The sequence below is a fragment of the Pseudonaja textilis genome, chromosome 18, assembly GCF_049901715.1.
Source record: "Pseudonaja textilis isolate UNSWEBS1 chromosome 18, rPseTex1.2, whole genome shotgun sequence".
Classification (NCBI taxonomy): Eukaryota; Metazoa; Chordata; class Lepidosauria; order Squamata; family Elapidae; genus Pseudonaja; species Pseudonaja textilis.
Window position 1 is genome coordinate 6002174 of NC_142007.1, and position 134011 is coordinate 6136184.

A 134011-nucleotide genomic window follows, 5' to 3' on the forward strand; every position below is an offset into this window, starting at 1 on the left:
CTCTAGGGGGCGCTGTTCCTCTCGCTTACAAAGCCGAAGAGCCAACGCTGTCCGAAGACGTCTCCATGGTCATGTGGCTGGCAGGACTACATGCCGAAGGCGCACGGAGCGCTGTTACCTTCCCACCCAATGTGGTCCGTATTTTTCTACTTGCATTTTTTTTTACATGCTTTCAAACTGGGACAAGTAATGGGAGCTCACTCCCTTACACGGAGCTAGGGGTTCGAACTGCCGACCTTGCTGATCGACAAGCTCGGCGTCTCAGCCCCTGAGCCACCGTGTCCCTTATGTCGGCTAAGCGCAGGCCCAAATTTCTTTTATGAGATTCAACCGCGTAGAAGTCAAAGGTCCCACCTGGCGCATTAGACCTAAATAACCAAACTTCATTTGCTCCCCGTTGCTGAGTGTGAAAATACCAGTTATTCTCCACCCTCCCTCTGTGCCAGCAGGGCTGAATATACCTTATTTTGTTGCTTTGGAGTGATTTTTGTTGTTGTTGTTGCTGCTGCTGCTTATTAAAGAGGAGTTGTGTTTTCACAGCGGTCCCTGGCTTTGGCGAAGAAAGATCTCTTTGTATCCATAACACACGTTGCAGCCTCCTAAATGTGAAACCTGCCTTGCCTTGGGGGTCTCTTGAGCGTTTGGCAGTTCAATAAGCACATACTCCACACTCCCAGTGATGAGGATCCCAGGTACCCCATGGTGTGTGTGTGTGTGTGTGTGTGTGTGTGTGTGTGTGTGTGTGGCAAGTGTTGTTGATTAAGCAGGCGTTGGTGGAAATGACCAGCTTGGATTGGTATGTTTGATCTATCAATAGCATCTACAGGGGAACATGAATGGCCCTGAGAGGCAGAAAGAAAAGAGGCAATTTACGTGTGTGTTGTGTCTTTGTGTGTCTGTCTGGGTCCAGTTGCTGCTGCTCCCCAAGATAATTGCAATAACACTTATATGCCACTTCACAGTGCTTTTACAGCCCGCTCTAAGCGATTGACAGAGTCAGCCTCTTCCTCCCAAACAATCTGAGTCCTCATTTTACCCACCTCGGAAGGACGGAAGGCTGAGTCGACCTTCAGACAGAATCGAACTGCTGGCAGATGGCAGTCGGCCGAAGCATCCTGCAATACTGCATCCTAACCACCGTGCCACCAACTTGCCGCGGGACAGGAGTTAACACTGATACCTGAAGAAATGGTGGAAAGGCGTCGTTAAAGAAAGGAGGGACAGAGTGAAAGGTGAATGGCGAAAAATACCTTTTTACCTTATTTTAAAGAATTGATTTGAATTGAATGGTCCCCGTGGCGAGATGGTCGCAGCGAGTTGGCCGCGGCCACAGTTGTTCCATGTCTCATTCACTTTGGCCTGGCTGCCTTAATTCTAACCAAGGGTCAAGAGTTAACTCCATCCTTTTTCTTTTACGCCGCTTTGCTACCGATCCGATTGGGTGTCCAAATAGGTAGCCCAACGTTGTCTATTCGTCGAAGATTCCCGGCAAAATCCCCTCTTGGAAAAAAAAAAATCAAGGGACGGCCTCTTTAACAACAAACACAATGCAGGGAAATCTTTTTTATTTTTTTTTTGGCATGGTGTTCTCTGCTTAAATTAGCAACATCTCGATCATTTACGAGGCTGCTACCCATTAAGCAAATGCACTTTAAATTGATTTCAAATTAGCAGATTAATGGTTCTTTCCATCTCCCGGCTGTCACATTCAGCACTGGATACTCTTGAGAAGTTGGGGAGAGTTTGTATCTGGGAGACTCAAAAGGGACATTAAAAGATTTCTCTCTCTCTCTCTCTCTCTCTCTCTCTTGCCACCCAACCCCTAATTGGACCGTTTTTTGGTCACGCTCCACGAGGGCATATTGATTTACACAAAAGAGAAAGGGAGTAAAACTGCTGACTTTTCCTATCGGGGCTGAAAAAAAAGAAAAGGAAGAAGCAAAAACTCTCTAAGAATTTGCTGCCTCGACATTTACTTCCCCCTTAAATGGCGTCTTTCCTCCCCTGCCCTACTTCTCCCCACTTTTCCGTTAGCTCTCCCAATAAATGCACTTTAATGCGGCCGAATTGATTGGTTGTTAAATAACCTTGCAATTTACAGCCCCATTAAAAGTTTTTTTGGGGTGGGTGGGAGGGGGCTCACCGTTTCCTTGGGATGTTGCACAATACTCCTCACCTCCATTAAAAAAAAACACACACACACACACCTCCATCCTTCTCTATCTTGCACAATCCACATTTTGTGGATGGTCCAGGTGCTTCCGGGGCCGAGATAAGCAGAGGGAGGAAGACGTCAGCAAAAAGGTTCCATCTGGAAAGCTCTTGTTGAAGTTGTGATGAGTAAAACGTGGCCTATTCAAAAGAGTTTGCCCCGGGAGAGAATAATGGGGATCCTGTAATTATTTGGACTGAACGGTTGGGGAGGGGGCTCCCCGCAAAGACCTTCGCTACAGGGCAGTAGGAGTGTAAAAGTCATGAACCGGAGACAAATTCCTTGTCTGTCCATTCACACTTGGCCAATAAAGAATTGAATTCTGTTCTGTTCTATTTTCTATTCTATTCTATTCTATTCTGTTCCGTTCCGTCCCGTCCCGTCCCATCCCATCCTATTCTATATTCTGTTCTTTTCTATTCTATTCTCTATTCTCTATTCTCTACTCTACATTAGCCTACTCTACCCTATTCTACTCTACATTATTCTCTACTCAACTCTACCCTACCCTACTCTACTCTACTCTACACTACACTCTACCCTACTCTATTCTGCACTCTATTGTACTCAACTCTACTCAACTCTACTCTCTATTCTACTCTACACTTCACTACTCTACTCTACTCTACACTCTGTTCTCTATTCAACTCTACTCTACCCTACAGTCTACTGTACTCCACTCCACTCCATTCTATTCCTTCTATATTCTATATTGTATTCTATTCATCCCAGACATTGGATGAGGGCCTGGAATATCTATGGAGATTCTCAGTCATCCAGTTCACAGCTGTCCCAAAGGTGCTTTTTCAAGAGGCCAATAGACTTCCTTGTTTTTCTTTTTTCTTTTTGAAGACATTTCACTTCCCATCCAAGATGCTTCTTCCACTCTACAGGAACCCTTTCCCGACTGAAGAAGACAATCTTCTTCAGCCCTTGCAGACTACAGAAACCATTTGCCCCTCCGTTTGAGATGCAGACTACGCTTACTGCAGGGATGGGATCAAATGCATTCATTAGCCACAGAAATTTTGGGCTCAGCGATGATCTACCTGTATTTCATCTCCTCTTTTGGCCTTACTGAATTCCCCTGATGTCCGTCCCGTCCTCCCCGGCCTTAGCCTGGAGAGATTCTTCGGCCCTGAATGTGTTTTAATTTGCTTTTTCATCCCACTGTGGTTCAGGAAGGGCTAATCACCGTAGCCTTGTGGGCAGCTCCCAGCAGCCGAACACCTGGTGTGTAGTTTTGTGTTACCCGGGGAAGAACATCTGGGAAGGCCCGATCCGCCCACCCTTTGACTGGGAGTGTTAAAACAGGCTGACAAATTTGTCTCGTGAGTAATGGAAGCCTTCAGTGCTTGTACAAATTTGTGCTGAGCCAATGCAAATTTATTCCGCATTATGGATGTCAGAAAGATTGCCAGAGGCTGGGTTTGATTTACGGCTCAGCCTGCAATTGTTCTCTTTTCTGCATTCTTTGCAAGAAGGCCGGGTCCTGTTTGTAAGTGGGGACATTTAAAGTCTGCAGTGAGGAAGCCTTGCGTGGAATTAAAATCACTACGACTGTAATATATTCTTCTTCTCATCCTTCCTATCTCCTTCTACTTATGACTATAACCTTGTTGCTTGTATCTTTACAATGTATATTGTTTTATTTAGTTTCTTAGTATGATTTTGATTGCTTATTTAGTATCCTATGACTATCACTAAGTGTCGTATCTTACAATTCTTGATGAATGTATTTTTAATGTACACTGAGAGCTTATGCAACAAAGACAAATTTCTTGGGTGTCCAACCACACTTGGCCAATAAAGAATTCTATTCAACTCTACTCTACTCTACTCTACTCTACTCTACTCTACTCTATCCTATCCTACATTCTATTATATTATCTTCTATTCTATTCTTATTCTAATTCTATTCTATTCTAATTTTAATTCTAATTCTAATTCTATTCTATTCTATTCTATTCTATTCTGTTCTGTTCTGTTCTGTTCTCTTTTTTCTGTTCTGTTCTGTTCTGTTCAATTCAATTCAATTCAATTCCTATTCCTATTCCTATCCCAGCAAATATCTGCAATTCTCAACATTAGTTCCAGTTCTTCGTTTCTCAGACTCCTGGGCCAGGCCTGGATGATGGAACAGATCAAACACCGCCAAACAGTCATATCCGCTGGTTCCAAATAGCCTTGAAGGCCAGCTGGTCTGGGTTTGAGTCAGCAACCATGCAAGCCTTCCCAGCAAATTGGGGCTGTTTGGTTGTGTTTTGGAGACAAAACAGAACCTCGTCTGAGTTGGAAGGGACCTTAGAGGCCTTCTAGTCCAACCCCCTGCTCAAGCAGGAGACCCTATATTATTTTAGAGAAATGGCTGTCCAATCTCTTCTTGAAACGCTTCCCGTGATGAAGCGCCCACAACTTCTGGAGGCGAGAAGTTCCACTGGTGGATTGTCCTCCCTGTTAGGAAATTCCTCCTTAGTTCGGGTTGCTTCTCTCTTTGATTAATTGATTAGTCCATTCTTTTCTTAAAAACCTCCAGTTGTCAGGTTCCGATTATTTATGAAGAGCAACCTGTCAGCACTTTTCCCAAGTGCAGTCGGCTCTGCCCTACCTAATTTACTGCCCACCTATGACCCTGTTTCCCCGCCCCTCCTCCCAGGGTGTGTCATAAATCACATTCTCCAACTGAGCACTTTCGTGCAATGGCTGGGCTTTGTAACCTGAGACACAATCTGGAGAAAGGTATGCGTGGAATGTGCTTCTGGTCATAGCAACGAACCGCTCCATCGGATCTCCCCGCCACCACCATCCTTCTTATGGCAACTCAAAAGCAAGCCAGGAATGCTTTACGAGTTGACACCAGTGTTGGACCATTCACAGCTTCTGGCTGACAAGTTGTTCCACGGCTTAATTATTCTAATTTCTCCTTAGTTCTAGGTTGCTTCTCTCCTTGGTTAGTCTCCACCTATTGCTTCTCGTCATGCCTTCAGGTGCTTTGGAGAATAGATGGACCCCCTCCTCTTTTTGGCAGCCTCCCATCCATCTTTTCACTAGACTAGACCTACTCAATTCCCGCAACCCGTTCGTCGTACGGTTTGGTCTCCAGCCTCCTAATCGGGAGAAGCTACGCCTGCTTTAGGCCCAGGAGGGTCTCAATTGTCCGGATCCGTTCAGCGGTATTTAACGGGAGAATGATGCTGTTTGCTTTTCCAATTTGGAAAGTTGGACTCATTTCAGGGAGCTGGTGGGAAGGCTGTTGAGTCGAGTCTCCAGATGCTCCGTGGATAAGAATAGCGAGCGTCACATTGTTCTTCCGTTGTACTCTCACCCCCGTCCGTAATATTCAATTAGCGCCACTTCTGCCTGCGGAGCCCCTTCTCATGTCTCCTCAGCCCCGTTGTGTTAGCAGTCAATAACCAGCATCGAATTGCCCATTAAATTTAGATTTGATATCTGAGGAATTGAGACGGGGAGAAGGAGCAATTTGACGCCGGCGTGTTCTCTCTGGAGCCCTCGTGCAAAAAAATAAAATTAAAAAAAAAAAAAGACAAAAATACACAACGCTGCTTTATAGCTCCAAGCTCCAGAAAGCCCTGGGTGCCACGTCTCCTTTTGGGCAATTTAAATTGCAGATGACATTTTCAATTAGCTTCCTCTGCCTTCCGACGGGGGAGTTGGAACTTGAATAATGGACACTGAGTGGCCTCACTTGGCTTCGGTGGTTCTTAGCGGTCTTTTAAATGGCAGGGCTGAGGCCGAACTCCTGGCGTCTTCTCCGGGAGGTCACCAGAAAGACGTTGGGCTTTTCAAGTTGGGCTGATGAACATCAAACCGCCAAGAAGTAAACTGGACACAGAGAGAGAGGGGAACCATTCTTACAATTTCCTCCTGGGATCCTGTCCAAGAGTTTTAATTCGCACGCCAGAGTCCTCTTTGCCTGTCCCAACTCAACCATCACCATCAGGGACAGAAAGAGAGAGCAAGCCCACTCCCAAGTGACTAGTCCTCATGGTTCTGAGCTGTTCTTTTGCTGGGCAACACAAAGCAGGTTGATTATAACATGGCTAGTCTAGGGAAGAGAAGGACCAGGGGAGACAGGAGAGCAGCCTTCCAATATTTGAGGGGCTGCCACAGAGAGGAGGAGGAAGGGGTCAAGCTATTTTCCAAGGTACCCGAAGGCCAGACAAGGAATAATAATGGATGGAAACTGACCAAGGAGAGATTCAACCTGGAAATAAGGAGAGATTTTCTGACAGTGAGAACCAATGGAACAGAAGTTGCCTTTGGAAGTTGTGGGAACTTCATCCCTGGATGCTTTCAAGAAGAGATTGGACCACCATTTGTCAGAAATGGTGTAGGGTCTTGGGTTGGACTAGATGACCTACAGGATCCCTTCCAACTCTGTTTATCTGTTGAGATAAAATTATAATGCTGGCTCCTCGGCATGGGATATGCGGCAAGAGTGCACAAGGGGCCGTCCACTGCTTTTTTAACTTGTGGGTTTCCTGGTGGTCTCTCACCCAATTCTAACCTGGCCAAGTTGGAGGTATTAAAGGGACTTTACCTATTTTTGTGACTTGGTTGCTTTTGTGCCACGGCTCTTAGGGTCATCACAAATAGCTTGACCCCTTCTTCTTTGTGGCAGCTCCTGAGATATCGGAACCCTGCTCTCCTGTCTCCCCTAGTCCTTCTTTTCATTAGACTAGACATACTCAGTTCCAGCAATCGTTCTTCCTATGTTTTAGCCTCCAGTCCCCTAATCATCTTGGTTACTCTTCTCTGCGCTCTTTCCAAAAACCTCTACGTCTTTTTTTTTATATATAATACGGTGAGCAAAACCGGATGCAGCATCCCAAGTGCGGCCTTATTACCAGGACCTGATAAAAGGGAACAGACCCATCAGGTGATCTTGATTCTATAGCCCTTTGCCTTGAGCGGTCAGGGAGACAGAGTGGCTTTTCAGTTACACGGTTAATTCAGTTTAAGCGGGAAGAAGAAGAAGAAAAAAGGGATTGAGGTGGGGTGGGGGCTGTTTTGAGGCAGGGAAAGATTGCTCTGCTTGGGAGAGAACCGGCCCCCTCCCCAGCCTTCCCCTCCCCCACTTCTGGCAGTCCCATCTCTCACCAGTTCATTACTGTTTAATTTAATCACTGCCTTGTCATCCGGCCACCATTTATCCTGCCGGTCACCGGAGAGATTTACCTATTTATTTTAGATTTCAAACGAACAGCTCGTTTATTCCTGCCGAGGGCAGGAGGCGTTTTCTTCTATAATTCATTTTGCCAACCCTGACAGGTGGAAAATGAAACTCATCTCCCAGGCCCCAATGCTCCCCACACCCTCCACACACACACACACACCTCGGTTTCTTGCATGTTAATCTATTTCCTCTCTGGGACGCTCCCTTGGAGGTGGCCTATCCATCATCGGTGCAAGAAAGCAACCCTGCCCTCCTTCCGTTCGTTGGAGCATTTTATCCAAGTGTAGAAGCTGCATCCAAGCCCCTTGCCAGTTTTGAGTGGAATAGAATAAGAAGAGAGGAGAGGAGAGGAGAGGAGAGGAGAGGAGAGGAGAAGAGAAGAGAAGAGAAGAGAAGAGAAGAGAAGAGAAGAGAAGAGAAGAGAAGAGAAGAGGAGAGAAGAGAAGAAAGAATGGAGTGGAATGGAATGGAATGGAATTGAGGGGAGGGGAAGAGAAATAGAATATAGAATAGAATAGAATAGAATAGAATAGAGAAAAGAGAAATAGAAGAGAATATAGAATACAGTAGAAGAGAAAGAAGAGAAGAGAAATAGAAGAGACAGAAAAGAGAAATAGAAGAGAATAGAAAAAAAGAAAAGAAATAGAAGAGAGAAGAGAATAGAGTAGAAGAGAAGAGAAAGAAGAGAAGAGAGAATAGAAGAGAATATAGAAGAATGAAATATAATATAATAGAGAATAGAACAGAACAGAATAGAACAGCCAAGTTGGAAGGGACCTTGGAGGTCTTCTAGTCCAACCCCCTGCTTAGGCAGGAAACCCTACACCATTTCAGACAAACGGTGGCCCAATCTCCTCTTAAAAACTTCCCGTGTTGGAGCATTTACAACTTCTGGAGGCATGTTGTTCCACGGATTCATTGTGCTCACGGTGAGGAATTTTCCCCCTCAGTTCTCTAGGTTGCTTCTTGTTGGGCCAAGTCAACGCGGAAGCCAGACTCCCTTAACAACCGTGTGACCAACTTACCAACTGCAAGGATTCACTTAGCAACGCTGGCAAGACAGGCCACCGGATGGGGCAGAGCTCACTTAACAAATTCACAACAGAAACGTTGGGCTCCATTGTGAACTCGCACGTCGAGGGGTTATTTCGTGCTGAGGTTTCCTTGAATCTAATCCCATTTCTAACACCTGCGCTCTCTCCACCTTTATCCCATTTGACACCTTCTGCAGGTGTCGCCTGCACTCAAGACCTGGATTTAATTTCTGCCTGGTGTCAAATCTGACACCTCGTCTCTTTTCTCCTCTTCCTCCGGCTCCTCTTCGTTGGCACCAAGTCACTGAAATTGATTTGGGGTTGTTTTTTTTAAATTCTTTTCTTTTTCCCGTGCTACATTTTTTCCTTCTTCGCTACTAAATTCAGTTTATCCTCCCTCTCCAAAGCTCCATGTAAAGGTTCCCAATTTGGAACAGCGGCTTCTGTGAGGTCACTATGATGTTCCCCGCAAAAGGCCACTGTTGATACCTATCAGTCACCGTCCCCATTTTCTATGCCTCTGAAAGCAAAAAGAAAAATGACTCGCAGAGATTTTTGCAAGACTCCAGCAGTCCAAAACCATCTCTACCCACCCAATTTATTTCCAAATATTCCAGATCACGGTTGCTTTGCCCCCTCTGCTGTTAAGAGTTTGTTTCCCTCCCTTGCTGACCTGTGGGGTTGACCGCTCCCATAAATCAAATTTCGGAGCAAGGGACAACCTCATCCTTGAAGCCACCAAGGAGCTGATGAGTTGGTGAGTTCCCATCTGGAAGAGGCTGGTCTCTTTTTCTGGGCCACAACCCAATTCCTTCCCAGTTGCTTTGCCCACCTTCCAATGTTCTTGGCTGGCTGGCTTTTGCATGCCAGATAAAAAATGTTTGGCCCCATAAAACCGCCTTGCCTGCTCGTAAACCCTCGCTAGGTAATTAATCAGCAAGGCATTAAACCTTTTTGCAATGGTTAGTGCTCATCGGCAAGCACCACTCCAAATTAATACGTTTCTCATATCCCAGGAATTGGCCGCCTTCTCCCCCCTCCGCTTCTCCCTCCTCGCCCCCCCCATCTCCCCTACTCTGTGTTCCTCAAAATGAAATTATGGGATTTAAAAAGGACAGTAATTTTCATTTATGAACCCAGGTCATTATTCATTCATGAACAGTTGCAAAAAAAATGGAGAAAGAGAAGAATCTTTCCTGTTAATTAGAGAGCCTAAAAATTCGCTCTCTTTTTCCCAACAAACCAATTTAGGCAGCCGGGGATGGGGGTGGAATATATATATATATTCCACAATATATATATAAATTGAAATGCAAATCCGGCTGTGGGGAAGAGTTTGGAAGAAGCGATCTCGGTTTGGCAGCCTAACTGCAGGAAGCTGCTTGTAAGGATGGAGCTACCCTGCAAAACAGAAACTCTGGCATAGCCGCATTTTTCCATTTATGGACCAAATTTTTGTCAGGTTTGAGATTCTCTCCTGCTGTTCGGTTGGAAAGGCCGAGGGGAAGAAGAAAAGCAGCGAAAAAGCAGCCGAAGACGGATTGAGGTCTACAACTCTTGGATCGTCTGGTGTGTGTGTGTGTGTGGGGGGGTGTCCACTTAAAAGGCTGCCCGTTATTTTTACCTTGTGATTCTTGACTCTTGAATGCAACTTTTCTTTTAGGTACACAGCAGCTGAGTTGGGAGGCAAAGAGAGAAGCCGGAGATTACTTTGGGGGGGGGGGTCCCTCTCAGCTCTCCCCAAATAGGAACTCCAGTTGGTGCCCCCAGAAATACGATCCTTCTGACTCACAGAGTTGGAATATGGGGACCTTGGAGGTTTTTAGTCCACCCCCCTGTTTAAGCAGGTGACCCCGTACCATTTCAGACAAGGGGCTCTTCTTAAAAGCCTCCAGTGATGGAGCAACCACAACTTCAGGAAGCATGTAGTTCCACTGGTTAATTTTTCTCACTGTCAGGAAATTCCTCCTTAGTTCTAAGTTGCTTCTCTCCCTGATTAGTGTCCATCCGTCGCTTCTTGTCCTGCGTTCAGGTGCTTTGGAGAATAGCTTGACTCCCTCTTCTTTGGGGCAGGCCCTGAGATATTGGAAGACTGCTATCCTGTCTCCCCTAGTCCTTTTTTCCATCAGACAAACCCAATTCCAGCCACCATTCTTGGTCATCTATTGTAGCCTCCAGCCTCCTAATCATCTTGGTTTCTCTTCTCTGCACGCTTTCCAGGGTCTCAGCCTCTCTCTTTTTTTAATGTAAAGGTGATGAAAACTGGATGCAGCATCCCAAAAGAGGCTGCACTAAGGCTTTGTAAAGCGATATTAACCCTTTGCGTGATCTTGAGCCTGTCCCTCTCGTAATGCCGCTTAAGGACTGCAGGCGCCAGTGAATTGGCCTCTGACAAACAGTTGGGACGAAGAGGTTGTTAAGGAAATGAATTGGCCGCACCTCCGATTAGAGGAGGCCTCTTTTAACGAAGGCTGTAGCCGGGGACGATGGTTTTTCAGACTCCTTTTCCGCTTTGTGCCACCGAGTCTTCGTTAGCAGTAGCTTCGTTTGGATTTTTCTTTTCTTGTTTTTTTTTTGTATTTTTTTAATAAAACCTTGCGAGCAAAATCATTTCTTATTCTGGGAAAAAAAGAAAAAGATTCATAGTTGTGCTGTAATTATCTTATCATCTCAGCCATTTCCCCCTTTCTCCTTCAGGGCAATTAAGGAGCTGCTCATTAAATTTAGTGGTTACTGAGCTTTTCAGAACAGGACGGGGATGCATATTTATAAAGGCTTTTCTTTTTTTCCAAAATGCCGTCCTGTTTACCTAACGAAGCATAATGAACCTGACAACTCAAACGCCTTAAACGGCAAATTGCTCAGAAAGAAGACATGGGTGATTAAAGACCAATTCAGTGCGGGTTTTTTTTTATTTTATTTTAAGGAAGCAGGAAGCCAGTTGACTTGGGAACTCCCTGCCACAAGATCTGGCCAAAGATCGCCATCTTCAAAAAAAAACAACAAGAAAAAACAGCATTTAGAGAAAAAATCTATTTATCTCTCTGGAGACATTATCGTCCGCTGAGAGGATTTCAAAGGCTACCGTATTAAATCTAAAAGTAACATATCCTCCCAAAGTAAGATATTTGATTATTCATCTACCAACAGCGGCACGAATCTCACTGGCACAATATTGGAAAATGCCCAATCTAACACCTATACATATTACTATTCAGCAAATTTATGAATGTGTCGAAACGGAGAGGCTTACACTAAAACTAAAAGGAAAATATGATTCCAAATATTACTCGATTTGGGATAAATGGTACAACTGGATAGACCATAAGAAAAAGAATGTATAAAATAAATGAATCTAGGAAACATATTACTACATATATATATATCGAATGACATGAATTTATAAAATATTAGCTTTATTTCTTTCTCACCGAATGATGTATTTATAAAATAACACAGTTATAATCCAACAATAACAAAGATTATTAATTAATGTTTATTAAATAGTATTTAGTTCAATATCTGTTATGAGTTATTTAAACCACTATCAAATGTATTAGAGAGAAATATGATTTGTGCGGATGTCTATTTTGGTTTATTTGTATGATTACTACTTTTTACTCTTGTATACTTGTATATTTGTATATTTTAATCTTTTGTATTGAGTAAAGTTTTTTTTTTAAATTAAAAATAAATAAATTTAAAAGTAATGCATTTGAAGTAGGGAAAGGAAAGGAAAATGGTCTTGTAGAGAGGAAGGTGTTTCTCAACTAATGTGAGGCGCCAGCTCTAAATGCCCCTTCCTTGTTGTCATTCTGGACATGCCCACTTTTGGCCACGCCCATTTTCCCACCCACACCTGTCTGCCAAAGCATTTCTCTAATCCCTCAAGGGCTAGAAAGGCCAAGATGGTGGCCATGACACCGCAACACACACCTAAAAAACAGGCAGAGCGTCAGTCTGCTGGGGTGGCCTCCATTTTGACTTTGTTTTGACCCAACGCCTCTCTGAGTTATTTTATTCCTTTGTAAACTTCGGTGCTTCCATCCCAGGAAGCCAAACCGCTTCCAAAAGTGATGGGGAGATGACATTTTAAAACCCATTTGATTTCTCTCATGCTACACGATTGTTTTTCCTTTCCTCTTTCTGCTTTTCTTTGACCAAGACGGTAAACAGCAGGGCAGGCGGTCATTTAAAATCTAATTACCATGAACTTTGATGGGATTAAGAGAGGGGAAGGGCTGGGATGCCCCAGCTCCTTTGCAGCCACTTGTCTTCTCGTGAGGCGTCTGCTAATTTCCTAATTATTTCCTTTTATCTCCCAGCATTACGGATTTTCTGAGGAGTAAAATTAAACCTTCTGTACAGTCTCCCAGGGCAGCCCCACACAGAACACATTGCAGTCCTCCAGATGAAAGGTCAGCATGGCCTGGGTGTCCTGTGGGAGCCTCTCCCAACCTGGAGAGGGCTCAGTTGGCACCCCAAATGGGTCAGTTCAAATGGTTTCCTGGCCGCAGTCCTACCACTTACTTCTCAGCTAGCACCGATGAGTGTCTGCATGATCCCCAAATGGCACAACTTCCAGGGGGACCTTCAGAACTCAGAAATCCTCAGCTTGTCGACCTTCAGCTCCAGACCCCATTTCTGCAGGGAGATCCCCTTGGTTTTCCCACCCCTGAACCCCCAGACCAGGCTCCCTGTTTCCCAGGCCATGGGGGGTGGGCTGCAGGTTCGCTGGGCCCCTGAGCGTCTTGATTGCCTGGCCTGACTTCTTCCTTTTCTCGCTTCCCTTCTTACAGAGCGCGGGGAAGCCTGAAGCCACGCCAGCCACTGATTTCCACCCACAGAGGGTGCCCACCTAATTGAAAGTGCCATCTGTAATCTAAATGTCAGTGCTGAGATGGTTATTAAAGCCCCTCTCAGTCGCCGTGCCTCATTGCGCAGTTTCAAAACAAGACAGGCGAGGGCTGCGAAGGGAGCGTGGAAGCGGAGCTGCAACGCAGTGAATCATTTTTCCCCCCCCCCGCCTGCCAGGATCTCCTTGTTTCTGACTCTGCCTTTCATCCTCCAACAGGCAACAAATCCTGCGAGGTTAATGCTGCACTTTGGAGCCCTTGAGGCATGAAGGAACTCCTCTGAACATGTGCAGAGAGTTCCCACCTCTTCTGCCTCCTCCCTCCTTCCACCTTTGAGGGCGAAAGCTTTCCTTTTGCGGAGATAAGATCTCTTGAGAGTTGCAGGGCTGAAGGCAGAACCACAGCTCCCCCTAGCTTCCATTTTTGGATCATCTAGATTACAACACAAAATATCATTAGCTTTACAAGGGACCCTTGGAGGTCTTTTAGTCCAGTGGTCGCCAACCAGTGGGCCGGGGGCCACTGGTGGTCCGTGAGAAAATGTTGGTGGTCTACAGAGAAATGTAACCCTCAAGGCAATTAATCCAGGCTGTGTGGGAACACAAGGCTTGCGTCGCTTGCATTGTGAACAACATGAGGTAGTGAGGGGAGAGGGCAGAGGGGAACTTGCCCCATGCTCTCCACGCGCCCGGCCTGGCCACCAGGCTGCTTCTTTCCGCTTCTTTTTTCTGCTTTTGGCTGCACACAAGGAAAGCAGCAAAAGTCTTTCTTTTTCTCTCTCCCAAACTCTGCCAGAAATGACCCTTTGGGACCCTGCAAGGCACCCTGGCAAAGACTCATTTCTGGTGGAGTTTGCGGGAGAGAAAGAAAGACTTCTGCGGCTACTGCTGCTTTCCTTGCATGAAGCCAAAAGTCTCTCTCTCTCTCTCTCTCTCTCTCTCTCTCACACACACACACACACACACACACACACACACACCCTGAGAATGGAGCTGGAGACAGTATCCTGTGATCCCAAATAAAGAACGATCAATCACTATGAAAATGAGGGAATTTTCCTGCAGAGTTTTTTGGGGGATTTTCCCAGGGTCTCTGGTCCGTGGGATTTAAAATCATGAGTTTGACGGTCCCTGAAGTCCAAAAGGTTGGTGATCTCCTGTTTTAGTCCAATCCCCTGCTCAGTCAGGAGACCCCATACCATTTCAGACAAAGTCCAGTCTTTTAAAAACCTCCATGCACAATTTCTGATGGCAAGCCATTCCACTGATCTATTCTTCTCACTGTCAGGAAATTCCTCCGTAGTTCTAAGTTGCTTCTCTCCTTGATTAGTTTCCATCCATTTATTGCTTCTTGTCCTGCCTTCTCAGGTGCTCTGGAGAATAGCTTGACTCCCTCTTCTTTGGGGCAGCCCCTGAGATATCGGGACACTGCTATCATTTCTTCCCTAGTTCTTCTTTTTATTTAAGTAGACACCCCCAATTCCAACAACTGTTCTTTGTATATTTTAGCCTCCAGTCCCGCTAATCCTCTTTGTTGCTCTTCTCTGCACTCTTTCCAGAGTCTCAAGTCTCGACATCTCTTTTACGTTATGGTGACCAAAACTGGACGAAGTATTCTAAGTGTAGTCTTACTAAAGGTCTTACAAAGTGGCATTTAACACTTTATGTCATTCTATCCTTCTGTTAATGCAGCCTAGGATTGCGTTGGCTTTTTGGGCAGCTACAGCACACTGATATTTAAGTGATTGTTCACTGCACTCTTTCAGTTACTGCTATTGAAACACTCTCAATTACGCTCCTCAAAGTATTTCCCACCCCCACCCCCCATATTGGAAAACGTGGCCATTAATCACAGAGTCCCAACTTTGCTTCCCAGGGTGGTTTCATTGGCAGCACAAAGAAAAGAAAAGAAAAGAAAAGAAAAGAAAAGAAATGAAAAAGACAAGACAAGAAAGAAAAGACAAGAATAAAGAAAAAGACAAGAAAAGGAAAAGAAAGAAAAGAAAAATCCTGCTAGGGCAACCACACCACAGGAAACAGCAGGTGCATTTTTGCTGAAATATATTGCATTATTTCACTTGCTGGCAACGGAAGAAACATGATTTAATTCCCCAGCAAGGCCGTGAGAGAAAATCACTTTTCCTTAACCATTTTCTCCTCTCTTTGAAGTCATTTTTTGTTCGTTGCCAGGGGAAGAACGTGGCAGATAGAGAGAGCTGAAACCACCACCTCCATTCTTCCATCGGCGAGGAAAGTGACAATTCTGAAAACCTCCCGCTCTTTTTTTTAATTCATTCCTAAAACCTTTCCATTCCTTGAGGTGATTGATTTCTGGTCTGGGGGACAGAAGGCTTACATTTAAAAAATAATAAATGGGTCGTGGGCAGGCAGGGAGAATGATTTTTAAAATCAAAGAAAGGAGTGGCGTTTCTGTTCTGTTCCCGAGCTTGGAAAATAAAATAAAAAAATGTATCATTTGTCATTTTTAAACCTTTAACAGGATAACAGAGTTGGAAGGGACCTTGGAGGTCTTCTAGTCCAACCCCCTGGGCAAGAAGGAGATCCTATACCGTTTCACACAATTGGCAGTCCAGTTTTGAAAGCCTCCAGTGATAGAACACCCACAATTTCTGAAGGCAAATTATTCCACTGATTAATCATTCTTATCATCAGGAAGTTTCTCCTTAAGTTTTAGGTTGCTTTGCTTCTCTCCTTCATTAGAGTCCATCCATTACTTCTTGTCCTGCCTTCTCAGGTGCTTTGGAGAATAGCTTGACTCCCTCTTCTTTGTGGTAGCCCCTCAAATATTGGAACCCTGCTATCATGTCACCCCTAGTCCTTCTTTTCATCAGACCTAACATACCCAATTCTCACAACCTCTCTCTGTATGTTTAATCTCCAGCCCCCTAATCATCTTCGTTGCTCTCCTCTGCACTCTTTCCAGAGTCTCAACCTCTTTTTTTATATTGTGGATATAGTATTCCAAGTGTGGCCTTATCAATTATAAATATATAATTATTATAAAGTGTTAATATTCAAGTGATCAAGTTAATCACACTTCGTTCATGCAATCTAGGATTGCATTGGATTCAAAGCATTAAGGACTCCCCCATCTGTTCACACACACACACACTCCCCAGCAATTTTTAGCAATTTAAAGGCTGAAAGTGACAAATATAGGAGCAGAACAGACAGATCTGGGAAAATACCATATAAGAATTTCTATTTCAACCTTTCTTATTTATTCCAGTGATCAGTGTATGGTGTTTAGCTGGGCCTGGGTGCTAAAGGCAGGATTTATTTATTCTCGGTTTCCTAAGAAGGAGGATATAAGGAAGGGTTGTGAGTGAGCAGAAAAAAAATGGGGCTAGAACAGGATCAATATACCTGTCCATTTTGATACTGGTGGATGGTTACATCATATTCAACGTAACCTGCCAATAAGAGAAGATAATTTGAAAGAAATAACATTCATAAAATAATCAGGATAATACATATCAGATAGCAGTCTGAGTATGTCATTAGAGGTGAAGAAAGGGTGCAAACACCCTTGAAATTAATCTAAAACAATGCCTATAAATGTCTGGAAAATTGCAGGTTGGGAATTAAAATCACAACAATTAATACAAATAAAAATAATCAGGGTATACAGATCAAAATCCGACATGGGTTGATACTAGGAGACCTCCAATCAAACTAGTGTCCAAAACGAGGTACCAAGGCCCTTCAAATTAAATTAAAACAGAGGCTATCAAAGTCTACGGGAAATTGCATCGCAAAAAAAGACTGCCACCTCGTGGTCATTTTTCGAACGGCAGGTGAGGGCCTGTAATCGCAAATAATATGAATAAAAATAATCAGGGTACAGATTGGGCGAAATTCGACCTGGTATCGTACTCCGAGCCGCTCGATCTCACAAGAGGAAAAAACGAGTTGCCAAACCCCTTCAAATTAAGTAAAAACAGCACTTTCCAAAGTCTACGGGAAACTGAATAGCAATAATAGACTGCCACCTAACGACCATTTTGCATATGTAATCGCAAAACTTAATAAAAATAAAAATAATCATGTTACAGATCTGGTGAAATACGACGAGGGATCTTACTCTGAGTCCCCCATCACTCTAGAGGGGAAAACGGGGTGAAAATAGACCTCAAATTAAATGAAACCCACCGTTTTCAAAGTCTTATGGGAAATTGCATTGACAATAATAGCCCGCCATCTCGTGGCCTTTTCACGTCATTACAGGTGGAGAAAAGAACTTAATAATAATAGCCCGCCATCTCGTGGCCATTTTGCGTCATGGCAGGTGGAGGAAAGAACTTGATAATTAGCCCGCCATCTCGTGGCCTTTTCACGTCATTACAGGTGGAGAAAAGAACTTGATAATAATAGCCCGCCATCTCGTGGCCATTTTGCGTTATGGCAGGTGAAGGACAGAAATTGCACAGCAATAGCAGCCTGCCACCTGGTGGAGGTTTTTCGTTATGGCAGGTGCAGGGAAGGAATCGCGAAAGTTACTATAAATAAAAACAATCAGATTACAGATCTGGCGAAATTGGACATGGGATCTTACTCTGAGTTCCTCCATTACTCTAGATGTGAAAACGTGGTGAAAGAAACCTCAAATTAAATGAAAATGGCGCAAAATGGCCACGAGATGGCGGACTATTATTATTAAGTTCTTTCCTCCACCTGCCATGCGCAAAATGGCCACGCGATGGCGGGCTATTATTATTGAGTTTTTCCTCCACCTGCCATGCGCAAGATGGCCACGCGATGGCAGGCTTATTATTATTGAGTTTTTCCTCCACCTGCCATGCGCAAGATGGCCACGCGATGGCGGGCTATTATTATTGAGTTTTTCCTCCACCTGCCATGCGCAAGATGGCCACGCGATGGCGGGCTATTATTATTGAGTTCTTTCCTCCACCTGCCATGCGCAAGATGGCCACGAGATGGCGGGCTATTATTATTGAGTTCTTTCCTCCACCTGCCATGCGCAAGATGGCCACGCGATGGCGGGCTATTATTATTGAGTTCTTTCCTCCACCTGCCATGCGCAAAATGGCCACGAGATGGCGGGCTATTATTATTGAGTTCTTTCCTCCAACTGCCATGCGCAAGATGGCCACGCGATGGCGGGCTATTATTATTGAGTTCTTTCCTCCACCTGCCATGCGCAAAATGGCCACGCGATGGCGGGCTATTATTATTGAGTTCTTTCCTCCACCTGCCATGCGCAAAATGGCCACGCGATGGCGGGCTATTATTATTAAGTTCTTTCCTCCACCTGCCATGCGCAAGATGGCCACGCGATGGCGGGCTATTAAGTTCTTTCCTCCACTTGCCATGCGCAAAATGGCCACGAGATGGCGGGCTATTATTGTTAATGCAATTTCCCATAGACTTTGAAAACCGCGGTTTTCACGTAATTTGAGGCCTTTTTCACCCCGTTTTCCCCTCTAGACTGATGGGGGACTCAGAGTAAGATTTTCCCCGAGTCCCTTCGACAAAAGCTCCGTCTGTCCCTTTAAAAGGCGGGTTACAATCAAGGCGCGACGTCTCCCCGCTTTAGGCCCCCTTGCAATCGCCCTATCTTTTCCAATAGAACCGAATTGAGGCGGCCTGCTGACTGCCTGATAGGGACAATTGGTTGGGACAGGAAAAATATCCAATTGCCGGGCCCGGGGAGGAGGGGAAGGGAAATCATCATCCACGAGAGAGAGAAATATCAGGTTTGAAACCGGTCCAGCTAAAAATATTTTCGAGCGGGGCAGGCAATCGGATAGACACCTCCTTGCAAGGGGCCTTTCTCTCCAGCAGCCTCGAGCGTCGAAAAAAGTCCTATTAGGGGGAAAGGCTGCAGCTGGGAGGTTGCCTGGCTTCGTTAATAATCCATTTTTAAGGCCAAAAAAGGGGAAAAAAAGCATTTTTAGAGGCGAGGCTCCCCATTTGCAAAGCGATACTTCTTTTGCTTGAGCCAGAGCCGCTTCTGCCGCCCCTGGGCATGAGTTTTGTTTTATTTTTTCTTTTGCAGGTGCGACTATCCAGTCGAAATTGCCATTTTATTTTTTTGGGCGGGGTGCAAAGCTGCAATGAACTCGGCCAGAACCCGCTATTGAATTAATCTTCTTCCAGGGCTTCGGGGCCAAATAGAGGTAAGTGAACAGCTTGCATGCACAGGGCAGCCTTTAAAAAAAAAGGGGTGGTGGTGGAGGGAAATAAAAAAACTTCAGAGAAACGGGGGAAACCATGATTGACGACCTTGGGTCATCGAAGAAAGATTAGAGCCAGAAGGATGGAGGCAAGAAATGGAAGTTTTTCATGGCAAGTGCATTAAGTGCCCTTATTCCATCCTATCCTTTATTCTATTCTTCTTGGTATTGTGTGTTGTGTGTTCTACTCTATTCCTACTCTACTCTAATTCTAATTTACTCTACTACTCTAGTCTATACTCTATATTCCTACTCTATTCCTACCCCTCACCCCATTTCTATTCTATTCTATTCTATTCTATTCTATTCTATTCTATTCTATTCTATTCTATTCTATTCTATTCTATATTCTATTCTATCCTATTCCATTAAAATTGCCTCCACTGTGGCCTTAGCAGGCTGGCTAGTTCATGGTTTCAGCTCATCCTGGCTTTGTGGAATGCATGGGATCCAATCTGGGTTTGCTGCCCAGGTGATAAACCATTTGGCTTTAAGCCTTGGAAGGGCCTCCTTTTGTGTCTTAAGACTGAATTTCTGAGGTTGCCACCCCCCAAATCTTCAAAGCCCAGCACCCCACAATCCCAATTTCTCCTGATGTGCTGCTAAAACCCACCTGTGCAGGTGCCTTGAGCCAATCTCTGCATGCCAAAAAAAGGCTTCCTGGTTGTTTTTGACCTCTTTTTTTCTCTTTTTAGACGCTCTGGCTTCCAAATTTCTTCCCGCTTTCCCACTCACTCCGTCCCTTTGCGTGTCCCTCTCCACCCCTCAACAAAACCAGACAGAGATTCCCTTCTCGGCCTGTTTTAGGTCCTGTAGACCTCTCACAGGATTGCACTGGTTCTCCCTCCTTTCTCTGAATCGGGGTTATTTCCAGCACAAATCGTTCCGCAGGGAACCATGGCCCAAAGAACCTTTTTATGAGATCCCTCGTAAAGAGCCCAGGCTTGGGGGGAAAGTAATAATGCTGCCCTTATTGTGTTAACACAATAAAACAAATGTGTATGATGGGGAGGGGATTGGGTGGGCCAGAGAGCAAGGTTGTTGTTGTTTTGTATTGGTAAATAATGTTTATTGCTCTATGCGTGGTTTGCAACCATTTAGAGAAGGCCAGAAAAATGAACTGTTTGAGGTACAAGTAGTATAACATCACCTGGAAGGCCCCCCTCACCTACAAGTGTTGAAGGGTGGCAGTTCCCATGGCCCCTTCACCTGTTCAGGTATAAGATCCAAGAAGGCACAGCAGGACTTGGGTGGGAACACAAAACGATTGTTCGGGAGTTTTGGGTGAAGAGCGATGGCTGTGACCATGTGATCCTTCTGAGTCCCAAATTTCTGGAGATTCTCCTTTTGGCCCAAGAGGTATGCCTGGCTCTACAGCCCAGACTTTGGGCCCCTTTTCAAAGAGCCCCCTCCCCCACCTACACACACAAAAACACACATTGAATTTCCACATTGCAACCTTCAGTTTGGTTACTTAGACACACCACTGTGCAAAATTTGATTTATGAGCCTGGTGGTTTTCTTGCAGACGTTTCGTAACCCAAGTAGGTAACATCATCAGTGCACTGATGATGTTTCCTAGTTGGGTCATGAAAGGTCTGCAAGAAAACCATCAAGCTCAGAGAACACCAAGGACTCCACAGTTTGTCCTCCTCCTCCTCCTCCTCCTCCTCCTCTCCACAAACCCCATTTTCTTCCAACACTGATGATGTTACTTAGTTTGGTTTTGAAAAGTCTACAAGGAAACCACCCAGCTTGGAGAGCCCCAAGCCCAGAGCTACAAATATTCTTATTGATATCCCAAAGTTGCTTTTCCAAGGGAGAACTGGACTTTCCTGGGCTTTCTTTGAAGACGTTTCACTTCCCATCCAAGAAGCTTCTTCAGCTCTATCAACGTCTTATCGATACCTTCTCTCATTCTCCACTTGGAGGTTGAGTCCCTCTTCTTCCCATCAAGCTTCCCGTCCTGCAGGGGCCACGCGTAAAGCTTGAAAGCCCGTGGCACGTACCATGCAGGCTCCTCCAGGGCTGTTAACTCCTCTGTGCTCTGGAAGAAAGGTTGCATGTCAGGTTTTCTTTTTGAAATGGTTTGCACCCTCCGCTTGGTTCGGCTCTCGGTTTCCCAAATCTCTTGGCCCTGTGCCCGAATCCTCCCAGGTGCTTCATTTGCTTTCCTTGCTGTTTTTTCCTCCAGGTAGCCAAGAGGTGGGCCAGGTGTTGTGTATGCCCAGTTTCCCGGCGGCTTCCCCAGTGCAACGTTCCTCCCGTGGAGCTCCACCCAACCCTCCACTGCAAGCGTGGCTCATCCCCCTATGGAGGGAAGCTTCTCCCCAGCCGGGTCTCCCCCAAGCAGGAAAATGGGACCTCTCTCTCTTGGCAATGCCCCCAAGCCCCCTTTGTAACGCCTGGATTCTCCGCCATTGGACATCTCCCTGAAGAAGGAAGTTTCCCCCCACCAAGAGGCCTGAGGAAATCTGCTAAAATATTCGTATTGGGGGGAGGAAATAAAGACTCGGCGGGATGGGGTTTTAAAAGTTATTTATTAGGAAGACACACTTGGAGAAGGAGAAACAGCTCTGCAAACCAGCTATGAAGGGGCAAGGAAACCCCACCTTCCTTTTTTGCAGGGGGGGGGCACCTCCCTGGCTGGAACTGATACAGTGTTCTTTTCTTGTGGGGGGAGGTCTATGCATTGCTAGCAGCTTTTGAGACCGACAAAGTGGTCCAGTGTCCAAACTCCATGTCCTTTTAAAAATTTTATTTTTATTTGGATGGTAGAGCACAGCCTGTCCTGTGTGGGGCTGTCTTCTTCCCTTTTTTTCCCCTCCTTTGACTTCCTGTGTGTCTCTCTTTGATGGGCGTCGGTTGGTTGGTTTGCTCGCTCGCTCATTTGTTTGTTTCCATCCTGGCTTTCTGGGCATTTGGTTGACTCGGGACTCCCGTCCTTCCGAGGTCGGTAAAACGAGGACCCGGATTGTTTGGGGGGTGCAATGCATTGCTGACTCTAAATCGCTTAGAGACGGCCGTAAAAGCCCTGTGAAGTGGCATAGAAGTCTTAAAGTGCTTTTGCAGCTTAGAGGCTGCAGGGAGGCCCATCAGCCGCGGGTTTGGCTGCCTGGGAATTGTTGGGAAGGAGGCAGGAAGGAAGCAGGAAGGCTTGGGGGAATGGGGGTAACCCATTGCTTCCCTTCTGGAAGTCTCCCTGTGTGTGGGGGGGGGGGGTCGGTCTCCTTGGTGCTCTCTGAGCTTGGTTTTCTTGCAGACATCTCATGACCCAATTAGGTAACATCATCAGTGCAGTGAGGATGGGATGATCAGGGCACTGATGACATTACCAAGCTGGGTGATGAAACGCCTGCCAGAAAACCCAAGTTTGGAGAGCACCAAAGACCCCACAGTTCAACCCTGAGCTATATTCTCCTCTCTGTGTGTATGCATGTGTGTGTGTATATAAGTATGCTCTGTTTTAATTGGCTTTTGTGCCCAAAGGATGCAGTGTTTTCTTTTAAGGCAGGGCAGCCTGGGTGAGGATACGGAATTGCACATTTCCACACCCAGGCAACCAACATGGAGCCCTTGCCAGTTTTCAAGCAATGTGTGTGTGTGTTTGCCCAGTTTGGGGTGGGGGAAAGAATGCAGGGGCCAAATTTTGAAGACACTCCTGCGGTGTCTGTGTTTGTTCCCTCCCCTGGTGCATTTTCACTGAACCCAAGATAGCTCAGTTGGTATCTTAGCTTCTTGTTAAAAGCTTCCCAAGGCTTTCCAGCAACGCAGTTGAAATTACAATAAAAAACAAGAGAGAATTCACTCCGTTTGTAAAACAGGTTGGGTGTCAGAACTTAGAATTCCTTTTTTGGGTGGGTGGGGAGACTAATATTAAAGTATTGGTGGGTAAACATAGTCCAGTTTATTAGATGAAATCCTGGCCTCATCAGCCAGCAAAGGGGTAAGTATGAAATAAAAGTGCGACCAGTTGTGGGAACCACCAGATGGCAAGGAGGACAACGAGGACAGGTGAGAACAGGTAAGTAGAGGTAAGTAGAGGGGCACAGGTGCTGGGAAGATGGGGGAGGCAGGCAGGCCTTAGCCAGAGTGGGTTGGCAAGAGCCCCCCAAGAGCCGGCCTGCCTGCAGCCCCCATCTTCCCAGCACCTGCATTTCCCTCCCTCCTCTTGCCCCCCCCCATCTTTGGCCTCAAGGGGGGGACCGAGGTAGGGAGGGGCAGGCCCTGGGCGCCCCCCTTCCAGGTCTGCAGGGTTGGGGTGGCCCCCGCCATCTTCCCAGGGCCATCATCCCCTTCCTCCTCCCCCCTCTTCCCCAGGAGGGCTGCTGGGGGCTAAGTGGAGGTGGGGAGAGGAAGGCTCTTGGGAGGATGTTGGAGGCTGGCTGGGGAGGGGCTCCTTGCCAAGCCCCCCCCTCTTCCCTTCCCAGCTCCCCTGGTGCCAGGCAATGGGGGGAATGGGAGGTCCTGGGCTGGAGGGTGGGGAGATTGGCAGGCCAGGGGCAAAGGCCTCCCCTGAAAAGCCGGGGAGAGCCTGCCCCCCCCCGGCCTCCCTTTCCCTGCTGAGTCTCTGCCAACAAGGGGCTGGGAAGAGGAGAGGAGGGGGCAAGGAGCCCCTCCCCAGCCTGCCTCTGACCTCCTTCCAGGGCCTGCCTTGCCCACCTCCTCCAGCAGCCCTTCTGGGGGAGGAGAGAAGAGGAAAGCCCTGGGAAGATGGGGAGGGGCCTCTCAGCCCAGTAGACCTGGGGGGCACCCAGGGTCTGCCCCTCCCTGGTCCTTCCCCTTGGGGCCATAGATGGGAGGGGCCAGAGGAGGGAGGGAAATGGAGGGGGGAGGGGTGTAGGTGGGGGGAATGAAACACCCAGGATGGCAGAAGAGACAAACTTTATTAAAATTCAAAAAAACAAGCAATACACCCCCTCTGATTCCCAGCCCACCCACCCCTTCCCCCTGACCCCCCACCCACAACCCACCCCAGCCCCATCCCACCCTCCCTGCCCCTCCCATTGCCCCCCTTTGGCTTCAGTCCTGGCTTAAAGGGGCCCAGGGGAGGGAGGTCCTGGGAAGGGGGCTATGTGCTCCCCCTCCTCCCAGAACCCCCTTACCCCCCAGGCCCCTTTTAGGCCAGGATTGAAGCCAAAGGCATTGATGGGGGCTGAGGGAGGCCCATGGGACACGGGGTGGGTGGGATGGGCCAGAGAACGGTCACCCAGTGTCCCTCGGCTTGGAGTGGCCAAACTGCCACCCTGAGAGCCCAGGACATTGGGCAGCCGCTCTCTGCCCAGCCCCCCTGCATCCCAGCCCCCTCTCTCGGCCTCCCCCAGCCCCCACCAACCCTTCACTTCAACCGTGGCACAAGAGAAGCTGGCAAGAGGGGCTCTGGGGGTGCCCAGGGCTGCCCCGGGGGGGGGGGCTTGGATGCCCCAGGCCTTCCTAGGGCCTCCCTGCCAGCCCCCCTGATGCCATGGCTGCTCCCGGCCTTTCTCCCCCACCCTCCTGAGGGTGACCCACCATGCACAGATATATTCTCTGTGCACCCATTGCTCTAAGTAGGCATGCACAAATGTGTATTATTGGAAATTAACTCCAAGATTTGGAATAAATTGTGCACACCTGCTTAGAACAAGGGGAGGAACTGCAGACTTGACTCAAGACACACCTGGATTTTCTGACTCACCTGCCTAGGTGCTGGGAAGATTGGGGGAGGGAACATGCATGACACCCAATGAAGACCTTACACATAAGTTTTCAACTTTGACAAGTTTAAGTTGTGCAGACTTCTAACTAGAGCTGAAGTCTGCCCACCTAAGTTTGCCAAGGCCAAGAACCCCTGGAGACCCTAAAATGGGGGTTTTCAAGCTTGACAGCTTGTGGACTTCAACTCCCAGAATTCCTCCAGTTGTGTTAGCTCATGAATTCTGGGGGGTTGAAGTCCACAAGTCTTAAACTTGCCAAGATTGAAGACCCTTGATCTATCTCTATCACCTATCAATCACCTATCTCTATATCATCCCTCCATCCTCTATATTGGGGCTCTTCAAACTTGACAGCTTTAAGACTTGTGGACTTCAACTCCCAGAATTCATGTTAGCTCAAGAATTCTGAGCCAAGCTTTGCTGGCTGAGGAATTCTGGGAGTTGAAGTCCACAAGTCTTAAAGCGGCCAAGGTTGGAGACCTCTGCTCTAGGGCATCCTGTGGAGATAGGATGAAGAACTCAACACAGAATCCAGAAGAACTGGAGACCCAACACCTGCAGGGCCTCACACTTGTCCCAGGTTTCTGAACACAGAACTGAGAAGAATTGGGAGGCACCACCAAGTGAAGGCATGTCTGGTTTCCAAAGAATGGTGAACTTGTTTCCAGAATTCTCCAATCCACGGGATGGAGAACGCTGGGAACTGAATTGCGGCCATCTGGTGTCTTGGGGAGAAAGGGGACATCTTAAGCTTCTCTAGCCACCATTGCTAAGGATTCTGGGAGCTAAAATCCCTCCCTCTGAAAGTTGTATCTTTCAATGGATGGACTACAGCTCCCAAAACTCTTAACCCTTCCTGCAGAATTCTGGGAGTTGAGTGGGAGACATTTAGTGCCTTCCACTCTGGAGGACTCCAATTCCAATAATTCTGAGTTGAAGTCCACACCCCTCTAAAGGCCAATTGGCTTTCTGAAAGCAAGAGTTGGGGGGGGGGATACATGACCCTCTTAGATCAGGGTTTCCCACCCGTAGCAAGATGTGTGGATTTCAACACCCAGGATTCCCCAAACCAATTGGCTGGGGAATTCTGGGATTTGCAGTCCGCACACCTTCAAGTTTGAAAAATGCTGATCTAAGTTCCTCTGACTCCTCAACTCTGCCCTACCATCTGAACTTGCTCTGCACGATCCTACTAGATAAACCCTCGTGGTCCTAAAGGCTGACAACAGCCATGATTCCTTGACCCTACCAGCCACAGCTTAAAACTTACCACTTAAATTTACTACTTCAATTTACCATTTACTGCCTCAAGCCTATCTCCACAAACCACCAAACATGGTTCTTTAGCCAAGCTGAAGACTTAAGACTCCCTTCACCTAACTTGCAAATTACAGAGATCCTGGCTGCCTTGGGGATCCACTCACAACCAACAATAAGACTTGCTAACTCCTTATCCACTCATGACCAACAATAAGACTTGCTAACTCCTTATCCACTCATGACCAACAATAAGACTTGCTAACTCCTTATCCACTCATGACCAACAATAAGACTTGCAAACTCCTTATCCACTCATGACCAACAATAAGACTTGCTAACTCCTTATCCACTCATGACCAACAATAAGACTTGCTAACTTCTTATTCTAGACCTGATCTGTCCAGTGACCTCAAGCAACAAGTGTGTGTGTGTTGAGGGGTCTCAGTTCCTGGTGGGCACCACACAGGCGGCGAAGAAAGGCGTGCGTGGGTCACAATGCAGTAAAAGCCGCAGGGAAGAACGTTTCTCCATCGGGATCTGGCCGTTTCGCCCGCTGCGGTTTCGGTGCAGAGCGATCCAGGCCTCCGAAAGAAATGCACAAGAGGCTGTTTTTACAAGCCGAGAACCGACACACACGATCCCTTCCCGTACAGAAATCAAAATAGGGGAATTGGGGGGAGTGGGGGATTCAAAGCATGCATTGTGCTGCCAGTCCAACTCTTCCTGCTGTTGTGTGGTCCCAAGAGTTGATTCCCAAGAATCACTTGGCAGGACAAGAGCCAAGCCACAAAATGTGGTGGCACGTTGGTCTTCCATCTCTGCGTCTCCAGCGCTGGGTGGGTGGGATTGGCCTCCAGAAGAGGAAGGGGCAGCATTGAAGGCTGGCATGTTTTTTTTTTAATTTTTTTTTAAGTAGGTTTAATTTTGAGATGGTTTTAAGAACCCACATTATTATTATTCTAAAGAGGCAGGGTTTTTTTTTGCAGCCATCATCTTTTTCGGCTCCCCTGCTGGATGACAAAATTTTCTAGCATTTCCGTCCAGTGCATCAACTGGGCTTCAGGGCCAGCTGGAACAATGCAGCCCCTTCCTCGGCCCTCCACAAGTGGCAACAGCTGTCCAAAAAATCTGTCCATCCATCAGTCTCCATCGGAAAAATCCAAGTCTTCCACCAGGTCCTCTTCTCCTCTTGCCAGCCGTTGCAACTCTGCCCGAGGCAGCGGTTTCCGATGGCGGTGACTCCGTTGGGGCACGGCCCTCTCGCCTCCTGGAGAAGGAAGAAAAACAGGGGTGTCAATCCAACCTCAACGGGGAGAGGAGGGGGCACAAAAAGGGTGCTAATTAATCATCAGTGCTAATTAAAGGATCATCTGCAGGGCGCAGGAGGGGGCGAGATGGAAATGGGGAGATGGGCAGGATACAAGTTTAATACTAAGTAAAGCGATAAATAAACCAAAGCACCTGGGTGTTTAGAATGGGGATGGAGGATCAAGGAGAAGAAAATTTTTATTTCCCCTTTCCCCCCATTTTGTTGGGGGGGGGGGCAACAACTCTATAAAGGCTTCCAAAACTCACATCCTAGAAATAAGGGGGGAATTGGGCTCCTCTCCAAATGTTTCTGGATGAACAATCTATGGAGGTGAATTTAGAAGCATGCTCTTCCCTCTTAAAATGGGTCAGGGGGTGTTACTTCTTGAGCACATGGAAAGGGGGGTCCTTTGGGGGTTGGGACCCTCCCCCCAAACCCTCTGGTCTGCCTCTGCATTCTTCTGTGGGAGACCCCCTCTGCCAAACCAAGTTTTTCACCTTCCCATCTGCCCCAAAGAGCTGCACCTGCAGATCTTCTCATGATGGTCTGGAAATCTAAGTGGGGTGACCTAGAACTATGGGGGGTTTATCAACCTGCCCACCCCAGAGAGGGGGAAAGAGGGAGAGAAGGAGCAGGGGAGAAGCCAAAGGGCCTTGGGAATGGCTGAGGAGTACCAGAATGAAGGAGAAACATACATGTGCACCCATCCTATGCAGACCTCGACTATGTCAGAATGGGCAAACAAGTGGCAACTTCAAATCTCAGCAAACAAATGCTCTGTCTTACATATTGGCGAAAAACAAACAGAAAATAAAATGCAAGCTGAATGGTCAAGACCTTGTTGATGACAAGGACCTTGGAGTACTCATCTGTGGGGGGGGGGGCATGCATAAGTGCACCAACGTGCCTACCGTCCCTGTCCCCAATTATTTGTACCCATTTCATGTATTCTTACTCATGTTTATATTTATACCTATTATCTTGTAAGCGACTGACAAATAAAATAAAATAAAATAAAAAATAAAAGGAGGAAGGGAAGAGGGAAGGAAGGAGAGAAAGAAAGGAAATGGAGATAAGGAAGGTCATGGAAGAGGAAGGAAGGATGGATTAAAATATCTGCTGTCTGTTGCGCGTGCAACCCGCAGCCCCTCCCCTCCCAAAATAAACTTCGTGACTTTCTAGACCACAATGGGCGAGCGCGCTGCGGGTGCGCGCGCGCGTGTTGCGTGCTTGGACGGGGGGGGTTGGACTAGATGACCTCCAAGGTCCCTTCCAACAAATTAGCTGTCGCGCATGCAACCGGCCGCCCTTCCCACCCTCCATCTCTCTCTCTCTCTCTCCCCTCAGGAACCTTTCCAACGTCCCTCCCGCCCCCCCCAAAAAACCCGCCAGCCTCAAACGGGGCGACGGAGGCGAGCGAAACGCCTCGCTCTCCCCGGGCGCCACTCCGGTTTGCCAACGGACGGGGCGAAGGACGCCTCCCCTTACCGGAATGGGGCCCCAGTCCTCCAGGCGACTCCCCGAATCCCGCCGTCCTCTGGGAAGGGCCCGAGAGAGCCGCTCGCAAGCCGGGGAGGCGCCTCTCCGACCGGCCGCAGCCAGGAATGGCGGCCAACACCCCGCGCCAGGCGCACGCGGTTCGGGGGGCGTGGCTTGGCGGCCATGTGATCGGGTGGGCGTGGCCAGCTGAACGCCACGCGCCTCCCGGGGGGTGGGTGTGCCTCGCCTGGCCCCGCCCCTCCCCGCCGTTCCGTCTCACGCCCGGCCTCCGCCTCACTCGAGTTCTGGGGAAATGGGGTTCACCCTTTTTGGGGGGGGGGCTTTAGGATCGACATCGGGGGTCCCCAAGTGGAGTTCCCCCATTACTCCAGAGGTGAAAACGGGGTGAAAGAGACCTCAAATTAAATGAAAATAGCGGTTTTCAAAGTCTATGGGAAATTGCATTGACAATAATAGCCCGCCATCCCGTGGCCATTTTGCGCATGGCAGGTGGAAGAAAGAACTCAATAATAATAGCCCGCCATCCCGTGGCCATTTTGCGCATGGCAGGTGGAGGAAAAAACTCAATAGCCCGCCATCCCGTGGCCATTTTGCGCATGGCAGGTGGAGGAAAGAACTCAATAATAATAGCCCGCCATCCCGTGGCCATTTTGCGCATGGTAGGTGGAGGAAAGAACTCAATAATAATAGCCCGCCATCCGTGGCCATTTTGCGCATGGCAGGTGGAGGAAAGAACTCAATAATAATAGCCGCCATCCCGTGGCCATTTTGCGCATGGCACGTGGAGGAAAGAACTCAATAATAATAGCTCGCCATCGCGTGGCCATTTTGCGTCATGGCAGGTGGAGGAAAGAACTTAATCATAATAGCCCGCCGTCTCGTGGCCATTTTGCGTTATGGCAAGTGAAGGACAGAAATTGCACAGCAAAAACAGCCTGGCACCTGGTGGAGGTTTTTCATTATGGCAGGTGCAAGGAAGGAATCGCGAAAGTTAATATAAATAAAAAATAATCAGGTTACAGATCTGGCGAAATCCGACGTGGGATCTTACTCTGAGTTCGCTCATTACTCTAGAGGTGAAAACGGGGTGGATGAAACCTCAAATTAAATGAAAATTGCGGTTTTCCAAGTCTGTGGGATTAAGGCATTAAGAATAGCAGCCTGCACCCCAGCCCCATCTCTTGGCCTCCCCCAGTCCCCATCAACCCTCAAAAGAAGCTGGCAAAAGAGGCTCTGGGGATGCCCAGGGATGCCCCGGGGGGGGGGGCTTGGATGCCCCAGGCCTTGCTAGGGCCTCCCTGCCAGCCTCCCGATACCATGGCTGGCTCCCGGTCTTTCCCCCACCTCCTGAGGGTGACCCACCACACAGAGATTTTCTCTGTGCAGCCCTCGCTTCTAAGCGGGCATGTACAAACATCTATTTGAAATTAACTTCCAAGATTAGGAATTTGGGATAATTTGGAATTTGGAATAATAAACATCAATTATGTATATAATAAACATTGATAATGTATATAATAAACATCGATTATGTATATAATAAACATCAATTATGTATATAATAAACATCAATTATGTATATAATAAACATTATGTATATAATAAACATCGATTCCTTCAGGATCTTTCATTTGCAATCACACCATTATTTGTAAAAGGACTAATATTTATCTGGTCACGAAAGGGGATTCAGAATAATTCAATCATTAAAACAGAACTATTATAAAGGGAAAGGGATTCTTTTAACGTGAGAAAAATTTACCAATTCTTTTTTAAAAAAAACCTCACTTGTTTCTATAAAGATCTGGAATTCTGTATCCATGAGGGGTTATAAAAATATGGAACTGGGCTGGTCAAGGGCCACGACAACCGTTTTAATTCAATCGCTTGATAAAATAAATAAATAAATATTTTAAACAAAAGTTAGCATTCAAGCGATGGACTCGAGCTTGGATGGAGAGAGGGAAATAGCTTCCCCTTCAGCCTCTCCGCCACCTGAGTCTGAAGGCAATATTGACCTTAACTAAGGGTTAGTTTTACAAATATGGAGATCGGCTGTGAAGCGGCAACTACAATTGTTTCAATCCTTACTTAAACCAAGTTCGGGATTCAAGGGATGAACTCGGGATTGAACTGGGAGAGGAAAAACATCTGGACTTCGATTAGGTTTTTCTCAGCCCCATCTTTGGATTTGAGTCCCTTCTACAAAATCAGACACAAATGAAGGAAGCCATGGACATCAAAACCATTCGTGAAATTAGACAGGTCCTGCGATACAGAAGCAAGTCAAACAAGAGAAAAAGGAGGAGAGAGTGAACTGCAAATGGGGGGAATTCAACCCCATCCCCTGAATGGCTTACAAATCAGATTGCATAAATGGAGCCATGTTGAAAGGCACCGTTATATGTCATATTTCTTTGTCAGTTGTAAACATACCAATGAGAGGTTCTCCTGCCCTGTAATTGTTCCACGTCTTTTTCCATTATGGTGCTCCACAGTGGTAGGATTCAAATTTTTCTTTTTTACTACCGCTTCTGTGGTTGTGGCTTGGTGGGTATGGCAGAGGAAGGCTACTGCAAAATCCCCATTCTCTTCCCACCCCACTAACCTGCTTTCCAGCTCCATTCTCCTGGGCAGGGCAACCAAAGAAAACCCAGCCAATCAGCTGGGGCTTGGGAGGCAGAGAAGAGATGGGGTTGGCGGGGTCAGTCAGAGGTGGTATTTGCCGGTTCTCTGAACGACTCGAACTTTCCGCTACTGGTTCTCCAAAGCTTATCCCAGAGAAAGGAAACGTATGGGAATATTTAGCAAGGGAAATACCCAACACCACTAACTTTTGCTTAGCAGGAGAGAAACCAGTCAAGGGCATCTTAACCACATGCCTAATGGGAGTGGCAACTAGACCACATAACATCATTAACTACACCATTTAGAAACCTTCCTGATTCCTACTGTAGCAGTAGAAAAATTACACATAAAGCACTTTTATATTTAGCAGAAGTCCCCCAATTCTCCAAAGCTTTGCTTAATACAATATTGTGCAAAACCACAAAGTTACTGAACCAAGGTACTAGCCATGTTCCAGTAAGCAAGGGTGCATATGGAAAACAATAGATGGGGTAAGATAAAATGAATAATTAAATGTACTTCCCCTTTTTGGGTATAGTTTAATGAGAGAAACGCCCTGGGCTAAACTGAGGTCACAAAATGTATAAAAGTGGTGCCTCAGGAAGAGCCAGGGGTTCAGAATTTGCCATTCTAATGCTCTGAACCTTTTGCACAAATAAAACCTGTATTCTCCAACCTTTCGTGGTCTTGTATCCTGATTTGGAAGCAAGATTTCCTACTACACTATGAAAGCATTTTTAGCTGGGGCCCCTCTACAAAAAAAATCAAAGACCACACCATGTACACCCTACACATTGCTGCAGTAACCACCTCTGAGATTACAAAAGGGACAGGCAGGAGATTGCCACAGAACAAATATGAAAAACTATCTTAAAGCTAAAAGAGATTACAGAAAACCAATAATACAATCTGGCCACCCTGCGGAGTTTGCCCTCCGGCGGAAACAAAGACAAACTCAAACAGGATTTGAAACATTAGGCACAAATACACTCAAAATCAACTTACAAAGGGAGAAAAGGGTATAAAAAACCAGGGACTTGCCGTAAGAAGCTAGCTAGCCCAGGAACGCAGACTTCTCGCTGTTCTCCGCCTTCCTGAACAATAAAAAGGTCCAGCTTTCAAGCAGTTGTCCATATCTTTGCGCCGGAGCTCTCCCAGCGGGAAAATCGAATCCTCGAAAGAAAGGCATTTTGACACCTTTCAACAAAGCAATGGATGGAAACTAATCAAGGAGAGAAGCAACCTGAAATTAAGGAGAAATTTCCTAACAGTGGGACAGCTTTGCCATCAGAAGTTGTGGGTGCTTCCATCACTGGAGGCTTTTAAGAAGAGATTGGACAGTCACTTGTCTGAAATATTATAGAGCAAGGGTCTTCCAACTTGGCCAAGTTTAAGACTTGTGGACTTCAACTCCCAGAATTCCTGAATTAACATGACTGGAGGAGGAATTTTGGGAAGTTGAAGTCCACAAGCCTTAAATGCTGTCAAGTTTGAAGACCCCTGGTATAGGGTCTCCTACTTGAAGGGGTTGGACTAGATGACCTCCAAGGTCCCTTCCAGCTCTATTCTTATTGGTTAACGTTTCAGGTAGGTATCCCACACAGGTAGTCCTCGACTTACGACCACAACAGAGAGAGACCAACATTTCTGTTAAGTGAGACCTTTGGTAAGAGAGTTTTACCTCATTTTTAACCCCCTTTTTTGCCGCAGCTGTTCAGTGAAACCCTGCCGGTTGAAAAATTAATAACCCTTTTGTTAAGAGGGTGGGCAAAGCCGGACTGACCGGGCCCGTTAGGCCTGCGGCTAGAGAAAGCTGAGGGAAAATAAACCTGGGTCGTTTGGGGGTAAAAGCTCAGCGAGGAACCGGAAGTGGGGGGAATGGGAGGACCGCTTTCGCGACTGGACAGGAAGCGTGAGGTTCGGCCATGCTGGGAAGGGCACAGAACCGGAAGTGGGGGAATGGGAGGACCGCTTTCGCGACTGGACAGGAAGCGTGAGGTTCGGCCATGCTGGGAAGGGCACGGAACCGGAAGTGAGGGGGACGGTTGACGCGGGAGGACCCGGAAACCAGGAGCGCTCCGCTTCCTTTAACCCTCGTCCCGTTGCCCGAAAGGACGCGGGATCCTCAGCCAGAGGGCGCGGGATGGCGCTGATCGGGACGGCGGCGGCTTGGGGGGCGGCGAGGGGAAGGGGCGGCGCGGCGCTGCTTCAGGTGAGCGAAGGGACCCTCTCCGGCTGCGGGCTCGGACTTCTCAAGCTTCTAGTCCTCAGTGAGGTGGGGGGAGCCCGGCCTCGCTTGCCTCCTTCTCCGACTCTGCTTCCTTTCGCCTTCGTTTGCAGATCCGCCGCAGAGCTCACGCCAGGGCGGCTGAAGAAGCGCCGGCGGCGGAGGCGCCCCCGCGCCTGAAGAGGTTCGCCGTGTACCGGTGGAGCCCGGACAACCTCGGGGAGAAGCCCCGCATGCAGACCTACGAGATAGACCTCAACAAGTGAGTTGCCCCCACATTCCCGAAGGGCGGGGTGGGTGGGGCCGCCGCCGGGTACCAAAAACCGCTGTCCCCGGGGCAGGCTGGCTCCTCTTGCTCCGAGCAGTCGGGCTGAACGCGGACCGCAAGGCTGTAGGTGAGCAAAGCTAGAAATCTCTAGAAAAAAAGAGTTCAGAGAAGAGCAAAGAAGATGACTAGGGGACTGGAGGCCAAAACACGTGAAGAAAGGTTGCGGGAACTGGGTGTGTCTAGTCTGATGACTGCCATCAGGGCAGTGTTCCAATATCTCAGGGGCTGCCCCAAAAAAGAGGGAGTCAAGATCTTCTCCAAAGCACCTGAGAAGGCAGGACAAGAAGCAATCAAAATGGGTAGGAAACTAATCAAGGAGAGAAATCCATCTAGAACTAAGGAGAAATTTCCTGACAGTTAATTTACTTTCCTGACTTTGTAAATGCTCCAACACTGGAAGTTTTTAAGAAGAGATTGGGCAACCATTTGTCTGGAGTGGTGTAGGGTTTCCTGCCTAAACAGGGGGTTGGACTAGAAGACCTCCAAGGTCCCTTCCAACTCTTTAATGAAAAGAAGGACTAGGCATGACATGATAGCGGTTTTCCTATATTTGAGGGGCTGTCAGAGAGGGGAGGGGTCCACCTATTCTCCAAGTCACCAGAAGGCAAGACAAGAAGCAGTGGATGGAAACTGAAGAAGGAAGGGTTCAACCTGAAAATAAGGAGGAATCTTCTGACACAACAACCAACCAATGGAACAGTTTGCATAATCTCCCATCTGCAAACTGTGCAAAACGTCCCCTTGGAAGGGTGGGGGTGAAGAGGGGCTGGCACTTCCTGGCAGCTGGTAGCTTGTCCTTTTCCAGATGTGGCCCGATGGTTCTCGACGCCTTGATCAAGATCAAGAATGAAATGGATTCCACCCTGACTTTTCGCAGGTCCTGCCGAGAAGGTGAGAGTGGCCGCTTTTGTGGTCCGGCTCTGGAGGGCAGATAATCAGGAGGAGGAAGAGGAGGCTGTAGGTTTGACCGTCGTCCCAAAATCTTGCTTTTGCTCTTGGAAAGCTCATTTCTCTGTCTCCCCGCAGGCATTTGTGGCTCATGTGCCATGAACATAAATGGAGGGAACACTCTGGCTTGTACCAAGAGGATCGACACCAATCTCAGCAAAGTCACCAAGATCTATCCTCTCCCTCACATGTATGTGGTGAAAGATCTCGTGCCTGTAAGTCCAGGGCAGATGAGAAGGGGATGTATTGGGGGCCTCAGTTTTCAGAACCTCTATCGTGCGCTGGCCATGCTCGGTCAACCCTCCACCTGCCTTTTTTTCCTGTGGACAGCAGACTGGATCTCAACATGATTTCCCTCTGCCAGTCAGCCAGATGTTCTGGCCATCTGGCTTCTGCACGGGGCTCCTAGTTTCCTCCACCCGCCCCTACCCCTATGGGCCCTGGAGCTGGGGGAAGGGTACTGGGCAGAAAGGTGGGTGTTCTGTTTTGTGCCTGGCAGCCTTCACCTCACTACTGTCTAGCTCAGAGATCTCCAAACTTGGCAACTTGAAGACTTGTGGACTTCAACTCCCAGAATTCTCCAGCCAGCATAGTTGAAGTCCACAAGTCTTCAAGTTGCCAAGTTTGGAGGCCTCGGCTCTAAACTGCTTAGAGTGGGCTGTGTGAACCACTACGGTAAGCATATAAGTCTATTTGCTATTATTCCAAAAACTGTTTCTCTTCAATCAGAGTTTGATGCAATGTGTAAACTCAGGCTGTGTTTGTTCTCCCTCCTTCAGGACCTGAGCAACTTCTACGCCCAATACAAAGCTATTCAGCCATACCTGAAGAAGAAGGACGAGTCAAACCAGGGCAAAGAACAGTATTTCCAGTCCATAGAAGATCGGGATAAGCTGGTCATTGCTATTTCCTTCCTGCCTCTTTTAGCTCGACGGCAGTGCTCAGCAGTCACTGCTGTTTTGGAGAACTACTGCCTCTCCTGGCCGGCCCTTATAGCCCCTTGGTGCCTCACCGAAACCTCATGATGGATAAGAGTGCACTTTCTCCTCCTCCCTCCCCTCTTCTCGGGAATAGCTGAATGCTGGAAGGTGCTCCCCGAATGCGTGGCGAGCGCTGGATTTCGAAAGGCCTCCTGGTTCCCCCAGGCCAACCCTAAAAGAGTTTCCTTGGAGTCACGGAAGAGGCTGCATGATGAGAAGCAGGGGAGGAGGGAGGCTGCTTTCCTCCCAGCAGAGAGAGAGTGGAGGGAGAGAAAGAAAGAAAGAAAGAGAGAGAAAGAGAGAGAGAGAGAGAGAAAGAGACAGAGAGAGAGAAGAGTAAAAGAAAGAAAGAAAAGTGAAAAAAGACACAGAAGAGTGGAAGGAAGAAAGATAGAAAGAAAAGAAAGGAAAGAAAGAGAAAAGATAAAGACAGAGAGAGAAAGTGAAAGAAAGAAAAAGAAAGAAAGAAAGAAAGAAAGAGAAAAAGACAGAGTGGAAAAAGAAAGGAAAGAAAAAAAAGGAAAGAAGAGAGAAAGATAAAGAGATAGAGAGAGAGTGAAAGAAAAGAAAGAAAAAGTGAAAAAAGACAGAAAAAGAGAGTGGAAGAAAAAAAGAAAGAAAGGGAAAAAATGAAAGAAGAGAAGATAAAGAGACAGAGAGAAAGAGTGAAAGAAAGAAAAAGTGGGAAAAAAAAAGACAGTGGAAGAAAAAAGGAAAAAAAAAGAAAGAAAGAAAGAGTGAAAAAAACAAAAGTGAAAAAGAAAAGAAGAGAGAGGGACAGAAAGAGATGAAGAAAGAAAGAAAGAAAAAGAAAGGGAAAGAGAGAGAGAGACGGAGGGAGGGAGGCAGGCTGGTGGGCTGCAGGGTCACCCTGTCTGTCTCTTCAAGGAATCCGCCTTCTCCCTCTCGGCCTCCCTCATGAGGCGTCTCTTTTGCTCTCCCAGGACGGGCTCTACGAGTGCATCCTCTGCGCCTGCTGCAGCACCAGTTGCCCCAGTTACTGGTGGAACGCGGACAAGTACCTGGGCCCAGCCGTGCTCATGCAGGTAAGGGGGCCACTGGGAAGCCCTTGGCTGGCCGCTGTTTCAGCAGGGCGCTGGATTGGGAGGTGGGCCTCTGCTCTAAGGCAGGGTGGGCGGGGGGGGGGGGGGAAGCAGCTCTTCCCAAGAGCCTCTGCTCCCTCAGGCCTATCGGTGGATGATTGACTCCCGGGACGATTACACGGAGGAGCGCCTGGCCCAGCTGCAAGACCCTTTCTCCCTTTACCGCTGCCACACCATCATGAACTGCACGCAGACTTGCCCCAAGGTGCGTGCTGGGACCAGGCTCCCCCCTTCCCCCCGGGTTGGGGAGCCTGCTGGGCGAGCGGAGCCGGTTCCAGAACCGTGCCCCAAGCCCACCGTTTCCCTCCTCTCTCTCCCCCTCATCCCCATCGCCTTTTCTCCCTTAGGGCCTGAATCCCGGGAAGGCAATTGCCGAAATCAAGAAGATGATGGCCACGTATAAAGAGAAGGTGGCCCACGGCTAGCGGCTTCCCCCATGTGCCTTCCTGTTGAGAGGAGGGCAGGGGGAGCTTTAATTTATAGCTGGGTTTTCAGTGGGGTCACAGATTCCCCCTTGCTTGTTGTGGATTTGTACATTGAAACCTGTAAAGACTAATTAAAAAAAAACAAAACAAAAAAAACCAGTTTCCTACTTTGTCCCTCTCAGTGGTGGGATTCAGATTTTTTTATTACGGTTCTGACTTGGTAGGCGTAGCAGGGGAAGGATACTGTAAAATCTCCAGTCAGAGGTGGGATTTGCCGGTTTCTCTAAACCAGGGGTCTCCAACCTTGGCAACTTTAAGCCTGGAGGACTTCAACTCCCAGGATTCCCTAGCCAGGGGAGGAAAATAAAAACATTCTATTTGCTAAGTGTAATGGGACACACAAGGAATTTGTCAGAACAGAAGTTTCCTTCAGAAGTTGTGGGAGTTTCATCTCTGGAAGCTTTCAAGAAGAGACTGGACTGCCCTCTGTCAGAAATGGTGTGGGGTCTCCTGCTTGGGCAGGGTGGGTGGGCTAGATGACCTACAAAGTCCCTTCTAACTCCATTAATCTGTATATCTGTGATGCATAAGGTCCCACTGTAAACAGCCACCGGCTTAAGGTTGACTCGGCCTTGTAATCCTTCCAAGTTGGGTAAAATGAGGACCCAGATTGTTGGGGGCAAAAGACTGCAAAACGTTTAGAGAAGGCAGGAAAGTGGGATATAAGTCTAAGGGCTATATAATTTTGTTCTATTGTACTTTACTAATTGATTTGATTCTCTTTGTTAGTTCTTGTTTTTATTTTTGTTTTAAATATGATTTTACATTGTGTAAGCCACCTTGAGTCGCCATGGGCAAATAGGTGGCAATATAAATAAATAAAATAATAACGATAAATCATAAGCAGCCAATTGGAGGAGATAGCAGGAAAGAAGAGAAAAGAGGAAAAACGAAACAGCGCTGCGGGGATAAAATAAAGTAAAGTAAAATAAAAAATAATATAATATAATATAAAATAAAAATAAAATAAAATAGATAAAATAAAATAAAGTAAATAAAATAATAAAATAAAAATAAAATAGATAAAATAAAGTAAATAAAAAAAATAAAATAGATAAAATAAATAATAAAATAAAATAGATAAAATAAAATAAATAAAATAAAATAAAATAAAAAATAAAATAGGGGGTCCCTTGGGAACCAGTGCAGGACCAGCGACCTTGGGCGCCTCGGGGAGGGGAAGGGGCTGTGCGTCGGCTCCGCCAGGACTACACCTCCCGGCAGCCTCCGCGAGCGCCGTGCCCCGCCCCCTCCGGGATCAGGTGCTGCAGAGGCTCCCGAGCTCGCCCCGCGCAACCTCCCCTTCGCCGGCAGCTCCTGGTGGGAGAGCGGAGCTGTCCACCTGCTGGAGCCGAGAGAGGGAGGCAGGCAAAGGCTTCGGCGGCTGCTCGGCGCTCGCAGCCAGGGCGCCTCTCGCGGAGCCCCGCTGCCCCCCGCCTTGCCTTCTCGGGGCGCCCGGGACATCCTGCGGGGCGGTTTCCACCGGAGAATCGGCAGCTCCGCCCTGGGTCCTCCCTTCCCCCCCCCCCCGGCTGGCGCAGGCCGGGCTCTTTCTCGATCGCGGGTTCAAGGCAGGTGACACGTAGCGCCGCGGGGCGGCCCGGGTTGGAGCGGAAGGCAAGCGGCGAGCAGGGAGCCCGAGGCCGGGGAGGAAGCGGCTTTGCAAGGGCGGTGGGGCGGCGGCCGGCGGGAGACACCGCTGGCTCGAGGGAAGCAGGTGCCCTTTTGCCTTTGGGCCGAGGCTGTCCCGCTTCCCTCCCCCTTTCCAGGGGCCTGGCCCTTGGCTGCCGCCCGAGCTTGCCCTGAACTCCCCCGCCCCCGTCCCAATTCAGCACTGGCCCCGAGTCCCCCCCTCCTTCATGGCCCCAAATGCTCGTGGCTGGGCTCAGCTTCCCCTCCTTTCCCAGGGGACGGGGAGGGAAGCTTGCCCTGAGTGCCCCCCACCCACCCCACACTGGGCCAGTCCCTTGGCCCGAGTTCCCCCCTCCCCAAAAATGCTGCTCTACCTACATGTCTGGGGTTCAGCTTCGCCTCCTTTCCCATGGCGGGGTGGGGTGGAAATCTCAGCCGCAAGAGATGTCCCTTGATGAGCCAGCCAAAGCCTTACCCGGACTCTCCCCGGCTTCCTTCCAGGGGCTGCCATCCTGCCAAAGTCCCGGCTCTCGTCTTTTCTCCACCTGGCTCCGCTGAACCACCCGGCAGGTAAACCCTGGAGTCAAAAGTCCCAGGTACACGAGTGGGACAGAGGATGTGTTGAGCCAATGGGACCAACCACTTCCGGCCCTGCCTGTGTAGAGCCCACCAATAATAATAGCCCAGGAAGACTAAGAAACACGTCTTTCCTGCTCTCCCTGTTTGGCCGGCTACCGATGATGGCGGGTACGAGGCTCCGATTCTCTTGAGGATTTTTGGGAATGCTGGAGGGTCCAATGGAGGCTGCCGAGCACGCCAGGATCTTGCCAGGTAAGAGGCAAAAGCGCTTAAAGAGAGAAGTGGGGTGGGAGCCAAAAGCCAGCTCTCCATCTCTTGCAAGATACAGGATCAGTCCCATGAAAGGGAGGTGATCCAACCAGCACCAGGCGGCCTCAGAATGGGGAGGCTCTGGCTTAAACACACCTTGGGTTGGAGTTTACACTCTCTTTATCTTGGGCGTGAAAATAGGCTCCTGTTTGATTTGGGGAGCCCTCTGGAAGTCTTTAAGGGGGACGCGGTGGCTCAAGGGCTGAGATGCTGGGCTTGTTGATCAGAAAGGTCGGCTGTTCGGCGGTTCGAATCCCACAGAAGGAAGCTCCTGTGACTTGTCCCAGCTTCTGCCAACCTAGCAGTTGGAAAGCATGTAAAAATGCAAGTAGAAAAATAGGCACCACTTTGGTGGGAAGGGAACAGAACTCCGTGCGCTTTTAGTCTTGCCGGCCACATGACCATGGAGACGTCTTCGGACAGCGCTGGCTCTTTGGCTTTGTGACGGAGATGAGCACCGCCTCCTAGAGTGAGGAAGAACTAGCACGGATGTGAAAGGAGAACCTTTATCTTTAGCTTAGCTGGAGGTCTTTCTTTTTCTCTCTGTTATTTCCCTCTTTTCCCCCTCCTGGATTGATTGTTTTTCCGAATGCACTTGAAATTCTCTTCCACCCAGCACCTTCAGCTCAGGTGCCCTTTTTAAATAGGACAAAACAGCCAGGCCTGTGCCCACACCATCATTGCTCTGACTCCAATGGGGGCGAGATGGCGCTTCCTTTCGGGGCCCAGGGGCAGAAGGGCACCCCTGCTGGATGAGGCACTTTTGCAGGAAGGGTTCGGCTGTGGGGGAGCAGGGCTGATTCTGCCCCCCTCTCCCCCCAAAAAAGCCCAGGCCAAAGTGGATTTTCAGAACATCTCTTGCACTTGGGGCTCCACACACTTCACACTTGCGACCTGAATGACGACAAAACTTCCTCTGCGGCTCATGTTACAATATTTGGGGGGCTGCCACAGAGAGGAAGGAGTGCACCTACTTCCCAAGGCATCCAAAAGCCAGACAAGGAATAATAATGGATGGAAACTGACCAAGGAGAGATTCAACCTGGAAATAAGGAGGAATTTCCTGACCGTGAGAACGATCAACCGATGGAACACAAGTTGCTTCCAGAAGTTGTGGGAGCTTCATCCTTGGAGGCTTCAAGAAGAGACTGGACTGCCATCTGTCAGAAATGGTGTAGGGTCTCCTGCTTGGGCAGGGGGTTGGACTAGATGACCTACAAGGTCCCCTTCCAACTCTGTTAATCTGTCTGTTTCTCATTGTTTTCAAACTTTTGGCCTCTCCCTTGGGCAGTCAGACCTGTTTTCCTACCTCAGTGCTGAAGTTCAACGCTGCCAGAGGAAGCAGAAATGTTTTAGGTGGAACTTTCCCGTCCGACGTCGTCGTCTCGTGCAAAGAGGAAAGCTCGGTCCTGCATGGGGCTGAGATTTATTTTTCCTACTTCCTCTTTCCTTTGTTAGGTAACAGCAGCCCTTCGGGGGGCCAGCAACTGAATTACCATTCTCTGGAGCAGAGCCTCTCTAAATCCTCCACGGTAAGAAAAGAGGTTCCAGACAGGTCACCTTTGAGGTGGGCAGGGGGTGGGAGGGAAGAGAAGTGGTGGGGGATTAGAGGGCCAAGGGAAGGTCAGTGCCTGCAGTCGATCCCGGGGAACTAGAAGAGGGCATTTCCAAAGACTTGTGGGCGGCCTTTTGCGGCTTGAGGTCAGTGCTCACGAGGAAGTGAGCTAAATTTGCATTTCTCTGAAGTCCTTTGTGTCCTGGAGGCTTGAAGAAATCCAGAAGCTGTCAATCACCATGGCTGGGCCCCGGAGGCTTCGGGTGTTACCAGGAAGCGTTCTCTTGATTTTCCCGCAATGAGTCAGGATTAGTCCAACGTGACCACGAACTGCCTGCCTGCCCTCAAGCGAAACCGACGTCGCTGGTTGCGGGCGAGGGGACTCTTGCCAATCGCGCTTCTTCCTTCCCCAGGAAGTGAAGGGTTACCAGAGGAAGATATGGAAGACCTGCCTCTGCCACTCGGTCTCCCTGCTCACTCTGGGGCTGCCCCTCGTCATCTTCCACTGGAAGCCGCACCTGGAAATCTACGCCAAATGCACTCCCTGCCCCCTGCGCCAGGCAGACTGGGTGCTCATCCGAGTAAGTGTCAGGAGGCAGGGCAAGGCAGGAAGGCCCCAGCCAGCTTGGGCACTGCAGCGAGCACCTGGCAGCTCCCGTGGCTTTGGACCACCCGTCTCCTCCTCTCCCCAAAGCCCCTGGCTCTTCCCCGGGGCAAGAGGCACTTCTGCCCTTCAGCTGTTCCCGCCCTCTTCTTCCAGGATCAGCAGGGACAGTGTTTCGCATCCAGGGTCCACACAGAGCAGATGGAAGATGGCAGGTGAGTGGCGCTTCCTGTGCATTTCCCGATTGGTAAAGGGTGTTGAGGGGGCTGTGGGGAACGGACAGACGGACATCAGGGGCTGCACCTGGAGTCAAGCCAGAAGAGAGAGAGGTGCCAAGAGGGAGGCCAACCAGGTACTCTGTACAGGTAAGAGGATGGAATGGAATGGAATAGAATAGAATAGAAGAATAGAGTAGAATAGAATAGAATAGAATAGAATAGGAATAGAATAGAATAGAATAGAATAGAATAGAATAGAATAGAATAGAATTTCTTTATTGACCAAGAGTGATTGGACACTCAAGGAATTTGTCTTTGGTGCAAATGCTCTCAGTGTTCATAAAAAGAAAAGATACATTTGTCAAGAATCAGTCATCAGGTACAACACCTAATAATAGCCATAGGGTACAATAAGCAATCAAATCATACTAGGAAACAGTCAATATAAATCGTTTGGATACAAGCGACAAAGTTACAGTCACAAGTGGGAGGAGATGCGTGATAAGGAGTGATGAGAAGATAAATAGTAATGGTAGTATAGACTTTGTAAATAGCTGGAAAGTATTGAAGGAATTATTTGTTTAGCAGAGTGGTGGCATCTGGAGGGGAAACTCCCCTTGTGTCTAGTTGTTCTGGTGTGCAGTGGTGTTGTTTTAAGGGAAGGAGTTGAAACAGTTTTATGTTCAGGATGTGAGGGGTCTGTAGATATTTTCCCAGCCCTCTTTTTGACTCATGCAGTGTACAGGTCCTCCATGGAAGGCAGATTGGTAGCCATTGTTTTTTTCTGCAGTCCTAATCTGGGGATGCGGCCCTAGATAAGATGCATCCATCTGCCCTGTCCTTGTTCCTGGACTCCCTCACCAGCTCAGCCCCCCACCCTTGCCCCACCCCCGGCTCCAGAGCCTCCTCTTAAAGAATAGAGCCCACCTTCCTGATTTCTGAAATCTCTTGACCTCTCCTCTCTCTTCCTTCCTGGGAAGCCTCGAATCCAGAACGGACGAAGGGAGAAGCGCTATCGCCGTGGGCGTTTCGGATGACCAAGCAAGAAGCCGGGACACCATACGGCTGCACCAGAAGGAAGAGGTCAGCACCCCAGGATGGATGGCCCTGGCTCCGTTCTCAGCAGCTCACCTGCAAAGGGGCCCATCTCCCTGAAGGCAGGCAGGGGCCCAGTCCTTTGGGGCACAGGGGCCTTCCCTGCTGTGCAGGGCCAGCTGCTGGTACTGCCGCCACCTTGGAGACCTTGATAACTTGCCTCCCTCTCCTCTCCTCTTTAGAAGAACGTCCTTCGCTATTACTCCTTCGAAGGCGGCACTATCTCTGGGTAGAAAGGCGGCAGGCCTACTGCCGGGCCAGGTGAGAAGTTCTCCCAGGGCCAAGGGGGCCTCTCTGCCGCATGCTTTCCTTGGCCGTAGCCGTGGGCCTGGCTAGGCCTAAAAACCAGCCTCTGGACCTTTCGCATTTTCATCTATCCAAGACGAAATGCAACCCGCCCCCTTTCTTCCTCCGTGTTTTGCAGCACGTTGAATGAAGGCTGGACGTGTTCCGATCTCCACCTCTCCTGCGGTGGCCTGAGCATCCAGGAGCAATCAGCCAGGTAGGTCCCGCCCTTTACGGAATGAATGAATGAATGAATGAATGGAATGAATGAATGAATGAATATCATCTGCATCTCTACAACTGCCTGGTTCGGTTCTGCAACCCAACAAAATGGACGCAGACTCCAGAGGATAATTAGGACTGCAGAAAAAACAATGGCTACCAACCTGCCTTCAATCAAGGACTTGTATACTGCACGAGTCAAAAAGAGGGTTGTGAAAATATTTACAGACCCCTCACATCCTGGACATAAACTGTTTCAACTCCTTCCCTTAAAACGACGCTATAGAGCACTGCACACCAGAACAACTGGACGCAAGGGGAGTTTTTTTCCCCAGCGCCTTCACTCTGCTAAACAAATAATTCCCTCCACACTGTTCAGTTATTACAAAGTCTGCACTACTATCATTATTAATCTTCTCATCCCTCCTTATCACCCATCCCCTCCCACCTGTGACTGTAGGACTGTAACTTTGTCGCTTGTATCCTTACAATTTATTTTCTACACTGAAGTTGATTCCTGAAGATACTGGCTAACTGAACTGGGCTGTAGCTTTCCTAAAACTTCCTCCTCCCCTTGACAGAAAGATGATTTATGGTCCCAACCTGATTGATGTGCCGGTGAAGTCCTACCTCAGGCTGCTGATGGATGAGGTAAGCCACAGTTCAGCCAGTGGTTGAGCCGGCATGTCCGCTTTGAAATTCAGCTGCCACATTTAATGGAGGGAGGGGGAAGGAGGAGTTGAAAAGTTCAAGGTTGTTCTGTATGTCGTCCTAAGAAATTCCAGTTGCAGTTAATTGGTTCTCATGATTTATGAAGTGTGGAAGTGGGAGGAGAGAGAGGTGGATTCTGTGTAACGCTCGAAAATACTTTCACTTTGGGAAATTGCCTTAGATGTACCAGATCTGTTCCTAAATAAATCAACTGGCGAGAATATGTCTCGGAGTGATTGATATCATGGATACTTTCTGGATGCCTTACATGGTGGCCTTGCCATGGCGGCAATACAAGTGAGTGAGTGAGTGAGTGAGTGAATAAGGAAGGGCTGTCCTCCTTGGTCTGAAAAGCGCAGAACGGATCCTGCTTCTGTCTGGCTCTGTAACGGAGAACAGGAGCAATGATAAGGGATTAAACTCGTATGCCGCCTGACTCTCAGCACCTCTGGTCAGCCCACTAGAGCAAGTTAGAATGCAGTACTGCAGGCTAAGACTGCCAACTGCCAGCAGTTTGACCCTGACCAGCTCAAAGTTGACTCAGCCCTCCATCTTCCCGAAGTGGGTAAAATAGGACTCAGATTGTTGGGGACGATAGGCTGATCTGTAAATTGCTTAGAGAGGGCTGTAAAGCACTGTGAAGTGGTATAAAAGTCCCAGTGCTATTGCTACAAGAGCCACGATGACGCAGTGGTTAGAATGCAGTACTGCAGGCTAAGTCTGCCAACTAACAGCACTTCGATCCTTGTTGGGGGCAATCGGCTGACTCTGTAAATTGCAGAAGGCTGTAAAACACTGGAAGGCGGTATATAGGAATAACACTTAAGACTTATATACTGCTTCACCATGCTATTACAGCCCTCTCTAAGCGGTGTACAGAGTCAGCCTCTTGCCCCCAACGATCTGGGTCCTCCTTTTACCCACCTCAGAAGGATGGAAGGCCAAGTCAACCTTGAGCCTGGTGAGATTTGAACTGCCAAACTGCAGGCAGCTGGCAGTCAGCAGAAATAGCCCGCAGTACTGCACTCTAACCACTGCGTCACCTTGGCTCAGTATAAATGCTGAATGCTATTTTGGTCACTTCAGAAGGAGTTGTGTCATTCTGCGGAGAGGCAAGCATGAGGCCCCTCTGCAGAACCTTTGAGGCAGGAGGGGAAGGGGTCTCCCAGCTTGTCTGAATCACGGGCCCTGCGGGAGCTCATTGACTTAAGGGGGAGGCTCTGCAGAGACAGTGAAGGCAGAGACACCGATGAAGTGCTCAACGTACTCGCTTCCTCTCCTTCCTTGCAGATCTTGAACTTATTCTACCTTTTCCAAGTGTTCAGCATCATCTTATGGTTCTGTGAAGAATACTACTCCTACGCGGCCTGCATCTTTATCATTTCCACCATCTCCATCGGACTCTCCCTCTACGTCACCAAGAAGGTGGGCACTGGCCACAACTTCCCCCTCCCCCTTGGACTTGTGCGTCCACCCTGCCCCCCCTCAAGCCGGTCACTGAAGTGGGACGAGGGGCCGGCGGTGTCCCAGAGATGCCGCACCACTATTGCTTAGCCCCTGAGGCTGCGTTGACCAAGGCCTTGGTTCCTTCAGCAAAACAGGACTCTCCGGGACATGGCCAAAGTGGTGAGCAGCGTGCAAATCTGCCGACCTTCTGGAGGTGAGCAAAGGCATGGTGACCTCTCGGGCAGCAGCCTGGTGGATCTCAAGACCAGCTCTAGCCTGAAGCTGGACGCTCCTTCTCATCTGGGTCCTCCACCATTCCCTCATTCGGCACATCTTTCTGCCAGATTCCTTCCCACTGCACATGGTCTTTGTTGGTTCCTTCTGGGGCCTCAAGGACAAGGCACGTCCAAGCAGCCGCTTGCTCCTGAGAGCAATAGCTAGGAACTCGGGCACCACCTTTAAGTACCTAGACGACGGCACCTAAACAGGACAGTCAAATTCAGCTGCCCGCAAGGTGCCCGCATCCAGGAGAAGCTAAAAAAGGGAGATGCCCCTCCAAGGTCGAGAAGGGCCTGGCACAACTCTCAAGCCGATTCATCCAGGGGCGGGTGAGGGGGACATGGTCTGAGCTCCTTCCTTTCTTGGCTACCAGAGAAAGTGGTGGTGAGTTCAGTGGATCTCGTGCCAGGAGACATCCTCGTCATCTCTCCGGAGGGGATGCTGGTTCCCTGCGATGCCGCGTTGCTCAACGGCGAGTGCGTGGTCAACGAAAGCCTTTTGACCGGTGAGCAAGGGATTGGGGGGGGGGGAACATGGACAGGCCAAGCCTGCTCATTGTTTTAAAGCAGGGGTCACCAACCTTTTGGACCTCAGGGACCACCAAACTCATAATTTTAAATCCCGCGAGCCATATGGGCGGCACAGCCTTGTATTCACAGGCAGCCTGGATTAATTGCTTTGGGGGGCTGACATTTCTCTGCGGACCACCAAAATTTTATCACAGACCACCAGTGGTCCCCGGCCCACTGGCTGGCAATCACTGTTTTAAAGTCTCCCCCATCAGCACACCTGCCTGCCTGGATTCCCCTATCAAGTACTTGTCATGATGCTACTTGCGGAGATTTCAGTGGCACCCTGGCGCTGGCTGACTTGGCTGCTTTCAAGTGACGTGGCTGCTTTCAAATGATGTGGCTGCTTTCAATTTTTTTCTTGGAGCTCCCCAACAAACCACCTGCTTTTTCCCAGGGGAGAGCACACCAGTCCTGAAGACCTCTTTGCCCAAAGGCCCGGAAGAGGCCAACACCACCTATTCCTCCGAAGACCACAAACGACACACCCTGTTCTGTGGGACGCAAGTCATCCAGGCCCGACCCTGTGGAGAAGCGGACGTCTTGGCAGTTGTGACACGCACTGGTGAGGGCGTTTCAGGGTGCTTCTTCTCCCCCCCAGCCGGTGTCGAGGCTGTCCGGCCTCCTGCAACCTCTACCTCCCCTGCACCCCTGTTCTCACGCCAGCCTTGCCGTCTCCCTCCCTCTTCCTCCAGGCTTCTACACAGCCAAAGGGGATCTCATCAGCTCCATCCTTCACCCCAAGCCGCTGAAGCTCAGGTTTCATAACGATGCTTGGAAGTTTGTCACCTTCTTTGCCATCTTGGGTAAGTTCACACACGCGGGATCAAAAGCGGATAAGGCGCCCACTGTCTCTTGTAGGGCTAGAGTTTTAGACATGGGGAAAGAGACCATCCGCCATGGGTTCAGAACGCTTCCATTAAGAATCAGGACCAGCTGAGGGTACTTAACCACTATCACTGGTTTGAGCCAAAAAGTTCAGGACATACAAGCCGAGCCTCTTTTGGACAAGGCATAGTTACAGACGGTACTTGGGAACAGCGTGAAGCTTCCGTTATCTCCTTCCCCAGCAATTGGGAGCTTTGCTGGTCCTCTGACAGCCTTAGATAATTTGTTTCTGCTGGGGTAGCCTTGTTGCGCCAGCAGGAGCTAGAATAGAAACCGTCCTTAGTCCCCAGCACATCCCACATGGCCTCGAAAGATCTGCCTCTATGCAGCTGAGGAGCTTCGGGGCTCTGCCTCCTCTGGCCACATCTGTGCAATATAACCTGCCTGTGAGTCCCTGTCTAACTGGAATCTCTTTGGCTGACCTCCTTCTGCAAGGCCTCTCCCAACGGTGCCGCCAGCTTCGGCTCTTTCCTTGTGGGTTTCTGTGGGCTCCAATGATACTCCCTCAACCTTGTTTTCTGGGGTACCAAGACTTTTATTTCTCTTTGCCCCAGCCGTCATAGGAACCATCTACAGCATCATCATCTTAAGGAGAAACAAGGTCAGTTCAGTGCCTGGAGGTCTTGGAATCGCTCTCACTACCTTCTCCCGGGTCTCCAGATGAGAACTATTCCAAAGATCGTCTGCCCTGGAACACACAACCCTCACCTCTTGGATGTCAAAGTTCCTTCCTTCCTTTTTGGCCAGCCACTCACTGGGTCTCCGCTACTGGGGGAGCATGGAGTCAGCCTCGGATGGCAGCAGGTCTGGGGGCAAGGCAGGCTCAGAAAGATTGGGCCTGGCTGATCTTCCCCATATGGAGGCTTCGCCACTGAACATCACCAAGAATCTTAACGCGACCTCGTTCCAATCTCCGTTGGCCTTTCTGGGTAGCTGGGAAGCCATTGCGCCCACCTGTTTCTCACACAGTCCCCGTTGGCAGGTTTCCCGGTGGCTGATAGCCCTCCGTGCTCTGGACATTGTGACAGTGGTTGTTCCCCCAGCCTTACCAGCTGCGATGACAATGGGCACCATGTACGCTCAAAGCCGTCTGAAACGGCAGGGCATTTTCTGTGTCAGTCCTCAACGCATCGATCTGTGTGGGAAGGTGCGCCTGGTTTGCTTCGACAAGGTGAGACCCCAGGAAGGGTGCTGGGGTCCTGGGTTGCCCGTCCAAGGATCTTAGCCGATTCTTATTTGGTTGGGGTTTCCTCCCAGACAGGGACCCTTACCGCTGATGGCATGGACATCTGGGGAGTCATTCCCCAGGCCGGCAGCTCTTTTCTGCCCATTGTTCATGAGCTTCGTTGCCTGGATGACGGGCCGCTGCTCCGCTGTCTGGCCACCTGCCATACCCTCTCTCTGCTTGGAGATCAGCCCATAGGTGACCCAGTGGATCTCCGGATGGTGGAGTCTACTGGATGGGTGAGAAAGAAACGTGCCTCTTTGTTTAGGGAACATGGGTGCCCTTTCCAGGGTTCTCTTTGGCTATGTCCTCCTACATAGCCATCGCACTTAGACTTACGTTCTAATCACTGCTCCATCATGGCTCTTGTAGCATTAGCACTTAAGACTTATATACCACTTCACAGTGCTTTTCCAGCCCTCTCTAAACGGTTTACAGAGTCAGCCTCCTGCCCCCAACTATTTTGGCTCCTCATTTTACCACCCTTGGAAGGACGGAAGGCTGAGTTCAACCTTGAGCCTGGTGAGAATCAAACTGCCAAATTGCAATCAGGTGGCAGTCAGCAGAAATAGCCTGCAGTACTGCACTCTAACCACTGCGCTACCACGGCTCATACATGGTCAGAAATGGGTGAAAAGGGGAGGTTCCCTTTCCAAAAGGGAGAAGAACCAGCATTCCCCAGAGCCCCCCAAGACCAGCGTCCTATGTGACTCCAATTCCAGTGACCATCAGTTTTAGTTTTCTGGTCATCTTTGCCACACTAAGCCCTGTTCTCTATGGCTGAGCTTTAAAGTGGGATCCGTTCAAGGGGCACTGGACAAGGCAGCCCCTCCTCAGCCTCCTCTTTGCTTCTTGCAGTCTCTGGTAGAAACCGAAGAGCCAGAGGTGAAGGCCTGCCTGGAACAGGACTTTGGGACCGGAGCTCTGCTTGTCATGGCTCCTCCACTGCTACGAGAGCAGCTCCCCGGCATGGTGAGGGTCTCTCCTTCCTTGCGGCAGGAGAGTGGGGTGGGCTCGCAGAGATTGAGAAAGCTCAACAATGCAGAAAGCAGCCTGGGCGAAGGTGGTTTGCGGGGCCTCCGGGAAAAGCCCACTTCCCCTTCACCCGTTTCACAAATCGTCTCCTTCTTCTGGCTGCTCTCGGGAGCTCAGCCATGGCCTCTCCTCCACAGAAGCACCCCGTCCCCGTGGCTGTCCTCCGTCGCTTCCCGTTCTCTTCAGCTCTGCGGAGGATGAGTGTTCTGGGGAAGGGTCCCGGCCACAGCCCCGTGGAGGCTTTCATGAAGGGAGCTCCGGAGACGGTGGCCAGCCTCTGCAAGAAAGAATCAGGTCTCGGCTGAAGTCTCCTTCGAGGGCATATGATGGGGGCGGGGTGGAGGATCTTCCTCATGCTTTGTGACAGTGTGTCTTCCTCTTCTCAAAGGCCTCTCTCCCCTCTTGCTTTGCAGTGCCCCAGGATTTCCCGCAGCAGCTGCACCGGTTCACAAGCGACGGGTTCCGTGTTCTGGGACTTGCTTACAAGCCCTCGGTGGCCGTGGGGAGCTTCGAAGAAGCCCAGGAAGTGACCAGGTGGGTGGACATCCAAGTCCTTGCCCTTGTGTCCTGCCAGCCTGGCTTCCGATATTCTCCCTGGCAAATCCATCAATTTTGCTCTTTGGGTGATCTTCTTAGGAGATAAAAGAGACTTGACTTGGGCAAAAGGTTAAAAAAACTACCGGTGGCGTTTTGACATCCGAGGTCATTAAGTGCGGGATGGCACGGAAGATACATCGGTTGCTCCTTGCTAGTTCCTTAACCCAGACATACAGTGGCATCCTTGGGCTCTCTAGGGGCCATTAACGTTCTTATTACATGATGGAAAACTGATGGAGGTGACATCGCGTACCTGGTTGGGTTGGGAAACAGTAGCAAAATCGAGGAGGATTTTTTTCCTATGAATGGGGAGAAATGCAAAATTATTCACTGGGGCGAGATGGGAGAGATAAAATACATTTCCGAGATACCTGGGAAATGTGAAAAAGATGATGGATTGAATTGAATTGAATTCTCTGTTGTCATTGTATGCATATACACAGTATACATGCAACAAAATTCACATAACACCCAGAGACCAGACTCAACACACACATGACAATCCACAAACACCTCCCCACCTGCCAAAATTCCCCGCCCCCTAAAAACACAGAAGCATCCACACAACAGACCAAGTAATACTGTCCAACAGCTCATTGATGGTGGTCCTTAAGTTAAGTGCAATTATAGCTCTGGGATAAAAACTGCTCAGAAAACGTGTGGTCCGAGTTTTAATTGGTCTGTATCTTCTGCCAGAAGGCAACAGTTCAGAGAGATTGTGAGCAGGATGGGAAGAATCTTTGAGAATGTTGTGCGATTTCCTCAAACAGCGAGATGCGAAGATGTCATCCAGGGCTGGTAGCTGGAGCCTGATGATATTCTGGGCAGTTTTTAACGATTCTCTGTAGAGCTTTTTTGTCCGCTACAGAGCTGCTCCCATATCATGCAAGAATGCTGTATGTCAGGACACTCTTGATGGTGCTGTGGTAGTAGGAAAGAAATAGATACCGAAATAGATTTATCTTCTTAAGAATTCTCAGGAAGTACAGCCTCTTCTGTGCCTTCTTCACAAGCATGTTAGCATTCATAGTCCATGAGAGGTCCTCCGAGATATAAGTGCCCAGAAATTTAAAACTACAACCCTCTCCACCTCCTCGCCATTTTATGTACAGTGATAATTGATTGGCGTTCATTGCAAGCAGAATACGAGCCAGCTTATATTGAAGGAAAGACTTTGCAACCAATGGGCGAAGAGTGAACGGCCCTTCTCTGGGTGCACTTGGACAGAGGCTGGGCAGAGGGGCTTTTGGCACAGAGCAGGGAGGATGATGCAGTGGGTCCTGGCACAGCCCACTGACGGACGCTTCCTCCTTGGGCAGAGACTGGGTGGAAATGGACATGATCTTCCTCGGGCTCCTAGTCCTCAAGAACGTCCTCAAGCCCGAGACGGCACCAGTCATCTGTGTGCTGCGCAGTGCAGGGATTCAAACCGTCATGGTCACAGGTGAGAAAAATGGGGTAGAGGCCGGGAAGGCTGGGTGAGGAGAGGATTGTCTTCTGCCTGCAAGACTAGAGGGATGTTGGTGGCTTCTAGCAGGGCTCAGGGCTCCCCTTTGCTCGTTTTGGCCTCAGGGGACAACATGCTCACTGCAGTCAACGTGGCAAGGAGCTGCCACATGGTGGAGGCGAAGGAGCGTGTGGTGTTCGTGAATGCCGAGCCTCCCAGCCGAGGCAAGGTAGCTGCCCTCACCTTCACTCCTTCAGAGCAGATCAAGGTGAGACCTTTTCTTGGCTGGCCACCCTCTATGGCCCAGGTTGGCTGTGGGGCTCTTTCGGGGAAGGGTCAGGCGGTCAGGGTTGCAGCTCTGCTATCCAAGCTTCATGAGCTGAGGTGTGAGAAGCTACAGCCAGCCAAGGTCAAGTAACAATAGGCAGAGCTGGGAACCGAGAGCCTGTTTCCTAAACAATATACAAACACCGGATTGGACATTAGCAAATAGCTGGAGGAGTAAGGGGGCAGAGGAAAAATTACTTTGCATTGTTTGCATGGGGAAAACCCCAGATTCAGTCGACGCTACTTCTGTAACCACCCAAATATCAGTAAAGTATACTCTTGGCAAAAACAAATGGCTTTGCTGGATGACTGAGTGGGACAGTTGAGAGTCTTTCCATTTTGCAAGCCCGGTCATCTGAATGGACCGCCAACCACGATGGTTCATGCTCAGCCACAGCTAGTATTTCGTTCCAGATGGAAGGGGGAGGTGTCCACTGTAATATGAGGGAGGGAGGGCGAAGAGAAAGCCCTACCTAAACCAGGGCTCCTGCTGACGCGGGATGCCAAGCCCGAATGAAAAACATCCGGTGGTTTGCGGGACTGTTGCAGGATGCGCAGCAGCCAGAGAGCGACTTCCAGGAACAGCAGCCGTACTCCTTTGCCTTGAACGGGAAATCCTTTGCGGTCCTCTGTGAGTGCTTCCCAGCCCTCCTGCCCAAGGTAACACCCATGGGGGAGAGGAGCTGGATCACCTTGTCCCTGGTTCTCCTCAGACCAGCCACCCCTTCTTGCAGGACGCACCTGTTCCTGGCTGTCTACTAGGGTTCTCGCGACCAGCCTGCCTTCCGGCATCGGGCTGATGGGAGAATCGAGTTGAGCCCCCACCTGGCACCTGAGCACAGGCAGGGTGACCCTCTCTGCTTCTCGGCTCCTCCCAGGTCTTCCTCAGTGGCAGCAACAACTCCCGATCATCCCAGTTGTTGTTCCTCATTCCCAGAAGGGCCATGGCACAGCTCAACTCCCTCTGTTTGATGTCCTTTGCAGATATTAGTCCAAACCACTATTTTCGCACAGATGTTACCTGACCAGAAAACTCGCTTGGTTGAGCATTTGCAACATCTGAAGTAAGTATGGCTGGCTAGATTTCCCCACATTCTTCGGATGACGAGCTCCAACGATACTAAACGTACTAAAGGCTAGCTCCCCACCCCTCACTTTTGGGAGCCAAACCCAAGGTGGGTGGGAATTGGGTCTTCCGCTTTAGGGAACTGTGTGGTTTAGGCCTGTCGTTGCCTGCAGCTACTGCGTGGCCATGTGTGGAGACGGGGCCAACGACTGTGGAGCTCTGAAAGCAGCCGACGTGGGCATCTCGCTCTCCGAAGCGGAGGCCTCAGCGGCAGCGCCGTTCACTTCCCAGAGGGCCAATATCGAGTGCGTCCCCATCACCATTCGGTAGGTGGGATGGACTCTTTGGGAGCCACCGGGGGTGGAATCGATGGCCGCCTTTTTCCCATCCAGGTTCTCTTCTTCATGGAGAGGCCGGGAGTCTCGGAGACTTTCTTTGGGAGAGGGAAATCCAAATCCGGCCCCTTTGCAACAAGCTATGTTGACCATCTCCCGGCCTTCAAGCACCTGGCTAAGCAAACGGGAGTCCTCCCCCATCAGGGATTCAGGCTTTAACATTGACCACTGGGCCACTTCCCAGAACTAGGAAGTACGGCATCCTTCTCCCTCCGTCAAATCTGTCTAAGTTTTTCATTCCAAGAATGGCCTCGACTTGAGGTGGGGTTCCAACTGCTTTGATCCTAGGTGAAATGAAACCCTAGGGTCTTCCCGCAGTGTTCAGCCCCCCACCGATTTTGTCCTGGGCTTCTGGGCAGCGTCTCACCCTTGAATGGGTTAAGCTGCTCCTGGGGGACACTCGGTGAAAGATTCCACGTGAAATTCAAGACGCCGTGTTTAAGACCCATCCGCTTGCAGAGAAAGCGTTCTTTCTTGCCCGAGATGGAAGTTTCTGAGCACAGAATTTTTCCTCCCTTGTGTTCCTTCACCCCTTGAGCTCAATGCCTGTTCTCCCGGAAGGATGACTGGTCATTTCTTTTCTTTAGGGAGGGAAGATGCTCTTTGGTCACCTCCTTTGGCCTCTTCAAATACATGGCATTCTACAGCCTCACGCAATTTGTTTCTGTGCTCCTGCTATATACGGTAAGGCGGCCATTTTCCTTCCTGCCCCTTTAGCTCGCAGACTCCCGGAGTCCAGGTGAAGGTTACGAGCAGCGAGGTGTAGAAACCTGAGCGCCAGGCGTGGGATTTGCCCAAGGGATGGCATCAGGTACGGGAACTACATAAAATGACACACACACACCCAACTAAAACAAAACGCATCACTGCAACCAGAAGATAATTTTTTAAAAAAAATTATGGGCTTAAATTAGCGGCTTCTGAATGAGAACAGAAATAGCCATGTGCAAAAGAGCTGCAAGAATTAAGCTTGAGCCTTCACTGAGTCCCAGAAGGGAAACGCGAACCGATTCATCCGATGCGCTAGAACAAGGGAGGCCTGGATTGGAACTCCTAGCGAGCAACTGAAGGACCTCCTGTGGTTGGGATGACCCCAGACCAGAGGCAGCTCCTGCTGTCGACTCTAAAATATTTCTATGGTCTTTTAGAGTTGCCAACAGAAAGGGAGGGGGAAGGGGTTTGAAAGAGCAGTGCTCTCAGCTTGCAAACTGAAACTGCATTCCATAAATGTTTTCAAAGATAGTAACTAGGTGACCAAAGTTTCTGCCCTGCAAAATTCTAACTGGAAAGCATGATTGATGATTCCTGGGTATGGAAGTGTCCCATTGGAGGATATGAATTACGATACACCTAGAGGGGTGGGGGGAAACCAGGGTCAAGGCTGACAATGAATGATGTGTCTCAGAGTCAGTTACACCCATGCAATGCCGGCATGTTAACTCCCAATAAATCCTTTTTAATTTTTGGAAGCTTGGCTCAAGACTCGTGATTGAAATGGGGGTAGCTCCCGGAGCCCTGACACCTGCTTCTTGGGAGAACCCCAAGATGTGGGAAGGTGACGCAAGCCAACGAACTGGGCTCTCCCAGCATCTGAGACGCAGAGGCTCTGCCCTCCTCAGCAGGGCAGCCATTGCATGTCTCCGTTTCTTCTGCCCCTCCCTCCTTCTTTAGCTCAACACCAACCTGAGTGATGGGCAGTTCCTGTTCATCGATCTCATCATCACCACCACGATAGTCGCTCTCATGGGCAAGACAGAGCCTGCCGAGGACTTGGGCCTCAAGCGCCCACAGGGAGCCCTGGTCAGCCTTGCCGTCCTGGGCAGCCTTTGCCTCCAAACGGCTCTCATCGTCGCACTCCAGGTCATCATCTACTTCATCACTGTCTCTCAACGGTGGTGAGTGAGGAAAGAGAGGAAGCCCAGAGGCTGAATCTCTCTGACTGCTTTTTGCACGGCCTCGCGGAGGCCGGGTCCTCAGTTAGTTCAAGCCCGCCGTGGGTGGGCCTTTCTCCCAGCCTCTGCAATCAGGCGGGGATGGGCAGGGTTCCCACCAGCCCAGACTCAAGACGCCTGCCCACCAGTGGTGGGATTCAAACATTTTTACTACCGGTTCTGTGGGCGTGGCTTGGTGGGCGTGGCAGGGGAAGGATATACTGCAAAATCCCCATTCCCTCCCCACCCCACTAACCTGCTTTGCAGCTCCGTTCTCCTGTAACCAAAGGTGACCCAGCCCATCAGCTGGGACTCGATGGGAGGCAGAGAATAGATGGGGCGGGGCCAATCAGAGGTGGTATTTGGCGGTTCTCCGAGAATTTCCACTATCAGTTCTCCAGAACTGGTCAGAACCGGCTGAATACCACCTCTGTTTCCCACTTCCCTCTCAGGTTCACCCCTCTGAACAGCACTCTGTCAGCCCCTGCAAACCTCCCCAATTATGAGAACACTGTTGTCTTCTGCACCTCGGGATTCCAGTACCTCATCCTGGCGGTGATCGTGTCCAAAGGCCGTCCTTTCCACAAGCCGCTTTATACCAATGGTGAGTGCTTCCGCTCAGCGGCTCTGCCAGCTGGAGGCCCTGGATGAGCCAGGCCCTGTTTCTCCCGGGCAGCCGCTCTTCTGCCTGGCCCCGCCAAAGCCTCGCCTGTGTCTCTCGCTCTCCGCAGTGCCGTTTTTGATGGCTTTGCTCTTGCTCGCTGGCGTCATGATCTGGTTGACCGTCTACCCACTGGCCTTCATGCAAAAGTTCCTGCGCCTGAAGAACGCTGGCGACCTGAGCTTCAAAGTGATCTTGCTGGGAATGGCTGCTCTCCACTTCTTCACGGCTTTCTTGTTGGAGGTAACAAAGGAGCCACAAAGCCGGGGAAGCAGACGTTTAAGATGTTGTCCAGGGCAATGGAAGCAGTTCATTGAGGTCTTTTTGTAAAGACCCTTTTCGCTGTGGCTGGGCAGGCTTGGCTTGGGAAAATGGGCCTCCACTGAGCCCCAGAAGGGAAACACAAACCGATTCCACCTGATGCGCTAAAACAAGGGAGGCCTGGATTGGAACTCTTGGCGAGCAACTGAAGGACCTCCTGGCTGGGATGACCCCAGACCGGAGGAGACTCATAAAATATTTCTATGGTCTTTTAGAGTTGCCAACAGAAAGGGAGGAGGGAAAGGGGTTTGAAAGAGCAGTGCGACAGCTTGCAAACTGAAACTGCATTCCATAAATATTTTCAAAGATAGTAACTAGGTGACCGAAAAGGCTGAGCGGCTGAGGGCTAGAGGGAGGAGAGCGAGCGGCGGTGGACTTCCTTGGAGCACCAGGAGACCACTATCGCCAGCCACGGCGGCTCCAAGCATCACCCGTTCCTGGTCTGCTTCTTCCACAGGTGGGCTTGGACCACGGCCTGCTGAACGGTTTCCGGAAGCTGCGACGCAAGAAGGCATCGAAAAAGCTGTACAAGCAGCTGCAGTGGGAGCTTAGCCAGGAGAAGAGCTCATGGCCGCCTCTCCACACTCCTGTCTTTGCCCCCAACAGACACTCCTCGGCTGCAAGATGACGCCAGTCGGTGACTTTCTGCCTGGAGGGAAGGCCCGCTGAGTCTCTGCCGAGGTTCCTTTTTGGATCTAGCGCCTTTCTCCCAGCAGATCCTCTCCCGAGATCCGCTGGGATCCTCCATCGACGGACCAAGGCAACTCTGAGACTCCTCTTCCCCTGTGGCATTTCTCACTCTTGTAAAAACATCGGAGAAGGGAACAAACTTGCATTTCTCTTTAAGCCACACAACCGATAGCGGAGTTGCTGTGCTGCAGAGGACCAATCTTCACCAGCCTCTCAGCCGAAGCCACGAGAAGTTACCAAGATTTCTGGCCAATCTGGGGAGGGTGGGTGGGTGGGTGACATCTTCCTTGAATCCACTCCTCCTCAAGCAGCCTTTTGTGTGTGTGTGTGTGCGTTGTTGTTGTTTTTAACGCATGTTGGCTAGGAGAAAGCCGGAGGAGACATCCCTTTGTCCAAGGTGAAAACGATGTCCCCTTTGCCCAACGACTTTCGGGCCTTTTGGCTGCCGGACAGGGAATTTCAGCACTTGCAGAACTTGTCCCACGTCAGAACTTCAAGCCAGAGGAAGATGAAGGGTTTGTCTCCAAGGGATGCTCCCTGGCCAGTCTGGGAATCGACTCCCTTCCACGGAAGGTCGTCTTCTTTCCACCGCGAAGAGACCTGCTCTGCTCTGCCTGGGCTCCTGCCATTTCTATTGATGAAGGATTCTTCATTAGCTTCCCGCGGACGGGCAACTTTGGGGGGCGGGATGGCTCCTTTACCACTCCAACTGAAAAAAAAGGGAGCCCGTGGAAGAGAGGACCAGAAAAGAGCTGGGACATTCCGTCTGTTTTGCTTCGGTTAGGATTTTCTCGTGCGTGTGTGTGTGTGTGTGAGAGAGAGAGAGTATATATATACAGTATGTATATAGGTAGTCCTCAACTCCACAGCAGAGTCCAAAATTTATGTTGCTAAGGGAGACGTTTGTTAAGCGAGTTCCCCCCTCCTTTTTTTTAGCCACAATGGTTAAGTCCATCAGTGCAGTTCTCAAAATCAGTGACACCGTTGTTAAGGGAAGCTGGCTTCCTTGCCCGACTTTGGTCGCGAAAGGGGAACGTGGGACCCCATTCCGAGACACTCCACACCGCCATAAACATGAACCGCTTGCCAAGCATCCGAATGTAAATCACGTGACCATGGGGATGCTGTAGTGGGTCATAAGTCACTTTTTTCAGTGCTGTCGTAACTTCGGTCTCTGAGCGAACTGTTGTACATCGAGGACTATCTGTATATGTATATATACATATATACATTGTATGTATCAGAGGCGCATATTCAGCAGGTTCTGACCGGTTCTGGAGAACCGTTTGTGGAAATTTTGAGTCGTTCGGTGAACCGGCCAATCCCACCTCTGACTGGCCCCGCCAAACCCACCTATTCTCCGCCTCCCATTGAGTCACAGCTGATTGACTGGGTCTCCTTTGGTTGCCCTGCACAGGAGAACGGAGCTGCAAAGCAGGTTAGTGGGGTGGGGAGGGAATGGGGATTTTGCAGTATCCTTCCCCTGCCACGCCCACAAAGCCACGCCCACAAAGCCACACCACGCCCACAAAGCCACACCCACAGAACCGGTAATAAAAAAAATTTGAATCCCACCACTGGTATGTATGTATGTATGTAAATATATTTGCCAGTTTTTTTTTTTTTAACGTTAGCAATCACGTGGAGTTAGTTGGATATTCAGCAGAGCTTATTAAGCAATTAAGAATCAAGAAACAATAATGTATTAAATGAGTTAACTTTGCATGAAGGCGGTCCGGGACAAACACAGGGGGGCGAAACGTCTACTTTAAAGGTGGCCTGGCGAGGCCTGGCCAAGAGGCGAGTGAGAAATGGGCTGACCTGGGTCTTGCAGGCAGAGAGTTTTCCCGCCCAGGCATCCCGTGGGCCCTGCTGCAGCCCCTCTCTGCCCTAAGAGACGAACAGCTGAGAAACGGCCTGGAAGAGCCCATCAGCAGAGCCGGGCTACAGCCGAAGCCGATCGGTTGTTCCCAGGCACCTTCCATAGCTCACCTGTGGTCAGCATTCCCAGTGGCAGTGGAGAAACTGGCCAGAGAAAGAAAGGGCAGCTCGTTCGAACCCTCCAAGCCACAGGAAACCCCAAACCGGATCCCCTCAAGGGGATAGGAAGGCATCCTTTCTACCCGTCTCAGGCGATGGTAGACTGCCTCTAAGCCTGGAGGCTTTGGGGATCAGCCTCTGTCCAAAAGCTGCCGCCTCCAAGCCAAAAAGCACATTGCGCTCAAGAGCCCCAGCAAAAGTGTTTCGTGCACGGCGGGCTGGCTGCAATGCTCCGCCGTGGACACTTGCGATAAAACCCCCACTGGATGAACAAGTACACCTTGCGTGGGGCCGGCCTCCCCTGAAGCCTGGCTGCCGTGCTGCAGCTGCAGCTGGAGGGAGGGTGGGGGGCGTGGGGGGTGGGGGAACCTCTGGAAAAGTTCTTCCTTGAGAGAAGTTGGCGTTAGGACCCAGGAGGGAGGCTGCGGTGGAGGTGGAGGAGGAGGAGGAGGGGAGGCCTGGCTCCTTCAGCCTTTTTGGAAAGCAAGACCCGGGCGAGGAGGAGAGAGAGCAAAGCCAGCCAGCCGCCTGAGAGGGAGAAAGACACCCCCCCCCCCGCCACCAAGTCGGTAAGTTGGCTTAAGGGCGCCAGGGGTTTTGGGGGCAGGAAAGGGGGGGTCAGACCTCGCAAAGGAATGCAAGGGGACGCTCTCTTCGGAGGTGCCCATGCAGGGGAACGCTCTCCTTTCAGAAGAACCCTTTTCGCCACAGAAAGAGCCCCCAGCCCCTCTCCTCCTGCTCCCCCCACCATCCTTTCCAAGTTGCCAGGCAAAAATTCCCCCAAAGAAAGAAACCAAAAAGGTAAAAAAAAATTTGCCTCTGAATTTGACCATTCAACATCCTTGCGGCCAGGAAAGGTGGGGGGCTCCCCTTTTGTTCTCCTGCTCGGGGCAAAGGGGGGGAGTGAGTGAGTGGGTGGGTGGGATGGGGAGGTGGAGTTGTAGAGGGCTGCTGGCCGTTCTTGGCTTCCCCGCAGTTGGCTGATTGCTGCCAGATGTGCGTCTGCTTTCTCTAAAACAGGAAACTTCTGCCTCTTGAGCCCCTTCCCCCTCTTGAAGGGAAGCCAAGCGGGGTGGGTGGGGGGGGGTGGAAGAAGTCCGGCAAAGGGGACCTGGGGGCCTTGGGGTAGCCTGGCCCTACCTCCACCCGTCACCCGCATCAGCAGCACATTCCCCGCACCTACCTGGTCTGGCAGGAAAGCTGAGCCAACCTGGGCTTCTCCGGACCGTTTTTCTCAGCGTGGAAGCTTTTACTGGCTAGCCTTGCCTCGGGCTCCGTCCTCCTTGGCGCTGGAGAGAGTAGGCTGGTACACCGGGAGGGTGGCGGGGGGGGGGAAAAGCGCTTTCGGCTCCAGTGGGAAATGGACAACCCTGGAAAGTTTGCACAGCCACCCAGCAGGATCTGCTCCTTGGGTCTCTCTTAAAACTCTGCGGCGAGAAGCGAATGCATCGTCGCTTGGCCTGGAGCGGCTTTGGGCCAAAGCCGCTGGCCTGGCCGAGTCTTCTTTCGTTTCTTTCTGCCCGCTTTCCCTCGCCACTCCTGCAGGGTGGGATAGGGGGGAAAAAATTCCAGCAGGTGGTGGTGGCGGGGGGTGGTGGAGAAAAGGATGCTTTGGTCGTTGGAGATCCACTGGAAGCAGCATTCTGGGCTTCCTTGAACAGACCAGGAAGGTTGGGGTTCAAAGACGCAGCGATAGGAAGAGTTCCCACGATCCTTGATGGCAGAATCTCTGGGCTGTGGAGGGTCCTTCGTGGCTAGCCAGGCACTTCGACGCAGAGGCCCATGGATCGAGCCTTGCCCGAAGCAGACCCTGCCTCCACCCCCACCCCCCACACACACTAACAGTCAGAGGTCCTCAAACTTGGCAACTTTAAGACTTATGGACTTCAACTCCCAGAATTCTCCAGCCAGCATAGCTTTCAGACAGTGAGGAGGTTGGCAGGGGGGAACATGGGCCACTCCTGGAGTCTGAGCAAGGCTCAGATGTGGGCTCTGTGTCAGAGGCAGAGATGGGGCCAGGGGCCGTTTGACAGTTATCAGCTGCCTTCGGAGTCGGAGATCAGTGGGGCAGAAGAGCAGCTGGAGCCTGTTCCCAGTGTGCGCATGCACAGAGCTGCCAGAAGAAGGGAACAGCTAAGAAACAAGGGTTGACTCGGGAGTAAGATCACGGGTGGACGGTGAATGGCCCCTCCGATAGGGAATAAAAGACGAGCGAAAGGGGAGGAGTGTTTTCAGGAGACAATTTTGGGAGTTGAAGTCCACACGTCTTAAAGTTTGCCAAGTTTGGGGACCCCTGCTAACAACGAAAGCTTGGGAACCACACCAAGGATGTTCCTTGGTTGACAGGGCAAGTTTTTAAAGTCTGCAAAAAGAGGGTGGGGGATGAGGTTCTGCCTTCCAATCCCAGCAAGCCCAGAGCTAATGAGCATCCTGTGTCTTTCAGCTCGGCTCTGATTCAGCTGCCTCTGTAGCCCACCCCCCACTCCCCAGAATGAGGACTCTTCTGGCCCTTCTCCTCCTCTGCCTGCCAGGTGAGGGGCAAATTGGACCGAGACCTTCCCCTTCCTCCTGTCCAGAGGGATCCGGGACCTTCTTCCCCCCTACCCAAGGGCTTGGGGAGGGGGTCCCTCACACATACAAGGCAAGAGGGCCCGGAGAAAGGGACGTCCAGCTTTTTGCGGCTGTCACATACACAAGGACACACAAACACACACACACCAGGCATGAGGCGTGGAAGGGGAAGGAGGAGGCCCACCTGCGGTGGCTCTCTGGGTTGACAATGCTGGCAAGGGCCCCAGCTGGGCAGCTGTAGGGCCACCTTGCAACAACCGGCCTCAGTTTCTCCTCCCTTCCCAGCAGCTCTTCTGGCTCAGGGGCAGTATGACCTCGATGACCCTGCCTATCCCGAGCCCCCGTACGCCCCTTACGAAATTGGTGAGTACTGACAAGGGTCCGGGGGACGGGCACGGCCAATCCCGTTCAGAGGATGGACCCTGGTTTCCTAACAGGAGCTTGATAGGCCCTCTGGCCTCTCTCTCCCTTCTTTTCAGAGAGTCAAGATTATTACGATTACGCTGGGAACTGAGTCGGTCCGGGAGGCCAAACCTGGCGCAGCCCGCTTGCCTGCCTCGTGAAGCAGCCGTCCTCCTCAACCTTTCTGGGCCGGCGGGCCGGCACTGTGCGTGTGTGTGTGAGGATAGTAGGTGGGATAGTAGGTCCTTGTGAGTGGTAGGTGGGCGCTTTGCTCGAGGGGAGCAAGCGGCCATCCCTCACACAAAGGGAGTTTCGCACGTGCATTCACACACACACACCTGCTGCCGGTGCGGCTCGGTTCCAAACAGGCTGCGGCCGCCTCCCAGGGTTTGGGGACCCCTGTGGTAAAGGCAAAAGGCTAAAGCAAGCACTGCCCCCCACTCTCCTCTGCCCTGCAGATCTCTCCCCCCAGACTCCTGAGGAGCACTACCAGTCCCAGCAACAGAACCAGCAGGAGGTCATCCCCGCCCCAACCCCAGGTGAGCAGCCTTTGGGACGGGGTGGTGGTGGTTGGAAGAGAGTTACTCCCCGCTCTGCAACTGCCTGGCTTCGGCCCAGCTGCCTCCTCCGTACCACACCACACACACACACACACACCCAACACTAACACAATTACTCACACTTTGCTCCTATCTGGGTCTTTTTTTCCCCCCTTCCCCTAGGCGTTTCTGAGACAGAGCCCACCGAACCAGGGCCCCTCGGTAAGAGATCGCCAGCTCTAAAATGAGTCCCTCTTCCTGAGGTCTGGCAACAAAACAAGTTGGTTTGGGCGTCCCCGCAGGATCCTTCCTCTGTCCCGGAGAGGCGGATGTGCTGCTGGGGAAAGCGGGTGGTGGTGATGGAGGAGGGAGCGGGTTCAAAGCCAGCTAAAGACTCCTGGGACTGAATGGGGCCCCCACCCACCCTCTCCCCCGTCTTGTTCTTGGCCTACAGACTGCCAGGAGGAGCAGTACCCCTGCACCAGGCTGTATTCCATCTACAAGCCTTGCAAACAGTGTCTGAACGAGATCTGCTTCTACAGGTGAGGGTGGCCGCAGTTGGATCAGGACCAAACCTCTCCCCCTGCCCCCCCCCTTCTGCCCCCCTCCTCAAGCTTCTCTCCCCACAAGCTGACTCGGGAGGGCGTGTTTGCAATCCGGCCCTGCAGGAAACGCTGCAGCCGCCGCCGATCCTACGGGGGGGGGAAGCTTTGCGGGCGGGCGAGGGGCGGGAGGGCTGCCTGCCGATTCAGTGGGAAGTCGGGAAGGTGGGAGGGAGCAGCTTCCAGTCTCCCTTCAACGGGTCTGTCGTGGTGAGGGGTGTGGGCAAAGGGAGACATCCCCTGGCCTTGTCCGCGTTCAGCCTCCGCAGGGTCTACGTGATCAATAAGGAGATCTGCGTCCGTACGGTTTGCGCTCACGAAGAACTCCTAAGAGGTACGCACAGAGAACGAAGGGCCCCGGGCTTCCATTTTGTTTTGTTTTTTTACTACCTGTGGTTTTACTACCTGTGGTTCTGTGGGCGTGGCTTGGTGGGTGTGGCAGGGGAAAGATACTGTAAGATCTCCAGTCAGAGGTGGGATTTGCTGGTTCTCCGAGCTACTCAAAATTTCTACTCCCAGTTCTCCAGAACTGGTCAGAACCTGCTGAAGTCCCACCTCTGGCCCCGGGCCCTTGGGCGCTCCGGTCGTGAAGGTTACCGGGGCAGCTGTTTCGGGGCACCCCTTCCCAGCAGCAGCTTTGGGGGCAGCTTTGCCTAAAACTTGGGCGAAGTGGGAGGGGTAGAGAAAGAGATGTGGGGAATTCTACTCCTGACGGTGGATCCCCTCCTGCCTTCCCCCACCCCTTCCCCCAGCCGACCTCTGTCGCGACAGATTCTCCAAGTGCGGCATCATGGCGACCAGTGGCCTTTGCCAGACCATGGCCACCTCTTGCGCCCGGAGCTGTGGCGGTTGCTGAGCGGGGAAAGGGGCCGTGTGGGCAGGGGACGGGAGGCCCTTCTGGACCACGGATGATGCCCCTGGTTCGTGCCCGGAGGGACAGCGGGCCCTTCTTGGGGTCCCTTCCTCTGCCACAGCAGTGACACACCTGCAGGGCTGCTCACGCATTCCAGGCGTGACTCGGGCAGGGGTCTCCGCAAGGACCCAACCCTTGCCCCTCCAGAAATGCCGACCTTCACACAACCTACTGGATGGGTTTGATTGCCTTGTAATTGCAAGTTTTTATTTTTTTGTACGCACCGGTTTTTTCCCCTCCCCCCCCCCTTGTTTTCTACAAAACGATTAAAAAAATAAATAGACCAAATGTGTCACAGTTTGATTCATTAAGTCTGAGTTTCCCCCCCCCCGCCCCCGACAAAAGATGGGGGCACTACGGGACCGCCCCCCCTTTCCTCCCTGTGTTTTCACGACCCTCCCAAACGGAATTGGAGGTGGGAGAGGGAGGAGGGTAACGCTCAAGTCTTTCATTACAAACTATCCCCCTTCTACATAATGAGGAGCAAAGCCCGTAAAACCAACAATTCCGCGGATATTAAAAAATAATAATAACTTTCTACTTTCCTTGATTGGCTGCTACCTAAAGAGCCGCTAGCAGAGAAAAATGCACACCCGATTTGGGAATCTACGGTTAAATAAAAAAATAACGATCCTTCGCCAAGGAGCTCCTTGGCCCACCCTGGGATGCAAACGCTGCTCCAGGCAGTGGGGGGGGGCAAGGGGGTGTCCTTCCCCAGCCAGAGACCAGGCCAGGACTGGCTCACCTTCACCTCCCCCGCCCCGGTTCTCCATCACGGAACGAATGGCGCCATCTTGGCACCAGGCCGGCTTGGATTGCCCCTCGCTTCCACCACCACCCCGGGGGGGGAGGGGGTCCTTTTCGGTTGTCTGTATAGGGGACGAATTCTTCTTCTGATCCAGCTCGGATCCGACCACCGAGGACTTCTTGGAAAAAAAATTCTTTTTAAAAAAAAAATAAGGAGCATTTCGCACTACCTTGCGCTGTGCGTGAATCTAGGCCCTGAAGGGTTAGAGGTCGGGGGGCCCTTCTTGACGTGGCACTCCGCAGGGATGACGGGGCTCGGCGCCTGCCACAGCTAGTGTCCGGAAAAGAGAGGGGGGGCTGGGAAATAAGGCTGCCCCTTCTTGGTGCCTTGATGCAGCTGCTCCTTCAGAGTCGAGATCTGTGGGTGGAGGGTGCGGGTGAGAAGGGCCCCTTCGGGGTCCAGGCAAGAAGGGAGTCCGGGGGCGGCAGCACCGCAGCGGAGCCAGAGTCCCCAGGAGGGAGGGGAGCTCTCACCTGCTCTTCCAGACCTTTGGCTCCGGGGCGGAGGGAACCGCTCAGGCGCTCGCTCTCCTGCCGCTGCGGCGCAGCCGCTTTGCCAAGAGGCTTCTTCCCCTGGGTCCGCTCCAGCTCTGCCACTTGCGCCTAGGGAAGGGAGGTCGCTATTAACGTCCGTCTGGCTCGCCAGCCCCGTCCTGCCTACTTTCATTCTCCAAGTCTCTCCCTTCCACTCGGCTGGCCGCCTGGGCCAGCACTGACCTCCAAGGAGCCGAGTCATGGTTTTCCTCCAGCAGGCCAGGGAGCACAGACCCCCGGTTCCTACCCAGGAAGCTGGCGAGGTTTGTTCTGACCTGGGCTTCACAAAATCATGAAGCGGGACTCCTCATCCCGACAAAACCCTTTTTTTTTAATTTAGGCTAATGTGAATTCCTCTCATTCACATGCAGCAAAGTCCCAGCAAACCATCTTTCAAGAGTGATTCACAACCACAGATCTTAATCGGGCTTGGAGAGTTGCCAGGCCGATAGCTCCCAAGGGCAACGCTGTACCAGAAAATACTTGGCAAGGAATCACGACCAAATCTTCCCCCTAATTAAATGAACTAATTGTCTCCTGCAAAGACTCCTCCCCTTTCGCTTTTTATTCCCTATGGGAGGGGCCATTCACCGTCCACCTGTGCTCTTACTCCTGAGTCAACCCTTGTTCCTTAGCTGTTCCCTTCTCCTGGCAGCTCTGCGCATGCACACACCAGAAACAGGCTCCAGCTGTTCTTCTGCCCCACTGATCTCCGACTCCAAAGGCAGCTGATAACTGACAGACAGCTTAGCCCCATCTCTGCCTCCAATGCGGAGCCCTCGTCAGAGCCTTCCCCAGACTCCAGGACCAGCCCCTGCTCCTCCCCACTGCCTGAGTCTGCCGCCAGTCCTGCTGGCTGCTGGTGGGCCAAAACAAGAGCTGAGACACACACTCTTCGAGGCATCCACAGGCATCCACAGAGACTGTCACCCTCCAGAGTCCATGGCCACCGTTACCTCCAGCTGCCATATCTGCTCTTGGGCTCCCATCAGCTCTTGCTCTGCGCCCGTGAGGGAACGATCGAGGCGACCCTTTTCCACCGACAGTCGTACGGAGTCCTCGTGAGTCTTCAGCTTCTCGCGCTCCACCTAGCAATCCCACCACGCCTCAGTGGCTGCACAAAGGCTCCCGCGACACACACAACCAGCGGGAGAGGATTTAGAGAGCGTAAAACACTCTGCAGGAGCCCCACAATTAACCGGCGCTCCCGTGAGCTGAGCCCCCGTGCCCCATTCATTCCCTCCCCTCTGGCAACCTGCTCTCGGTCCTCTCCGGGCCTCCCCAAGGCCTCTCCTCTCTCGCTTCCCCCAAAGCCCCATGGCTGACCTTGTCCAGGGTCCTCCGCAGGGCGCCCTTCTCCTTTTCCAAACGCAGGGACAGGCGCTCGGCTTCCCGTTTCTCGCTCTCCAGCTGGGCCAGGGCCTTCTGCAGACTGCCCAGGCGCTCCTGGAGTAGGCGTCGCTCCTCTTGTACCTTCTGGAGCTTCCTCAGAGCCGCTGCTTCCCCCTCCTGGCGTTGGCGCAGGAGCTGCAGGTGGGGAGAAGAGGGCGTTGAGGGCGAGTTTTCCAGGCAAGACTTGCCCCTGCCCGCCGATCCCGGGAACGAAACCAGTTCTTTATAGGAATGCCCAGGAGGCGTCTCATCCCACCTGGACCTTGGGCTCTTCTTCGTGACAAGGCAAACCAGGGGCATCTCCGCGGGCTCAAGGGACTCACCTCTTCCTGCTGTCTCCCCAGCCCCTCCAGCTCCTCCTTCTGAAGCGCCAGCTCAGCCTGCTGCCCCTTCAGGGCTTGGAGGCGCTCCAAAAGCGCCCCGTTCTGCTTCTTTGCTTCCAAGAGGGCCTGGCGGGCTGCGTCCAGTCGCTCCTGAAGGGGATATAAGATGGAGGGATGGGGGGCCGTCTCTCTCTCTCTCTCTCTCTCGGCAGAGCGACGGCCACCTTTGGCAAAGGGAGGTGCTGCCGGTGGGGGCCCGGCCTTTCCGCCCAAAACACACCCACCTGTAAGACTCTCTGCTCATGCGCGCCGGCTGCCAGGGCCTTCTGCAACTGCAGCAGCTTCTCCTGGGCCGAGACGGAGTTGCTCTGGCTCTCGGACAAGGTGGCCGTCAGCCCCTGCACCTTCTCCTTCAGGGAAGTCTCAGAATCGGCAACCTTGGCCAGTGAGAGGTTGAGTTGGTCCAAGGAGCGCTGCAACGCGCCGGCTCTCGCCTCGCTCTCAGTCACCTGGTGTGGCGGGAACGAGCCAAAGTAAGGCTGGCTGGCAGCGGGGCAGCCTAAGGCTCCTCTCCGTGCTCTTCCATCAAGCGGGGTTGGGGGTAGGACCGGACCCTGGGGCGGTCGTGCTGAGGCCCCCGTGGTCACCTGGGACCTCACCTGCCTCTGCATGAGAGTGACGCGCTCCTGAAGAAGCTGGAGCTCAGCCTCGCGGTCGCTCAGCACCACCTTGGCCCGCTGCAGTTCCCCCTCCAGGGACTTCCGCAGGAGCTCCAGTTTGGTGCTGCGGCTCTCCGCACTGCCCAAGGAATCTCTCAGCCGTCGTTTGTCCACCTCCAGCTTGGCCTCGTTGGCCTTCATCTTGCTGAGTTTCTCCTGGAACAAGCGAGAGGGTGGGGAAAGTGATCCTAATTGACTCTGGCTGGCCAGGCTGATCCGGAGAAGGCCGGCTGGGAAACAGGCAAGCTCTATGGGGAACACAACCGGCTTTGCTGCCGCTGCTCCGGCTCAGCACACGGCACAGCAGGCTGGCTCTAGAAACTGGAGTTCAGGAGACGGAGCTGGGATGGGGAAGCCATCTTCCACCTCCACCCTTTCCTCAGAGGGTGAGAAGGACGGGAGAATCCCCCCCAGAAACATGCACACGCTCCCCACATGGCCGATTTTTACTGGAGAGGAAAGCTGCTCCCCCTGCACCCCCACCTGCATGGCCCTCTGCTCGCTGGTGGCCGCTTGCAGGTCGTGCTCCAGCGCAGCCAGCTTCTCTGCCTGGGCCTTGCGCTCTCGCTCACTCCAGCGCAGGGTCTCCTCCTGGAGCATCAAAGCGGTCTGGGCTCCGGTCAGCTTCCCATCGAGGCTGCGCCTCTCTGTGGAAGGGACGGCACCTGGGCTCAGGATGCGGCTCCCCAGGGCTGTCTTCCCCTTTCCTTGGGGCAGGCGGGCAGCTCTAGCGACCCGTGGGCCGAGCCCCCCGTTCCTCAAGGGCACAAGCCAAAAGAAGATGGTGGGATTCAAAAAGTTCTACCGCTGGTTCGGTGGGCATGGCCCGGTGGGCGCGCTTTGCGTGCACCTGCACACCGAACACGCGCTTTGCGCAGGCGCGGAGGCGTTCCAACTCACCTCCTGCAAGCCTGCACTCTCCTGGTCTTCAGCAGCTTTGCATGGCACTCTTCTATGCCACGCAAAGCAGCTGCGCTTCAAAAGTAGAAGATAAAGGTGGGTACGTGAGCCCCGGTGGGCGGCTGGGCCCAACAGCAGAGCGGCGGAGAGGAGGTTCGGTCTCCGCTGCTCATTGGTGCTACCGGCTCGGTACAACCGGGCCGAACCGGTAGCATACAACCACTGCCTCCAAGGGGAAGACGTGGCCATCCTGCCTCGGCTGCCGGATGCTGCAGCCGAGGGCCACCGTACTTTCTTGAACAACTACCTTTTCAAAACTTGACCTGTATTTATTCGGGAGAAAGGGCTTTGCATATTCTCATCTTCTTTCTCGAAGTATATCCCGTGAGAAAAGCCCTACGCAGAACAAACGAAGCGCGAGAGGGGAAGCATTCGCTCCCAGATTCTCTTGTCTGGTAGCGCAGCCGTTAATATTTCCTGGGAAGAGGAAAGCAAGCTCACCTTCCTCGCACGCGGCCACCTGCTTCTGCAGCTGCTGCACACGGCTGCTGGCCAGGTCGCGCTGGGCCTCCGTCTCGGCCAGCTGACACTTCAAGGAACCCAACTGGGAACGAGCGTCGTCCTGGATCCCAAGAGACAGAGGAAAATGCAGCCAAGTGCGAGGTATTTTTGGGGTGGTGGTGGTGAGGGGTGTGTGGAAGGGAGGGCGTCCGCTGCTGCAGATGGACGAAAACGCAACGCCTCTCCTCTTACCCGCTCTTGCTGGGCCTCCCTCAGCTCTTCCAGGAAATCTCGCAGCACGTTCTGAACCACTTCCGGGTCAATGTCTGCCACCAGTTGCCCGGCCAGGCTGGGAGAAGGAGGGCGCTCCGGTGAGATGGGGAGGGAGAGTGGGCTGCTGGCCAGTGAGGCAGAGCTGCCGTTGGGCCCCTCAACGGTAGAGGTTCCTGCAGAGGCGCGAGAGGACACGGCTGTCGTCTGCCCAGCACTGCAGACATGAAGCAGATGTCACAGAGAGAGAGAGAGAGAGAGAGAGAGAGAGAGCGATACCTTTGGGAGGAGAGGAGAGTATCTTTGGGGAGCCACCGCTGACCCTCGCTCCGGGGACACGGCCCCTGCGTCCGACCCCCAGGGTCCGTCGGAGGGCTGAGTGGAGCCTACCCAGCTTGTACTCCGCCTCTCGTTTCAGCCCCTCCAGGCGGGCCAGCTCCACTTCCAGGCCCTGGGCACGTCCCTCGGCCGCGCTCAGCCGCAGGCCCAGCTCGGCCCCCTCCGCCTGGGCCTTCTCCAGCTTGATCTCCAGGTTGCGGGCATCGTCCAGCAGCTTCTTTTCAGTCACTCGGGCTTCCTCCAGGCTCCCCAGCAGCCCCTTCTCCCTCAGGCGAGACTCCTGCTCCAGGTCCATGAGCTTCCGCTGCAGGTTGTGGAGCTGAAAGGAGAGGCCCTTTGGGTAGAGAGGTGGCCGGGAGGCGGAGAGGCCCCCCCAAACCCTGCTTGTCTGGCTGAATCCAGACGGGCGCGTCGTAAGGACGCCATGGGCCGTGAGAGCCACCGTCCTCCTCTCTTGGCAATCCAAGGCTGGAGGAAGAAAAGCCCACCTTGGGAGCTGTAGCCCAGCTGGAACCAAACTCGGAGAGCGGCCTCACCTCTTTCCGGGCCGACTCCCGGCCGGCCTCGCTCTCCACAATCTTCTGCTTGAGGCCAAAGGATTCCCGCCGGCTCTCCTCCTCCCGCTGTTCGTCAAGGGCAACCCGGGCCTGGAGCTCGGCTACCTCTTTGTTCTTCTTGCTGTTTTCACTGTCCAGCATCTTGACCTGAGAGTAGAGAGAGTGGGGCCAAGAGGCTCGTGAGGAGGAGAAGGGACAGGGGAAGGCAGGAAGGAAGGAAAGCGAGTCCTCCAAAGGCCTTTTGGAGGAGGGAAAGCAGGCAGGCAGGCTTGCCAGCTGCAGCCTGGACCAAAGCCTACCAAAGCCCCTTCCCTCCGGTTGGATGGAGAGGAAGGCAAAGCAGAACCGAAGGAGTGACTTACGAGGGGATGAGAGAAGGGGAAAAAAAACGTCCAGAGAGCTGTGTAGCCTTGGGAAATCCACAGTTCCTCCCTGCCAGAGATTCCCGAACCCTTGCGGAGTCCGCCTAGCCAGTACCCCCCCCCCTCCATCTGCACCCCACACACCTGTCTCCGCAGCTCCTGCAATTCCCGACGGGCCTCCAGCCGCGACTGCTCCACCTCCTGGAGGCTGCTGCGCACGTCGGTGGCCTCCTTGCCGGCAGCTGCTTGGGCTTCCTCCAAGACTGAAATTTTCTGGTCCTTCTCCTCGGTCGCGCGCTTCAAACTGGAAATGGGTTTTTTTTAAAAAAAGAAGAAAAGAAAAAGGAGGCACCTTCTTCAGTGGGGAAATCGTGAGCCCATCCAAAAGAGTCCCGAGGGTCTCCAGACAGGGCTAGGGAGCTGGGAAACCGCTGGAGGTCTTGGAAAGCGTGGGGGGAAGGAAGTCGCCAGTCCAAACGCCGCGAAGCCTGCTTAACGCCGGTTGGCTAGAGGCAGGAGGCGCGCATGGCCGGCGTTAACGGCGGAAGAGAATGCAACGGCAGCTCAAGGACTTGGCTCAGGGGCCCCCACCTGATGCGCTCGCTCTCAGCCCGCTTCAGGGCCATCCGCAGCTCCGTGTTGGACCTCTGGAAGGCCTCCTTCTCCTTGCCCTCATCGTTCAGGCCCCGGCGCAGGTCCGCCGCCTCCTTCCGTTGGTGATCGCAAGCCTCCTGGGCCTCGCGCACTTTGCGATGGGCCTCCGCCAGCTCTCGGCGAATCAGTTCGCGGGCATCCTCCAGCAGCTGCAGCCGCGTCTTTAGCTCTTCCACCTAAAGAGAGTGGGTGGGGTTCCCTTTCTGTTTCCGAGGCACGCGGCATCTGCAGGCCAGGCTCACGCCGAAGGTCTGCAGCTCAGCCTCTACGGATGCAGCCTTTCCCTCCCTCCCTCCTTCTCCCTGCTTCTGCAGCACTTAGGCACCCTTCCCTCCCTCTTCCCCACTGATTGCGGTGGGGGGGGTGACGACCCTCACCTCACAGAGGGCAGACTCCCGCTGCTTTGCCAGGTCCCTGACCTGGCCCTGTAGGCCCTTGGCCTCTCGTTGGTGCCCTACGATGGTCTCTTCCAGCTGAGAACGCAGATTTCGCAGCTCCGCGTTCAAAGCACTGGCGGTGTTCTGGTTAAACATAGAAAAGTTCATCAGCGGTTCCATGCCTACCCAGGAACCAACATACACACATACACACACAAAGAGAACCAGTGAGAGACAGAAGAGGCCACACAGACCCCTGCTGTGGCCTACATCCACCTTCTGTTAATCTGGCATACGTGGCAGGCAGGCTGCTCCTAATTCAACCCACCAGTTGCCCAGAGGAGGGAGGAGGGAGGGAGGGAGGGAGGAAGGAAGGAAGGAAGGAAGGAAGGAAGGAAGGAAGGAAGGAAGGAAGGAAGGAAGGAAGAAGGAAGGAAGGAAGGAAAGGAATAAAAGAAAGGAAGGAAGGAAGGAAGCAAGGAAGGAAGGAAGGAAGGAAGGAAGGAAAAAGGAAAAAGGAAGGAAAGGGAATAAAGAAAGGAAGGAAGAAAGAAGGAAGGAAGGAAGGAAGGAAAAAGGGAAAGGAAGGAAAAGAATAAAAAGAGGAAGGAAGGAAGGAAGGAAGGAAGAAAGAAGGAAAGAAGGAAAGAAAAAGAAAGAGAAGGAAATAGGGAGGAAAGAGAAGAAAGAGGAAGGAAGGGAAGGAAGGAAAGAAGGAAGGAAGGAAGGAAGGAAGGAAGGAAGGAAGGAAAAGGAAATAGGAAGGAAAGAGAATAAAAAGAGAAGGAAGGAAGGAAAGAAGGAAAGAAGAAAAGAAGGAAAGAAAAAGAAAGAGAAGGGAAATAGGGAGGAAAGAGAAGAAAAGAGGAAGGAAGGAAAGGAAGGAAGGAAAAAAGGAAATAGGAAGGAAAGAGAATAAAAAGAGGAAAGAAGGAAGGAAGGAAGGAAAAAGAAAGAAGGGAAATAGGGAGGAAAGAGAAGAGAGGAAGGAAGGAAGGGAGGGGAAATGCCTGCTATTGGTCTGGGCGCAGAATCTCATCCATTGTCAGAGAAGGGCTCTGCCCCACCCTGGGTAGGTGCTCTAGGCCCGCCTGTCCCCTTACCCGCTCCTGCTCCTGGCGGCTGCGGCTCTCGCGCTTCTGCCTTTCTAGCTCCAGGGTGATGTTGGCCAAGCTCTGCTGGGTGGCCAGGAGCTTCTCCAGGAGGACGGCCTTCTCCGAGTCTTTCACAGAGAGCGCCTGGGGAGGGAGCAGGAAGAGGTCACCCAAGGAGCTTCCCTGGCTGGGACAGAAAGCACCCCACCGCCACCGCACTTCCAAAGAGGGGAGGACCAGCTGGGGGCGGCCCGTGATGCTCACGGTCGGGCGGATTCAGATCTCTTTATTTATACCAGTTTGCTCTGGTCTCATGAGAACTGAGCTTCCAGCCCCCCCCGAAGGCTTCTAGCCAACAAACCTTCCCTCTGGCAACCTCTGCTACCCCACCGTGCCTGAGGGGACCCCCTCCTCACCTGCTGCTTCTCGCTCTCCGCCAGCAGGAGGTCCTCGTCCCGCTCCCGCTGCAGCGCCGACACCTCCACGCTCAGCTCCTCCTTCTCGGCCTCGTGCTGGGCCAGCAGATCCTCCCACTCCTGCCTCAGTTGGTGCCTCAGCTGGTGCCGCTCAGCCTCCTGCTCCTGCCGCAGAGCCTCCTGCCCAGGCGAGAGAGAGAGAGAGAGATGAGAGAGCAAAAGGAGAGAAAAAGAATGAGAAAGATAAGAGAGAACGGAATGAAAGAGAAAGGGAGGGAGTGAGAGAGAGGAAAGAGGTGACAGAGACATGAAAGAGAGAGGAAAGAGAAGACAGAAAGAGAGAGACGAGAGAGAAAAAGAATGAAAAAGATATAAGAGAAAGGGATGAAAGAGAAGAGAGAGAGAGGAAAGAAAGGGGGAGAGAGAAGAGAGAAAGAGAGATAAAACAGAGAGAGAAAGGATGAGAAAAATAAGAGAGAAAGGGATAAAAGCGAGGAGTGGAAGAGACGGGGAGAGGGGAGCGAGAGAGATGAAAGAGAAAGAGGAGGAAAGGAGAGGAGAGAAAGAGGGGGAGGGAGGAAAGAGACGAGAGAGAGAGAGAAAGGATGAGAAAGATAAGAGAGAAAGGGATAAAAGAGAGGAGAGAAAGAGGGAGAGGAGCGAGAGAGGAAAGAGATGAGAGAGAGGAGGGAGAGATGAAAGAGAAAGAGGAAAGGAGAGGAGAGTAAGAAAGAGGAGGAGAGAGAGAAGAGAAAGAGACACGAGAGAGAAAGGATGAGAAAGATAAGAAAGGGATAAAAGCGAGGAGCAAGAGAGAGGAAAGAGAGATGAGAGAGAGAGAGAGAGAGAGAGAAAGGATGAGAAAGATAAGAGAGAAAGGGATAAAAGAGAGAGAGAAAGGGAGAGGGGAGCGAGAGAGAAGAAAGAGATGAAAGAGAAAGAAGAGGAAAGGAGATAAGAGAAAGAAAGAGGGAGAGAGAGGAGAGAAAGAGACATGAGAGAGAGAGAAAGGATGAGAAAGATAAGAAGGGGATAAAAGCGAGGAGCAAAAGAGAGAGGAGAGGGAGCAAGAGAGAGGAATGAAAGAGAGAGAGAGAGGAGGGAGAGAGATGAAAGAAAGAAGGAGGAAAGGAGCAGAAAGAAAGGAAGAGGGGAAGAGAGAGAGAGAGAGAGAGAGAGAGAGAGCACTCAAGAGGCGGGTGGGGTGGCCAAGAAGCGTCACCTGCTCCATCCCGAGACTGACTGCGGACCCCTGGCCTCTCTCCCACAATTTCTCCACTCCACCGATCTCCTCCCCACGTAGAGAAAGCCATGAGGCTGCAGGGCCAGAAGGCCACTCCTGCCGGAAGCCCCTCTCCCGCAGGGACTTCCCTCTGACAGCCTCCCGCTCCAGCCCAAAGTCCGGGGTTCCAGGCTACCTTCTCCCGCTGGAGCCGCTCGACCTCTGCCTGGGCAGCTTGCATGTTCCTCCGGGCGGCCTGGGCCTCCTGCTCCGCCAGGGCACGGTTCTGGGCCACGAGCTCCTTGTCCCTCTCCAGGCGGCTCACCTCCGTCTCCATCTGCTTGCGAACGTTTGCAAGCTCCGCTAGGAGGGAGGGGAGGGGAGGGAGGGGAGGCAGAGCAGGGTAAGGTAAGACAGATGGGGGAGGGCTGCGAAGGAGGGGCGCCCTGCCTTTCCTCTGCCCAAGGATCAAGGGCCACAAATACACGCAAAGGAAAAGGGAAGATGGTAGCCGGCCCGCCTGGGGTAAACCGTCCCCCAGATAAGCGTCGCCTCTCCTGGGCTCTCTGAGTGGCTCCATAGCCCACTAAAAGACCCTCCAACCTCCCTCTCCCCAACAGGGGACAGAAGGAAAACGCTCCTCCCCTCCCTTCCATCTCCCAGTACCTTGCAAGGCCTCTTTGGCCAGAATCAAGCTCTGGCTGCCCGCTTCCAGCTGCTCCCTCCGGGTGTCCAGGTGGGCCAGCCTTTGCTGGGTCTCAAAGAGCGAAGCTTCCAGGGAGTCCTTCCCAGACCTAGCGGGCACAAGGATCGCCATGGTCAGGTTGAGGGAGGGTGGGGCTAAGCTAAGCCTTCATCCTCTTTGCAGTCAAGACTATCATGTCCTGTTGGAATCTGATTCGGAGCGGGAGGCTGAGCAGCTAACATGGAGTGGGAGCGTGGTTCCGCTGGCTGTGGAGGAAACTGGGGAAGGGCAAAGTCCAGCTGGGCACAGCAGGGGAGAAGTAGAACAAGGGAGAGGGAGTTCGGATGAAGACCCAGGCCCACCCACTCTTCATCCTAGGGCACGTAGGGAAAAAAGGGAGAAGATAGCAATGTGGGTTGCATGGCTTACGGGGGAGGAAAGGGCCCTGATTCCCTTCATTAGCTGCAGCTGGGAAGACAGTGTTTAAAAAGGGAAGCTGCGCAACAGCAACTTGTTGGGAGGAAATCGTGAATTATCTGGTATTGTTGAGGTTTATCTGTGTTCCTGGCATCTCCCCAACTGTTTGTGTTTTGCTGGGCTTTCAAGTCTGCAATTCCTTATCCTGCCCTGTCAAGTTAATTACTGCAGTGTGTTTTGTTTGGATTTTTGGTTACAGCTTTTATGTACTTTGTTTTCGGACTGAATTTCCTCCCCTTAAAGATTGTTCCTGGGAGAGTTTTTCTCCAACTGAAGGTAACCTGCACATTGGGGCCAAAGTTGGAGATAACTGGAGACATTTGACTGTGGAGACATTTGACTGTGTTGCCCTTGTGCCATGCCCCGAGTCATCACACAGGCCTTCCAGTTGCCACGCACAACAGCATTCCTTGTGTCACCACCGCCTCGGAGAGCCTCCCGGGCACCCACCTGAGGCCAGCAAGCTCCTCCAGCAGGCCATGGTTCTCTCGCTCCAAGGCGGCCACCTGCACCATCAGCCCAGCCTTCTCCTTCATCAGTGTCTCCTTCTCCTGGGCCACCCGGAGCGCAGACTCCTTCTGGCGCTCCAGCTCTTGAGACACCTGACCCAGCTCCTTGTCGGCTGCGTTCCTTTGGCGGGACAACTGTGGAGGGAGGGAGGAAGGCCGCAAGGCTGTTGCTAAGCCTCTGCCAAGTCGGTCCCCACCTATACGAGGCAGTTGGCCTCCAGCTCCTCCAGCTGTTGGCCACCAGCTCCTCCAGCAGCCGAATAAGAGGAGGAGGAGGAGGAGGCAGCATGGAAGTCAGGGTCAGCATCAGGGTGACCTGGGAACTCCGAGGGGGAAGAGGGAATGGAGCCGGCAGGGAGAGAGACAGAGTCAGAGATGGAGCCTAGGCCGTCCGTCAGCCCTCAGAGGGAGAGTCAACAGCCCCCAGGTGATGAGGAAGAGGAGGAACAGCTGGGCCCAGTGCCTGATGCACGGGTGTGCAGAAAGCAGAGGAGAGGAGAGCAGTGGAAACCCATGGGCTGGTCCTTGGGGACGGAAGAGCCACTGCTGCTAGTGAAGCCCAACATTCCCAATAATCTTTTGAATTCACATCAGATGGTTTGTCGGGTTTGGGAAGCTGGGTCAGAACCATGAGCCACCTCCCAGCGAGACAAAACCCTTAAAGCCTGCAGCCTTCCCCACAGGGCAGATCGTGGGGACCGGAGAACGGAGTGAAGGAAGGCGTGCGTGTGGCAAATGCTGTTCGTTGCAGAGCCATCAAGCCACTCAGGAACACCCTTAAAGCAGCTCGGACCCCGCATGGGACGTCTGCTGGACTTGGCAGATTTCCCAAGATTTCAACCCGCAACCAACGTCCTGCCTGCAGGATGATCCAGGAAGGTGGAGGGTAAACAGGGGTCCCTGCAACTGCCCTCTACCTGCTCCAGCTGTTCCTGGAGCTGCCCTTTCTTCCCCTGCAGGGCCAGCAGCTCCTGCTCCAGGGCCTCCTGGCTCTGCTCCACCGCCTGCAGGGAATGGCCCAGGCCTCGGCGCTCCGAGTCGATCTCCAGCTTCTCCTGCACCAAGCGGGCCAGGTCATCCTGGATGCAGGCCTTCTCCAGCTCCGCCTCCTGCTTCCTGCTCAGCAGACAAGCCTTCTCCTCCTCCAGCTGCCCAAGGGAGAGGCCCAAGGCCACTGTGAGGGACGGCAGGCATTGCTGCTGCTGCTGCTCCTCCCACCCGCCCACCCCACCCGTGTTCCCCTTCAAGCCACTGTGGAGCATGGGACGCTCTGCACTCACAACATCGATGGTCCGCCTCAGCAAAGGCTGCAGGACCTGACCTCCGGCCTCTGCACCGCACGCAAAGCAGGCGAGGGAGACTCGGGCATCGCTCTGCCGACAGCGGTGGATGCAGAGCAATCCAATCCAATCCAACCCACCCACCCCTGGGGGGCCCACACTCGCCGCTCGCAGCCCTAACCTGGACGAGGATCTGGTTCAGCTCCGTTTTGTCTTGCGCCAGCCCTTTGTTGAGGGCGCTCATTTTGGCCAGGGAATCGCGCAGGGAGGCCTCCTCGGCCTTCAGCCGGTTCAGGGCAACTTCCAGCTCGGCCCGGCTCCCCTCGTTCTAGATGGGAGGAAGGACGCAGTGGTGGCAAACAGGAGCCTCTCCGCATGGGAGGCCCAAACCAGCTTCAGGACTAAGGGCAAACAGGGGCCGAGGCCCAGGGCTGCTTGCTCCCTCTCGGGCCTGAACCCCCAGTGGGCGCCTTGCCTTGGCCAGAGCTTTGGCGGCTTTGGCCTTCTCCTCTTCCAACACCTCCTTCTCCAGAGTGGCCTGGCTGAGGGCTTCCTTCATCAGCACCAGCTCGTTCTTCAGGCTGGACTTGGTGGCCTCCAGGTGCTCCAGCTGCTTCTGGCTGTCAGCAGGGCAGAGAGAGGAGAGACCCACAGGAGGCCCAGCTGAACGCAATGGGCTCTGAATACCGGAGACAGACAAGCCCAGAGGAGGGCAGGCCAGAGTCCTCCGGCCTCCTCCTGACGAAACCAGGGAACCCTTGGTGCCGGGACTCCTCCGAGCTTCCTTATTCAGAGTCCCCACTACTGGCTTAGCCAGGTGGGTGCTGAGCCCCAAATGAGGCCTCTGGCTGGATAGGGGGCCTCCAACCCAGCCCCCCGTCTACCTCTGTTCCACTTCCTTCCAGGCACGTTCCCGATCCTTCAGGACGTCCTCTCTTTCCTCCTCCAGGGCATCACGCTGGTGCTGGAGGTCTCTGCCGGTCAGCTGCAGTTTCTCCTTCTCTTGTCGCACCTCTTCCAGTTCCTGCTCCACAGCCTGGAGGGTCTTCTCCAAGGACAACTTCTCCCTGATATGGGGTGGGTGGGGGATAACCACAGCCTTGTAGGAACAGCAGGGAGGAGGGCCAAGGCAGCTCTGCTCTTCCCAAGTCGGCCTCTCGAAGGCAGGGGAAGAGCAGGCTGGCTACCTGCCGCCATGTTTTTGAGCCACTTGCTGAGTCCTCTGCTTGAAGGGTCATCGTAGAGAGCCCGTTGGGGGAGGGGCTCCAAAGCCGCCGCAGCCCAAATTACGCTTTTAACGGAGAGGCCAGGGGATGCAACACAGGCTTCACCGCTAATTAGCCACCAACGTCGCAAAAATGCAAAATCCGTTTATCTAGACCCACTGGAGAGCAAACTGTTGCATCTGGGTAGTGCTCCCAAAGAAGGAATCATTTGCTCAGTCTAAATTTACCGTACAAGCGTCACCTCAAAAGGTGGACATTTAGGGGAGAAAAGGGAGTGGAATCAGCTAGTTCTGCAGTCTATATTCCTCTGCATTGGCAGTTCAAATTTCACCAGGCTCAAGGTAGAGTCAGCCTTCTGTCCTACTGTGAAGCAGTATATCAGTCTATCTATACTAGCAGTATTCCTTCCTTCCTTCCTTCCTTCCTTCCTTCCTTCCTTCCAGTTAGAATGCAAGTATTGCAAGCTAATTCCGCTGACTGCCAGCAGTTTGATCCTGACCGACTGGCTCAAGGTTGACTCAGCTTTCCATTCTTCTGAGGTCAGTAAAACAAGGACCCAGATTGTTGGGAGCAAGAGGCTGACTCTGTAAACTGCTTAGAGTGGGCTGTAAAGCACTGTAAAGCAGTATGTAAGTCTAAGGGCTATTGCTATCTAAGCCATGGTAGTGCAGTGATTAGAATGAAATATTGCAGGCTAACTCTGCCCACTGCCAGCAGTTCGATTCTCAATGGCTCAAGGTTGACTCAGCCTTCCGTCCTTCTGAAGTGGGTAAAATGAGAACCTGGATTGTTGAGGGCAAGAGGCTGACTCTGTAATCTGCTTTGAGAGGGCCATAAGGCACTGTGAAGTGGTATATCAGTCTATCTATAATAGCAGTATATTTTTCTTCCTTCCTTCCTTCCTTCCTTCCTTCCTTCCCTCCCTTCCCACAATGATTAGAATGCAGTACTGCAAGCTAAGTTTGCCAACTTCCAGCTGTTTGATTCTGATTGGCTCAAGGTTGATTCAGTCTATCTATAATAGCAGTATATCTTCCTTCCTTCCTTCCTTCCTTCCTTCCTTCCTTCCTTCCTTCCTTCCTTCCTTCCCTCCCTCCCTCCCTCCCTCCCTCCCCCACAATGGTTAGAATGCAGTACTGCAAGCTAAGTTTGCCAACTTCCAGCTGTTTGATTCTGATTGGCTCAAGGTTGATTCAGCCTTCCTTGTTGCGGGCAATAGGATGACTCTGTAAACCGCTTAGAGAAGGCTGTAAAGCACTGTGAAGCGGTATATAAGTCCAAGGGCTATTGCTATTAATAGGCAAAGCACGAATGCTGAGAACAACGGCAAGCCCTAAGCAAGGCATTCCACGGCTCAGCCAGAAAGACAGAGTGGGCCTCCCCCCAGCCCCAAACCTTGGGCAGTTTGGGAAGCATGGCTTGGGGAACCCCAGACTTCCTTCTCTTACCCGCTCAGTAACTCTACCGACGACCGGAAGTGGCTGGCATCCCGGCTTGCCTCCTCCCTGGCCCGAGCCAGATCCTCCACCTCCCTTTGCAGCTGCAGAACTGTCTCATCCAGAGACTGCCGCTCATGGCTCTCCTCGGCCAGCTGCCTCTTCAGGGAAGACACCAGATCCTGAGCGGCCTCGTATTTTCCCCGGAGTTCCTGGGAGCAACAATAAACCGAGTCACGGGTTAGGACAGACCGAGAGGAAGGGTCCACTCCCCCCACCCACCCACCCTGACGTGTGCACACTCGATGCCAAGGAAAGCAGAATCAAACCAATGCAGAAACCTGTCTACGCTACCCGTGCTTTCTCATCCCCGTGGCGGGGGGGGGGAGGGGGGTATCACCCCAAAACAGGTTGAAGTCTTGAAAAAGCGGAAGAGTCAGAAATGTCAACAGAAAATGGGGACAATGTGTGTGAGAGACCCAGAAGGATGGTCTTCCCGCCTTCCCCATAAACCAACCTGCTACCTAGAGATCCTCTGCGACAGGAGGGCGTGTGGGCCACCCTCAACATAGTTTTTTCTAATTTATTTAAAATACATACATATAATTCATCTTTTGTTTAACGGTGTGTCGTCTGGGTACAAATATCTAGTGCGATATTAAATTTTACAACCATATTCATTTTTTTTTCATAATTCTCTAATCTTATTGATATGCATAATATTTCTATTACCATCACACTCTTAACACGTATAATTCTTTTAACAATTTTTTTTATATTTCGCTAGCCTATTAGCTACCATATTTTTTATCCAGCCATTGATAAAACAGTTCCCATATCTGGTAATATTCAGTTTGCTCCTTCTCTTTAATTGCAAGCGTTAATCCATTCATTTCTGCACGTTCTCATATTTTCCTTTTCACATTCTCTTCTGTCGGAATCTTTTCATGTTTTCCAATTTTGGGAAAACACAATTCTAGCTGCAGTTACTACATGAATAATTAAATACGTCTCTTCCAGTGGTGGTGTGCTACTGGTTCGGACTGGTTCAGCTGAACCGGTATAATAAAAAAAGAAAGAAAAAAGCCAATGATCAGCTGAGAGGAGGGATCTCCCACCAGCCCCTGTGCTTTTCTTTTCTTTATCCTCTCAGCTGATTGGTGCTGCAGGTCTCAGCTGGTACGGGGAGAGCTGTGCGTCGGCGTTAAGCAAAGCATGCCCACCAAGCCACGCCCACTGAACTGGTGATAAAACAATTTGAATCGCACCGCTGCTCTTTTCCTTACTATAAATTTCTGATATAATGCCCAACAAAAATATTTCAGGTTTTAAATCTATGTGTTGCTGTATCATCTTTTCCAACCATGCATGGATTTTTGTCCAAAAAGGGAAAAAAAAATATCTCCTCTCGAGCATCCAGCTGAGCAGGACGCTCTCATTCCGTGTTTATTTCGTTTTACGCGACTTACAGCATGAAGACGTTAAAATCACCAGGGATAAACAACGGTAAAGTGAAAGATTCGTTCAAAATTCCCTTCCAGGGGACCGCTGTCCGTCTTCCTCACCTGCAGCTGCAGCTGGCGCTTCTGTAGGGCGGACTGCACCATAGCCAGGGTGGAGGCTGCAAAGACGGGGGAGAGGCTGCGTCGAGGCGAGGAGCTCCGCAGTGGGGAGGACAAGCCCCTCACAACACCGGTGCCGTCGCTGGCCGAAACGTCAGTCTTTGGGTCGGACGGTGGGAGGTGACCGGTGCCTTCAGTGTCTAAGATCACTGCCTGAGGGGTGGGCCAAGAGGAAAGTACCCGTTGGAATGCAGGAAAGCACCTCCCTTGCCTGCCCGCTGCAAAGACCAGGTGTGTGCCCATCTCCAAGGTCTCGTGGGGCTGCCCTGGAAGGCCGTACCTGGGCGATCTCTCGCAGCGCCTGGTGCAGCTTATCGGCTTCTCTCCTCAGGGCTTCCACCTCCATAGCCTGTTCCTGAGCACGGGAGGCTTCCTGCAAAGGTAAGGACAGGTGAGGAGGCAGCTCTGCCTGAACATTTCCAGTGTGCCTCTCCTCTCGCTCTCTCTCTCTCCCCCACCCCTGCTGCCCAAACGGCCTTCTCTCCGCGAAGGCTGCTTCTCACAACATCCTCTTGGTGGTCTTCAGCAGGTTCTGACCAGTTCTGGAGAACCAGTAGCGGAAATTTGGAGTCGTTGGGAGAACCGGCAAATACTACCCCCACCAACCCCATGTCTTCTCTGCCTCCCATCGAGTCCCAGCTGATGGGCTGGGTCTCCTTTGGTTGCCCTGCCCAGGAGAACGGAGCTGGAAAGCAGGTTAGGGAATGGGGATTTTGCAGTATCCTTCCCTGGCCATGCCCACCAGGCCAAACCAAGCCACGCCCACCAAGCCAAGCCACACCCACAGAACTGGTAGTAAAAGAAATTGAATCCCACCACTGTCCTCTCCACCAAAGCCAGACTCCTGGCTCCGCTCCTCACCAAAGTCTCCAGCTTGTGGGTCAAGCCTTCGATCGTCCTGCCCTTCTCCAGGTTCTGCCCTTTCAGGCGCTCCAGGCTTGAGACAGCTTCGCTGAGCCTGAAGCCAGAAGAAAGGCCCCCAAAAGTCAGGCCTGGCCCTCCACGGCTCCAAAGAGCAGAGCCAATTATGGAGCATGGTCTCTCTCTCTCTCTCTCTCTCTCATCCCGCCCCTCCCAGCCCACCTGGTGCTCAGCTCCACCTTCTCGGTGTCACACCGGACTTGCAGCTGGATGACGTCCCTGACCTTGTCCTCCAGCTGAGCGGTCAGCAGTGACTGCTTCTCCACCGCTGCCCTGGCGGTGCTCTCGGACAGGTGAAGGCGGCCGCCCAGGTTCAGGCAGGAGGCGTTCACGGACCGGACCGTGTGGGACAGCTCGCTCTTCAGCTCTGAGAGGTCCCTACAGGAGGAAGCAGAACCTTGGCATGGCGGAGGCAGAAGAAGGGCTCCCGTTACAAGCGCTCCCTGGGGTGAATGTTACGTTACTGCCCTCGGGGCCCCTCGTCCCTCAAGGTGGTTGGTGATTCCGGGACAAGCAGAGCAGGAGCAGAAGAAATCTCGAGGAGAAATGGGCATGCGAGAGCGGTGCAGCCCAGGAAATGGAGGCTGAATGTAATACAGCAGTGGCGGCTAACCTTTTGGGGCTCCTGTGCTTGTGTGCCAACACCCAGAAGGCAACGCACGCCCTCCCACACCCCCTATGCATGCGCACGTGATCCCCACCCACTCACCCCCACCGCCCCCTTACCCGCACTGCGCCTCACAGCTGATTTTCAGCAGGTTTGAGGCCTTTTTCGGCCTCCCAGAGGCTTGAGGAAGGCTTCTGCAGGCCGAAAACTAGGCCTGTTTCATCACTTCCAGTATTTTCGGAAAAACAGGAAGTGATGAAACGGGGCTAGTTTTTGGCCTGCAAAGCCTGCAGAAGCCTTCCTCAAGCCTTTGGGAGGCCAAAAAAGGCCTCAAACTGGCCAAAAATCAGCTGTGAGGTGGGCGCATGTGCAGTGAGGTAAGTTTGCCTGCAGCTCACGTGCTGACACAAATGGCTCTGTGTGCCTCCTGTGGCACACGTACCATAGTTCGCCATCACAGTAATATAGCATATGTCTTGATGGGGAAAATGCCCCTTTAGCTCTCGGAGAGCGTGCTCAGGTCCCGAGGGCTCTCGCCTTGCCAATTCCAGCTTAAAAGGGACAGCTCTGCCGGCTACACCTTAGCCCCAACACTGACCTTTCCGTCATGCTCTTCGTTTCGCTGAAGTGCCTCCTGAGGCTGACCACTTGGCGCCAGAGGGTGAGCAGCCGGCTGTGCTCACTGCTGAAATAGTCATTGAACGACTGAGGGGAGACAAAAAGAGAGAGAGAGAGAGAGAGAGAGAGGAGAGCTCCTACTGATTTCTGCGGGGATTCTGAAAAAGGAACCTCGAGCTGTTGCCCGGCCTATTCAATCTGGAATGAATTCACTGCCCCTTCCTCTCCCTGCAAGGTCTCCAGCCCCAAACCTCTTCCTCTCGCCTCCACTCCGTCTCCCGCTGTTGCAGCTCCTCTCGGGCTTTCGTCCAGTCCATGGTCAGCTTTCGGATGTCCTCGCTGAGGGCCTGATTGGCCACGTTGGCTTGCTCCAGCTGTTCCCTCAGCATGGCGTTGACCTGGGCCAAACTGGCACTCCTGACAGTTAGAGGGGAAAGGGCATCATTGCTGTCAACTCGTAAAGCATTCCTATGCCTGTTTTCGAGTTGCCATAAGCAGGAGGGAAGAAAAACCCGAAGAAGCAGTACAGCAATTAAAACCAGAAATACATTATACACTTACTAAGATTGTAGCTTAGGCTACCGGATCTTCTGCCCTCCAAAAATCCTTCACTGGAGAATGTGATTTATGGCACCCAGCCCCTGAACGTGTTTGTTGTAGAATCTGATTTATGACACACCCAGAGGGGAGGGAGGCAATAGGGTCACAGGTGACCGTAAATTATGTGTGGCAGTGTTGGCTTCATATGGGTCTGTGCCGACATGGTGCTCCTAATAAATCTTTTGGATTCTTCTGAAGCTCGGTTCGAGGCTCTTGACTTAATTCGGGCAATCGCCGGAACCCTGACAGCTGCCCACGCCCAGCGGGACAAGGAAATGTTCACCCACGCTTCCGGGGCGGGTGCTGGAGGCAGTCCAAGGCAAAGCGGACAGGCCAGGGAGTCAGACTAAGGCAGGTAGTCCTTGACTTACGACCACAATGGAGCCCAACATTCCTGCTGTTAAGGGAGATGTTGGTTAACTGAGTTTTGTTCCACTTTACGACCTTTTTTTACCACAGTTGTTAAGTGAATTGCTGGATAAGTTAGTAACCCAGTTGGCTTCCCCACTTTGCTTCTCAAAAGGAGATCACACATGACAAGACACAGCAACGGTCATATATACGAGTCAGTTGCCAAGCATCTGAAATTTTGATCCCCAAAGTGCTTTTTTTTCCAGGAGGCAACTGAGCATGTTTGTTGTTGGTTTTTTTTGCTTTTGGAAACATCTCAGCTCTGACAGGATAGTGGGGAATGGCTGAAGAAGCTTCTTGGGTGAGGAGCAAAATGTCTTCAAAAGACAAAAAATAAGAAAGTCGCTTCCTGGAAAAAAAAAAGCACTTTGGGGACAACCAAGACCAGGATGAGTTGAGAATCTCCACAGGCTTTTATGATCATGGGTCATAGCTGTGAAAAACGGCCATGGGTCACTTTTGCCAGTGCTGTTGTCGCTAAATAAACTGTTGTGAGTTGAGGACTAACCGTACTGTGAAGCAACGGAGGCCGGGCAGTCATCGCTTCTCTTCAGACTCACCTTTGCTGCTCTTCCTCTAAACGGATCAGAGCGTTCTCCAGGTCATTGCTATGATCCTCATCGTGACATAGAGGCGAGTCAGACACGTCTAAGTGGCCCTGAGGGGTTAGGGTGACAGAGAACAATATGAAGGGCCGGGTCCTGGCATACCTGCCAGAGTTCAGGTGAGGTTCTTCTAACGCTGGAGGGAGCCACTTTTTTTTTTTGAAAATCTGCTTCAACCCCTAACAATGCAAACTCCATGATCAGATTGCTTTATTAGGTTGGGAAAAAGTCCCCTCACGCTGAGATCCCCGTTCTCTGGGGAAAAGTGGCTTCTCGATCCAGAGAGAATCGAGGTGTGTCAGAGATTTGGTGTTGTGGTCTGCTGGCCGCCAACCCATCAGGTGTGTGAGTCAGGGCCAGCATCAGAGCAACCCGGGAGCTCCGAGGGGGAAGAGGGAATGGAACTGGCAGAGAAAGAGAGAGAGAGAGAGAGAGAGAGAGAGAGACAACTGGGTCCAGTGCCTGATGCAGGGATGCGCAGAAGGCAGAGGAGAGGAGAGCAGTGGAAATCTATGGGCCGGTCCTTGGGATGGAAGAGCCACCGCTGCTAGAGAAGCCCCACCAGACTCTGGGGATAAAAGGCAGGGGGCGGAGATGAATAGATGTGGCAAACAACTATTTATCTTCCAGATGGACAGACTTGTTAGCCTGTGAGAAAAACTTTGTGAGAACTTGATGCTGTTGGGCTACGAGATTAACCAGCCCCAAGGCAGAGAAAATGGGCCGGTGAAGGTAGTTAGGGCTTAAAGTAGAGACAGGAGTGGGGAAAAAATAATCTTGACAGAGAGTTGAAGGACTGCCTCCACAGTTTGTACACAGTCCTGAAGTCCACATAGAGCTCTGCGCACTGGGCAGCTGGCGCGAGCTGCAAAAACATCACAACTCAAGCAGCCACCCATCCCGGGGGTCTCGCCCTGGCCTGCTACGCTGAAGAAAAAAAAACGCCCCTCACCGCCAGTTGCTGGTGCTCCAGCTCTGTGGATTTCTCCAGCAGCAGCTGCTCTTGTTCTCCACATTTCTTCTTGTATTGCAAAACCTAGAAGGGAAAGAAAAGAAAATTGTGCTGAGGAGACACAACGCGGCAGCCATTGGCCCAACAGAGACATTCTTTTCACAGAGAGACTAGCAGGTAGAGGAGACCTTGCACCTATGCGCTGCGGTGGCGCTGTGGTTAGAGTGCAGTACTGCAGGTTACTTCTGCTGACTGCCAGCTGCCTGCAATATGGCAGATCGAATCCCACCAGGCTCAAGGTTGTCTCAGCTTTCCATCCTTCCGAGGTTGATAAAATGAGGAGCCAGATTGTTGGGGGCAACAGGCTGACTCTGTGAACTGCTTAGAGGGGGCTGTGAAGCTCTGTATAGCGGTATATAAGTCTAAGGGCTGTTGCTATTGACTGCTGCTGGCTTCCAAGACAGGGCAGACCTCCTTGAAGGAAAAGCGAGCTCAGCCTTGCAACGCCAGCCTTAACTTCACCCCGGCAGAAGGGCATAGTGCCTTCAATTTAAGGTGGGTCTCCTTTTCCACCCCACCTAAAGAAGCCTGGGGAATTATAGTGGGAGACCTGGAATTCCTGCAGAAATATAATCTAAGTATTAGTTGCCTAGGCTTATTAGTTATTATTAGTTACTTATTAAGTATTGCAAGCTACTTCTGCAGCCAGCTGCCTACAATTTGGCAGTTCAAATCCCACCAGGCTCAAGGTTGACTCATCCTTCCGAGGTGGGTAAAAGGAAGACCCAGATTGTTAGGGGCAAGAGGCTGACTTTATAAACCGCTTAGAGAGGGCTGTGAAGCACTGTGAAGTGGTATATAAGTAAGTACCGTTGCTAGCTAAAGAACACGATGAATCAGAATTTAGCTATTGCTATTTTCTTTCCCTCCTTCCCTCCCTCCCTCTGGCTAGAATACAGCATATGGCAAGCTACTCTGGCCACTATCATCATTTCAATCCTGACCGGCTCAAGGTTGACTCAGCCTTCCATCCTTCCAAGGTGGGTAAAATGAGGACCCAGATTGTTGCGGGCAATAGGCTGGCTCTGTAAACTGCTTAGAGAGGGCTGTAAAGCACTATAAAGTGGTATATAAGTCTAAGGGTTATGGCTATTGCTACTTAAACCTAAACAAAGGCTTAAGTGTAATTACCATAAGCTGAGAGGGAAAATCCTTGAAGCTTTACCCTGTGAACTAACTCAGGTGAACTGTAAATCTGAAACAGGATTGAAAGAGGGCAGAGGCAGGGAAAGGACTTGCCATTAAAAGACACGCATGCACACGCCAATGAGCCGGAAGCACCTGGAGGCGGGCAGGGGGCTGTTCCGGCGGCTGGCCAAACCCACCTTGGCTTGTAGCTTCTGCACAAGCTGTGCCTGCCGCTGCTGTCCCTCCTGGTAGGCCTGCAGTTTGCGCTTGTAGGACGCCTGGTCCTCCTCCAACCGCCGGCGTAGCTCGATGTTCTGCTTGGCCAGGCTTCTGTTCTCCAAGCTCTCTTGCTCTCCTGTCTCCAGGCGCAGCGCATCCTCCAGCTGAGTCCAAAACAACCAACATTCCTCCTATCCCGCCCGAGATCGGCTCAGCACTGCGCACATCACATACACAACAGCAGTCGCTCTGGGAGGTGAGTTGGGCCGGACTGAGAGAGGAACCAGCCCGAGGGTGAGGTCTGGAGCTCACTGTCCAACTTCTCCCAAGAGAGGAGGAGTGGGGGGTGAGGGGGCACTCAGCTGCCTGCCTTTCAGGCGAATCGCCACATTCCTCCTATTCTCTTCTTACCTGGTTAGTTTTGTGTGTTGGGTCAGCCTGTCCCCCCTCTTTGCCTAAGTCACAATTCAGCTCAGAAAACAAGCGGAGCATGAGGTATAAATGTTGCTCTCCCATGAACTGCCTCATGCCCTCCTCTGAGCCACCTGGCCAAAGAGAGGCCGGACGGGGAAGGTGCGGAGGGCTACTTGAGGCAAACAGCAGATTAGGGGAAGGACGGATTACAGGACAATCAGTCAGAGGAGAAGCCCCAGCTACGGCCATTTCCATGTCCCGAAGGTCGCAAAAGACAGGATCCCCTTTTGTGGCCTTCCGACAAGCCAAGTCTATGGGGAAGCAAAGTTCACTTAACAACCGCGTTACCCACTTATCGACCACGGCCATTCACGCTGGCAGGAAAGCTTGTCAGATGGGGCCACACTCACTTAACAAACGCCACCCTCAACAAGAGAAAACTTCGGGGCTCCATTGCGGTTGTAAATTGAGGACCGTCTGTGCCCGGCTCCTTTGGGACCAGGGTCCCTCTGGCAGCATCAACCGGCTGCCCCCTTCTCCGCTTCCCCCAGGACCCACCTCCCCTCCCCACTCAGGACCCTCAGTCCCCCCTCCCATGCAAGGCCCACGTCTCCTCCTCCCTCAGCACCCTCCCTGGCCCCTCCCCCCAGGACCCTCAGTCCCCCCTCTCCCCAGAACCCCCTCCCCCAGGACCCTCTTCCCTCCCCCTCTGCATCCCCCAGGACCCTCCCTCCCACCCAGGGCCCACCTTCCCCCCTCAGCACCCCCTCCCCTTCCCTCCTCAGGACCCTCCCCTCAGGACCCCCAGGACCCCCTCCCCCGGAGCCTCCCCCCTCCCGCCAAGGACCCTCTCCCCTCCCCCTTGGCACCCCAGGAACCCCTTCCCTTCTTCGCCCCCGCCCCACAGCAACCCCCCAGTCCTTCCCCCGTACCCTCTCGCTGAGAGCGTTGTACTTGATGGCCAGCTCATCGCGCTCGGCTCGGCTCTGGGCCAGCAGGTCCTCCACGCGGGACAGTTCCTGCTGCAGGAGCCGGTTCTCCTCCTGCACGGACAGAAGGGACGACATCTCTTCGCCCCGCGAAAGAAGAAGAAGCGGCGGCGGAGGCTGCGGGCGGGGGGGGGGAGAAACGGGCGGCCCAACTCAGCCCGGGCTGCACAACGGACCAAACCCCCTCCTCTTATTTAGACTACAACTCCCAGCATCCCTTGCGCGAGGGGCTCCCTCCCGCCGAAGGGTCGCCGCCGAAGTCGAGCAGGGGGGCTTGCCGCAGAGGCCTTTCTCAAGGCGCTGCGCCCCGTCCTCCTAGCCCCGGACCAGACCGCCGACGCGGCTGCCTCGGAGCCGGAGGGCGCCCGGCGAGGAAAGGGCGCGAGGGCCGCAATCTGAAGGGCTTCCCCCCCTCCCGCCCCCGCCGGCTACACACACACACCGGCGGTTGCTATGGCACCGGGCGAGGAGGCGGGGCCTGTGCTGAAGAGGCGCGCGAGAGCGTTTCCCGCCCTCCCTCCCCTCCGCCTGGCTACGGTGGCCGCCTGAGGTCAGTCCCGCCCACTTGCAACGCCGTCGCCACCTTCCTCCAGCTGTCAAAACAAGGAAGCGCGAGGCTGGCTGGCAAGAAAGGTTTTTATTCGGGACACGGAGTGCAGGAGAGAAAGACGCCGCCGCCACCACCGCGCGTGGAGTCCCGGAAAGAGAAAACGACGCGCCCAAGCCCCCGCGGGGCAGAGTCCCTCCAAAGGCTACTTCCCAACCCTTTGGGCTCTGACCCTAACCCAACATTGTTGGTTGTCCTGGCACGACCATTCCCTCCCCGCCCTCCAAAGTACATTGCTCCTCTTGGGAAGGAAGAGAGACAGAAGAGCAGGCGAGAAGATCTCCGCTTCGTAAGCAACAGGCTGGCATTTGAGCCACTGCAGCCCCCTACACACACACAAACACACACACACACAAGTCCCAGGTGCCGGTGGAAGAGAGAGCCAGACGATTTGCAGGGAGCCCCCTCCTCTGCTTTGCCACAAGGTCCAAAGCCAAAGTCAAACCCATCCAGGCAGAGGATCTGTTGGGAGAGCCAGCGAGGCACGGCCCATCTCCCGGTCTCTGGCCTCCGAAAGGAGTTCCTCTCCTTGGCCTTTGGGCCTTCCCTTCTGCTTCAGAACTGGACCCAACCCGAGTTCTGCTGAGGCTGAGAGCCGGACCTACGAGAAGACAAAGACAAACACAGCCCTTGAACTAGAGATATTCCCCGGCACTTGCTGGAACCAGAAGCCGCACCTTGGGGGTCCATGGTTTGGGCAGAAACTTGGATGTTCTGCGATCAACAAGTGGCACTTACAACCTCCAGGAATTTGAACCAGTTAGCCAGCCTCTGTGCTGGAGACACCTCTTGAGGACTCCAGCAAGAATTTCCAAGGGATGAAAGCAGAAGTCACCCGAAATGATACTTAGCACCCTGTGGCAGCCCTTTAGCGGAATCTGAAAACTTGCGCTCTAACACCACAGTCCCAAAACTTTTCCGGCTTGATGGACTTCTGTGTGAATGGCAGGTGCGTGTGCATGAGTGTGTGCAACTCCATTTGTGAAAAACAGCAGGCACACAAACGGAGCTGTGTCCATGCATGCTCCCCACTTGCGGGGGCCCAGTTTGGAAGGGGCTATGGCCCAGTAGTAGGCCACAGCCCGTGGGGTTGCGGACCCCTGCTCTAACAAATGGAGCAGCTGATCTCTTAAACAATTCACTGATTAATTAAATTACAGCTACTGTGAAAATTAACAGCAGGCAAACAACCTTGACTTGCCGCTGGTCATAAAAGGAGATAAAATTCCAAAGTCAACTATGCAGCATATCTCTTTGATCTGCACTTAATTCTATTTTTTAATGGAAAAATTCACCCACTATTTACAATTATCGTTCAGTAGAAAAATACTATTTAAAATACCATACTTGATTGATGAATTATAAATTTTACTGATTCAAAAAGACTAATGTAGCTCTTGCTCAAGCTACTGAGATTGTCCTACGGTTTAAAACACTGTTTCCCAACATAAACAATTTTAACATAGGTTGACTACAAGTCCCAGAATTCCATAGACAAGCAGCCGGGGCAATTCTGGGAGCCAAAGTCCATCAGGTCTTGCCTTTGGTTGGGAAATGCTGGTTCAGAGGATAGGAGATGGCGAAGAGATATAAAAACTCTGGCCTAGGCAAAAATGGGCCAAAACTTTTAAGTTCAGAGAGTCCAGATAACGTTTGAAAGCTGTGCAGGTAGACCTTCCCTGATTCACTGAAGCATGAAGGAGAAGTTATACAATCAGAATTTATATCCAATCTCACTAAAAGTGGCTTTATCCTTCCTGGGAAGTTGATTTTGTGGTCTTACGTAAATAGTGGGGCTGGCACATTCTTTGATAAGGTCTAGGCTATATTATAAAAAAAGGGACAGCAAACGCTAAATTTGTCATGGTGCAGGACTTCAGGACAATTCCCCACTGTATGGACACAATAGTTCCACTGCTCCTGTCCTTTTGGGAGAAAGAAAACGTGCTGGAGAACGCGAGGGAGCAGGACTTTACCTCCCAAAACATGACAAAAGGGGCATCTCCTTACCCAGAAGCTTGGGTGAAATCCCCCCAGATGTCTGCAGAAACTTCTCTTGAAGAACTTGGCGGCTGTGAGGTCCGAGACCCGGCAACATCTGCTGGCCAACAAAGTGCAGGGAGAAAAAAAGAGTTTAGCTTTGTCTTTCCTTTTTCCAGATGTTCCTCCAAGGAAGGGCTTTTGTCTGAGCTGGCAAAGAGAAGTCCTATTACTTAGTATGCATCCGTTTCCTTAAAAAGACCTTTGCACAACGGATGCATCTGCTAAGGGGTGGCTAGATGACGGAGTGGGGGAGGGAGAGAATGGGGCCTGTGGGTCCTTGAGGTGGGTGTAAAAGGCCCCAGGTGATCCCACCTACCACCAGACAGCTCAGGAAGTCTCAAAGCAGGAGCTCCCTTTTCTACTTTGGTACCCAAGTGAATCCACCCACCACCACCCTTTGAGGAGCCACACAGACCTGTTTGGGTGGTGTCTGCTGAGGGTCCCGGAAGAGGCAAGAGAAGCTGCTCTCCAGGCGTGGGGAGGAAGGGGATCTTTCCCCCTGGAGGCGGGGGAAGAAGGGGGAGTCCTGTGGAGTCAGAAGTTCGTGGCCTACTTCCCGAGGAGCCATCCTTTTTTTTCATGTTCTGTGGGAAGACCAAAAAGGCACCCTTGGAAGCCTCCCACTTGAGGACAGAGCCCAAGGAGGAGGAGGGATTCGCCCTCACTTCTTCCCCAAACGTCGGACTTCAGGTTCCGCTTCCCTTCCCAGGACTCAAACAGGGCAGGAATCACCCACCGAGCTGACAGAGGGGCCACTGCACTGCCGAGCCTTATAACTGGAGTTGAATGCATCTGTCTTGCTTCCACAACCCTGGACAAAAACAAATAAACCCCAAGGCCTTTCTCACCGCAATGCTGAGCTTGATGGTCTGCCCTTCCTTGAAGCCCAGGTCAAGTTTGGGCACCGGGGTTGGGTTTTGGGCTTCTTTGGCCAACTCATTCTGTTGTTTGACCCACCTGCAGAGAAAGAGAGAGAGAGAGAAAAAGAAAAGCGGTGGAGAGCAAGAAAAGATGCAGGCTGAATTGGTAAGGGAGAGGCCAGTTACTTAAGACAGGCATTTCTATTCCTGGGGAAAAAAAAAAAAAAAAATCCACGTAGCAAAGGTGACCTCCCAAATCTGTTATCTCCCTCCAGAGCAGGAAACAAGGGGTGAAAAACAAGCAGGGATGGAATCTGTGGTCCCCCACCCCTGCTGCTTTGGATCTCGTTCCCTTGTTTGGCCCAGGTATGGCTCCTGAGAGGTTTCTGAAACACCTGGAGGAAAAGAGGAGAACTGGAATGTTTTCTATAGTTTCCTCCCTCTACAACAGGGGCGTCATGGCAGCATCACGTGACGTATCAAGACTTTTCTTCCCTCCTTTGCTAAACTGGGCAGGGGCGGAGCCAGCAGGTGTCACATCTGGCCAGCAGGCCGTGAGTTTGAAGGCCCTGCTCTAGAACAAGCCTTCCCCTGCTGATTCTGAGGGCGCTCTCCCAAACAAGGTCAAGGAAGGCTGTTAAAGTGGAGCCATTCTACCAAGGTTCCAGATTCGCCAATGAGGGGGCTTGTGCTGTCTTGGAGGTGATTATTGCATTAAAAGATACCTCCTCCGCTCTATTGTATACACCCCCGCTACCTTAACTATTTTCTCTTTATTTTTTTAATATATTTATTGTCTTATTGCAGAGGTGGGCAACTATGGCCTCTTTATGACTTGTGGACTTCAACTCCCAAAATTCCTGAGCTAGCATGGCTTGCTCAGGAATTCTGGGAGTTGAAGTCCATAATTCATAAAAGGGCCATAGTTGCCCACCCGTCTTATTGTGTTGGGCCTTTTATATTGTTTTATCAAATTTTAAATCTCCCGAAGTTGCATGACAGCGAGATGGGCAGCGAATAAATGCAAAACAGGATATAAACAAAGGTTGTCAGTGTTGTTCCCAAACGCCAGGTTTTTTGCCAGGTTTTGAGTGGCGAGTGCAGGTCAAGAAGGATCAACTGTGACTGGTCATGGGAGACCACTCTGCTGAATTTCCCTTCCTGGGAGAAGAGCCTCCAGCAGAGTCCTGGCACCAAGGAAAGGCTGCTCACTTGAAATGATCTTGCAGCGCCACATTGAAGTCAAAAGCATCACCGCGGTCAACAAAGCCAATTCCGATGAATGCACGGCGCCCTGTAAGGAAAACTAGGCTCAGGATGGCGGCGGAAGTCACTGGCTGTAAGGTTAGCCCACTGGGAAGCCTGGAAGAAAGACCTCAGGAAGGCAGAGTCGTACCAAAGCATTCGCACACACAGCTCGATTGCAGCCGAACCGCCCAAAGGACCCTCTCCGCCCAGGCTGGTGACCTGGTGAGAAGCCACAGGCCCACTAAGGAGGGCTGCCGAGAGTTCAACCTTCTCGTGGTGCCTGCCTGCTAGGATGGGCCGTAGCCACCCATGCAGGTGCCCGTGGAGCTGGTTAACAGAGAGTTACCGTGGATAGCAAAGAAGATTCGGCGAATCGAACAAGGAAGAGGCATTGAGAGAGGAGAGCCGAGCGGAAGCTTAGAGAACCAAGGATATTCGCAGAAGAGCCCAGGTTGGGAAGCAGCCCGATAAATAGAGAAGGGGGAAGCGGATGGCCCAAGGGAGGGCTGCCCACAGCCTTGCACGCCACTTAAGGAAGGAAACAGAGAGTGAAGAGCGTTTCACGAGGTTCACTTAGAATGATTTCTGCCGTTTTTTACCTAGCACCGGGGAAAGCCTCCACCATCAGCACCAAGGACAGGGGTCGGATGCCACAGACAAGGCTTTCCCGGTAAAATTGCAACCAACTTTGCCCCTCCCTCTCCAAAGACTGGATCTCCCCTCCCACCCCCCATAGAGGGCGGGATCCAAAGCATCTCACCAGTCGTACCATTCCCATCTTCGACCCGGATGACAAAGTACCGGCTCGAGTCCGTCACGCCCTCCACGGCGATGCCAGGAAACTGGTCCACGGAAGCCTGGGCGAAAAGCTCTCCTGGCGGGGAGGGGAGGAGGGCCAGGTGGGCAGCCGGTCCGCTGTTGCCTGCCCACCGGTATCCCGAGGCCCTTGGGCCATGCCCTCCCGGGAGACCCCCCTCAGCCCCACCCCCGGGCGGCCCCTTACCCGAGTTCTTGTCCTCCAGCTTAATGAAGGCCACGCTGCCCCGGGCTGTGATGCGCATTCGGCCGCTCCAGGCCGGCTGGTCCAGCTGCCACTCCGCGGCACTAGCGGCGGGAGGAAAAGCCAAGTTAGCCCGGCCCTCCAGCGCCGCCTCTCGCCCTGGGGAGTCTCCCCACGACCGGCTCCCCGTTATCCGCTTTGCCGGGAAAGTTTGGCGGGGGGAGAACGGGTGCAGGAGATCTCTCTGCGCATGCCCAGCAGCAGCAGCAGCAGCAGCAGGGTTTTCTTCCGAGGCACCGGGAAGCCGGTCAGCCCAGCCAGGGGATGATGGGTCTGGGAATCCCGCACCGCCCACGACCCTTAACCGCCGGGGGGCGGGGGGGAGACTCACCGGTAGCCGCGGTTGGAGGCGCGCGGGGGCACCCGGTAGACGTGGACCTCCGGCTTGACGCACAAGACGGACTCGTAGTCTTCGGCTTCCGCCATCTTACCCCCCCCTCTCCACCGGAACGCTGGGCTCTTCCGGGCATGCGCAGGAGTCTTCTCTCCGCGAGGAGCGCGCCTGCCGTCACTCCCTCGCCCCACCTACGCCGCCCTTTATGTCTTCATAAAGCGGCTCTGTCGCCCCCTGGCGGGTCGGCGGAGGAGCCGCTCCCGGGGGCCACGCGGATTGCAGCGACGCTCGGGGGGCGGGAAATTCTGAGGCGGCTCTGCCCTGGCTGGCCCCCTCGCCGCCCCTCCCAAACCTCCCTTCGCCCCAGGGAATGAGAAGGAGGAGGGGAACGTTGAAAAAGTTTGGCGCGTTTATTTCAAACACAGCGTTGCAAATCAGAGGTCTCCAAACTTGGCAACCTTTAAGACTTGTGGACTTCAATTCCCACAATTCCACTCTTGCTGGCAGCCGCTCCTATGCTTGGCTAAGGAATTCTGGGAGTTGAAGTCCACAAGTCTTAAAGGTTGCCAAGTTTGGGGACCCCCTGGTGAAAATCTTTCGGCCGCACGTGGGAAACTCGGCTTGGCAGAGAAGTTCCCCAGCGCGCCTCGGGGGACTTTGAGCGCCGATCCCTTCTCTCCTCCTCCAACGCGAAGCGGACCCCCTACCCCACCCCACCCGGACTCTCCCCACGAAGGGCGCCGCTTCCCGGCCACAGCAACCACCCCGCCCCGGGACCGGCTCCAATTAGCTCATGGTGTGTGTGTGTGTCTTTGACGACCCCATCCCCCTCGGCCGGGATCCGAAAAAAACCCAAGTCCCGAGTCAGCGGTTAAAAGCCGGCGAGCTGGGGGAGGAGGAGCCGCGGCTTGCCCGTCTGCTCCTGTGGGAAAATTAATAATTGCACGCTCCCTCGCCCTTTCGTCTTTTTAACACCCTAAGGGAGGTAGGAAAGAGGCTTTCTAGAAGAGATTGTCACTTGTCAGAAATGGTGTAGGGTCTCCTGCTTGGGCGGGGTTGGACTAGATGACCTCCAAGCGCCCTTTCCGTTAATCTGTACAAATGATTCGAACCTTAGCCACTATGGCTGGGGAAGGCAGCTGGAGTGAGGCAGTTCCGTTTCAAGAATGGGGGAGAACAAGGGGAGGCCGAAGATCTGGGGGGGGAGTCAGAAAAGCAAATTGGGGAGAGGCAGGGATGGACAGAGAGGATATACACACACTCACGGGCCAGCCGGGTTTTTCACTTTTTTTGTACACAGGTACTTTTATTTCTATTATTACTCTTTTGACCGGTTACTTCTTTTGTGGTATTTTGACACACTTCCTGTGTTGATGTACAAAGAGACACCGCTCCGACCCGCCCACCCGCCCCCACACACACCTGCACGCAGAGAGAGAGAGAGAGAGTTACACCCTCCTGCCCCCCCCCCCTCCGTGTTTTCCTTCTCTCCCAGGAGGAGAGGATTTTTAAGGGCGGGGTTCCCCTTGAGACCGACCGCGGCGGCGGAGGTGTCCCCCTTCTACACCGCTCCTGTCCTCCCGAAACCACACAGCAAAAAACCGAAAGGCAGACTTGGGAAACACAGTGAAGCGAGCTAGCCCAGGCACCTGGAAGTGATGTGGGAGGGGGTCTCCTCCTCCCCACCCTCAAATATGGCTGCTAGGGAGCAAAGCCCCAGCTGGTCCGACACTTGGCAGGGTCTCCTAACCCGTCCGCCTCGAGTGCCTTGTTTTTTTTGTCCGACCACCTGGGAAAAAAGCTAAAGAAGTATTGCTTAGGGCCTGCAAGCCACGGAGCGACCCCATCCCCCACCCCCATCACTGCAAATCCATCCTTCCCGGGGCCCATCTTGAAAACGGTCCTGTTATGGAGGCCTTCGGTGTCTCGGGTGATCCGTCCCGTTTCGAGAGGGGAAGGGACACCTGATCTCCATCCCTCGCGCGCTTCTTTTGCCTTCCCGATAAGCAGACTTGACCAAGAACAAACAAGGCCAAACGCCTCAACGCACGGGGCCCCCCCAGCTGGCCTGACATCCACGGCCAACACAAGCGACATTTGCTCCCCCCAAACCCCCACCCCCCGCCGCCTGCATCCTCCCGAGGACCAGCAGGGAGGCAGGAACTATTCTATTCCTAGCCCAGGAGTCCTAGTGGCGAAATATAGCAGGCCTCCCATATCTTTGTCTAGAAGCAGCACCAAGAGGCAAAGGGCCGGTCAAGACCAGAAGGCAGGGCAAACCCTCCTGCCCTGAGGCAGAGGAAGGCTCCCAGCTCGTCCCACAGAGGCAGAGGGATCTCTGCCGTCTCACGAAGCGGTGGAGGACGACCTGGTGGAAAGAAGAGGCCGAGGCACCCTCCTCCAGTCCGTCCATTCCAAAGGGCAGCCAGCAGGAAGAGTGTCCCACCGCCGCTTTCTCCCAACTCCCCTCCTCCTTTCTCGACGCTAGCAACTACCGTTTCTCAGATAAACAAGTCAAAACAGCTAACACACCTCTTCTTCTTCTTCTTCTTCTTCTTCTTCTTCTTCTTCTTCTTCTTCTTCTTCTTCTTCTTCTTCTTCTTCTTCTTCTTCTTCTTCTTCTTCTTCTTCTTCCTCTCCTTCTCCTTCTCCTCCTTCTTCCCATGCACGAAGCCATCCCGCCCCCCAAGGCAAAGGATCCAACCTTTGCGGATCCAACCTTCCGCCCCCCCGCCCCCGTCTGTACCTTGCTCCAAACGTAACGCGCACCGACATGCACATGTTGAGAGGTAGAAGCCCACCCCTGCCTCTCGCTTCCGATCCCGGAGGGAGATCCCAGCGGGAGAAAGTCATTCCTTTGCCGGGACCGGACGCTCGCTTCAGCAGGCAGCGAGTTGCAGCAAGCCGGTCGCCCGGAAGAGAAGCCTGCCCCGCTGCCGGCTCCTCCCTCGGTGGGCCCTCCTTGGCATGTCGATTCTAGCAGGGGTCCCAGTGCTGAGGGTCACCAGAGGCAAAAAGCCTAGAGGACGCTTAGAGCAAGTCCCGCCCCTGTGGCTCAGGTCCATTGGCCTGCTGAGGAGGGGGAGCACCCTGCTTTCATTGCAGCTGGTCAGCCGGCCAAGCCTATCTGCGTTGCTTGAAGCCCTGCGAACCGTCGGGGCCCAACGGCTGCCGGATCACATTGCTGGGCTGCCTGGAGTCTTCTGGCTGGGAGATCCTTGTGGGCCTGGGGGAAGGAAGGGGAAGAACACTCAGTCCAGCTAAAAGCTCCCCCCAGGGGGCTCCGAAGGAGGGATGAGGCCCAGATTTCCGAAGAAAAGGATTGGTGGTCCAGACCCAAGGAGGCCCGGGACGAGATCCTCCTTTGGGAAACCAATCCCCTCAGACTGAAGACTGACCCTCGAAGTGGCTTTCTGAGCATGGGTCAGGATTCCAGCAGTCGCTCTAGTTAAATCAGGATTCTCGAGCCAAACTTCAAAAAACTCCAAAGGATTCCTTAGAGGCAACATACTGGCCCTGTATGAAGCCACCTCTGGCACACGTCATTTACAGTCCCCTGTGACCCTGTTTCCCCCCTTCCCCCCGGGTGTCTCATAAACCAATTGAGCACCTTCACAGGCTGGGTGTCATCAATCACCTTTTCCAATTAAAGATATTTGCTGGCAAAAGCTCTGGTAGTTGAGCTGCATTCTTTTAAAGAGAAGAGTTGGAATGTACTTTCGCTTTCAAATGCTGCACTGCTTTTCCAGATTTCCTTCCTCTGCCCCCACTTTTTTTTTATGGCAACTACTAAAACGGGCATAGGGGTGTTTTATGAGTTGACCGTACGCTTCTCTCCCCTCTTCCCCCAATGGGACAAAAGCCTGAGCTGGCAGGCCCTACATCCTCATCTTCTGGCATGGACAGGATCTTGGCCTCAGGGCAGCAGAGACCCAGAGGTCAGAAGGAGAGCAGGGCAAAGAAATCGGGCGGTGGCAGCAGCGCCAGGACTCCCTTACCTGTCAAGGATGGGCTTTTCTTGCTCCTCTTCCGGGCTAGCGCTGCCCAGAATCCGCTTCCGGGCCTCTGCGTATTCGGCCTCCCTCTGGGCCAGGGTCTTCACGGGGAAGGCAGGTCGGCTGGTGGAGTTGGGGTTGGTGAGCACCCCGTTGCTCGTGGGCCGCTTTAAGATCCGGATCTGCGGAGGCGGGCCCGAAGGAAGACTGTCGTCCTGAATTACAATCGGCACTTTGGGGGGGGACTTGGATTTCCTGCTGTAAGGAAGCAGAGGGGGAGACAATATTTTAATGCTGTTGGCCAACACACACACACACACACACACCAGCCCTTAGAACCAGGGGTCTCCAACCATGGCCCCTTTAAGCCTTGTGGACTTCCTACTCCCAGAGCAAAGCTGGCTGAGGAATTCTGGGAGTTGAAGTCCACCAAACTTAAAAGTGGCCAAGGTTGGAGACCCCTGCTTTGAACTAAGAGCCTCTGCCTCATCACCGAAAACGCAAGGCACCAGGCCAAGGCTTATTCTCTTGGTTGCCGATCAAGATTTTCTGACTAAATCAGCAGAAACAGGGCTTGGAGGTTCGAGATAAGATTCTTTAAAAACAAAAATCAGAACGCCACTGATTTTCCCAGCCCCGCCAGAGCCGAACGCTACCGAATGATTCTAAACAGTCTCACCTTTCTTTTTGGCTGATCTTCAGCTTCTTCTCCAGTCGTCTGTCTATTTCCTGCAAGGCAACGTCAAGTGGGTCACGTTCCATCCCTCTGGGGTCAGACACCTGGCAGTACCAAGCGGCAAGCCGGGCCCTCCCTTTCCCCGGCAAGACAATGCCACCGTCTCGCCATCCGTTGCTAATTCGTCTTTGAAGCATCAAGAGGTTCCACAGAGAGAGAGAGAGAGAGAGGAGAGGAGGAGAGGGTGGGAGATATGAGGGGAGAAGAGGGACAAGAGAAGGAGAGATGAGAGAGGGGGGAGAGATGAGAGGGGAAGAGGGAGGGAGAGGAGAGATGACAGAGATAGATAGATAGATAGATGATAGGGAGATGATAAGAGGAGAGGGAGAGATGAGAGAAGGAGAGATATGAGCAGAAGGAGAGATGAGGAGAGAGATGAGAGGGAGAAGGGAGAGAGGAGATGAGATATAGATAAATAGAGAGATAGATAGCTATAGATAGAAGAGGATAGATAGGGAGAGAGAGGGGGAGAGAGATGATAGAGATAGATAGATAGATAGATAGATAGATAGATAGATAGATAGATAGATAGATAGATAGATAGGAGGGAGAGAGGAGAGAGGAGGAGATGAGAGAGAAAGGGAGAGATATGAGAGGGAGAAGAGGGAGGGAGAGAAGGAGAGATGAGAGAGAGAGAGAGAGAGACAGAGAGACCCTCTCAACCCTTTGCTTTTCAGGTGGAGGAAGCCAAGGCCTTCCCTGGGAAGGGAGCCCAGGGTGAACCTTATCCTCAGCCCAGGATCAAAATGGGCTCCTGCCAGGCATCGGATCCCCTAGCAGCTGCGCCTGCTGATGCTTTGCATTTGAGCAAACAAGCGAGATAAAATTAGAGCCCGGGTGGTTGCAGGTTGCCCCGATCGGCAGCAGCTGAGAATCAGACGGACTTCTCGGCTAGAGTCCCAGGAGATGGCGCGCCTTTGGCCCTGCTGACCAAGACCACTTCCAGTGGCGTACTTACCATCATGAGCACAGTGCATGCCTGGCCATTCTCACTGTCAAAACCGTGGGGAGGGGAGTGGGCGGACGTCATCATTCAAGATCGCTAACCAGAAAGATGAGAATCAGTTCTCCGCCTTGAGACTTGGGGGACCATTGCATTCTAAGCAAGCGAGGCCACTAAGAGGTGGCCCAACAGCCTGGCCAGTCGGCTCAACTCTCCCTCTGCCAGGACAGCGTCCGAGGGCGGCGGGTGGGGGGGTCCCTAGAACAGAGACGTGGTCCCAGCTCACCCAAGGCTACTTTTTGGGGCTGCTGGCTCTGTAGGAAATAGTTGCTCTGGTGGCCCTTCCTTGATGGGAGGCCGTCCTGCACTAGTTTTGCAAGAAGGGAGGCTTTCCCTTAGTAGCTTCCCCACTGACGTGTGACTGCGTTTTGCTTTGTAGTCCAAAGTCTGGAGGGCAAGTTAATCTTTGAAAGTGAAGGCAAGCTCGCTTGGGCTGAATGAGTTTTCTTCTCCAGCGAACTCCAAACACGCCTTGGTAGATGCCCATCTTATCCAAGTGGTTCATTTTACAATTGGCCAAAATTGGGCTCTGGGTTCGGGTCAGATCCGCCTGTACGAACACCGCCATTTCCTGTGTCGAGGGTGGACCCCCTCTCTCTCCCTGCTGAATTTCATTCAGAGAATGGATTCTCCCTACCGCTGCACCCCTCCCCCCATTAAATGATCTGCGGCTGGTAGAAGCAGCCAAGCCAGCCAGCATCTTACTCCAAAGTTATTCACAGAGTGAGAGGGGTGTGTGTGTCAACATAAATGTAACAAATAAGTACAGTCACACAAAAAATTACAGAAAGCAACGGCGACATTCGGTGAGAATAATTGTGCAAGGAAGGATAAGGCAAGGTGATTGCATCGGGTTATTAAGGGAAACAAGCGTGGCACTAAATGCATTAGCCAGGAGGGAATGCACACCAGGATGGGGAGCGACTGTCAAACCTGCATGGGAGGTTCCAGAAGTCTGAAAGGCAGCGACGTGTACATGCGCACATACACAAGAGAGACCCCAGTTTGTGTCAGACCCCTGTTCTAGAGGCTTCTCTGCCCTTCATAGTCCACTCAAAAGGGTCGGGTAGGAATTGGAAGTGGCAGGCAGGAACGCTTGCATCCCTAAGAGACGGGTTGTAGGAACATAGCCACCTTCCCTTTGGGGTCCTGGCAGACAATTGCTAAGCCTCCCTCCCTCCCTGGGAAGGACGGATGAGGGTGAGCAGAGGGTGGGGGTGCTTTTGGCTCCTGCTCTGCAGTCCTGGGAAGAAGGAAACAACCGTCCAAAGCCATGCAAGATATACCTTCTCAGGTATATCACCTGCAAAGGGCACAGAGGTAGAAGCCCCCCAAAGGGGCGGCGCATAGAAACCAGCATAGAAGCCTGGAATGGAGGCTTCTCAGGAAGTTACTCCTTTTACATTGCCGGCAGTCCTCGACTTACAACAGTTCATTTTAGTGACTGCTGGGAGTTACAACAGCACCAAAAAAAACAAAACAACCCAGTGACTTGCAGACCATCTTTCACACTTCTGACTGCTGAACCACAACCACAGGTCACGCGATATTCATTTGGATGATTGACAACTGGTTCGTATTAATGCCAATCGCTGTGTCTTTTGTGTGTGTGTGTGTGTGAGTGTGATGCAATCGCCTTTTGCAACAAGTCAACAGGGCAAGTTAGATTCCCTTAACAACTGCGGCAAGGAAGGTCGTAAAACGGGTCAAAAACCAAAGCCTCCCTCGACAACATCCAGGTCGGGGCACCATGGTTGGGTCGTAACGTCGAGGACTGCCCTGCCTAAGCCAAGGATTTCCTCCCTGGCTCCAAAATGCCGTAGAAAGTGGGGCCTCGGGGGCCCTGCCAGTGGATCTGCAGGCAGATATGCAGGCACCCCGTCCCCTTCCAGGGATCCCTGCAACGGGGAGGCGGCTGAGCCCCGATTGCGGAGCTGCGGGAGGACAGGACAGAGGAGGACAAGCGATCCAAGGGCTACGAGCCCCCCGGGCACAGAGGCTCTTCCGTCTCCTCCCTCGTCCGCAGGCGGAAGGGCTCGACTCCGCTCCCGGCGGCCGCTTCTCCATTTGGGAAGCGGCCCCGACGGAGATCGGCCCCTGCTCTGCTGCGGAGGGCAGCCCCCCTCCTCCTTCGGGCGCTCGCTGTCAGAATACAGAATGACAGAGCAGGAAGGGACCCTGGAGGTCTTCTAGTCCAACCCCCTCCCCGCTAAAGCAGGAAATCCCTCCCTTGCAGAAGGCCGAGAGGCGATCGGGCTCTGCCGCGGTCCCTCCGGAGCCAGGAGGACCCGGCTGTCCCGCCGGCGTCGCAGCCTTTCCCCCGGCCCAGAGGGAGAGCCGGTGGCTCGGAGACCACGTGTTGGGTGAAATGGGGGCGCGGCCCCTTTAAGAGGCCTAAAGAGCCTCGGCCGACCCGGGATGCCTCGCCCACCCCCCGCCCCACCCCGCCCCACCCCCGCCCCATCCCGACCTCGCCATCCCACCCGGCGGGACGGGTCCGCCTCCTCTCGGGGCCCCGCTCGGACTCGGCGGCGTTCGGCGGGACTCACTCCGCTGTCGGCCGCCTCCTCCCAACTCTCGGCGACCTCCTCATCTTCCATTGTAATGCCCCTCCGCCGCCAGCCCGCCCGGAGCGCATGCGCGCGGCGCCCAGTCCTATCCTGTCGGCGGCCGCGGCCGGCCGGCCCCACCTTTGGCGTCGGCTCGCGCAGACGCGCATGCGCCGGCGGCCCTTTTTCCCGGGTCGCTTCTCTATATAGAGCGAGGCCGGCTTGCCCGGCTGCCGAGCGAGCGCCCCCTGCAGGGCGACTTCATACCCGGCCATCTAATGCCCGCCCACCTTAGAACAGCTCATCGGGAGACGCCCTGGAAGGTTTTTTGCGCATGCGCGGTTTGCGCTGTCAGCCCTCCCAATAGCGCAAATTTTTCGCGTCTCGGCCTCGCTCCGTTCACGATCTCCGGGCTGAAGCGGGAGCGAACGGGCCCAAATACCAATTCGCGGGGAGGAAAGCAGGACTCTCGCCTTCCCTGCTCCCGAAAGTGGATGTGTGCGGCCTTGAGGGCCCCATTAGCCCGCATACCGAAGCACAATACGCCACTAACACTCTCTCTTCCACGTGGAAGAGAGAGGCACAACTTCCCCAACAGTAGTGTGCAATGGCGGGGGAACCAGCCGCAAACTACAGGCGGGATCTCTTTTTGCCTCCGGGCACGCCCAGCCTTTTGGACGCGACACCGGACTTTTCTCCTTCCGCCACGCCTATCATGGCGCCCCCTTTCCCCACTTTGACCTTCTGGGGCTGGCCAAAGCGCATGCGCTTCACGCCCGCCAGGCGGAGCCTCGCCCGGCTCCGCCCACGCGCGCATGCGCCTCACGTCGAGCCGCCCCGCCTTGACCCGCGCCCTCTTTTTCCCCCCTCCTCCCCTTCCCGGTTGGGACAGCTGCAAGATGGCGTCGGCGTCTGCCACGGCGGCCGGGAAGGTCCAAGCTCTGCGCGAAGTCGGCCGCCGCGGGGCCTGCGGGCGCCCGCTCAAGAGGCAGGAAGAGCTGTGAAGCCGGCGGGGCGACCTGAGGTGAGGCGGCGGCGGCGGCGACGACGACGGCGGGCCTCGGTTTTTCCTCATTTCCCAGCGAACGCGCGCGCGGCCCCCTCCTTCTTCCGAGGCGCCCTTCGCACCCTCGGGAGCGCTCGCCGCCTCCGACCCGGGTGAGAAGGAGGAGGAGGAGGAGGTGGTGGTGATGAGGGAATCCACGTGCCCTGCCCGGCCGGCCGGCCAAGCGCGGCCTCTCGGCTCCCCCGGGGACCGCGGCGGGTCTCTTGGCCTGGGGACGGCCTTTCTCCTTCGGCCCTGGGCTGCCGTTGCGAGGCGGGGGTGGGGATGCCCGGATGCCGCCTCTCTCCCGATCAACAGCGGCTGCAAGGCTGCCGGGAAGCCGATGGCGCAGAGACCGCTGAAAGGCTGGAGGAGGGAAGCCAAACCGCCCTCTCCGCCTCCGTTGGGCCGGTTCCGGCCTTCGTTGGATCCATTAAGGGGGGGAGGATGTTCAACGTCAGCCGGCTGGATTTAAAAGGGGAGGGGGCGACTCCTCGCTGAATCAACCCAGGATAGAAGCTGGAAGGGGCCTTGGAGGTCTTCTAGTCCAGCCCCCTGATCGAGTAGGAGACCCCATGTCCCGGAGTGTTGAAGCATCCACAACTTGTGAAGGGGGGAAGTTGCCCCTCTTGATTGTCCTCACTGTCAATCAATCAATCCGAATAGAGCTGGAAGGGGGGGGCCTTGGAGGTCTTCTAGTCCAGCCCCCTGCTCGAGTAGGAAGCCTTATGCCATTTCAGACAAATGGTTCTCCAGTCTCTTCTTAAAAGCCTCCAGCGATGAGAGCAACCAGCACTTATGGTGGCAAGCAGTTCCACTGGTTAATTGTCTTCCCTGTTAGGAAGTTTCTCTTTAATTCCAGGTTGCTTCTTTCCCTTGGTCAGTTTCCATCCATTGTTTCTTCTCTTACCTTCAGGTGCTTTGGAGAATCATTTGACCCACCCTCTTCTTTGTGGCAGCCCCTCAAATACTGCAATATTGCTATCATGTCACCCCTAATTCTTCTTTTCTTTAGACTAGCCAGACCCAATTCCTGCAACCATTCATCATATATTTCAGCCTCCAGTCCCCTAATCATCCTGGATGCTCTTCTCTGCACTCTTTCCAGAGTCTCAACATCTCTTTATTTTATAGTGTGGTGACCAAAACTGGATGCAGTATTCTAGGTGAGGTCTTACTTAAGGCTTTGTAAGAGTGGTACTAGTACCTCATGCGATCTTAACTGAACCCCTCTCTGTTAATGCAACTTAGGATTGTTGTCTGGGACAGTTGAACAACATGTGTGCAGGGGTGGGATTCAACCGGCGTTACTACTGGTTCAGTGATTACGTTTTGCGTGCAGGCGCACCTGACACACAGTGTTCACACGTGTAAAATAACCTTAGGCTGTGCCTCCTGGACAGCTGAAAAGCGCTGCCCACAGGTGGGCCGTTACAAAATGCTCTTCTTTCCTGCTTTTTCAACCTCAGCTGTGCCGCGCAAAGCAACTGAGGTTGAAAAAGCAGGAAATAAAGGACAGGTAAGAGCCCAGGCGGGCGGGTAGGTGGGCTGGTTCTGTGTCTGCTGCTCTTCAGAGCTACTGGTTCTTTAGAACTGGGTAGAACCAGTAGCATCCGACCCCTGCATGGGTGTGAGCTTGCTGCCCTGGGGGAATCCTGGCCGATTTGAGCCTTGGGGAGCTATGCGGGAGAAGGGAAGACCTGTAGAAAGTGTAGAGACTGTAAACCTGTCGTTGCTTCCGTCGTCTTGCAACGGAAAGTTTTCAGGCCTTCAGATTCATTCCCCGTTAAGCTATTGGAAACATTGGCCCAATCTGGCAATTAAGGGAGCTATTTTTCTCTTTTCTGTTCTGTATCATGTCTGATGCCCGATGTTTTCTGACCCTGAAGCTTGAAAGAAAAGGGGGTCCCCTCCCATCACGTTTGGGAGATGGCCGGACAACTGGCTCCATTTTTGTCTCATCTTCGCACACTTCCACCCACCCTTCCAATTAAGCTTCAATAATTTGCATTTATATCCCCTACTTCCTGCTGATGGAGGACCCAGTTCTGAACGTAAATGACACTGCCTGTAGCACAGAGCAGATAAGAAGCCCCCTCCCTCCAACGAAGGGCCAGGACATCACTGTTTGCAGAGCCTGTTCGGTAAGAAGCCAGAGACAGAATCAGAATAGGCTGGAGGCATTGGCTCAATCTGGCAAGATCCTGTCTTAGCACTTCAGACAAGTGAACATTGTCCAGCCTCAATCTGGCAAAACCTCCAGTGATGGGAGCACCCACAATTTCCAGTGGCACACTGTTCCACTGGTTAATTGTCCTCACTCTTAGGAAGAAGTTTCTCCTCAATTCCAGGTTGCTTCTCTCTCTTTATCAGTTTCTATCTGTTGCTTCTTGTCCTGCTCTCTGGTCCTTTGGAGCAGGGGTCTCCAACCTTGGCAACGTTAAGACTTGGGGACTTCAACTCCCAGAATTCCTCAGACAGCTGTCTGAGGAATTCTGGGAGTTGAAGTCCACAAGTCTAACATTGCCATGGTTGAAGACCCCTGCTTTGGAGAACAGCTTAACACTCCCCTTCTTTGTGGCAGCCCCTCAAATATTAGAATACAGGATTCAACATTTAAAAGCTTTAAAAAAAGGCTACGTTCAGAAGCCAAGATAATGTCTTCCTCTTGTGGAGGAGCCGAGGGAGAATCCGTGGGATTGCTCACCTGTGGGCCCCTGCTTCGTTCCTTGCATCCTTTTTTGAGTCTCTTTTTCCCACTCTTTCCATCCAAGCCATCCCGGAAACCGTGCAAAAGGTTCGTCAGCGGTCTGTGAGGAAATTCCCGGATGGATCTTTCTAACGGGCAGCATTCCATATATTTTTTTTTCTTCCCCCGGATAAGCAGAGTCGTAAATTCACTTGCACGACATCTGGGAGATTCTCAGGGGGGGAGGGAGCGACGGGCATCTTCCTTGATCCTTTGGGGGGGGTGGGGAGGTGAGTGGTACTGTTGCCCCTTTGATCTTTTCCTGAAGGAAGTGTTACTCAGGGATCTGAACGGTCGGGGAGGATGTAATTAGTAAACAGCTGCGGTGGGCAAGAAACCCTTTCAAACAGCTTCGCCTGGCAAGTCTCAACATCTTTTTTTTATAGTGTGTGTTTTTTAGTTCTAGACTGCCCCTCTCCTTGGTTAGTTTCCATCCGTTGCTTCTTTTTGTGCTTTGGAAAATAGGTGGATTCCCTCTTCATTGCGGCAGCCCCTCAAATCTTGGTAGGCTGCTCTCCTGTCTCCCCTGGTCCTTCTCTTCCCTAGACTAGCCAGGCATGGTTGCTGCAGCCGTTCTTCATCTATTTTGGCCTCAGCCCTGTCCCCACGTCTTCTTCTTCTCTTTCTCACAGGAAGTTGCTTCTTAAAAGGCTGAAGCTCCAAACCAGGGGTCGAAACTGGGGGGTGGGATTCACTCCACAAGATCTCAACATCTTTGGAGTCCCACCAGGTGTATCTCTCTCGGGAGTGGGACCTGCACCATTCTCTGCCTCCCCACTTTAATGGGTCGGGTAGATGTGACCGGCAACAGATGTTCCCTTAGATCAGGGTTGTCCAACCTTGGCAACTTTAAGCCTGGAGGACTTCAACTCCCAGAATTCCCCAGCCAGCGAAGCTTTAAGCCTGGAGGACTTCAACTCCCAGAATTCTGGGAATTGAAGTCCTCCAGATGTTCCCTTAGATCAGGGGTGTCCAACCTTGGCAACTTTAAGCCTGGAGGACTTCAACTCCCAGAATTCCCCAGCCAGCGAAGCTTTAAGCCTGGAGGACTTCAACTCCCAGAATTCCCCAGCCAGCAAAGCTTTAAGCCTGGAGGACTTCAACTCCCAGAATTCTGGGAGTTGAAGTCCTCCAGGCTTAAAGTTGCCAAGGTTGGACACCCCTGCCTTAGATCACCTGATCCCAAGCCATGAAGGGCTTTAAAGGGGACAACCAGCACCTTGAATTGCACCCGGAAGCAAATCGGCCACCAATGCAGCTCCTGCAGAAGAGGTGACAGATGTGCACACCGGAGTCTGCACAAAACCAATATGACTGCCTCATGAGCCCATTTTCTTTTCTCTCTCTCTCTCCTTTTTATTGATTTTCTAGTACCGTCTTTTCTGGACTATAGAGCGCATCGGAATATAAGCCGCACCCACTAAATTTTAAAAGAAAAAAATATCTTTACATATATTAGCTGCACCAGACTATAAGCCGCAGATATATGCGTTGTGAAACGAGATATTTACGCAGAAAGAGAAGAATGCTCTTCGCATGCGGCCAGACTTCTCCAACGTCTCACCATTGATTCGTTAACGCCAAGCTTACGTGCAGCGGCTCTATTTCCTTCCTGGATAGACAGATCGATTGCTTTCAACTTAAAAGCTGCCTCATACGCTTTTCTTTGTGTACTTTCCATGATGAGGGTGTGACAAATATTTTGTGTTCGTGCGTGTTCGTGCTGCTTGCGTCGAGCGCGCCAAAAACTACCGGTAGCGTCGTCGTCTTTGCACTGACCTCTTGCGTCTGTCACGTTTTTGCACCCGCCCTGATGGCAGTTAGCGAAGAAAAATCTATAGATAAGCTGCATTGTTGTACAAGCCGCAGGGTTCAAAGCGTGGGAAAAAAGTAGTGGCTTATAGTCCGGAAAATATGGTAAATACATTTCTTAGTGCTGAATAAACATAGTGTTGGCTTGGGTATTTAATGTGCTCAACAAGACAAACTTGCATTCTTAATCTCCACCTCCCTTTTCCCCCAACTATTCCACATTTGATAATAGCCCACATCTTCTTTCTGTCTAATTTTTAATGTCCAATCTATCCATTTCCTGCACCATCTAGTATTTTCTTGACTATCTCTTTATATCAGAGGTCTCCAAACTTGGCAACTTTAAGACTTGCGGACTTCAACTCCCAGAATTCTAGCTGGCTCCTGGAGAATTCGGGGAGTTGAAACCCACAAGTCTTAAAGTTGCCAAGTTTGGGGACCCCTGCTTTATATCTTTATTTTTTCCAGGAATTGTGCAAATATTTGCACCAGCCTAAGCCCATTTTCTAGGGGTTCCTGAGTTGCCCAGCTCAACATCTTGATATGGGCCTCTAAGATAAGGTATCCCCCCGCCCTCCGGCCAGTAACCCATAGCCTTTTCCCTCCCCCCCACTTTTTTTTGGGAAGCAGGAGACTGGAATGCCATGGCTAACTCAGAGAGCGACGACGACAGCTTCATGGCTGTGGATTCCGAGGACACCGTGGCGGAAGGGACCATGGACCAGGAGGAGGGAGTGTGTGCTGCTGCTCGGCCAGAGGAGGAAGAAGAAGAGGAGGAAGGGGCTCGGCCTCACCGATCCATGCAGGAGTTGCCGGAAGAGGTGCTGGAGTATATCTTGTCCTTCCTCTCCCCGTATCAGGAGCACAAAACGGCCGCCCTGGTTTGCAAGCAGTGGTATCGACTCATCAAAGGTACAGGAAAGGGTGTTATTATTATTTCTTCTTCTTCTTCTTCTTCTTCTTCTTCTTCTTCTTCTTCTTCTTCTTCTTCTTCTTCTTCTTCTCCTTCTCCTTCTCCTTCTCCTTCTCCTTCTCCTCCTTCTTCTCCTTCTCCTTCTTCCTCCTCCTCCTCCTCCTCCTCCTCCTCCTCCATTGCCCAGATTCCACCCTGCGAGGGATTATGGGATTGTTAAAAGAGGACGATGAGGCGGATGATTGGTAACAAGCGAGACTCCGCAACTCTTGGGCTTTTCTCTGAGCTTGAGGACTTCCTGTGAGGTGCCAGCTTCTACTACTAGTCTCCGGGCATGAGAACACAGAGTGTGTGTGTTGGCTTCCTGTGTTACGCTGCCTCCCTCTCAAAAGAAGCGGAGACCCCGTAAATCTCGGCCTTTCTTCCTTTTGTCTGCCCCGAGATCCGTCCCCAGTCCCAACTCTCTCGCTCTTCCTCCTCCCAGGTGTCGCCCACCAGTGTTACCACGGCTTCATCAGGTCCGTCCAGGAAGGGAACATTCAGTGGGAGAGCCGCACCTACCCCTATCCCGGGACTCCCATCACTCAGCGCTTCTCGCACAGTGAGTACTCGCTGGCCCCAAGATGCCCCGTGGGGAAGGCCACGCTCGCCCCTTTCCCGGAGAAGCTGGATGGTATGGGGGCACAGACTGCGGGGAGGCTGCAGCATCCGAGGAGAGGAGAGGCCCCTCGCTTAGCCGGGAAGCGGAAGGTTTCTAGGAGAAGCCGCTTCTGGAGCGGCCTCTAACGGAGTCAGATCTCTCGCTTGCTTGAACACTGATCATAGGGGGAAAAAAAGAGGAAGGTTCACTTCAAGGCTGTGAGAGGAAGGAAGGTGGCCTTTTTTATTTCCAAGTGTTTAGACTTCTCCCATTTCCTCCAGGCGAGTTCTGGTGAGCGGAAGGCCAAGATTGGGTAGCTATGTAAAATAGCACGTTTTTTTTTTTTTCAAACCAGGCGATCGGGGTCAGTTAGGGACAACCATAAAATCTGTCTGGACTCCTCCATTTCAAAGGAGATTAAACAATAGCAACAGCAATAGTCCTTAGACACCTCTGCCGCTTCACAGCGCTTTACAGCCCTCCCTAAGCGGTTGACAGAGTCAGCCTCTTGCCCCCAACAATCTGGGTCCTCGTTTTACCGACGTCACAAGGATGGAAGGCTGAGTCAACCTTCAGCCGGTGAGAATCGAACTGCTGGCAGTGGGCAGAGTTAGCCTGCTAGATTTCATTCTAATCCCTGCACTACCGCGGCTTAGATAGTAATAGCACTTAGACTTACATACCGCTTCACACTGCTTCACAGCCCTCTCTAAGCAGTTGACAGAGTCAGCCTCTTGTCCCCAAACAATCTGGGTCCTCATTTTACCAACCCTGGAAGGACGGAAGGCTGACTCAACCTTAAGCCAATTAGGATCGAACTGCCGACTGCAGAATTAGCCTGCAATACTGCCTTCTGACCACTCATAATCCCACTGATCCTTCAGGATGGGGGTGGATGGATGGTATTCAGGACAGGAAGTGGGGTCACTAAATAATACACAAAAAGGATCCGTGGGGTAGAGTGCACCTTGTGGGAGAGGGAAATTGTGGCTTTCCTGGGAGACGGGGGAGTGTTGTGGTGGGCAAGAAGCTCTAAAGCTGGCCTGTTTTTGCTCTGCTACTTTCTAGGTGCTTGTTACTACGATGCCAACCAGTCCATGTACGTCTTTGGGGGCTGCACCCAGAGCAGTTGCAACGCAGCTTTTAACGACCTCTGGAGACTTGACCTGAACAGCAAGGAATGGATCCGGCCCTTGGCCTCAGGTGAGGGGCATGTCTTGGGTAGTTGCGGCAGCTGCCCCAGGAGGGCTTCTAGGGAAAGGAGCTGCTGGGAGCCCAGTGCCCACCGCGGAGCAGCAGTGGGGAGGGGACCTACTGGCTTCCTTCATGCTGGGAGAAACTTGGACACCTGCAGCCAGGTGGAGGCAGGCCTGACTCAGGGGCTGCAGCCCCTGTTTGATTTCCTCCATTCTGTGTCAACTCATGAAATCTGTGATGACCCAGGGTGGGATACAAAACAAACACAGTCACAGAAAACAGGGGAAGCCCCTTTTATTCCTTCACTTTGCTTCCAAGCTCTGAATACCTTTGACGGAAGACCAAAAAAACTCCCACACAAACAGTTACACGAAAAAGGGAAAAAAACAACACAAACCAGGCAAGATAAGGGCTGGAGGATGTCCACAGACAACACACACTGGGAAGGACGCCAAACTCAGAGAGGAACTATAAATTAGAGATATTTACATGCTTCGTTTCCAGCGTTCGCCCATATGCAGTTCCGTCCTCTTGTTCAGTGTCACAGCTGCAGCCCACTGAAGGGGATCAAGGCCCTCTCCTCCCCCATAGACCACGTCTCTCCCTTATCCTCTCCTCCCTACGTGCCCTAGGATGGATAGGGGATGGGCCTAGGTCCTCCTCTGTCTGCCCAGCCGGCCCCTGCCCTTCCCCAGCCGCCTCCACAACCTCTGGAGCCACACTTCCACTCCCTGTTGGCTGTTCCTCCTCTTCCTCAGAGTCAGACTCCACCACGGGCAGGACAAAATATTTCTATGGTCTTTTTAGAGTTGCCAACAGAAAAGGAGTTGGGGAAAGGGCTCCTGACACTCTGCCTTTGGGTTGGGTGTCCCCAAGACCCTGTTCTCCTTCACAGCTCTCTAGCTATCGGGAGCGGAGACCGTATTATTGGGGAGCCAAGGGGAAAAGAGGTTTCCCCTTGCAAAGGAAAGCCAGGTGGGAAGGGACACCGAATCCTCTGCGGGGGGCCGCCTTGAGGGCATCCAAGTCCCTCAGGCGGCTCCAATCGGCCAATTCCAGAGGGATGACTCTGGTGAGAAGCGGTGGCAGCTCCCGCTTCGCCTCCAGGAGGGGAGGGGCGGGAAGCTCTCTGGCGGCCCTGCCTGCCTGTTTCTCACCCTCTCCTCCAGGCCAAGGGCTCCCTGGGCGTTCCCTGGGACAGGTATGTGATCAAGCTGATCAGACATGTCTCTGCTAGTTAGAGCCACCAGCCAGAAAAGAGTGTGGGAAATGAGCAGGTTCTCACAATCCTCTGGTTCACACCAGGAGGACAATCCCTTTGTCGTAAACAAAAGCCTCCCTCCCCATTCAAATCTCAAGCGTGTCGATACAAAATACATTTTGGCTAGGTGCTCGGGCTCTCTCTCTCTCTCTCTCTCTCTCTCTCTCTCTCTCTCTCTCTCTCTCTCTCTCTCTCACACACACACACACACACACACACACACACTATGATTTTTTTAAATGTAAACATTCCATCTTCCATTAAACAGTGTGTCACCTGGCTACAAATATCTCTGTGTAATAAGAATTTACAACAGTACGCATTACATTAATATTGATTTTCTAATCTTATAATTGTGATTTTGTATATAATAAACCTATTCATTTTTCCCTTTTAACATATCTTTCGGTAAGAATATAGTGAGAGTATTAATAATCATTTCAATAACAGTCATCATATTGTTTACATCTCTGTCCTAATCATACTTTCTATATTTCACTAATCTCTGCATTCTCGCAAGGCAACAGCATTTCTGACTGCCTCCAAAGAAGGGGTTTACTGCAGGAAGACTTTTTGGGGGATACAGAAGGAGGGTCAGCACTTGAGACTTTCAAGAAGAGACTGGACTGCCATTTGTCAGAAATGGTGTAGGGGTTCCCGCTTGGGCAGGGGGTTGGACTAGATGACCTACAAGGCCCCTTCTGATTAAATTTTTCTCCTCTAGCCATTGATAAAATAATTCCCATGTCATATAATATCCGGTTTGTTCTTCTTAATTGCTAGCATTAATCTATTCATTTCTGCACATTCTAATATTTTCCTAATCCCATTCTCGTCAGTAGGAATCTCTTCACTTTTCCAATTTTGTGCCAATACAGTTCTAGCTGCAGTTAATACATGGATAATTAAATATTAAACCTATTTTGAGGTTTGAGACTGGGGACAACATCCGTCTCTTTAGGAAGGGAGGCCCAACCCCTGAAGCCTAGTTTGTTTGTTTTTTAAAGATCATCTTCAGAGTAAGGAGATTCTACCATTCTCTCGCGCCTTAGTTAGAAAGTTTTTTGAGTCCAAAAGATTTTTTTTTAAATGCCTTTATTTGCAGCCGTGCCGTTTTTATTATTTCCCCTCCTCAAATTCCCAAACTCCTGGCAAAACTTTCTTAGAGCTAAATTGGGCCTTTCTCACACTTCCCCTTTTTGAAAGAGAAAAGCCCTATAAACTGCTTAGCGAGAGCAGCAATTATAGGTTTCCGGAGCTGACGTGATTAAAGGACCGTGGGAGCTGAATTCCCAGGACTGGCAGACTTCTGGGAAAAAAAGAAAGCAAGACGTTTCTTAAGAGGCTCCTGGAAATTCAGCCCGTTCCAGGAAACACCTCAGAACTGCTAGGAAAGGGAACCAGTAGCCGGCCTTTCTGGTGGGCCTTGAAGTGCCCTCAGCATCCTCCCCCATTTTCCCCTGGATCATTGGTAGGGCCCTCGTGCCCCCCTGCTGTTTGGGTAGTTTTCCGAGCATCCCAGCAGGCAAAGGGGGGGCTATTTTGGGCCAGGCCTTCCTTCCGCTTGCCTCATCCTCGCCTCTTGCGGAATTCGGTGGCTTGTCTCCGGAGAATTGCCAGCCAAGAGCCGCCCACTGGGTTCTCCAGGGCTCTAGCTTTAGCTACCTCTTTTAGAAAGGTCTGGGATGGTTCCTTTGATAGGTCCCCGGGCCATAAATAGCCCCCTCCCCAATTAGGATCCCTGGGGTCAATAGCAAGCAAGTTCCCAAGGAGCGAGGTCAGCCCCCGCCCGCCCCCTCCAACGTACCTTTGTCATGCTGCTTTTTTGGAAGGGGCAACGGAGTACCCCCCACCCCTGTTTTTCTCAAGAGGGAACAGAGCTGTCTGGCCTCGGTGTATTCCTGGCCCCTGGCTTGCTTTCTTTGGAATCGGGCCCCTTCAATGTCTCAGCAAGCCTTAGAGACAGGATTGAAGGCAGACAGAGGCCCCAGTTCCCTTGGCTCTGGACACTCTGCCCTGCTCAGTGGGCAGCTCTGCTTCCCTTGCCAGGAGCACCGTCCAGTGGTACCCCTGAAACGGGATAAGTAGCTTTGAACATGGAGTGGTGCAGTAGCCTAGAAGTGGAGCTCTCGCCTCACAATCAGAAGGCTGTGAGTTCAATCCCAGGTAGAGTAGAAGAGAACAGAAGAGAAGGAGGGAAGATGAAAGGAGAATAGAATAGGATAGAATAGAATAGAATAGAATATAGAATAGGCTAGAATAGAATATAGAATAGGCTAGAGTAGAATAGAATATAGAATAGGCTAGAATAGAATAGAGGTAGGATAGAATAGAGGTAGGATAGAATAGAATAGAATAGAATAGAATAGAATAGAACAGAATAGAACAGAATAGAACAGAACAGAACAAACTAAGGAGTAGAGTAGAATAGAATAGAATAGAATAGAATAGAATAGAATAGAATAGAATAGAATAGAATAGAATAGGAAGGGACCTTGGAGGTCTTCTAGTCCAACCCCCTGCCTAGGCAGGAAACCCTATACCACTTCAGATGAATGGTTAGAGGGCAGATATCTCTCTCTGGACACACAGAATATATTTGCTGAAAAGAAAAAACTCAGCATTGGTGACAGGAAGGGCATCCGGCCAGTAAACACTCAGCTCTATTCAGTTGCCCAAACTCTGTCCCTCAAGGGATTATGGGGTCGTTAAAAGAGGATGATGATGATAATAACTAGCTTCGAACATTGCAGCCCAAAGCACTCCGCTCACCTATCTGCCTCCCAAGTCAGAATTGGACACCTGCCTCCAATAAAGTTTTCCTTTGAAGACAAAACTACGGATGGCGACAAACAGTGGCCTGGTTCAAATCGTTTGGCAGACAGTTTATCGCAAGTCAGTTGGCGAGGACGTTCTGAGGGAGGAAACGGCTCTGCCCCAAAATGACTCTGCCCAAAAGTGTTTCACTGCAGCCTCAACCACAAGGCTTAACCACCCGGAACCCCTTTGGGGACATCGCCTTAAAAAAAACCCCTCTCTTGCAGGTTCCTACCCGTCACCGAAAGCCGGAGCGACCCTTGTTGTGTATAAGGACCTGCTGGTGCTGTTCGGAGGCTGGACGCGGCCGAGCCCTTACCCCCTGCACCAGCCGGAGAGGTTCTTTGACGAAATACACACCTACTCACCTTCCAAAAATTGGTACGAGCATTTCAGCCGTTTTCAGGCGCCTGGTTTTTGCTGAGAAAAGAGGTGTGGGCAGCAACAGGCGCACGGCTGCCTTTTTTTTTTTTTTTGAGCGTTTAACCCTCCTCTTCCTCCTCCAGGTGGAACTGCGTGGTGACCACCCATGGCCCTCCTCCCATGGCCGGCCACTCCTCCTGTGTGATCCAAGACCGGATGATTGTCTTCGGAGGCTCTCTGGGGTCACGGCAGATGTAAGTCTCCAATGCTCCTCCTATTCTGAAGCTCCGCGTTCCCCGAAAAGCTATTTATTTATTGAATTTATAGTGCGGCCTATTTGCACATGGTGACTCAAGGCAGCTTACAGAACATAAAACCTCATTTAAAACAACAAAACTAACAAAAGAGAATCAAATAAATTAATATTGATTTGGGACTTCCGGTTTGAAGGGCTTCGGCGACAGATAGGAATCTGCGATTGTGCACGGTTTCTGTCTGGGCTGGCCGCTGGAGCGCCCCGAGCCGGCTGGTTTCGGGGCTAAGCCACCCAGTAGAGGTGGTGAAGAGGGGGGAGACCACCAGCAGGGTCGAGGGGAGCCGCATCTCTCCTCCTCAGCTGGCCATTACTCCCTTTCCCGAAGGCGGTAGGAGTGGTGGTCAGAAATGGCCACCTCAAAGAAGAACTCAATCGGAAAAGAACGTGCAGGAGGAAGATAATGGGCTCCGTCCCACTCTGGGTTCCCCAGGCCCGCTGGCAGAACCAGGTCTTCAGCACCTCCTGGAAGAATGTTAGAAAGGGGGCCGTTATAATCTCTGGAGGAATGATGTTCCAGAGAGAGGGAGCCACCACGTAGAAGGCCCTTCTTCTGGGTCCCACCAGGTTGGGCGTGGGACCTGCAGTGTTCCCTGCCTCCCTGCTCTAATGGGTGGGTAGATGTGACCGGCAAGAGACGGTCCCTCAGATAAACTGGCCCACCAGCACTTTGAATTGCACCCGGAAGCAAATCAACAGCCAATGCGGTTCCCGCAGGAGAGGTGATAGATGTGCACACTGCGGTCTGCACAAAGCCATGCGGGCCGCTGCATTTTGCACCAACTGGATGTCGCTGCACCTTCCATGTCGCTCTTCCCTGCAGGAGCAGCGACGTCTGGGTCCTTGATCTGGAGCACTGGACCTGGTCCAAGCCGAACATCTCCGGGCCTGGGCCTCACCCACGAGGAGGCCAATCCCAGGTAGCGTTCCAGCAGTTCTTGTCGTAAATGGGGCAGGCGGAAAACGTCCCGTTTTCCCTCCCAAGGAAACGAATCTTCCACCTCTCACATAAAAGCCCTGGCTTTTCCTGTAAGATTTGAGAGGAAGGGGAGCAAGTTGTCCTGGCATGGATTTTCCTAGCCGGAGCAGAAGCGGGAGATGGAAACTGAGACCGATGGGGGCAAAAAATTGCCCAAAGACAGACCTTCCCAGAGCCAAGAAGGTCCCGGTGGGAGCAGGGCCTGGCAGACCGTTTCCCACCAGACATGGCATCGTCCCAGAAGAGGCAACCCGTTGTGGCCTGTTGGCCGCCAACCCTCCATCAGCCGAATCAGAGGAGGCATGGGATCAGGGTCAGCATCAGGGCACCCTGGGAGCTCCAAGAGGGAAGGAGGGAGGGAGAGAGAGAGAGGGAGGGAGAGGGAGAGAGAGAGAGAGATGGTCGAAGCCTGGGCTGTCCGTCAGCCCTCAGATGGAGAGTCCACAGTCCCCAGGTCTGGAGGTGGCTGATGAACAGCCCTCAGGTCTGGAGGTGGTCTGGAGGAACAGCTGGGTCCAGTGCCTGATGCACAGATGCGCAGAAGGCAGAGGAGAGGAGAGCAGTGGAAATCTATGGGCCGGTCCTGGGGAAGGAAGAGCCACCACTACTAGCGAGACCCCACCTTAGCTCTGGGGATAAAAGGCCGGGGGCGGAGATGAATAGGTGTGGCACAATAGGACGTAATCCTGCATTTGAAAGGAACTCTCTTGCTGGGTCAGCCAGCCCTCCTGATAAAGGAATCTTTTGAGTTCACGTCAGAGGGTTGGTCATGTTTGGGGAGCTGCGTTCAGAACACAACTGATGAGTCTTCCCTCCATAAATTTGGGGGGTTTTAATTCGGCTTGCAAAGGGGGTGGGAAGGAATACCCCTGGCACTCCCTCCTCCCATCAGCGGACGGCATCGCCGCCTGTGCTAGCCGGGCCTCCTTCGATCTTCAGACTTTTCTTTCCCTGTTGTCACAGATTGTCATAGACGACGAAACCATCCTGGTCCTTGGGGGCTGCGGAGGTCCAAATGCGGTGAGTAGACGAAGCTAGGATCGTTCCGCCCCTTTTCTGCCCTTCCCTTTGTGTCTAGCACGGCGTCTGTTTGAAAAGGCTCCAGTCAACGCAGGGGCAATGCCCGTCTTCCTCAGGCCCCCAGGGTCTGAGTTGGCCCCTAGCAAAGGTTTTCTCCTTGGGGAGGTGACGCAGAAACCATCCTCTCCAGATGGAGGAAAGAGGGAGTAAAACAGGTGGCAAAACCTTTCGGGACCAAGAGAACAACGGTGGAGGAGGGCCAGGCAGACGGCGGGAGTGGGCGGAGGGTCCCGTCTTACGGGCGTTTGAGCTCTCACCCAATTTGCAGCTTTTCAAGGACGCCTGGTTGCTGCATATGAGATCCGACCGTCTGTGGGCCTGGCAGCCCCTGAAGGTGGAGAACGAGGACCACGGAGCCCCTGAGCTGTGGTGCCACCCGGCCTGCAAGGTGAACGGAGGGAAGGGCAAAAGACACACACACACACACCCTGACGAAATTCTTCTTCTTCCTCTTCCACATCTCGTCTTCCGCACCAATGAGATGGGCGGAGCAGCTCTGATTTCAAGAGTGTGATGCACTAAAAGCCTGTGACGGCGAACCTATGAAACATGCCACAGGTGGCCTGCGGAGCCATTTGTCCAGGCACGCAAGCTCCAGCCAAATTTACCTGTTCTGCGCATGCGTGCGCCTCCCAGCTGTTTTTCGGCCCATTTGAGGCCTTTTTCACCCTCCCTGGGGCTGGAGGACGAAAAACGGGGCTTCCGGAAGTGCCAAAACTGCCAAAACGGGCCTGTTTTTCGGCCTCCAAAGGCTGCAGAGGCTTCCCTCAACCTCCCAGGAAGGCGAAACGGCCTCAAACGGGCCGAAAATCAGCTGGGAGGTGCACATATGCACAGTACAGGTAAGGGGGGGAGGTTGCACACACCTGCACAGGGGGCACATTGTACTGAGCCGCAGCATGGCTCAGTGGGGGGGATGCCGGAGGGTTCCTTTTGTCTCCCCCGCCTCCTGTCTTGGGCTGAGCCCAGCTGCCTGTGGAACAGGTCTTGTGTCCGTCCTAGCTTAGCTGCTTCTTTTTCTTCCAGGTGGGGCAGTGCGTGGTCGTCTTCAGCCAAGCCCCCAGCGGGAGGGCTCCGCTTAGCCCTAGCTTGAACTCTCGTCCTTCTCCCATCAGCGCCACGCCGCCCGCCCTGCTTCCCGAGACACGAGAATGCCGCTCTCAGTCTCCCCTTCGGACTGCAGACGAGGCTCCCTGCGTGAACGGCCGGTGGGGCACCCTGAGACCTCGGGGGCAGAGGCAGACGCCCTGCGGGTCCCGGGAAGGGAGCCTGTCACCGGCCAGAGATGATAGCTCACCAGTGCTGAACGGCAGCGAGGCCTTGTCTCCTGGCCTCGTCGCCCCCGCCGCCGGGGCCTCTCCCGAAAGCCCTCTCCAGCTGCTGTCGCCCGGAGAAGGCTACGAACCGAAGGCGAGCCTTTCTCTGGCGCCCAGGCGGGGCTCTCTCCCCGACCAAAAGGACCTCCGACTGGCCGCCGTGGACTTAAACTGGGAGGGCAAACCCCCTTCTCTGGTTTGCCAGCTGGAGGTGGCAGACAGCAGGACGGTTGGCACGCTAGGCCTCAGGAACCCCCCGGATCAGACCAACGGCCTTCACACCCCGCCTCATGTCTCCAGCTCCCTGATGGGAGCGGTCTCTCCTAACGCGCTGCGGCGGAGCCTAGAGGCGGTCCAAGCGCTCTCCTCCAAGGCCCTGCCCACTTTGGCGGTCCGAAGCCCGCCCAGGGTGTCCTCGCCGGGGTCCCCGGGCGGCCAGAGCAGCGCCAACCTTGCCGAAGCAGCCGTCCCCGCTCCAGTTCGGTCTGGCTCTGCCCAAGGAGACGGGCACGCCTTACCACCCATTGCTCGCCGCCTGGGCCACCATCCGCCTCAGTCGTTGAACGTAGGCAAGCCTCTCTACCAGAGCGTGAACTGCAAGCCCATGCAGATGTACGTGCTGGACATCAAGGAGGTCAAAGGGCGCGGGTGGGTCCAGTGGAAGGTGTTCCACGGCAGCTCCGTGGTGGGGCCCCCCGAGACCAGCCTGCACACGGTGGTCCAGGGGCGGGGGGAAGTCATCATCTTCGGCGGCTTGATGGACAAGAAGCAGAACGTCAAGTACTATCCCAAAACCAACGCCTTGTACTTTGTGCGGGCAAAGAGATAATGCGGCCTCGGAGGCTCCCCCTCAACCAGTTAGTCCTGCACCCGGGCGCGCTGTCAAGCAGGCTGTGAATGTGGCTTTCCACCCACTAATAAAAGAGATCTAAGCAAATGGCACCCAGGACTTTCCTCCAATTCCCGGTGTGGGCAGGAGGGCCAGAGAAAGGGCAGTAGAAAGGGCAGTTAGAAAGCGCGGTAGGCTCAAAGATCCCCCTGGGGACACCTGGCCCAGCAGGACCTGGACGTAGCCGGGTGGCCTCTGAGCCCTCTGTCATTTCCGATGCCGGTGGGCAAAACGCCAAGGGAAGTGGCCAGGCGGGGCACCCAGGGGACAACACCCCACAGCCGGTTGGCGGTTTGAAGAAAGAGTCCAAAGGCCCAGTCCTAGTTTAGGGATAGCCACCCTCTGGCCTGGTGGCCTTCTAGTCCCTGGGGTGGGAATTGGGGTTTTGAAGGGGGCCTCCAGGAGAAGCAGAAGCCCCCCGGGGGCCTGGAGACCCCTCCCACTCCTTGGGGCTCTGGCTGTTTTTCCCTTAGAGCAGCCTATGAGCCAAGGTTTCCCTTACAGCAGGGTGGGTCTTCAAACTTGGCAGCGTTTAAGACTTGTGGACTTCAACTCCCAGAATTCCTCCTCCAGTCCTTGTTAGCTCGGGAATTCTAGGAGTTGAAGTCCCACAAGTCTTAAACTTGCCAAGTTTCAAGACCCTTGGATTAGAGAGAGAGATTAGGTAGGTAGGTAGATTGATTGATTGATTAGGTGGGTAGATTAGGTGGGTAGATAGAGATGGAGATAGAAGATAGATATTGTAGATCAAACTTGACAGCTTTTAAGATTTCTGGACTTCAGCTCCCAGAATTCCTCCTCCAGTCCATGTTAGCTCAGGAATTCTAGGAGTTGAAGTCCCACAAGTCTTAAACTTGCCAAGTTTGAAGACCCTTGGATTAGAGAGAGAGAGAGATTAGGTAGGTAGATTGATTAGGTGGGTAGATAGGTAGATTAGGTGGGGAGATGGAGATGGAGATAGAAGATAGATATTGTAGATCAAACTTGACAGCTTTTAAGACTTGTGGGCTTTCAACTCCCAGAATTCCACCTCCAGTCCATGTTAGCTCAGGGATTCTGGGAGTTGAAGTCCACAAGTCTTCAAACTGGCCTTACAGGGTGGAGAGCCCACACGTGGGCCTGGAGGCCTCCTCCGCAGGGCAAGTTAAGGAGTACTGAGGGAATGGCAGTTCCCACCCTCAATGCTTTTGGCCTTGGGGATGTGGGGGGAAGGTTCAGGTCACCCCAGGTAGTCCGAAAAAGCCCCAAATGAGGAAATTGGGGAGGTGGGGTGGGAGAAACAGCTGGGCACACTTGCTATCGGCTACCTGGCCCGACCCGCTTTGCAAACGAAGGCGGGGAGGGCAGCAGCAGCTGCGGTTTAAAGGGTCAGGCAAGGGGAACACCATTTGGCGGGGGAGGCGTGGTAACGCCAGCCACCTCCAATGCGGCATGATTTACCATTTCTCAGGCTTTGCTTCTGGTCACACGAGGGGAGTGGGGGAACCCCCATTAACAGCTGGGGGGCATTTGGGCAGTGAACTCTGCAAAGGGGCAGGGGGAAGTGTGGTGGGTTCCTGGCTGGCAGCTGCCCGCGGTGGGAATCCTGTGCCAGGTTCATAGCCCTGCGGCCTGGTCCTGCCTCAGTTCTGCCTGTGGCTTTTCCCACACTCCCTTGGAGAGGCTGTGAGACTTCCCAGCCGAGAGAAAGCTGCACTTGGAAGCTTCCTGGCTGGCTGCCCGGATTGCAGGAATATTTCGAACCCGCCTCCCTCTTAGGAACAGCTTGGCAGGACTCTTTTAAAAGCCCCGCCCAGACGCCGCACCTGGCCGTACCCTCCCAGGCCTTTCCACCTCGCACCGACTCGAAGGGCTAAAACACCCGGGTGATTCCCGAGGAGCTTCTTATCCTGTACCCCAAGGCTGTAGCCGGCATGTGGCTTTCACAAGCCGCCGAAGCCGTTTCTAGGCCCACCGAGCTCCCGTTTCTGGTCGCGCAACGAGACAAAAGATGCATTCGAAAGCTGGAGCCCCCCCCCTCTGCCCCCCCCATCATTTCGCTTGCAGGACATAGCTTGCATCCCCGTCTGCTGATCTCCCAGAGCTTGCCAGTGGTAGATCTGTAAAGGATCACACACACACACACACACACACGTGTTCAGTTCCTCCTGGGGTCCTGCAGGAGCAGACCACGCCCGTGTGAGTCCCCGAGACACCAAGCCGCCATGGAAGGAAACAGCCCAATGGATGATTTAAGACGTTTGCTATCCTCTCCACCACCACCACACATCGATTTAAGAGTAACAGTTGGAAGGGACCTTGCAGGTCATCTAGTCCAACCCCACTCCACCCAATAGGAGACTATTTCTGACAGATGGCTCCAGTTCCAATCTCTTCTTGAAAGCCTCCAGGGATGAAGCTCCCACAACTTCCAAGGGCAACTTCTGTTCCATGGGTTGGTTGTTCTCCCTGTCAGAAAATTTCTCCTTATTTCCAGGTTGAATCTCTCCTTGTTCAGTTTCCATCCACGATTCTGTGTCTGGCCTTCAGGGGCCTTGGAAACTAGAATAGAATTCTTCATTGGCCAAGTGTGATTAGACACAAGGAATTTGTCTTTGGTGCAGAAGCTCAGTGTACATGAAAATACATTCATCAAGAATCATAAGATTCACAACACAAGTGAGTCATAGGTTACTAATAAGCAATCAAATCATACTAGGGAACAAAACAATATAAATAGTAAAGATAACAAAGTATCACGGTTATAATTATAAGTTGGAAGAGATAGGTACTTGGAAGGATGAGAAGAATACTACTACAGTCTTACTAAATAGTTTGACAGTGTTGTGGGAATTAGTTGTTTAGCAGTTCCCATAGAGTTGGAAAACTTCTGTTTTCATTTCATTTGAGGTCTATTTCACCCTGTTTTCCACCTTAGAGTGATGTGGGACTCAAGTTCCCACATCGGAATTTGGGGATGGGGGACAGTCCTTGTGTCTAGTTATTCTGATGGACCCCCTCCACTTTGTTGCAGCCCCTCAAATATTAGAAGGCTGCTCTCCTGTCTCCCCTAGTCCTTCTCTTCCCTAGAGTAGCCAGGCCCAGTTCCTGCAACTGTTCATCGTATGTTTTAGCCTCCAGTCACTCTCTCTTGCTCTCTCTCCCTCTGTCTTTCTTTCTCTCCTTCCTTCCTTTTCCTTTCTCTCCTCTCTTCCTCTTTCTCTCCCTTTTGGTTCTTTTTCTCTTTCTCTCCCTCTTTTTTCTTTCTCTCCTTCCTTTCCTTTCTCTCTCTCTCCCTTCAAATCTTGGAAGCCTGCACTCATACCTCCCCTGGTCCTTCTCTTCCCTAGACCAGCCACGCCTGGTTCTTGCAACAGTTAGCCTCCTCCAATATGCAGGGATGGGACACCCCCCACCCCACACACAAACACAAACACACCCAACGCCCTTCTTTCTATACCCAGAGGTCTCCAAACTTGGCAACTTTTAAGACTTGTGGACTTCAACTCCCAGAATGCTCCAGCCAGCCATAGCTGAGGAGTTGCCCTCTGAAGTTGTGGGACTTTCAAGAAGAGATTGGAGTGCCATCTGTCAGAAATAGTGTAGGGTCTCCTGCTTAGGCGGAGGGGGGGGTTGGACTAGATGACCTACAAGGTCCCTTCCAACTGTGATTATCTGTTTATCTGCCTCAGGAGATAAGGCCCTCCCTTGCCCTCACCAGCCTGGCAGCAGCCGAGCCCTGCCCCATGCCCAGGATGATGCCTGAGGCAGATAACAGATCATCAGAGTTGGAAGGGACCTTGTAGGTCATTAGACCAACCCCGCCCCCTCACCCCCACCCAAGCAGGAGACCCTACACCATTTCTGACAGATGACGCTCCAATCCTCTTCTTGAAAGTCTCAAGAGCTATGCTGGCTGGAGCATTCCGGGCGTTGAAGTCCACCAGTCTTCAAAGTGGCCAAGTTTGGGGGGAACCCCTGTTCTGTAGGGGGCAACCGGCGGAGCCCCGGCGCAGGGGATCCGGCTTGCAGAAAGAAAACCTCGCCCCCTCCGCCCTCCTCGCGGGGACGGACGGCCTTAACCAAGGGGGCAGCGCTGCAGCACCCCCCCCCTCCCCCCCACCAGCCTGGCAGCAGCCGAGCGCTGGATTGTGGGGGGGGAGGGAGGCGTGATCCTGGCATGCCAGGGGTCGGGGCTCCCCGTGTGACGTCATGCCAAAACAAAGCGAGGGCGGAAGAAGCGAGAAGACGCGGTTCGGGCATGCGCGGTGGGAGGAGGGAGGCGATCCCTCCGCGGGGCGCAGCGTTGCCCAGCCTGCTTCTTTTTTTTCCCGCGGTGCGGGGGGGTTGGGAGGGGGGGGAAAATGATCGTCCGCCCGGGATCCGTGGTGGACCCGGACTGGCATTGCACCGAGGAAGGCAGAGCTTACTCGGGCGCGCTCTTGCGCCGGGCGCAGCGCCGATCCTTCGGTGAGGTCGCCCTTCCTCTCCCCCGGCGGGAGCTTGGGAGGGGGATTCGGGGCAAGGGAATCCCCTCCCCGCCCCGCTATCAAAGTCGACCTTCTCTCCCACGGCAGGGCTGATCGAGAGGCCCGTGCTGGCTCCGCAGGCGGCTGCCGACGTAGTCGGTTACAAGGTCTTCGTCTCGGGCAAGAGCGGCGTGGGGAAAACCGCCTTGGTGGCCAAGCTGGCCGGTCTGGAGGTGCCCCTGGGGCATCACGAGACCACAGGTGACCCCCGCTTCCTCCTCCTCCTCCTCCTCCTCCTCACAAGGCAAAGGATGGAAACCTGTAAAACCTAAAAGCCCAGGCGAGCTCGGTGCCAGGATAAAAGAAGGAGCAAGGGCAGAGCTTTCCACAAACTGGGCAGGATGGTGGGGGGTCCTTCCTTCTGCCAGGTAGCCCCGAGACCCTCTCCCTGAGGCAGATGAACAGATAATCACAGGTGGAAGGGACCTTGTAGGTCATCTAGTCCGACCCCGCCCCTGTCTAAGCAGGAGACCCAACGCCGTTTCTGACCAATGGCAGTCCAATCTCTTCTTGAAGGTCTCCAAGCGATGAGCTCCCACAACTTCCGAGGGCAACTTCTGTTCCATGGGTTGATTGGCAGGGGGGCTTCCCTAGGAGTCCCGTCCCCAGAGGGCTCCAGCTGAAGCGGCTCTTTCTTTCTTTCTTTCTTTCTTTCTTTCTTTCTTTCTTTCTTTCTTTCTTTCTTTTTCTTTCTTTCTTTCTTTTCTTTCTTTCTTTCTTTCTTTCTTTCTTTCTTTCTTTCTTTCTCCTTCCTTCCTTCCTCCCTTCCTCCCTTCTTTTTCTTTCCTCCCTCCCTCCCTCCCTCCCTTCCTTCGTTCCTTCCTTCTTTTTCCTTCCTCCCTCCCTCCCTCTCTTCCTTCCTTCCTTCCTCCCTTCCTTCCTTTTTCTTTCCTCCCTTCCTCCCTCCCTCCTCCCTCCCTCCCTTCCTTCCTTTTTCTTTTCTTCCTTCCTTCCTTTTTCTTTCCTTCCTTCCTTCCTCCCTCCCTTCCTTCCTTCTTTTTCTTTCCTCCCTCCCTCCCTTCCTTTCTTTCTTCTTTTTTCCTTCCTTCCTTCCTTCCTTCCTTCCTTCCTTCCTTCCTTCCTTCCTTCCTTCCTTCCTTCCTTCCTCTCTCCCTTCCTCCCTCCCTCCCTCCCTCCCTCCCTTCCTTCCTTCCTTTTTCTTTCCTTCCTTCCTCCCTCCCTCCCTTCCTTCTTCTTTCCTTCCTTCCTTCTTTTCCCAGGGATCCAGACCAGCCTCGTCTACTGGCCGGCAAAACTGCGAGAGAGTGGCAAGGTGCTCTTCTTCAGGTTCTCCTTCTGGGACTGTGGCGAAGCCGTGCTGAGGAAGTTTGACCACATTCTACCCGTGAGTCGGCCCGCGGAGAGGTGCCAGGTTGCATTCTGGGATGGGTGGGGTGGGGAATGGGAGCCCCCTCGACTTTTCCTCCATTCTCCGCAGGCCTGCAGAGAGAAAGCGGACGCCGTCCTCTTCTTGTTCTCCTTCACGGATCGCGCGTCCTTTCTCGACCTCCCTCACCAAATCTCTCGCGTGACAGACGGAACCAGGGATGTGGTCCGAATGGTGGTGGGCACCAAGTATCCTTTAAAACAGGGATCCCCAACAGAGGTGGTATTCAGCCGGTTCTGACCTGTTCTGGAAAAACCGGTAGCGGAAATTTTGAGTAGTTCGGAGAACCGGCCAATGCCCCGCCAACCCCATCTATTCCCTGCCTCCCGAGTCCCAGCTGATTGGCTAGTTCTTTGGTTGCCCTGCCCAGGAGAACAGAGCTGGAAAGCAGGTTAGTGGGGTGGGGGAGGGAAAGGGGATTTTGCAGTACCCTTCCCCCTGCCACGCCCACCAAGTCACGTCCCACCAAGCCAAGCCACACCCAGAGAACCGGTAGTAAATAAAATAAATGAATCCCACCACTGGTCTCCAACCTTGGCAACCTTGAAGCCTGGTGGACTTCAACTCCCAGAATTCCCCAGCCAGCTTTGGGGAATTTACTGGCTGGGGAATTCTGGGACTTGAAGTTCACCAGGCTTCTAGTTGCCAAGGTTGGAGACCCTTGCTTTAAGGGCCTTCTCAACAGATTGCGGGGGCAGCCTGCCTCTTTTTAAGATGGTTTCATCTTAAGAAATATTTCGCTTTTCCGCAACGCCTGTCTTTTTCTTCCTGCCAGCCTGTCCTTGAGCAAAGAAATAGCATAAACAACCTTTCAAAACCCACTCGATTCAAATACAATCATTGCCAAGATTAAAGAGGAGCTGGCTCCGTTCCCCGTAGCCTAGTCCAGAATCGTCTCAGGCCGAGTTTGGCGTGGAATGGTCCCCTTCTTATTGCTTGGCCATTCACCTTCCTTGACCAGCTGTCCCCAGGTTTGACCAGTTTGCCCACACGGATGTGACGGAATCGGACATGGTGGCTTTCTCCCACACCTGGGGTTTGCCGATCTTGCGGGCCAAAAGCGTTGGCGAGCGGCCCTCGGATGGATACGCTGGCCTAGCTGAGGTAGCGCATCTCTTGAACAGCCTCGCTGAGCATCTCTGGAGGCAGGACCAGGTGGCGGCCGGCTTAGTTCTCGGAGAGGCGAGCCCTGCCATCCCGGGAAGCTGTGGCTCCATGAAATCCTAATTCTGCTGCACAGGTTTCTTCCTTTCAATAAAACGGATGGTTCTTAATAGCCTTTAAACCCCAATCTTTGTATCTGCTGGCAGGGCTGAATTCTGGGTTCCCTCGGTGGTAAAAAATAATGCATCAAGGACGCAGGGGGGGACAGAAGGCAGCGTGGGAGGGCAGGCCTCCCTGGATCCAACTTGTGAGGTTCCGAAGAGTATTTTTGCAGGTTCATGCCAGATTTAAGGCTCTGATCTGTTTGGAAGAGGGTGGCTTCTCAGCCCTGAATTCTCTCTGGCCAACAAAGTGACCTTGATTATGTGTCTGAATGGTCCAACAGCTGGCAACTCCAAATCTCAACCAAAAAATGCTCCGTCCTACACACTGGTAAAAAAAAAAATCAGTACACAAAATCAGTGAAGATGAAATGAGATATATATTGGGAAGTCATTCTAGCGATTTTAGGGGAGGATACCTTAAAATATATATGTTTTAAAATATACAGTGGATTATTTAATGTTAACATGTCTACAGTTGGGAAATGAATTATCTTCATGCAAGTGAGTTAATAAACATTTTGAATTTAGACGCTGGACGTGTCTCCCACAATCTGTATATATACAAATAGTTCTCGGCTTACAACAGTTCATTTAGAGACCGTTCAAAACTACGTCACTGGGGGGAACAAAGTGACACGTGATCGTTCTTCACACTTAACAAACTGTGGCAGCATCCCGTCAGTCATGTTAATCCAAATTTGGACACTTGGCGTCTGATTCATATTTATGACCGTTGCAGTGTCTCGGAGTCAGGTCTTTTTGCGACCTTCTGACAAGCAAAACGGGGAAGCCAGTAGCGGTCAAGCTATTCTCCAAAGCACCCGAAGGCAGAAGAAGCAACGGGTGGAAACTCATCAAGGAGAGAAGCGACTTTAGAACGAGGGAAAAATTTCCTGACAGTTAGAACAATTAATCAGTGGCACAGCTTGACTCCAGAAATTGTGAATGCTCCAACACTGGAAATTTTTAATAAGAGATTGGACAACCCTTGGTCTGAATGGTGTAAGGTATCCTGCCTGAGCAGTGGGTTGGACTAGAAGACCTCCAAGGTTCCTTCCAATTCTGTTATTCTATTCTATTCTATTCTATTCTATTCTATTCTATTCTATTCTATTCTTATTTCTATTCTATTCTACTCTACTCTACTCTATTCCCTTTCCCTATTCCATTCCATTCCATTCTATCCTATTCTATTCTATATTCTATTCTATTCTATTCTATTCTTATTTCTATTCTACTCTACTCTACTCTACTCTACTCCCTTTCCTTATCCCATTCCATTCTATTCTATTCTATTCTATTCTTATTTCTATTCTCTTTCTTCTACTCTACTCTATTCCCTTTCCCTACTCCATTCCATTCTATCCTATTCTATATTCTATTCTATGTCGTCATTTGGCTGAAAAGGTGAGGATCCAGGGCTTGGTTTTCAAGCCTCCCCCTCATCTTCATCACCCCACAATTGTATTTACACCCGAAGGAGAGAAAACCTCCCTGCGCACTTCCACGTAGGCCCTTCTTGACCGCTTCTTAGCAGAAGGGCATTCCGTCTCCCGGGCATAGAAACTGGCTGGCCAATTCCTTCATGCTGGCTTCTGGCCTGCCGCTGCTGCACGGCCCCTCCTCCTCCTCCTCCTCCTCTCCTCCTCCACCAAGCTCCGCAGACAGACAGCCTGGGAAAGAGAAGCTGGAAAGCAGCAGTATTAGCTCGATTTCCATAGCTACGCAGGCAGCAGCAAGGGGGAACCTGCCCTGAAAGGCAGGCAGGCAGGGAGGAAGCCTTGGAGCTGCCCACCGCCTTCGCCAAGCAGGGTGACTGCTTTGCCTCCTCCGCCCCCAGAAGATGCTGCACAGGCATCCTCACGGCACGGTCCAGGACCAGGGATGAGCTGAGAAGCAGGGTGGCAGCCCCTCCCCTGTCAACCACAGCAGCCCCTCCCGGCCTCTGCCACACTCATGGGCAAGAGCTGACGGGAAGAAGCAAGCAGGTCTCTGCTGCCAAGCGCCATGATCCGCAAGAAAGCCTCCGCTCTCAGCCCGGCCGATGCCAGCCTCCTGCTTGGCGCTGCCAAGGGATGCTCCGGGAGTGACGACGGAGCCGTTCGAAACAGGGCCTCCACCGGTAGCTTCGTAAGTAGCTAACAGGGTAGAGAAACGAATTTAAGAGATATTATTGGGGATTTGTTAAAGAAAAGAAAAAAAGATCTTCCGCTTAGGGAATGGCTGTGGGATCTGGTCGGGATGGAGTAAGCGGGAAAAGGGGCTTTTGCTCCTGTTCGGTGTGAAACTCTTAAGCGTGCAAGTCCTCAGGATGCAGCCCCTTGGAAGTTCCCACAAGAGAACAGGGAGCAGATTCAAATCCCCCGCAGCAGCGCCTTAAAGCTTTATTAAGCTGACGGCGGGCGATTTCTGGTCATGCATATTAAAAAATAACAAAAAACAGAAAGTTAGAGGGCTTGTAAGCAGGGGTGGGATCAGACAGGGTTAACTAGCAGTTCGGTGATTTACGATGTGCTTCCCTGCACGCTGCGCGCACGCGTGTAAATCATCAGCTTGCTGCCTGGACAGCTGAGCAGCGCTGCGTGTAGGGAAGCAGCATTTGAAAAAGCACTTTTTTCTGCTTTTTCAAACGCAGCTGTGCCTTGCACGGCAGCTGAGGTTGAAAAAGCATGAAATGAAGGCCAGGTAAGAGCCAGGGCAGGCGGGTGGGCCAAAACAGCAGCAGACATAGAACTGGTTCTATGTCTGCTGCTCTTCAGAGCTACCGGTTCCACAGAGCTGGACAGAACCAGTAGAATCCCACCCCTGCTTGTAACGAAGCCAGCGGAAAGGAAGCCAACGGCAATGAATTTGGGACGCTGAAATTATTGATGTGTCGGCCTCCATGGATTCCACGTAGAGGAAAAGGAGAGCATCCTTTGCCGTGGCAATACATTCTGGGATGTATTGCGATGTGTGGCACAACCGATCACCCCCAAAACAGGGGTGTAGCACTTAGCAAGCAGAAGAGAGAGATGGGGGGGGACGGACGACACACCAGATTTGTAGTCCAAGCTGCTAAGATCTCTTAAAATCCGTCCTCTAATAAGAGGACAGCGATACTCTCCAATGTCTCTTGCTTGGTGGGCCGTGTTTCCCGACCCACAGCCCCAGCTGGCTCCCGAGGCTTCCCAGTCCTTCTCTGTCTATATCTCTATATGGTCTCCCTTGACCTTCTCATTGGTAGGATGTGGAAGAGGATGACGCGGTCTGCATTTGCAGCAGAGACGGATATGATTCCTCCAACAGTTCCAGAGGAAATTACTTCAGGGATGGGAAAACGAAGATCGGTGAGCAGGCCCTGTTTCTCGGTGGCATAAATGGATAGACCTGGGAGGGATCTGAGAGGGATCTGAGAGTCCGTCCCAACCGAATCCTCGCTCAGCATGAGATTCCAGCAGAGTTAGGGGTTGTTGTTAGTTGTTGTTTTTTGCTAGTTCGTCCAGGTGATTTCATGAATCCTTCATGAAACGCGATTCCTCTCCAAGAGCTCTTTTCGAAATATCGAAGATAAACTAAGCCGGGAACCAGCTTCCATGGCAAAGGGAAAACTCAGAGCAAATCACTGCATGAAAAATTCAGAAGACTTGCGATTCTGTTTATAATAATAATAATAATAATAATAATAATAATAATAATAGCAGCAAAGCAACAACAACAACAATAACAAGGCAGCCTGTTATGAAAGTCTTTGGACAAAGGTTCAAAAACACCTGTTTGGTTGGCTTTGCAGACTTTGTGCTGGTTTGGGAAGAGAAAACCCGTCCCTCGAAGAAAAAGCGTGCCAAACAACTGCACCGTCAGGGTGAGGCAGCAGCGGGCGCAAGAGGTGGCTGGGACCAACGCTACGGGCGGCACGAGAGATGGAAGCGGAAATTCCTCAAAAACCTGAGGAACACCGGCCTCTTGGTAGAGAAGGTGAGGCCGTTGGGGGCGGGGGCAGCACCTCTGGGGCTTGGAAGCCCCGCTCCCCCATGGGTGGCAGTAATACAGAGAGTGCCGTGTTGGCATCAGAGACAGTCTGGGCTCAGTTGGCATTGGCGGAAATAACATCCCACTCCGACGTGTCTTTGCACTGAAATGGAATTGATCCAAGTATTTGGAAGAGGGCCGAACTCCTCTCTTGTCGTCTTTCAGATTTGTTGGGTTTTAATCGGGGCTCCTGGAGTTCTCAATTGGGGTGCCCCGCCCTCCTTCTCGATCCACCCATCCAAATGGGTTTGCTTTTACAGGAGGAGACCCAGAGCGAACACAAGAGCATCCACTATTTAAAGCTGAGCGCCCCCTGGGAGGTGCTGGTGTATTACGCCGAGGAGCTGTGCATGCGAGCGCCTCTCCAAGTAAGCCCTTGGCTAATTTTGTATGGGTGTGTCATGCCCCTGTTGGAATCTGATTCCGAAGGGGAGGTCAAACAGCTGACAGGGAGTGGGGGTGTGGCTCCAGTGGCTGTGGAGGAACCTGGGGAAGGGCACAGTCCAGTTGGGCATTCAGAGGAAGACCCAGGCCCAACCCCTCTTCATCCTAGGACACGCAGGGACGAACGGATAAGGGAGCAACGTGGGTTATGGGGGAGAAAGAGGCCCTGATTCCCTTCATTAGCTGCAGCTGGGAAAACAGGATATAAAGGGTGTTTGCACACA

The 134011-nt window shown here is 52.3% G+C and overlaps 9 protein-coding genes and 2 long non-coding RNA genes across 21 annotated transcripts in view; 7 read left to right on the top strand and 4 right to left on the bottom strand.

Moving 5' to 3' along the window:
• The first annotated feature begins 18667 nt into the window (after window positions 1-18667).
• LOC148124480 (uncharacterized) lies at window positions 18668-22874 on the top strand. The gene is made up of 2 exons (XR_015739885.1): window positions 18668-19459; window positions 21711-22874. It is a non-coding gene; the product is annotated as an uncharacterized LOC148124480 (long non-coding RNA).
• A 1744-nt stretch (window positions 22875-24618) lies between these two features.
• Window positions 24619-29401, bottom strand: LOC148124481 (uncharacterized). Its single transcript, XR_015739802.1, has 3 exons — window positions 29270-29401; window positions 26792-27739; window positions 24619-26631 (listed from the first exon to the last, which is right to left on the bottom strand). It is a non-coding gene; the product is annotated as an uncharacterized LOC148124481 (long non-coding RNA).
• Window positions 29402-33950: 4549 nt separating this feature from the next.
• SDHB (succinate dehydrogenase complex iron sulfur subunit B) lies at window positions 33951-38076 on the top strand. The gene is made up of 8 exons (XM_026715739.2): window positions 33951-34121; window positions 34250-34398; window positions 35270-35355; window positions 35491-35627; window positions 36192-36308; window positions 37337-37438; window positions 37578-37700; window positions 37843-38076. The coding sequence occupies exons 1-8, from the start codon at window positions 34053-34055 to the stop codon at window positions 37918-37920; spliced, it is 861 nt and encodes a 286-aa protein (XP_026571524.2). The 5' UTR covers window positions 33951-34052; the 3' UTR covers window positions 37921-38076.
• A 2214-nt stretch (window positions 38077-40290) lies between these two features.
• On the top strand, window positions 40291-59641 carry ATP13A2 (ATPase cation transporting 13A2). The gene is given in 30 exon segments (XM_026715732.2): window positions 40291-40443; window positions 41959-42032; window positions 42469-42636; window positions 42816-42874; window positions 43858-43960; window positions 44155-44185; window positions 44188-44233; window positions 44397-44474; window positions 45061-45130; window positions 46481-46615; window positions 46784-46850; window positions 47289-47420; window positions 47882-48049; window positions 48180-48290; window positions 48927-48973; window positions 49355-49543; window positions 49630-49836; window positions 50456-50569; window positions 50770-50926; window positions 51046-51166; window positions 52549-52673; window positions 52802-52944; window positions 53553-53663; window positions 53988-54067; window positions 54243-54395; window positions 55052-55148; window positions 56136-56359; window positions 56848-56999; window positions 57127-57299; window positions 57835-59641. Coding segments are annotated over 30 exon segments (3555 nt in total). The 5' UTR covers window positions 40291-40394; the 3' UTR covers window positions 58006-59641.
• MFAP2 (microfibril associated protein 2) lies at window positions 59278-65430 on the top strand. The gene is given in 9 exon segments (XM_087914839.1): window positions 59278-59505; window positions 62551-62638; window positions 62967-63041; window positions 63158-63196; window positions 63539-63619; window positions 63803-63841; window positions 64074-64161; window positions 64482-64555; window positions 64974-65430. Coding segments are annotated over 9 exon segments (816 nt in total). The 3' UTR covers window positions 65078-65430.
• CROCC (ciliary rootlet coiled-coil, rootletin) lies at window positions 65320-90855 on the bottom strand. Its single transcript, XM_087914838.1, has 36 exons — window positions 90803-90855; window positions 90304-90477; window positions 88936-89121; window positions 87551-87634; window positions 86554-86651; window positions 85234-85399; window positions 84963-85069; window positions 83920-84135; window positions 83698-83794; window positions 83117-83209; window positions 82780-82989; window positions 81227-81426; window positions 79437-79619; window positions 79028-79172; window positions 78734-78880; window positions 78190-78420; window positions 77214-77407; window positions 76268-76395; window positions 75798-75964; window positions 74380-74559; window positions 73973-74107; window positions 72870-73013; window positions 72430-72668; window positions 71983-72142; window positions 71456-71623; window positions 70860-71238; window positions 70563-70756; window positions 70311-70431; window positions 69393-69556; window positions 68850-69065; window positions 68475-68699; window positions 68191-68340; window positions 67802-68002; window positions 67432-67563; window positions 66416-66544; window positions 65320-66299 (listed from the first exon to the last, which is right to left on the bottom strand). Exons 2-36 carry the CDS (start codon window positions 90436-90438, stop codon window positions 66213-66215), a joined length of 5811 nt encoding a protein of 1936 aa, XP_087770964.1. The 5' UTR covers window positions 90439-90477; window positions 90803-90855; the 3' UTR covers window positions 65320-66212.
• A 127-nt stretch (window positions 90856-90982) lies between these two features.
• NECAP2 (NECAP endocytosis associated 2) lies at window positions 90983-96694 on the bottom strand. 4 transcript variants are annotated; one of them, XR_015739822.1, is made up of 9 exons: window positions 96510-96665; window positions 96122-96222; window positions 95888-95992; window positions 95465-95646; window positions 95083-95164; window positions 93859-93967; window positions 93426-93594; window positions 92978-93065; window positions 90983-91568 (listed from the first exon to the last, which is right to left on the bottom strand). XR_015739822.1 is itself a non-coding variant. In XM_026715742.2 (8 exons), the coding sequence occupies exons 1-8, from the start codon at window positions 96602-96604 to the stop codon at window positions 91523-91525; spliced, it is 795 nt and encodes a 264-aa protein (XP_026571527.2). In that variant the 5' UTR covers window positions 96605-96694; the 3' UTR covers window positions 90983-91522. The 4 variants fall into 4 exon arrangements, 2 of the variants coding, with proteins under 2 accessions (XP_026571527.2, XP_026571526.2); XR_015739821.1 differs by having other exon boundaries at window positions 95879-95992; XM_026715742.2 differs by lacking the exon at window positions 95465-95646 and having other exon boundaries at window positions 96510-96694.
• Window positions 96695-99181: 2487 nt separating this feature from the next.
• SZRD1 (SUZ RNA binding domain containing 1) lies at window positions 99182-104951 on the bottom strand. Of its 5 annotated transcripts, none has more exons than XM_026715744.2 (5): window positions 104796-104931; window positions 102202-102285; window positions 101187-101236; window positions 100511-100765; window positions 99182-99738 (listed from the first exon to the last, which is right to left on the bottom strand). In XM_026715744.2, exons 2-5 carry the CDS (start codon window positions 102274-102276, stop codon window positions 99636-99638), a joined length of 483 nt encoding a protein of 160 aa, XP_026571529.1. In that variant the 5' UTR covers window positions 102277-102285; window positions 104796-104931; the 3' UTR covers window positions 99182-99635. The 5 variants fall into 5 exon arrangements, with proteins under 5 accessions (XP_026571529.1, XP_087771124.1, XP_026571531.1 ...); XM_087914998.1 differs by lacking the exon at window positions 104796-104931 and adding an exon at window positions 102473-102555; XM_026715746.2 differs by lacking the exon at window positions 102202-102285 and having other exon boundaries at window positions 104796-104951.
• A 719-nt stretch (window positions 104952-105670) lies between these two features.
• On the top strand, window positions 105671-122222 carry FBXO42 (F-box protein 42). 2 transcript variants are annotated; one of them, XM_026715738.2, is made up of 10 exons: window positions 105671-105819; window positions 111029-111313; window positions 111799-111915; window positions 113023-113157; window positions 117457-117610; window positions 117736-117846; window positions 118729-118825; window positions 119848-119904; window positions 120233-120352; window positions 120991-122222. In XM_026715738.2, exons 2-10 carry the CDS (start codon window positions 111046-111048, stop codon window positions 122107-122109), a joined length of 2178 nt encoding a protein of 725 aa, XP_026571523.1. In that variant the 5' UTR covers window positions 105671-105819; window positions 111029-111045; the 3' UTR covers window positions 122110-122222. The 2 variants fall into 2 exon arrangements, with proteins under 2 accessions (XP_026571523.1, XP_026571522.1); XM_026715737.2 differs by having other exon boundaries at window positions 111032-111313.
• A 4192-nt stretch (window positions 122223-126414) lies between these two features.
• On the top strand, window positions 126415-129340 carry CPLANE2 (ciliogenesis and planar polarity effector complex subunit 2). Of its 2 annotated transcripts, XM_026715743.2 has the most exons (5): window positions 126415-126618; window positions 126726-126878; window positions 127898-128022; window positions 128116-128252; window positions 129036-129340. In XM_026715743.2, the coding sequence occupies exons 1-5, from the start codon at window positions 126513-126515 to the stop codon at window positions 129289-129291; spliced, it is 777 nt and encodes a 258-aa protein (XP_026571528.1). In that variant the 5' UTR covers window positions 126415-126512; the 3' UTR covers window positions 129292-129340. The 2 variants fall into 2 exon arrangements, with proteins under 2 accessions (XP_026571528.1, XP_087771257.1); XM_087915131.1 differs by lacking the exon at window positions 126726-126878 and having other exon boundaries at window positions 126476-126618.
• A 1340-nt stretch (window positions 129341-130680) lies between these two features.
• LOC113446197 (anoctamin-7-like) overlaps window positions 130681-134011 on the top strand; it is a 23115-nt gene continuing 19784 nt past the window's right edge. For both annotated transcript variants that reach the window (XM_087915182.1, XM_087915183.1), the window contains exons 1-4: window positions 130681-131462; window positions 132559-132661; window positions 133105-133289; window positions 133604-133711. In XM_087915182.1, the coding sequence (XP_087771308.1) occupies window positions 131340-131462; window positions 132559-132661; window positions 133105-133289; window positions 133604-133711 (519 nt within the window). In that variant the 5' untranslated portion in view covers window positions 130681-131339. The remainder of the gene's footprint in view (window positions 131463-132558; window positions 132662-133104; window positions 133290-133603; window positions 133712-134011) is intronic.

Excerpts from the sequence above, each read along its gene's own strand:
- SDHB (XM_026715739.2), top strand. The coding sequence starts at position 34,053 with ATGGCGCTGATCGGGACGGCGGCGGCTTGGGGGGCGGCGAGGGGAAGG. Across the intron at positions 36,309-37,336 it reads TAGAAGATCGGGATAAGCTG|GACGGGCTCTACGAGTGCAT; the intron begins GTCATTGCTATT and ends TTGCTCTCCCAG. Across the intron at positions 37,439-37,577 it reads GCCCAGCCGTGCTCATGCAG|GCCTATCGGTGGATGATTGA; the intron begins GTAAGGGGGCCA and ends CTGCTCCCTCAG.
- CPLANE2 (XM_026715743.2), top strand. The coding sequence starts at position 126,513 with ATGATCGTCCGCCCGGGATCCGTGGTGGACCCGGACTGGCATTGCACC. Across the intron at positions 126,619-126,725 it reads GGCGCAGCGCCGATCCTTCG|GGCTGATCGAGAGGCCCGTG; the intron begins GTGAGGTCGCCC and ends CTCCCACGGCAG. Across the intron at positions 126,879-127,897 it reads GGGGCATCACGAGACCACAG|GGATCCAGACCAGCCTCGTC; the intron begins GTGACCCCCGCT and ends TTCTTTTCCCAG.
- SZRD1 (XM_087914997.1), bottom strand. The coding sequence starts at position 104,846 with ATGGAAGATGAGGAGGTCGCCGAGAGTTGGGAGGAGGCGGCCGACAGC. Across the intron at positions 101,237-104,729 it reads AGGCGGACCCGTCCCGCCGG|GAAATAGACAGACGACTGGA; the intron begins GTGGGATGGCGA and ends GTTGCCTTGCAG. Across the intron at positions 99,739-100,510 it reads GAAAAGCCCATCCTTGACAG|GCCCACAAGGATCTCCCAGC; the intron begins GTAAGGGAGTCC and ends TCCTTCCCCCAG.
- NECAP2 (XM_026715741.2), bottom strand. The coding sequence starts at position 96,604 with ATGGCGGAAGCCGAAGACTACGAGTCCGTCTTGTGCGTCAAGCCGGAG. Across the intron at positions 95,165-95,878 it reads AGATGGGAATGGTACGACTG|GGCGCCGTGCATTCATCGGA; the intron begins GTGAGATGCTTT and ends TTTTCCTTACAG. Across the intron at positions 93,968-95,082 it reads GCGCTGCAAGATCATTTCAA|GTGGGTCAAACAACAGAATG; the intron begins GTGAGCAGCCTT and ends CTTTCTCTGCAG.
- FBXO42 (XM_026715738.2), top strand. The coding sequence starts at position 111,046 with ATGGCTAACTCAGAGAGCGACGACGACAGCTTCATGGCTGTGGATTCC. Across the intron at positions 111,314-111,798 it reads GTGGTATCGACTCATCAAAG|GTGTCGCCCACCAGTGTTAC; the intron begins GTACAGGAAAGG and ends TCCTCCTCCCAG. Across the intron at positions 117,847-118,728 it reads TCTCTGGGGTCACGGCAGAT|GAGCAGCGACGTCTGGGTCC; the intron begins GTAAGTCTCCAA and ends TCTTCCCTGCAG.
- CROCC (XM_087914838.1), bottom strand. The coding sequence starts at position 90,438 with ATGTCGTCCCTTCTGTCCGTGCAGGAGGAGAACCGGCTCCTGCAGCAG. Across the intron at positions 85,070-85,233 it reads AGTGGAGGCGAGAGGAAGAG|TCGTTCAATGACTATTTCAG; the intron begins GTTTGGGGCTGG and ends GTCTCCCCTCAG. Across the intron at positions 84,136-84,962 it reads ACGAAGAGCATGACGGAAAG|GGACCTCTCAGAGCTGAAGA; the intron begins GTCAGTGTTGGG and ends TTCCTCCTGTAG.